Source organism: Molothrus aeneus, chromosome 4 (assembly GCF_037042795.1).
Source record: "Molothrus aeneus isolate 106 chromosome 4, BPBGC_Maene_1.0, whole genome shotgun sequence".
NCBI classification, from domain to species: Eukaryota; Metazoa; Chordata; class Aves; order Passeriformes; family Icteridae; genus Molothrus; species Molothrus aeneus.
This window is the reverse complement of record NC_089649.1, coordinates 24464502-24607261: the sequence shown is the minus strand read 5'-3', so window position 1 is coordinate 24607261 and position 142760 is coordinate 24464502. Positions and strand designations below refer to the sequence as shown.

General features: G+C 41.0%; 4 protein-coding genes across 4 annotated transcripts; all 4 read left to right on the top strand.

Moving 5' to 3' along the window:
- Positions 1 to 885: 885 nt before the first annotated feature.
- Positions 886 to 7865, top strand: LOC136555946 (transmembrane protease serine 11E-like). Its single transcript, XM_066548988.1, has 9 exons — positions 886 to 1005; positions 2227 to 2342; positions 2771 to 2838; positions 3291 to 3454; positions 4439 to 4477; positions 5553 to 5733; positions 5955 to 6220; positions 7095 to 7237; positions 7642 to 7865. Exons 1-9 carry the CDS (start codon positions 894 to 896, stop codon positions 7801 to 7803), a joined length of 1251 nt encoding a protein of 416 aa, XP_066405085.1. The 5' UTR covers positions 886 to 893; the 3' UTR covers positions 7804 to 7865.
- Positions 7866 to 17909: 10044 nt separating this feature from the next.
- Positions 17910 to 57362, top strand: LOC136555944 (transmembrane protease serine 11E-like). Its single transcript, XM_066548987.1, has 10 exons — positions 17910 to 18073; positions 26582 to 26703; positions 27400 to 27518; positions 39970 to 40037; positions 43206 to 43369; positions 51914 to 51952; positions 53924 to 54119; positions 54905 to 55164; positions 55920 to 56062; positions 57201 to 57362. Exons 1-10 carry the CDS (start codon positions 17910 to 17912, stop codon positions 57360 to 57362), a joined length of 1437 nt encoding a protein of 478 aa, XP_066405084.1.
- A 6300-nt stretch (positions 57363 to 63662) lies between these two features.
- On the top strand, positions 63663 to 91492 carry UBA6 (ubiquitin like modifier activating enzyme 6). The gene is made up of 34 exons (XM_066548097.1): positions 63663 to 63743; positions 64011 to 64141; positions 66323 to 66385; positions 67234 to 67328; positions 68170 to 68198; positions 68989 to 69083; positions 69572 to 69683; positions 70787 to 70867; positions 71421 to 71543; positions 73606 to 73729; positions 74946 to 75049; positions 75491 to 75553; positions 76016 to 76092; positions 76743 to 76809; positions 77206 to 77349; positions 78034 to 78101; positions 78365 to 78443; positions 78634 to 78714; positions 79098 to 79175; positions 80431 to 80612; positions 80966 to 81071; positions 81794 to 81883; positions 81993 to 82073; positions 82647 to 82775; positions 83600 to 83651; positions 83779 to 83842; positions 84677 to 84746; positions 85383 to 85454; positions 86140 to 86257; positions 87208 to 87401; positions 88528 to 88655; positions 89445 to 89532; positions 89903 to 89997; positions 91233 to 91492. The coding sequence occupies exons 3-34, from the start codon at positions 66345 to 66347 to the stop codon at positions 91366 to 91368; spliced, it is 3066 nt and encodes a 1021-aa protein (XP_066404194.1). The 5' UTR covers positions 63663 to 63743; positions 64011 to 64141; positions 66323 to 66344; the 3' UTR covers positions 91369 to 91492.
- Positions 91493 to 95431: 3939 nt separating this feature from the next.
- CENPC (centromere protein C) lies at positions 95432 to 123417 on the top strand. Its single transcript, XM_066548096.1, has 19 exons — positions 95432 to 95446; positions 96739 to 96785; positions 97828 to 97889; positions 98212 to 98300; positions 99357 to 99447; positions 99551 to 99770; positions 100630 to 100833; positions 101007 to 101386; positions 102041 to 102878; positions 103424 to 103462; positions 104680 to 104747; positions 105865 to 105933; positions 107688 to 107792; positions 108600 to 108698; positions 111284 to 111382; positions 111665 to 111819; positions 112239 to 112329; positions 113740 to 113809; positions 123184 to 123417. The coding sequence occupies exons 1-19, from the start codon at positions 95432 to 95434 to the stop codon at positions 123224 to 123226; spliced, it is 2784 nt and encodes a 927-aa protein (XP_066404193.1). The 3' UTR covers positions 123227 to 123417.
- Positions 123418 to 142760: the final 19343 nt, after the last annotated feature.

Below are 142760 nucleotides of genomic sequence, written 5' to 3'. Positions count from 1 at the left end.
ATCCTACAATAAAACTACTGAGGACATGCACAAAAATGCATTTTTCCTAATGTTCTGTTGCTTAATGCTGCACTGGAGGACATAAGTGTAGGAAAAATTCTTCTGTGCCTCTGTCCATGTGTGAGTCAAGTTCTCTACCATTTTACAGGTCTGCTCTTGGCTTTCAGAGTTACTACTGGATATTGTTGCCATGTCATGTTTACACACAAGTACCTCTTTCTCTATAGATTGTCTGGCAGGAGACAGGATGTGGTTGCTCTCAACATATGTGTGGCTTTGGAGCAGTAAGCCCCAAACCCTGTACAATTGTTACTACTCACACCGACTAAATATAACCAAAGCTATGTATTATGTGGCATCTCTGGTTGCCTAGAGTATCCTTGGGGCAGAGGTTATTTCATCAGTCATGAATTATTACATTTATTTTCAGTTTGAGTACCTGTATGGGCAGTTGGCTGCACCTGAAATCTGTGTAGTATTTCTTGAAGTCAAATTGTCTCTACTAGCATTTCCTGCACAACTTTTTCTCGGTGTGTATGTGAGGCAACAGAGGCAAATTTAGACAGGAAACTCTGACTAAATATAAAGGAAAAGCTTTTGCCATGAGGATGAGCAGTGACTGGACCTGAGATCTTGAGAGACTCAGTTACCTTTCTCCTTGGAGATACTAAAAACTTGACTGGACTAGGTCTGGAGCAACCGACTTTAATTGGGCTTAGTTTAAACAGTCAGACCCTCGGAGTCCAGAGGTCCTTCCCAACCTACCTCATTCTGTAGGGTTTTTCAGCTGAGCTAAGCTGTGCCAGATATGATTAGATTCTGGATGAACTATTGTCTTTGTACTGGAGTTGAATTTCTCCATATTGTTTTCTTCAATGCAGGCAGTGATCCAGATGGACAGAGCAGTAAGGCGCTTGGAGCCATGGAAGATCACAGTCATTGTTGTGTCAGTGATAGTAGCCTTAGCTCTCATCATTGGCTTGATTACATTTCTTTTGTGCCATGGTAAGTGCCCTGCTACTCTGTTGTGACAAGCTTTCAGGAATCTGTTGTGTTTCACTTGCTACTGTGGTCCTGCCTGATGATTTAGGCATGCAATTTTCCTCTGGTATAAAACTCACATGAGAACTTTCAAAATGCTATTTGAGAGCTAGATTGATCTGAAGACCTGTAAGAATACTTGAAATGTGCTTTACTTGAAGCAGGGATTTCAGTTTTAACCCTCCTTTTTCCACTGGTATCCAGTGTCTCCACTGACTGACCAAAGGATTAGAGTCTTTTGTATAAACCAGAGGTGTGTCTAGTACTCAGGCTATGCATAGTAAGCTAAATCTTTAATGGGGTTTTTGCAGAAACTCAACCCGGCCCCTTTAGCTGAGAATATTCCAGAAAGAGACAGGGCAGAGCTTTAGGCTTTTCAGACCTCAGAACTCAGTTCTGGTTGCCAAGAGCCCAGTTTCAGTAGGAGATCATAGAATCATTAAAATTGGAAAAGATCTTTAAGATCACCAAGTTCAACAATCTTGGCTTATGACTTGAAGACAATTAATTCCATTCCCAGTCGCTTGCCTCATGAATGAAGTTGAGTCATTCCATTCCCAGTCTCTGAGGTAGCAGTGTGAGATTTTTGAAATGCTTTTCTGCATTCCATGAATGGAATGAATCATGTGGCCATCTCAGCTCACCAAGAGCCAATGAGGCTGTGGCTTACACTAGGACACCAGAAGGAGCAGTGGCAGAGCTACAGCTCAGCTTTGCTTTTTGCCAGCTCTGTGTTGCAGGACCCCTCTCTGCCATACATTCAAGAGACAGATTTTTAAATTAACCCAACCACTGAACAGATGTATACAGCTCTGCCCCACATGCCTCTCAGAGGGGCAGGAACAGGACAGAGTGCAGCTGGGGAAGAGGGAATGTGACTGAGTCAGAAGAGCTCCTTTGTCTTGTGCTATGTTCACCTTAGGCCAACAAGAAGATGGACCCCAGGGCAATGTTGTAGTGGGTGTAATTTGGCGCTCCTTGGGATGGTCCTCAAAGAAGAAATGAGCCCCTAGATGGTCCATGGAGCAACAGGATGGTCCAGAACCCCCTTTTACCAAAGTGCTGCTAAAGCTGTAATTTCACAGTCCAGAAACCCTTGCTTGTGCCGTGTCCTGTGAGATATTGTGCATCTTTGAATTGTACTAAAGATGATCAGCTACCTTTCCTTCTTTTTCTCCACTGTAGATCAAGACAGATATTATAATGCATCTTTCCTAATCACCAATGTTGACTATAATCCTCAGTATGAAAGGCAAACTACAGAGGAGTTCAGGAACATCAGTGAACATATCGAAACCATGGTAAACTAAAAGCTTCTCTGCTTATACCTGACCTATGCTGAAGAGTTCTGCAAATGTGTAATTGAAAATAGAGTCAGAGGTGATCGTGCCTCATCCCTACATGGCTGGCCTTACCTTACACACCTTGCTGCTGTGGGTTAAAGATGCATAGCTGACTTTGCACATGCAGATGGTAAGCACAGGTGTCTGCTCCACAAGCCCTGTGGTGGAACTGGCAGGCACAGAGCAGAATGGATAGTGAAATCAGCCAACTCAGTGTTTATTTTGGATTTGCATTCCCTGATGGAAATTTAGTGGTAGCTTTGCTGTAGTGGTGGAGATCTGAAGGCATTTTCATGTGTTTCAGAGGCTCATGAGAAACACATGTTATCTTGTAAAAGCATGTACTCATTGCAGATGTATTTTAACCCACTCTTTTCTTTTAACAGATATCTCAAGTATTCAGGGGGTCCTTTCTAAGTAAAAGATACATCAGGTCCCACGTGGTCAGTCTAAGGTAAGTAATGTAAAGGCCAGGAATAAGCAGAGATGTGCTAAATAAATTTTCTTCCTACCTCTTGACCATATGGAGCATTCCTGGTTGCTTGGGTTACACTAGAAGGGTGACTTGTCTGGTTGTTGCTGTCCTCTAGTGTTCATAACACTGAGGACTCAGTTACCCTTAGAGGTCAGCAAGGAAGAGAAGCTTGGCTTTATACTTCTGCAGATTGAATACCCTTTCCCTAACTGTTCCCAGAAAATTCCCTCTGATCACTGTCATAGCAAGAAGCTTTTGCTCCCTGCTGACATGTCATCATTTTCCTTTACTTGAGCACAGACACACTATTTGTTCTGGACATCTGTGCAGACCAGACCTGTTCTCATATAAAGAAGGCAGGCAGTACAAAGCAGAACCAGGAGCATTAGTAGGCAAAGAGAACTACACCATTTGTTTTTGTTGGTTTGTAGCCCAGATCCTGTTGGAGTGCTTGCATCTGTTGTTCTGGTATTTAAATTTCCCTCTGCTGACAGTGAAGCAACGACCCGGGGTCAAGTCAACCGTGTGTTACTCAGAAGGCTGAAAGCAACCTCGACATTCCTGAATGTTGACCAGTCTACCATTAAACTCACAGGCAAGTGCCTTAGGTTTGTGTTTTCAGCTTGGAATTTCTTCCTCACATTTTGCTGTTCTCAGCGTAATGAATTTCACCTTAGTGTGCAAATATGGGCTATTCTGGTTTTCTTTTTTTGCCTTCTCAAAATTGTCTGTTAGGCTGACAGCATGGGAAGTTGGAAAACGGACCATGGAAAGAACTAAAACATATTGGTGCTGATTTATCAGTGTGAGCTCTTCTCCATGCATCAGAGACTTTCCCTGTGTGACCTGGTTGCGTTGAATGAGATAGTCCCCCTCAATTCATCAAAAAAGGTCCAACTTTGTGACCATGGGTTCACAAACACTTTAAGACATACAGTAAATTGAATAAGAACCTTTATAACCAGGCACTGAAATGCAGAGTCCTCAAGCTATTAAAATTGCAGGGCTGAGGTTGTTCCCTTCTCTATCCTCTGCCATTTCCTTTGTCATTTGACAGATTTCTGTAGCAAGTGTCTGTAACAAGATCCTGAGGATCAGTGGGCAGTAATCCTTTCCCATGAATCTGTTGTGGATTGCTGTCTGACTCTGATAAGAGGGGGTTTTTTGTAGGAAAGAAATTAGAAATGTTGCAGTTTACCTTCAGACAATCCCAGCACTGAGGACTTGTGAAGACTCATCTGACCACCTTGCCACACTAAACCTGAACAAAGGCCTGTAGGCATTTGCTGGTGGCTGTGCACATTGTACATGTAGATGTAACTTGGACCCACTTGCAGTCATCTGCTGCTTTTGTTAGCTCTGAGCTAAGGCTAAAGAAATGTGCATCCTGTGGCCTTTCTGTGAGAAACAGAGGCTTAACTAAATTTCTCCAACACAGCAAATTACTACTTCTTGTACTGTCACTCCAGGCAGCAATGCAAGCCATTTAATTTTTGTATCCTGGGTACAGGGAGGGAGGCTGGGCTGGATCACATAGCATATGAGATAAACTTACTGTGGTCTTTGCTTTTCATTCCAGAGTTGAACAAGGAAAAGGGAGATAACCTTTTAAACAACTGTAAGTACAAATACTTTATAGTAAAGGTCCAGAGACATAGTGCTGGAGGTTCTGTGCTTACAAAATCCTTATACTTTCATGATACAAGTTAAAAATAAAATTTGTTGCAGATATTAGAACAGTAGACAGTGCATGAGCCAGGGGAGACTTCAGCTCATTTCCTTGCAGTCTTGCTGGCTCTATACATTTGTAGAATCAAGCATTCTGGCTTGGTGGTGGGAAGCACTTGCTTTAATGTTGATTTTTGGAAGTAGGGGCATGTAGTGAGCTGCTGTTAGCAAGTTTGCAGAAGGACTACAGTTTTGCTGTGGGCCATGATTCTTGCTGGAATCCTTCAAAGAACTTTTTTTCCCTCCATCCCCCTCCTCCCTGAAGAAAGGTTTGGCAATAGATGTCTGTCAGATTTGACCTAAACTTTAAGGAAAGAGCAGAGGGTGGGAGAGGCAGAAGAGCTGTCCACGCTCAGAGCAAGGCAGTGGCATGGCCTTGGAGAGTGGTGAGTTCTCAGTCCTCCTGTTGTGCTTCCCCTTGAGGTGTTAGAGCTCCTCTGGAAATTGGGAGACAGCGTAAGTACCTCCCAGGGCTCTCCATCAGTCCACTGCATGCTCTTGAAGACTTTGCATGTTAGCTTTCCCTCTTCAAATTGCCTATGAGAATTAACTGGTTTGAATCTAACTTTTTTTCAGCTGGGTAATACCTGATTGTTGGCACAGTGGCTGTAAGTCAATTGTTGTGAAGAGGACACTATTTTTTTGTTGCTGCTGCCAAGGCTAATCTGTAGGTGACCTGAAAAACTCCCTTTTTTTCAGTGTCTCAGATACACAGCCTTCAGGTCCCATGGGAATTCATATGGGCTCGTGTGTCTGAAAACTGGCTTAATGAAAAAGTACTGACTCCTCTACCAAATGTCTTTGTTTACCCTGCATGTATCCTGAGACACTTGTGACCATGGCACTTGGCTTCCCTGCTTTAGGTGAAGGCTGTTTCTTGATGGAGATTCCTGCCCTGTTACACCTGTGCCTGCAGCCATGAGGGCCTTCAATCAGCTAAAGCAGAGCTGCCTTTTCTCTGACAGGCTGTGGATTACGAAGACAGGCATTCTCCTTCACAGGAGTGGAAAGAATAACTGGTGGGCAGCGTGCACGGGAGGGAGAATGGCCATGGCAGGCAAGCATTCAGCTCGATGGGACCCATCGCTGTGGGGCATCAATCATCAGTAACACCTGGCTGGTGACTGCTGCCCACTGCTTTAGAGGGTAAGTCATCAGCACCTCTCTGATCCTACAGGCCTTAGGACTATTGGGTGCTCTGACCTTTTGTGACCCTCTAATATCTGTATCTGCTGAAAGATAATGAAGTTTTACTCTTCCCCTTTGGCAAACCTGGTCACATTGCTTTTTGATGCTTAAATGGAGACCTAAGCTCCCTTAGGTATGTTGTTTTGTGTGGCTCTGGCATAACCTCAAACATCTCACAGAGTAAGAGATCCTCGGAGGTGGACTGCCAGCTTTGGAATTCTGCTGAGACCTCCAAAACAGAAAAAATTAGTCCGGAAAATTATTGTTCACGAGAGATACAGTGACGTTCTCTTTGATCATGAATATGACGTGGCTGTTGTGGAACTTGCCTCTCCTATTGAGTTCACAAGTGATGTGCACAGTGTCTGCCTTCCTGAAGCATCTCACGTTTTCCCAGACAACGCTTCCTGTTTTGTCACTGGCTGGGGAGCTTTGGAGAATGATGGTGAGTGTCTCTTGCCTCCCTGTGCCCTGTCACACATGTGTCTGAGAAGACTGATGTTAGTTTTATGGTTTTTTTTTTTTTTTATTTTGAGTTCCTTAGACTTGGTGTTTAATAGGTGCGTGTCCTAGTGAGATACCTTTGGACTTAGTTGACTGCTTTTTTTTCTGGCTTGGTCAGTGGATCAGAAATGGGGGGAAGATCTTGAAGGTTAGTCTTACAGGATTTAAGAGCAGCTTTTCTTAGTTACTGTACACACAGCACTGGTTGAATACATTTGGTTCTCCAGCCCCTCTGGGTTTAGCTCTGACACGGTTCTTTTGCTATTCAGATTTTTTGCAGATGCACCATGACAATTTTCATCAGTTTTTCTCTCTTTGGTCATAAGTGAGGCCTCATCCAGTGATTTGAGTAAGCTTCTTTCAAATTAGTCTGTGTTGTTGAGGTTAGAGAGGATGGGACTATAAATCTGCTTGTGAGAGTCACTGACTTATATAGGTTGTGTTTCATGGGAGACCCTTGGGATGTGTAGAGATTGCCCAAAGCTATACTGCAGTTAACCAAATGGGTCTTTTCAATGATAGCAAGGACATGCCATGTAGCCTACAGCTGAATGCAGCACTGAAATATGTACAAAATTCCATTTGTCCATTTTGCTAAAGAGCATCTGGTGATGATTAAAGATGGATAGGAGTTATGTTTGGGAACAAGCAAAGGACTTTGGCAGTGGAAGGTATTAACTTTCTTAATCCTGAGACATTTTCTGGGTAGCTCCCTTAATTGCCTGTGATGGCAGGAAAAATTGGCTACTCCTAATCATTGAGTTTTTTATTTTGCTTACCTTGTCTGCAAATTGTAATGCCACTTCTCCTTCTAGGCTACAGTGTTAATCAGCTTCGACAAGCAGAAGTGAGAATTATAAGTACTGCAGTTTGTAATAGGAGACAAGTGTACGGCGGAGCGATAACAGCTGGAATGTTGTGTGCTGGATACTTGGATGGGCAGGTGGATGCTTGCCAGGTAAGTCTCTTTATTGGTATTAGTAAAAAGGAAATAGGTGGGGTGGAAGGTGATGTTTTCTAGAAATAAAATGTACTTTGGGCAATCTTAAGTTTATGAGTTTCAATATCTTGATAGATAAAAATTAAGAGCTTCAAGGGTCATGCACTTCAGTTTGCATGAGTTTTTTGGAGTCTGCACTTCAGTTTGCATGAAGTTTATATACAATGCACAAGTGAGAGAATGCAGATATGAGGGTGTGAATGAGACATAGGCTGTGAGCCTCTGTCTTGTCAGTAAACTGTGTGAAACTTGAATTATAGCTGAGGTCTACAGAAAAATACCTGCCAATTGTAACAGAAGAATTTGAGAATTTGAGTTCATGGCTGTTTACTTTTTTCTGTCTGTTGACATTTTCTCCTTAGGGTGACTCTGGTGGGCCACTGGTGCATGTGAATTCCAGAGGAATCTGGTATCTTGTGGGAATAGTGAGCTGGGGAGATGAATGTGGCAAGCCAAATAAACCAGGAGTATACACACGAGTGACTTACTATCGAAACTGGATCCACTCCAAAACGGGCATCTGAAACCTGGAGCAGGTTACGTTCTGTGGGCTGTGTACAGCTATTCCTCTGACACATCCTGCTCTGTGGTCACCCTCTAAGCAGCTGCTGGCTTAGCTTGTGGTCGTGTATAAAGTACCTGTATGCTTGGAGCAGTCTGGGACTTGAAATTGATTTGGCCTACAGCCAGACAGGAATGGACTTGATCCATGTGACATTTGTTTGTTCAGGAAGTAGTCTGTCAGAGGGACAACTATCTTCATCTGTATGCAATATATTGACCCTTTTTTCTACATGGCCACGTGTCTTGGCCCCAGCTTTTATACCCAAGCAAAGTGTTTGAGCCAAACAATCATCTACCAGCATCCAAGACAAGCTATAACTGAAACCTGGCCCATCCATTTGCTGTGTGCTCACAAGGTCCTATCTATCCATAGAAAAGCTACAATCCAGGTCCTGACTCCAAGGCTGCTGTACTTCTGAATTCTTGAGCTTTCTCCTGCATCATTCCAGGAACTGAAATATAATGAAGAAAGGAAGATGGCTTAGAGAAGTCCTGGTTCATAATATCACACTGGACTGTTAATTAAGTGAATAGAGAACTTTTCCTTGCCTGAGAAAGAAATCAGTGGAAAACACCAGCTTGTGTCCACCTTCTTTGAACAAGTGAACGTATGCCTGTTCATAGTTTCATATCAACAGCCTCTGCCACAGCATTTGCCAGGGGAGTGATTGCTGGACTTAAGACCAAAAACCACCTTATGTTCATACCAGTTTGTTGTCGTAGCACGATATTTGGCTGAATTAATTTCCAGTTTTATCTTTCCAGACTGTATTTTTCTGAATAAAAGTCCTTTGCCTTTGCCATCCATCATCAGGATGGATGATTGAAACTATCTTAGCATGACCTTCGTCAAAAAAACTTCTCAAACTTCTTATTCTTGTGAATGCTGTTCTCAAGTCTTTATAGTTTTATATGTGCATTTTTAGCTATATCCTATTAAAAAAAAAAGCTTTTGCATTACAATGGAAATATCCCTGTCCTTCAGAGCAGGACAGAACCTCTGATAGACCCAGAAATCTTATGTACAGAGCTCTCTCTTCTCACAGGAAGTAAGAATTGCCTGTGTTGCATTGCCAGACTGTAGCTGACTCATTTGATCTCAGCCATGCAAACCTCATATTCTCTCTGGCTTCATGTTTTTAGGTGCCCATGTTTCTGTCAGCCTGGGCAGAAACATATCTACCTTCTGTCAGGTAGATATCCAATGCTTCCTACAACCCAGCAGCCAAACACACCTATTCTTGGTGGGGATGCTCTCCTTGGTGTGTCTGCAAGCTTTTCAACTTCATGTGGATCCTGATCTTAACAACAGCAAGTGCTATGGACTTAATTGCTGGATAATGAGCCACTGAACTGCTCTTTTCTCCCTCTGTGGTCAGAAGGGAAAGGACTTGGGAGAGGAGATACTGGCCACACTGCCAAAATTCAGAGCTGGTCCAGCATGCCAAGCAAGCAAGAACCTTCTGCCAGGCTAGAAAAGGCAAACAGCAGGCTTTCAGTATGCTCTTAGTTAGAAGGGCCAGGGAAAACAGGCCCTCAGTGGTTATAGTCTTGGGATCAGAGAGGGAAAACAGGCCCTCAGTGGTTATAGTCTTGGGATCAGAGTGTCATTCAAGTTGAGCACAGTCAGCTGGTAAAGTCAATGGCAGCTCAGGGATCCCCTCTGGAGTGTGCAGCTTGCTGCCAGTGCTGCCCAAATAGAGCAGTGATCCCTCCAGAGCAGTGATAACAGAAGTATTTTGATTACATGTCCTGTGATCTGTTTGTCAATCCAGAGAACAGTTTTTCTAGAGCCTCATTGGAGGTACTGGAATAGTTGGAAGCCCACAGAAGGTCTGCAGCTGTTGTGTGTTCTATGCTTGTGTATACCTGGCACTTGATTTTTTTTTTCCCTCCAGGAACTTTTCTTGTGGAATGTTGTGAGCTTTAGAAACAAACTTGATCGTTTAATTTCTGCATAGGGAATAAACACAGTCAGACTGGTTCCATAGGTCTGAGCCCAACAAATTTCATTTCAGCCCTTCAGCTGAACTCATCTTTGACATATATTGCTTGTTAGAGGAAGCTTAAAACTGATATATGACAAATATAGATTAAGTTTTTTTCTTGGTTGTAGCACTTGTCTTGCCAGAATGGTGAATGAAATTTTATACTTGTCTTCATAAATATCATTACAAAATACTGTGGATTTTCAGTTTTCAAACCACTTTAGGCTTGGGTTTTCAAAGGACATAATGGTTTTTCCATCTGCTGGATTTCATTGTAACTTGCACACTTCACATTTTTAGGATTGCAAATACCAACTTTCTCACTGATTCCCCAAAATAGATAAGTAGATGTCCAAAAAAATTCATTTTGCATCTGTGAACTTTCCAGTTTGCTTCTTTTGGGTACTATATCAGAAAGCCTTAAGCATTTAGCTCAGTCTCAAAGGCTGGAGTAAATCTCATTCTCCAAAGTGGTGCAAATAAAACTTAAACACTCAACTTGTCATTTGCTTAAGGAACTGCCATTTTTGAAGGTCTATTTGTAGAGATACAGTACCTAATCTCCCTTATTGCTGAGTGCCAGCATAGTGCAGCCAGGAGGAGTGGGGATGAAGAGAATCTGGCATCTATTGGTGTATGTTTTGGAAGCTTTTATTTTGGACTACCTTGTGGAGATTCTCCTCATAGCATCTGGAAACTTCGGTTCCAGTTTCTTCTGGAAGCAATGTAGTTCCCATTCTCTGAGGCCTCTTGGTGATGCAAAGCAGTACAAATGGTGACAATCAAGAAGAGCATTTGAAAGAACAGACTTCATCCAAGGGAATATTGATGTGGTTGGACATGATAGGCCTGAATCCCTTACTTGTGGCAAAACTGCACTGATATCAACCTTGCCTGGCTTTTCATGGGGGAAATTAAGGAAACTGAAGCCAAAACTTTTTATTTGGTTTAGATGGTTAGCAGACTTGCATTTCTTTGAAGCTGCATTTTCACCAATGTGTGAAGCTACAAGCTGCAGTTTCCCTCATCCATTTTTTTAGAGGAATTAACATCTTCAGTTAAGGCAGAATGGGATATATCTAACTATATAATCATGCATGACACACAGGAATGTAATTTATATGTAAGTTTAATAAAATCTGTTAAATTTGCCTTCTGTTTCATGTACTTACTAATTTCCTGCATCACAGCAACTGTAAGTTGGAGACTCCTCTGTTTCAGAATGCTACACTGATTCTATACCATGGATTTATGTGCTGGCTTTTGTCCCTCCAGGAACTTTTCTTGTGGAATGTTGTGGCTTTTATGTTCTCTTAATCATCTGGTTTTTTGCTTGTTAGAAGCTGTTAGATGAGCAAAATGTCATCCAGATTAGGACAGAACTTACCCACCTGGCCAGTGGTTAGCCAAATTTATGTGCAGGTAAACAGGTCCTGTGACATCCACTAGAGGGTGAATCGTATTGTACAAGAGCCTTATGACTGTGGCACCTGGTGGTGCTCTGCTTCAACCCACTAGAGAGGAGCTGGAGGACAAGGCACTGTGTTTCTGCTGCCTTGAAGATGCAGAGATACTACACAGTTTGTTTGCAAAATCTGGGGAGGCTGCAGCTGCTTGAAGCTGGAGGCTTTAAGCCCAGGTATCTGCAGCAGCGTGTGAGTTTCAGGCTTCTTCCATCAGAAAGGTTGGTGTCCCTCTCTGCCCTCAAAGTGTGTTAAATACAGTAGGCTGTGGCTGGGAAAGCAAGGGCTGAGCAGGTTTTGTCTGCTAATCTGCAGCAACAAAGCCAGAGCTTTGTCCTGTGGAAGACTAGGCTGGGAAGGCACATGGTCAGGTATTTTTGGCATTGTGGGTCAGTTTTCTGAGCTTGTCAGCCTTCTTGCAAACAAGGTAGCAGAGCAGCAGTAATTTTGAGAGCTTGGTAGGATAAAGATAGCGAGGTTTGCAGTGGCATGCTTTGGTCTCCCATATTGACAGTTCCTGAGGATTCTTGTAGATTGAAGACACTGATCAGATTTCTTCTTGTCCATTTCTTGTCATAATGGGAAACTTGGTACAAATTGTACTGTGTTCTGAGCTGGAAGGGAACTACATAGTGGAGTTCATCAATCCCGGTCTATAATACCTAACAGCCAGCCAGATGAACTTAGAATTTGAGGTTATTTAAGAGTATAAAAAGGAGTTTTAAAGCAACAGCTTTATTGCAGTATTATAGGACATGCCATGTTGGCTATAGATAGGAAGGTGGCCATTTGTTTGAAAGAAGAGTAGCCCTTTTGTCACATTTTAGTGGGTCCAGTGCAAGAAAAGGAGTGTTAGAGACAGACTTCTTAAAGGACATAATTTTAACAAACATTTTTTTATGGCTTAGAAAACAGCTCTGTGCTTATTTTCTGACAGAACCTGTGTTGTGTATGTAACACAGACAGCATTTATGAGCATTGAGTTATGTTGGCAACTGTGCCATGACCCAAAGATATGCTCAGCTGGTGTGGTTGTATTTGGCTATGTGGGTGGAGTTTCTGTCAAAGGGTTTGAAGTGAAGAACTGAAGAGAAGAATAATTCTTATGATCTTTGTATGCATGACTAAACAGCATCCTTCTATAAAACAAAGCTGTCAGTATTTCAGATTGCTGAATGTCTGATCTATTACTGCTGCAAAGAAAACTTTTCAAAACTCAAGTGGTTAGAAGACTTCAGAAACAAATAGAACAAATGGCAGTTAATCTGCTTTATCTTTATTTCTAATGGAGCCCTTTCTTAAATCACACTTCCTTTGAAGAACATTTTGTTTGCCATTCATTGTTTGTGGCTTTTTCCCGGATGCAAAAATATTGTTTCAATTAAGAAAGAGAAAAGGCTTTGAGGAACTTGTCACCCAAAAAATGCAACTCTTTCTTTTATGTAAGCATGCATAGGTCTGAGAAATACATGGCATATCTCCAATTCACTTGATTAGCTAATGAATTCCTTCCTCCCTGCAGTAAACCAGAGTTGTGCTTGCTATGTGATGTTTGTCCCTTCTGTGCCTGTGCTTTCCACCTTCCAGTTGTGCCACCTGGCTGTCCCTTACTTTAGGACATCAGCCTGGCATTCAGATCCTGTTTTAACCACAGATGGTTATTTGCAAATCAATACAAACAAGCAGCAATTGTCACACATCTCTGACCTTCACCAGGCTCTTGGGATCACCTGCAGCCTTTGGAGCTGTGACTCAGACAGTCTGGCACTGCTCTCCAGGCCAGCAGATGACCTGCATACCAAAGGGGGCTGCTGATAGCAACATTCCTTCTCCGGTGGACAGACCAGATGGAGGGACTGTGCTAGCAAGTGATGTCTCCTACGCTAGAGCATGATGAAAATGCAAGAAAAACCTTATTTACTGTGAGAGCACTTGAACTTTGAACCAGATTGTCAGGAGAAGTCATGGAGGTTTTGAGCATCTCCATCCTTGGAGATGCTCAAGACAAAATTGGACAGGATCCTCAGCACCCTCATCCAGCTATGCTTGTTTTGAGTAGAGATTTTGGGCTAGATGATCTCCAGAGTTCCCTTTCTGCCTCAGCTCCTCTGTGATTCTGTTCTCTCCAAGTGCCTTAGCAGCTTCAGGGAAAGGCACATGGCCGTGGCTAAGGGGTCAACTGACTGTCCCCCTCAGCTGTGTCTGTGACAGCCAAGTGCTCTGGTAGCCAGCCTAGAGAAGCCTGACACGGGTCCTTTTCATGCTTGACCCTTAGATGCCATAACAGTGCTGTTGTCCCAAACTTGCCTGGCACTGTTGCCTTTGAATAATCAATGGAAACACCAGGGCATGGAAGGGAAAACAATCCATTCTGTGCCATCTAAGTAGGAAGCAAGTTACCTGAGAGAGAGCTCAGACAGAAGGTCTCACAGGGAGGCAGCAAACCAACTGGGACCTTCATTTGGTACTCTACATGTTTCTATCAGAGGGACTGATCTCCTGAGCTGTGGCTGAAAGTACAGCTAGAGTCAAAACAGCTGCAGCATGGAGGTCTCAGACATTATTTTCATTATGTCAAATTTAGTCTATGAAGCCTTGAAGGCTAATGCAGTGTATGATAATCATGTGCCTGCTGACAAGAACACCATGTAGGATCTTGCATGCTGCTGCAGAGTAAACTGGAACAGGTAATATCTGTGCCAGAAAGCATCTCAGACTCTGTTTGGCTTCTACCAGGTAACTTAGCTGCTAACAAATAGTGTGAGATCAAATTCAAGCTGTGTATTTTCTGGGGATGTAGAGATGTAGGAAAAGCCTTTTTTTGTGTGTGCTGCCATCCGCAAAGCTCTGTCAAAGTGCTCCCAGTAAGTCCCTCTAGCACTTCAGATGTGTGAAACAATGCTGCTCTTCCTTTCTTCAATTGGAGCTGTGTCTATAAAAGATTTATTTGTACTTTAAAGTGCTCTGTTTCTTTATAGGCTTAGCAAGTCATGTGAAGACCTCCTGTCTCCTTGGAGATGCTGTGTGCCTTAACAGGGAGAGAAGGATTCATGCCCTGGATGTAGAGAGAGGCTTGTTAGCCTGACAGAAGAAAATGCAGGCTGCCCTCTTTCACTGCAGCAAGCAACAGCTCTGTCTGAGCAGCTGCAGAGGGCAGGCACACGTGTGCCACCTTTTTGCCTCAAACAGGGTGATGGGCTTTGAATTTGTTTTTAATGACTCTGGCACCGGGGGACTTCTGTTGTTGAAGGGCGTTGCTGGTATTCTGGGCTGGCCTCCCTGGCTGCAACTCAGACGGGTGTAGCAGTTTCTGTTACCGGGGCCTGGAAAGAGGGACTGTTTGGAAAGCAGCCAGGGCAGGATCTAGCATACTTCAGAGCTGGAGGCCATTGCTGCAGCATCCCAGAGTCTCCCCGTGTTCAGTATCTCAAAGCCGCATGGACATACAAAAAAATCTTGCCCCAAGTGACTTTTCAAGGCTCAAGATAAAGGCCCTGGCTTCTCTCTCAGCCCTCACATTGGCTCTGGAGAATAAGTCTATTTTTTAATGGATTTTCTGCTTTTGTTTTTCTTTTTCTGCTTATCAGCAGAATAATAACTGTATCAGTTATTAAAAGCCATGGCTGCAATTTCATGTAGCATAGGAAAGCATAGGATAATAAACTGGTGACCTTTTTTGGTCAAAAGAGTAAAGTTGTGTAGCATGTCCACAGCTGAAATGAAATGCAGATCATTTAGAGCTTCTGCTGATTTTTGTTGGCCAAATGCAAGATATTTTTGTGTTTTTCAGGAGGGGGAGGCCTGAAGCCATAACTGAGCTGTCCAGGTGTGCTGATGGAAAAAGGAGTGAGCTTGTCCAAGGGAAGGATTTCCTCGCAGCGTACCAGTTTGGTCTTGTCAGATGCTCACAGAGAATCACAGAGTAATTTAGACTAGGAGGGATGTACAGAGGTCATCTTGTCGAACCCCCTGCTCAGAGCAGCTCTAATTAATTCAGGTTGTTTAACAATCGGGCTGTTCAACAGAGCTTCTGTCAGTTCTGTTAAACATCACTGACAGGAGCACTCACTTCTCAGTTTAAAGGTAATGATTGATTGCTGTCTTTGGCCTGAAATTCATGGCCTGGCTTGAGGAACTGGTAGACAGTTATGCAAAACATCTTTGCTTGTGAATTCTGGAGATGTAATTGCTACAGGACTGGCCAGTGGTCTTCTCTAAAGGTGTTCTTTGTCTCTGGAGCCCGTGAGGCTGTGTGAGTGTGCAAACACAAACCCAGGTAGTCTGTCATTACCCTGCTTAGGCAAGCAGTCTGTCTGACCGGCTGGGCTGACTTTGCAGGGTTAAATGGAGAGAATGGTCATTACATCTTTTTACACTTTCATTCACAAAATCCTGTGCACCCACATTCTTGGATTTCCACCCCACACCTTGATAGCTAGTTTCCGTACTGCTTCCCTAGTATTAACCAAAAAAAGTTTACTAATTGCCTGGCTTACTGAATGACACCCTAATACCAAGCACTTTGCAACTTGATAATTTATTGTGAGGAAAATTATTTGTTAATTATTGTCTTTTCTTGTTCTGTCTGTACCATTGTTCCTGGGGCACAGGTATGTGTAAATTGATTTTGCATCATCTGAAAGAAGCAAGTATTTCCTTATTTCACACTGTTTTGCAGGACAGCTCATTTTAATGTGTAATTAATTTGCAAATAAAGGCAACCTACTTAAAGTTTTATTAGGCAGGTTGCAAAATATTCTTGATTGTAAGAAAATGAAATAATTTTTTAGGAATACCTTTGTTACTCATACTATAGAGTAACAATAGGATTAGTCTGTCCTAGTGTGATCTGAAAGCTACCAGAAGTTCATTCATCTGTTGTCCAATTCCTTTTCTCTGGAACTTCTTCCAGAGAACCTTTGCAATTCTAATGAATGTTTTTCATCCTTGTTTCAGGGCTCAAGATTTCAGGTAAATGATGTCTCAAAATTTAGCAGTTTGCTAAAACCTACTTCTCCTGTAATACATTTTTTACCTGATCCAGGTGGTCAGAGTTTGCCACTGAACTTCTGCACACATCAGGGAGAATTCTCTGCATCTCACAGGGTAAGCACTTCAAGGGCCACTTTTTCCCTGCATAAAAAAGAAAAAAGAAAAGACAAAAACAACAAACAAACAATTGAAAAAAAAAAGGTGGAAAAAGACCCCAACAAGGAATTCTAAGGTATTTTCTTGACTCATGTATTGAAGGAGGAATCAATCAATCTCCATCACTCCATCAAGTGCTTGAGTTCCTATGGGCATGTGTGTGTTTCTGGGTGGAGCAGGGAATCCTTTGTGCACAATCTTTTTTGAGTTTTACTGATTTTGAAAAAGAAAATAACAGGGTGGGTGGTGGGGAATGGAAGGTACAGCCCAGGGATAATAATAGTGCTTGACAGGTACCTGTGTCCTCAGTCAGTAAAGCCTCAGGTAAGGCAGGCAACTGCGACAGGGAGCTCGGAGAAGCCAAAAAAACCAATTTATTTGATCAAAGCAAATGAAGAAATCAGTGTTGCAGAAACAGCAGATGTGTTCAGCTCTTCCCACTGTCCTCAAAAGGATCTGCCCAGATGCTCCTACAATTGCATTGAAATGCCTGTAAATGGATAACTCTGGGGAAAGATGGAAGACGATCCGGTATGTTTTGGTAAAATTTTCGTCAAATTTTCCTCTTGTCTCTTTTCTTTCCTCCTCTCACTTTATACTGAGGCTGTTTCTGGAACAGAGTGAATGTTCCAACAAAAATAACTGAAATCTTGAGACTTCATGGGAAAACAAATGCTTCACGCTTTTTGGCACAAATGCAAGTGCATCAAACAACAGAAAACAGATTTGCTTTCTCGTAATTTTACTTTTTGGTTTGTGATTTTCGAGTTTCCATGTAAATGCACATTTTCTCACTAGCGAATCTCCATTTTTTTCCCTTTCTGGATGGCTCTGAAGACTCACATTTGTGCTGGGAGAAGGGAATTCCAAGGAGATTGGTGGCCTTTTTCACAGAGTAAGCATTTTCCACAGGCGGGGTTATGCCAACCATTAAATGACTAACATGTAATTAGGAGGCTGGATACTTATAGTTGTCTTGTCCCTGATGCCAAGGGAGTCCAGGACAGCTGTGGATGAGTGAGCACTGAGGTAGATCAGGCTTGGCTGACCAAGCTATTTATGTCCATATTAGTTTTTGTGTGGCTCTCTCAGAAGACAAGTGACCTAGCATTGCGGACGGCGCGGTGCCTCTCCGCTGTGGGTTTTACAGTGAGCATGTGGTAGAAGGTGCAGCCACTCAGGGCAAGGCCTGCAGTAGGGATACAAGCTGGACAGAAAGGGAGTGCTGGAAAAGGGAAATCTCAGGCACTTCCTGTTTCGCTGTGGTGAAGAACAAGTCTTCTTGCTTGGGCCGGTTTATCTGCTCACTCCATCTCTGCCTGGGGAGCTCTTTGATGCGGAGTTGATCGGAAGGTTGCAGTCTCCTTATCAACTCCATGCTTACCTCTGTTTGTTTTTATTCTGAAGTTCGTTCCCTTATTTTGCAATAACCCACAGGGTGCTGGGTGTTGCGCCAACCGTGCTTCAATGAAGGATCTTCATTCAACAGCTTTCCCTTCCCGTCACACCAGTCAATGCGACTCCTGCGTTTTCCAGCACCATTCTCTGCGCAGCCCAGACTTTAGCCAAGCCTTCATTGGAGGGCAGAAAGGCTACCAGGCCTACCGGGACCTACCATGGGATCTTCAGAAGTAGGTGGCATGCTTGAACCTGGCAAGTTTAATTTGGAGGTGTAATGGTGGTAAAGGGTACTGTCTATGGGAAAGCTTTAGGGCTTCAAGGACATAGATCCAGGGGAGAAATCTGCTTTTTCTGACCTTTTTCTCTCAATGCTCTATCTATGCCTCTTTCATCATTTTAGACCTGGGGTACATCCTGGATCTGTTTGAAATGTGCATTCTGAAAGGAGATGATAAACAAGGAAAGCTGAAGAGGAAATTGCAGGATGAAAGGGTGGTTTTGGAGGTTGTGGTCTGGATGAAAAGAGTAACGTGGCTGGAGTGAGAAATGCAGAAGGAAATCCTTCTCTAGTATGGTCAGGAGTACAATGATTTGCTGTCTGTTTAGAAAGATGATGTCAGGTTGACACTTATCTTTTCTTCCTTCTGATCATCTTAATCTGCCTACAGCAGAAACCAAGAAGCTCTTTTGTCAAAATCAAGTGCTAGTAACATGATTTTTGAAAAACATGGGGTTTGATCAGGCGTAGTTGCAATATTATTTCCCCCAAATCCTGCAAAAAATCCTGGTTAAATAAGTGATGGCAGCACAACTACATAAGGGGAACACTATAGGTGTTCATCATTCTGGTTTTAACTCTTTTATTTTAATGAAGAAACCATGATTTTCAGGGAGGAATGATTAGGTGGTTTGCATCAGAAAGTATTTCAGGCAGTCAGAAATGCTGGATATCCTTAGTTTTGTTTTACCATAACAATACTTCAGACAGCACTGGAAAGTTCAGAGTATTTTTACAAAAATAAGTTTTCCAGGTGCAACACTCTGCTATTCTCTCTTGGGTCAGAACAGAGACTGGGTTCTAGATGTACAGTAAATATCTTGGAATTTGTAATTTCTGTTTAACTCACTGGATTCTGTATTCCTATGTCAATAGGGGAATGCTCAGTCTCCCATGAGTGTGGTTTTTTTTGTTGTCCTAGCAGTTGATGAAGCTTAAAAGTATGACCTCATGGACAAAATTCAAAATAAATTGAATTAGTTTTTAGCATCCTAATGAACTGGCAGGATGGTTGAATTTTCATGTGTGATTGTTAAAGACTACAACATTAATCTCTCTGTGTTGCTTTGGGCAAATGGCTGTGGATGATTGCAAGATACTACTTATTTTTTCCATCCTCGGTATTTTTAAAAGTTGAGTTTTTAAAATAATTTCAGGGCATGCTGAAATAGAAGCGTTGTTTCTGGATGGACAAAACTTATTCTTTGTGCCCACTGAAGTGTTGTTCTCATTTTGTGGAAACAATATAATTTTAGTCAACAGTCCTGATTTGCCAGGAGAGGATGAAGTTCATCTTTGGGCTCTGTGCTGCTTAGTAGTAACCTGCTCAATACCCAAAGATTTTCTGCCCTGTTTAATATCCATAACTTAAAGTACATGCTATTCTATCTGTCAGGAAAAGAAGAAATCCCCATCAGTTGTGAATATCAGTTTGTGTTTGTTACATAAGCAGGGAAAACTAAAAGAGAGTTCTCTACCTTACAGAATTGAAAAGCCTTTTTTTTTCTAGTTAGATGTAATTCTCCTTGTTATGTCCTTGTGATATCAGCAATGGTGTAAATAATTTTAATGACAGTGTGCTAGAGGGTAGTTAAATAACCTCTAAGTACAGTTTTGTTGCTTCCTATTTAGGAAAGGATTTAATTGTTTCAATGGTTGTTTAAATTATTATAAAATCTAAAGTATGTTGGGGGAAATCTGTGTTGGATATTTACATTTGGGAAAGGAGGGAAACTGCCTAGTCTTAATCAAAGCCCCTGTGTAGCCAGAGTTCTTTGCTGGGCAGGGATGTGGCTCTGAGTGTGGAGCTGTAAGCTTTGCTGTTTGAGCTCATCCCTTAGTGCCTTGAGCTCTTCCTTAGTGCCTTGTAAGAGTGGGGTTTCACTATTAGCTTTATCCAGTTCCCAGATTCCTCTTTTCAAAGCATTTCAAGCTAAGTTGGAACGTGTGCTCTGTAAAATCCTTCAGGAAGCAAAGCTGCTGAGGAAACCTGCGTGGAGTAGACAGCCTTGCTGGTCTTGTCCTGCTGTTGTGCTGCGTCCTGCATTCTGGGAAGCAGGTGCAGTGTCCTCTCTGCAGCTTCCTTGTGAAGCTCTCGTGCCCTGGCAGGGTGAGCTGCAGACCTCACTGGTGCTGTATATGGCTGTCTAAAAGTGAATATGCAGGTGGAAATGCAGTGCCACTTGCACCAATTTGTCATGCAGTAGGTGGGCAAAATGAATGCAAATTACAGGCTGCTGAGGTGTAGCAGGAAATAGATGCCAGCCCTGGTGCAAGGACACTCATGTGCCACTGGCATTAGTGGGAGTTTACCTTGATTATTGCAGGAGGCAGATATGGTTCCTGCATGGTGCCAAAGAGAAACCCATCCTGCCCAGATTGTCCCAGAGCAGATCCTGAACTCAGGAAACCCTAGTGAAATATTTTTGCTTCTGGTACACACCACACCTGATTTGATTCATATGGAATTGGAGCCACTGATGTTTCCTTGCTGATTTCTCTCAGTTTCTGGCATATTTAGACAGGAAAACTAGAATGAGACAAGACCTCCTCCTGAGCCTTAAAATCTTGTCATCTTTATTCCCTGAGCAAGCTCCAGGGTAATCCCAGCAGCTTTTCTGGCCTCTGCTGTTCTTTTTGGAGGGTGTTTCAGAAGTGTTTCCCTTTATTGTTTTTTTCCCATGCAGTTTTATGACTGGGCATTTTGGGTAAGCATAAGCTATGCAAATCAAGGCATTCTGCTTCTACCACATGCTCCTTCCATGTTTGTGTTTTTTTACTAAATGCAGATCCTCCTTTTTAATGAAGCCAAGCTAACACAAAGCTTGGGATGGCTTAATTTGACATGCTTCTGATACTAGACAATCTGAAACCTTCATGTAGTCTGTGGACAGATTTGGTGATAACAGGGAGACAGATTTTATACAGAATTGAACACGGAAATTATCCAATTTCTCTGCCACTGGAGAATTGCCTGGGGTTTCAATATCAACTGAACCACATGTCTAGGGAGCTTTCTCTAATTTCAGCAGCATTTTTCCCATGAAGAAAGTTGCCCATCTCTGTTCAGTGAAATTACATTGCTAGATTACAGCATTTCGCTGTTTATCTACCCAGCCTAACAACTGTTTATTATATACTGTGGTTTAACCTCAAACAGCAGCTAAGTGCCACTCACACCCCATAAACACCACCCCTCATCCCAGTGGGATGGGGAGGATATTTAGGGGAAAAAAGGTAAAAACAAACAGGTTGAAATAAGAGCAGTCTATTAATTGAAATTATTATTATTAATAATAGAGAGGGAACAAAAAAAATAAATCCCAAGAATGACAACTGATGTACAATGCATCTGCTCACCCACTGACCAATGCCCAGCCTATGCTACAGCAGGGAATGGCCCCTTCCAGCCAACCTTCCCCCCATTTATATACTGAGCATGATGCTCTGTGGTATGGAATATCCCTGTGGCCAGTTCAGGTCAGCTGTCCTGGACATGCTCCATCTCAGCTCCTTTCACATCTGCTCGCTGCCAGAGTGTGGGAAACTGAAAAGTGCTCGACTGACAGTGAGCACTACTGAGCCACAACCAAGTCATCACTGTGTTACCCACAGTATTCTCACACTAAGCCTAAAACATGGCTCTGTACCAGCTACTAAGAAGAAAATTAGCTGTATCCCAGTCAAAACCAGGACATAAGCTATAAAGCACAGAAATAGGTATTATTATCCAGAAATATGAGCATTTAAACTACAGAGGAAGGTGGAGGCTTTGGGTCAGATTCTGAGTCCACATAAGCTGTCACAGATGCACACCAGCAGAAGAGCTGTATCAGACTTGCAGAGCTCTTTGGGAGTGATGGTAAGTATGTACCAGTAAAGAGATTATTTCAGTAAACAAATTGAAGCACATCACTGTCCTACTATTTGTGTATTTGTTTTATTACATTGCATTGTAATGTAATATTACAACTACTGCTATAGTGATTTTTTATCTTTTCTCAAAGCACCTTAAGAAATAGGTACTATATGTGTCCTAAAACAGTGGTGAAGTTTTGTCAATCTAAGCATGCCTCTCTTATAGGAAGGACTAAAAGCAGAGGACATGTAATAGCCCACAGGAGATCATCTCCAGGTGACTGTTTTGGGTTTGGCTTTTCATCAGCCTGTCCTGTCAGCACCTTTCCTGAGCAGCCACTGCCAGTGGGTGGGTGCCAAAGCAGAGCCTGTGCTCTCTTTCCTGGTGCATGCTGACTTAGCTGGACACTGCCTCTGGCACAAAGCTCACTGCAGGTAATGGAGAACCTCCACTGGTGTCCCAGAGTGCTTCCAGCCCTGGTGAGGAAAACCTTGGAGGCTTTTCCTCTGAAGCAGGCAGTTTGACTCCTAGATGGCAGTTTTAATTCTGCTTCTTTGCAAGAAGTGAAGCTGAATTTCAGTAGGTAAAAGATACTAATTTCTTCTATAAAGAGTTTCAGGCTGCAGTGAGACAAGTGCATTTATGATTTATTTAATGCAATGTTTATCATTTGTTAACTAAACATCCTTAAAAACTCAAGTTATTAGGTTTTTAGGCAGGATATTAGGCAATATTTTAAATTTTCCTTTGAGACTGACTTTTTTCTTTTGATACTCTTCTGTTACTAAAAGTCAGACATAATTAACTGTGTCTTTCTTATGCCTTCTACAATGCTAAACAGGAGGGATCCCTCTGGCTCTGCATTCATTGGTGTGATCTCCTTGTTGAGGAAAAGGTTCCTGAAAGGCTTCTTTGTGTATGATGTGAAGGAACCCAAGTATGGAATGCAGGGCTCCAAATCACATACCACTCTTCAGGGAAGGTCTCAGTGGGTATTCTGGGGAAATGTCAGCTGAATTTCAGTTGAAAAAGCTGAGACAATGTTGGGAATTACTAGGAAACCAAGAGAGGACAAAGAAGTAAAATCATTATGTCAGTGTAAACAATTCTATGGCGGTTTTTGTTGTTTCTCTTTGCCAGCAAGAATTTCAATCCTCTTCCTCATTGGATAAATCTTAATCTGAGACATGGCAGTCTTCTGTCAAGAGATGAAATCCAGTCCTTGTTTGCAGTGCATTTAAGATTACTGCACAGACGTGGTTTCCTGGGAAAGAGCAGAGTTCCTGGGGAAGAGGGACAGGCCACTTAAGCTGCAGGCAGAAGGGACCTTGTCAAAAAGCCCTCTGAGGTCAGTGGGGAGCTTTCATCTTCAGGTATTTGGTTCAGGCATGAAATTTCCACTTCTATTCTGGAGGACTTTGGTGACTTTCCCAGCTGGAGTGTTTTTAATCTTAGCGTGCATTTCAGTTCCTGTTCCCTTGCTTTGAGCACATAGCTCCCATGGAGTAAGCAAAGACTGCTTGCCTCTTGCTCTGAGAAAAATAAATTCCCAGTGTTGAACTTTTATCAGCTCTCTCCAGAGTGTTCAAGCCCTGACAGGTCATCACATGGGTCTCAGTTGTTTCAGTTCTGGCACAATAACAGTACACACAAGAGAAACAAATATTTCTCTTGTGTGTACTGAATCCCTGTAAATGCTGTTCAAGTTTACACAGTGGGACATGTCAGATAAAAGAATTAATTTTTGAGGAATGCACCTTAGAAGGTACAGCAAAGCAGTAATAACATCCAAAGTTAATGGGAATAAAAATTATCAGTTCAATAATCTTTGTGGGTTTGTCTCACAGATATCTTTGAAAACCTGGATTAGAAATCCTCTTAGTCTGCAGCATGTCTATTCAAGATGTTTGTGCAGATGGTATAGCCTAACCAAGGATGTTTTGCTCCAAAATACCTTTTTTTTTAAAACAATTTTCATTTTTAAAAGAAATTAGGAGTGGAGGATAAAATTTAACAGCTGTTTCTTGTTTATATATAAAAGGAAGGGGGGAGGTTTAAGATGAAAATCAAGAAAAAAGATATCCAAATCCCAAACAGCTCCTCCTCCCCCTGTTAAGTGACTTTTTAAGATTAATTTGTCAAACAGCTTCTTGTTTGAGGAAATTCAGTTTAGAAGCTGGTGCTGAAACCCCTCTGCACCTCTTTGAAATGATGCTCTTAAAAAGGTTTCATGAATTAGGTGAAAGTCATGTGTGTGAGTAGAATTACATGTGTGAGTAACTGTTGTGGACTGGGGCTTCTGTTAATGACAACATGGAACTTGGAATACAAGAAATGAAGAATAAGAGTTACAAAAAGTTTTACACTCTATACAAGAGAATGTTGAAAAGGTTTCAGATTTATAATACTCTATTTAACTGTGTCCCAGCCGTGTTACTTCTGGTCTGAAACTGCTGTTTCACTGATAGGATAGGCAGTAATTTCTTCACGCTCACCCTACTGCGGTGCAGAGGTGGCATTCAGCCTTTCAAATGGGCTTCTCCAACCCAGCATTTTGGTTTGAGGTTATGCCAGGGTCATTACAGCTGAAAGACCTTCTGAGTGTTTTCTTTCTGGGCAGCCTAATCAAGACAACTACTTTTTAAATGAGAGTATCTACAAGAAGACAAGAGTAGTTTGTCTTAAGTTAAATGCATTTTTGTGTTTGTTTTGTTGGCTTTTCTTGTAAACTCAGTTTCATTTCAAACAAAATAGACACATTTGCAAAGCATTTAGGCCATGCAAAAGACTTTTACCTGGAGTGAGGGAAAAAAACTCCAACAAACCATAAAACAACAGATGCATGTTGAACTCACCACTGACTTTATGATTTCACCTAAAAAGCTACAACTTAGAAATGTTCTTGTTAGTGAGGTAGAATCCTGACTATTTATACTTCCATATTTTTCATTTCTCCAGCTGAAGTTGTAAGGCAATTTTCATCCAGTAGTCTCAGAAATAATTTTGGAGGTGCTCATCTCTGAACTGTTAAGAGGACTATTTAATTTCAGTCTTTGTTTTTTGGAGGTCTTCTTGGTTGGTTGGTTGCTTGTTGTTTTTTGTTTGTTTGGCATTTTGGGGGTGTTTTTTTTGCTATGAAGTCACAAATGAGTTTTGATGCAAACTTGATGAGAGGTTAATGGCTGTTATACAGGATAGCAGGAGGGAAGGAAACAATAAGTAGGACGTGCAGAACAAGTCAGAACAGATCCAAGTGACAAATTATTACTCCCATTTTCATTCAATCACGTATCATGATATTTGGCCTGAGTCAGTTGTTTTCCAAGCCAAAGTAATAAGATTGTAATTGTAAGGCATCGCACTGGAATTAGAATGAAATATCAGGATCTGCTTTGCTATTTATGAGCCATGCACAGTTGCTTGCTGTCCCTTTCCTGCACTACTGCAGGGGTCACTTGCAACTTATTTGAATGTATTTAAACTTCTGGCTCATGAGGTGTGTGCTCTGGGAGTGAGCTGTGTGTACTTTGTATGTGGGAACTCACTGAGGCGCCTCACACTCTGGGGAGAGGATCCCTGCAGCCTGCTTTCCTGAGGTGGGCTGTACTTTAGCCTGCAAGTGTGCATGTCTGCATGCGTGGGGTGTCTGAAACAGAATGAAGGACTCTTTACCAAAAATAGTGGCTTCTTGTCCTGTGTTTTGTAATGGCTGACAATAGAAAAATAGCTTCGAGTTTCTTAAAGAAGTCTTTGAGTTTATAGACAAAGACAGAATTTGCTCTAACCAACTTTTTTTTTTGTGTCCATTGGCTTTCCATGAGTTAATTTTGATTAGTACCCATGTAATTAAGAGCACAGCAGAGAGAAGCATCTGGTGAGGTTCCTACTCACATGTCTTTGCCCGTCTCTGTCATTCTATCACTTCAGCAAATACTGCTCAAAGCAGTACTTGCCTTTGTGTTTAGATTCAGTCTGAATAAGACAGGAAACACAGGCTGGCCTTCTGAAATCTCTTTCTCTTTTTTGTTGGGCTCTGTTTTGCGGGCTGAAGTAGACTGAGCCTATATGATGTATAGAATAATGTATAGATATGTTCTATACAAAGTATGAACCTAGAATAATATATAGATATGTTCTATACAAAGTATGGGGTGCTTTTTCCCAATTTTACTGCACAAAGCAGTTTTGGGAGCAAAGATGCCAGTGTGTCTGATAACTGATTTGCTTAACCAATTGAAAGCTGTATACATTGCTGTGTGAAAGTTCACCTAGCTGAAATAAGTTTTGGTCTTGCAAATTTCTAGTTGGGAGTCACATGAGAATCTTAGTTAAGACTCCTATTTTATTTGGCCCTAATAATATCTAAAACTGTCAAACCTGTCTGTGTTCTTTGACTTTTAGCACATCCCAACACCTATTTCAAAATAGCCTTGTGTCATGGTTTCATTTTCAAGGGTGTTGGGTGAGAAGTCGATTAGTATTGCTGGGAAGAAACAACTAATATTGAGGGAGAAACTTTAGCTTAATTTTTGGGGGGGGAGATGGGGGCCTTAAATAGAAAAGGATCTCTTAATAACCTCCCTTTGTTCTATTTTTTCCCAGAATTCGTCAGTCACCTATCAAAATAAGACATCTTGAGCCCTGGAAAATCGCTGTAATCGTTATTGGAACGGCAGTGGCAGCAGCTATCACCATTGGTCTCCTAGTTTATTTTCTGGCATATGGTAAGTTTTGCATAATGTATCACTATTCCTATGCTTAGTGAATTTCCTCCGCCCCTGTTGTGCCAGATGACACTGTGAGTCTTCACCAGTCTGTCTAAAGCTTATTTGGGGGAAAAAACACTGGCTTCTCTAGAGCTCTCTTTCCTTCCTCATTTAGCATCTTTGCAGATCTCCTAGGAACATTTCCTGCTCTGCAGGGTCATTTAGGGCTGTGGTTTCTGTTGGTTTTCATTTACTGTCACTTGTTTCACATTTTTCTCATTATCTACTTCTGGGATGAAGTCAACACACAAGTGTCTGGTCTCCCTTACATGAGTGGCAAACAGAGCTCTCTGCATGTCTGCCTGGGGTGTTTCTCTGTTCCCTTTCTCTGATCACTAGCAGCTTCCTGCCAGGGCTTGGTGTTGAGTGGACAGGCCAGGAAGGAAGGTAACTAAGCAGCAAGGTGCAGCTTGTGATTCTGTGTGAGCCACAAGTGCTGTTGGTTGGCCAGAAATGTCACTGCTGGGAAAACTTGGATTAGATCACCTAACTGAATCAAGTTCTTAGCTTTTGGAAGCTGTATTTGAATGGGTTGGATACAGCTGAAGGCTCATCCACTCCCTAGATGTCAGGATATCAGTCAGTGCCAGGTGTTTCTCTAAAGTCCATTCATCTTGGTACTTTGATTATTGCCTGTTCCTCTTTCCCTTACAGATCAGAAGCTGTTCTATTACAGTGCCAATGTAAAAATCACCAACATCCGGTACAAGAATGAATTTTCCAGACAATCCTCAGGAAGGTTTAGAGACCTGAGCGAGAGGGTTGAGAGACTGGTAAGTTTGGATCATTGTGCCTTTCCATTCAGGACTGTGTGATAATACAAGAGTCATTAATGTGAACAGAACACTCAGAGACCACAGGCTCTGGTGTACCCTCAGTCCCCTGGTGGGCAGACCTGGGAAATGGATAGCAGGAGAGACATGATCATACCTGGCACACCAGGCACTTGCCACTCGGCATCTTCCAGCCTGTCACTTCTCTCTGTCTCTGCAGTGGTGAAGCAGATATTTAAAATAATCTCAGCTCCCTCCTACATCACTGATCATAGGATCAGAGAATGCTCTCAGCTGAAAGGGGGTCATGGTTTGATGCTGGTGCAAGGACCGTGAACTCCAGCTCTTAAGTGAAATGCCCATACAGTGATTGAACCCACAGCCTTGGTGGTTTTAGCAAGAGGCTCTAATCAACTGAGCTAATCTCATCATTTGTATGTGTTCTCTTTCCATGAGCCTGGCTTTGTGATTTATGTCCCATTGTCTCTAAGGAAAGCATTCTTTTACACCCCCTCCTTTACAGGGTGGGGAACTCTGCCTGTTGGGCTGTTACTGTGTGTTGAGAAAACAACACACGAGCCTTTTCCTGCGCCTTTGGTATGTTTTGTTGGGAAACCCTCCTACAAATAACAGAGGTTGCTGAGTGGCTTTCAGTCATACAGTAGCTATGGAAATAAATAGACACATTGCAATTTCCTTTCTTGTTTTCTCTTTGGGACACTACCCCAGAGATGCTAATTACAGAGTTCATCTCTATACAACAATAAGCACGTGATTGTGCTTGTATCTTTTTGTGTTTCATTCATCAGAATCCGATGCATATCTCTTACCTCCTGTTTGGCAGCCATGCACAGATACCCGGTTAATAGGACAATGCTTTGCCCACCACTATCATTTAATTTAGGGCAATGTCACTTGTCCACAACAAAATGTGATCTATGCTGGACATTGTTCTGGAGAAGTAGGGTGCTGTTTAGGGATTTGGCAGTGCTAGCATCTCTTCACAGCTCCACTGCTGAGGGTTTCAGTGATCTTAGTCAAGTTGTCCTCTTCTCTGTATCTGTCTGTTCTCTTTCTGCCCTCTTTGTCTCCTGGGACCCATTCCAAATTTCCCAGGATGTACTTCTGGTGCATATCTGTATGCATAGATTCTTACATGAGCTGTGTTTGCTTAGGTGGTACCACTTTACAGCTATTGCCTAATAATTGCAATAATTTTCACCTTGTGATATAGGACCTTGGAGAGGGAATGTTGTCCCTGACCAAGAAGACACTGTGTATTGCTGAGGGGGAACAAAGGCAAGGACAGAGAAGGAGTCTGAGGAATAACACTTCACTGACTACAGTTGTATCCCTTCTCCCTGCTCCATTCCTTCTTCATTTTCTTTAAAACCACGTGCCTCCTTTGGCAAAGAAATACCCATTTTAGCTAAGGAATTCTTTCAGACAGTGTCCAATGCAATCAGATTTCCTCTGAACATGGCTATCAATTTAGATGCTTGAATGGAAGCCAATGCTTTAGAAACCCCATCTCCTCTCTGGGTGTTGAGCAGTTCTGACAGTAGTGACAGTAAATACCAGTGCAGGTTGAGCAGTGAGAACCATTATATCAGGGCATGTTAATTGCACCTGATAAGTAACACCATAACAAACATACATAGAACTGTGCTGTCTTTCCTTCATTCCTGTAATTTTTCTTAAGAGCTGTCCTTAATCCAGCCATTAAATTCTATGTTCCTCTCTCAAATGTTATGAATTCTTTGCTTATATAAATGGTCCCTGCCATAAGTTTGGCTTTTTGTGGTTTTAGTTCCAGGTGTTCCATTTAACAAGGATGTATGAGACGGAGAATTGTCTGTAACCTTATTGAAAGCAACTCCATACAGTAATGAAACAATGTATTCCTTGTAAGTCTGATTTTATAACAGCAAAACTCATCTTGTGGTGATAAAAATCAAAGGAATCTTTCCAGACACACATATCCTCTTGATATCTTGACAGACAGCTGTCTCAAAACATTTGCATTTTTATTCTCAGCATCTTCACAGCAACTCTGTGATGGAGGAGGAAAGACTTGAGTTCTTTATCACATTTTCTAATTTGCCTGGATTTACCAAAACCCTTTGCAGTCTTTTCCTGGCTGGTTTTGGATGTCCAAACCTTCCCATTGTCATAGTAGTAACGATACCCTAAGCTCACGTTGTGAAACAGTGAGTCAATGCAGATAAATGCAATGTCTTTCTCAATACTTGGTGCAAAGTGAACAGAAGTGAATCATCTCTGATAATCAGAAGCATTCAAATTACCTGAGTTAGTGCAACTCCCTGCCAAGTGTTCCCTTCTCTGAGTCCTTCCTGATGAAGTCCTCCTTCATTTGTCTCCAGAAAGACCCAGAAAAGAGTTCATTTCAGAGCTGGTGTTTCACCAGGAAAAATGGTTTTGCTTCCATATGAAACCATATCACGACTTCCTTGGGACCTGCAGCAAATGCCTGATGTTTGCTTTGGTTTCCAGATTTGAATACTAACACCCATTGTGTGAACAACATTCCTGACTCTTATCTCATTGAAGGTGGGAGGGAATGCAGCCAGATCATGCCAGAGAGCTGATGAAGCTGGTGCACCAGTCAACATCTCAGGGCTGACTGGAAAGTCTGGAAAATGTCTTCTGGGGTGGAGCTGAGGGGACTGAGGAACAGATGATGAAAGGTCTTTGCTCCTTGACTGGCTTCCTGTAAGTGTCTGTGAATGTTTCCTTTGTGCTCTCTTGAAAAATCAGACTTGACTGAATGCCACTAGGGAAAGAGAGATTCCAGCTCACCAGAGCCTCCTTGCTTTTCGAGTTGGACCAGTCCCTCTTCCCTTGCCAAGCTAAAATGTTCTGTGCTAGACTGTCTCCTCTTACACTGGATAAAAAGGGCACAGTCTCAGCCTTATGGCTTCTTCTCCAAGGAGCTTCTATTTTATAGAGGGTTCACTTATTGTGTGGCTCATCTGCACAACTTTTATGCACTATTTTTCTCCAACTCCTTCACCAGGATTTCCTTTTCTTCTCCCACAAAATGTATTAATTCTTTTGGATTTCCCAAGAATGCCTTGGAGACACTAACTACTGTCTTACTAACAGTATCCTGGAGGAGATTTCCAATGCCCTGCTTTAAGCTTTGCTTCTTCAGCCTCTCTGGCATGCCAAAGAGAAGAGGGAGCTGTGACAATCAGATAGACCTGGGTGACTGGGATGATGCCAGTTGCCTACTCTGGGCAGCTGCAGTAAATGCCCTGTGTGCAGGAAGAAGGTTGGAGGAGTGTTGTGTCTTGTGTAGAAAGTCATCTTTGACCTCAAGGAAAGAGGATGTGCAGTCAGGAGAGCTTGAAATGAGTACATCAGTCTCAGTGGAAGTTGTCTCAGCTGAAGGCTGGCAAGTCTCTAGCTGTGAGAGAGAGGTGAATATCAAGCAGCCACAGCAGGTGATCCCTTCAGTACATGGCTGGTTGCTCAACAGAAACAGATTTCAGCCTTTATTAGGGGTTTGTAAATGTACCTGTTAGCTCTTTTTTGCCATTACCATAAATTTCTGATACTTCCTCCTAGAAGTAGGTGGGCTTTCCCCTCCTCAAGGAGAGCCTAGGCAACCCTTCTCCCTTCTCAGGTACCTTGTTATCTCCCTATTTCCTTCTCTGGCCAGAGCTGTTCCCAGCCCTGCTGGGTGGCTGCTTCTCCCTGTCTGAGTCCATGTGTCTCTGTGGAACCTTGTGCTGGACACTGTACCCTTCCCAACTGTCCTTCCCTACTCACTCCTGCTCCCATGTGCTGGTAAGCCTGGCTGCCAGCTGGGTGGAGGGATGTTCCTCAGGTGTGAGTGTAGCAGGGCTCCCTCCTTAGCTGGTTGGGTGGCTGGGGGAGAGTTGAGGTGTTTGTTTTCCCTCCTGGAGTGCCTTGAGCCATGGAATGGACTGACATGGGTTTTCCCTTTTGTCTCATAATCCAGAAGGCACCTGGACTATCCCCTTGTCCTTCAACCATCTGAAACCAGCACAGAACTAAATGGCTGGATCTGGGCAGAGGGGTTGGGGATTATATTAAAACGGTACCTGGATGCTTCCACTGGGAAACCATTGCCTATACAAACATTTCTATTGAATTAATGGAATTTCATGAAGTAATTTGCACCTCAGAACGGAGCATTGTGTGTCAGGACATCTCCTTTAGAAACAGATGTCTTGCTTCAGCTACTTTAAGCAACAAGAGAATCTTCTATGTCCTTAAGTACAGCTGTTGGGGGAAAGTTTTTAATTAATGCAGGTCTTGAAGTTTGTCCTATCTGATAGAGCTGAATTAGTGTGGGTTTAATTTAATGTCTCTACTGGGTATTGCAGAGGCACTTGAGATTCCACTGGAAAATGCTGCACAACAGTTCTGATAATGGTGCCTGTTCTCAGCAGGTTGAAGGGCTCACTGCTGAGTCCCTCTACTGGAACTGGTGAGGAAGGAGGCAGTTTTATCCCTTGGGAGATGATGATTTTAGAGGTTATTAAGACACATCTCTCACTATGAATTGTGTGGAGAAGAAACAGAGAAGCAAGCAGGTGTCATGCACTTCCTTCCCTCCCCCCCAGCTCTGGTACCTGATAACACTGTTTGGTGGAAGGAAGGGTTAGCCTTCAACAGGATGCTTGTGACTGAGAGGCTCTCTGCTTTATACCCAGGGATAAGCTTGCATCATCCCAATATTGGGAAGTATCTTGAATCCTATAAGTTGTGAACAGATTACTGTCACATCTGCAGGGCCAAGGGTCAGTCAAAGTTCTGATTAGGGTTTCCATCTGAGCTGGACTCCAAGGAAGCCTATCTGAAAACACCAAGAACACTGGTGAGTGAGCAGATGAGGCTGCTGCTTTACAGCACTTGGCCTTTTAAGGTCACAGGTGACTCAAATCTCCCTGGGGAGGAGAAATGTGTGTATTTGGGAGAGAGAGGGTGGTGAAATACAAATCCCTTCAGAGCTCATAGGTGCAAAACCAGTGAAACTGTGCATGAGGTGTGTTTGTCACACCTTCCACGTGGGTGTTTAGATAAAGCTCAGAAATCTGGGGCTTGCCCCATCAGTGCCTCATGGTCCTTGGGTCAGGAGGTTAATTCAGTAGGAGCAGATCCCCAAGGCAGCAGGTTTTTGAAACACTCCTAAAGAATATTTGTTCTGGCAGCCAGACTGTGAGGATCATTTTAGAGATGATAAGTAAACATGCCCCAAGAAAAGGGAGTATGCTAAAGTTCAAGGGAGTCCAACATGAGTTTCCATTTTTACAGCAAATGGAAAAGTGCAGGTATCTACAAATATCATGTAGCTTCATTTGCTATGTGTGCAAAACCCTCACTTATTTTCCTCTCTTAGCCCCTAAAACAAAAGAAAATTGAATATAAATTAGCCAAATCAGAAATTATGGTATCTGCTGCAGCCAGATCTTTCCAAGGACTTTTCAGAGGTTTTCAGCATCCAGACCAAAGTGAGTAAGAATGTTCTGTATGTAATAAATTTCAAAAGAGATTTGATAGTGTTTATGGATAAAGATCCCAAAATCTAAAACCTAAGTCTCAAGCATTCCTAGGTTTTATATGTGCTCCCTCAAGTAATTACATAGTACCAATATGAGGTGAAAAGAGTAGAACTTTAATTAAAGATTTTCTTGTTCATCACTAAAGGCAATTTTATTTACAAAGGCATCTTTAGAACAAAAGGCAGAATAATTAAGCTTTTAAAATATAGCTTTTCAGAGACTTTTAAACAAAGTCTCTTTTTTTTTTCTTCTGAAAAACAATCTTGTAAAATCAGAGAAAAAAAATCTTTTATCTATGTAAAAAAAGTTATTTAAGGAACATTTTGAGAAGAAAAGTACCAAAATAAATTTAGGGGATTTGACAACTTCCGCTTCATAACCTTAGTTTTAAGAGAATGATTCTCACAAATAGGAAGCATTGTCCTTGGACTAGCGTGGTACAATCGGGGTGCCCTCTATGGGTGGCTGGGGCTAGAAACAAAGCAGAAAGGATTTTCCATGGTAATTCAGCTAAGAGGGAAACAGCAGTGGATCAGTGGCCAAGATGAGAGCCTGGCAACATGTTTGTTTAGCTCTGGAATTAGAGGTTGGCAGCACACTTGACTGTCAGTATGTATATATACAGGTGTGGCCCTAAAGAGATAGGTGAAATGCTGTACTCAGAGAGAGGAAATAACTCACAGCAAACACCTGCATCTCACTTGGGATGCTGTTTTTAAAAGTTCCTATTGAAATTAAAAGAAGAAAAAGACAACGGGTGTAGGTATATAATGCAGAGATTTAAAAACTGCCATACTTTCTTGCTTTTTAATTTTGTTTCCAGTTTTTCCTGTTTCCATGGGTCATATGGAAACAGGAAAAACTAGCACAGGAAAAACTAGCACAGGAAACAAAATTCTGAAGAAAATATAAAGCACTTTAAAATGCTGGTGTGAGTTGATGCAGTGTAACACATGGACCTATGGCTTAGTACTTTTCATCACCTCTAAGACCTCAAACTTTCAGTGAGTTCTACCTAAATTTCATGATTTTTTAAAGATTAAATAGTTAGTTATCAAAAATATGCCTAATATCCAACTTTTTTCCCATGTAAATTCACTGATCCTTCAACTTCTTTCATTTTTGACTTACTAATATAATAAAATTTTCTCAAGTAAAAGGCATGCAAGTTGATTTTTCTTTTTCACTTTTTTTCTTGGTTCATCAAAGCAGAAGTTGTAATATGCATGTACAAATGCAGAAAAATCATAAGACACTTCACCCCCAATAAACAAGTAACTTTAGTACTGATCCAGTGTGCATGATAAAAAGCTCTAAAATGTGCACAAAGAGAATGGATGGGGAAAAAGGAATTCAAAGTGAAGCAAAGCACTGCTATCGATAGTGTGTGTGATTAAGGGTAGAACCTTATCTTAATTATAGACTCACAATCCAGAATTACTGCATTGTTTGCAAGTAATTATATCAATGAAGTGATTCAAGGTGCAAACCAGTGATCAAAATCTGGCTGATCAAGAGAGTGGCTGCTTAGATCATGGTGTTGTCCAAAGGGGGAAACTAAATTCAATACTGAAGTTGTGTGGTTGGTGGTATTTGGGCACTTGTAAGCTGAATACATAACCAACAATTTTCCTCAGATTTCACAAAATTGTTATTTTCCTAAGAGGTATTTGCTCTTGTATTTCAGCTCCTTACCTTTAAGTATTGTTTAAAAAAACCCCAGAATGCATGTAGTAATTTTCCTGGGGAAAGTGTGTTATTTTGGGAAGAAGAAAATCCCCAACCACAAAGCCCTTCTCTGGATATTGGCACGGATGCCTTTCTCACCAAACCTGATTTTCTCTCCCAAAGCTGGAAATCCCCCCCCTAAGTGGACAAAATTTTAATAGCAGTGTGAAAGTTTTAGGGAGCTAATTATGGATAATTGAAAGCAGGGAGTAGGAATGAGAATACTTAGGTGACCCTAATTCCAGCTGTCACTAATACACATAACTATGATGAAACATTCATGTCATTACATGCCTTTGAAATTGGTTGCACCAAGCATAAGCATGGTACTTTAAATCCTGACGTTATCCCATGTATTAGTCCTCTTAATTTCTTTTATCCGAAAGACCAATCTTTTTAGGAACTACAATTAGTTTAGAAAATAATTCCTCTTTTGCAGATGTGGCCTCTGGGAAGCATCCAGCTGAGCTCCTTATTTCAGTGCAGTCAGGCAGTGCTTACTCACCCCTCAGCTTTAGCAGCCCTGTTAGCTTAAACCCTGTGAGGAGTTTGTGATGCCATTTGCTGATGTTTGGGATCACACAGCTCTTGCCCACTGTGAGACCTGCTGTCCTTGTGTGTGTGTGTGGTTTCTGGTGGACAGGTTTCTGATCCTCTGGTTTGCTGGAGGCAAGGGGACCACTGCACTTGCTCTCCTTCAGGTCTGTTTTCCTCACCTCAGGCAAGGACTGTGGCTGTAGGGCTGTGGTAGTAATTGGAATGTCTGCTTCCAAGGAGAGTGTGACGTCCACATCCTGGTTTGGAACAGTGCCACATTCTTTTTTTTTGCTGTCCCTGACAGTCTTTCTCCTTGTGTCCTCTCTCAACCCCTTAGTTGAAATCAGGGCAGTAAAAATGTCAGGTTCTCAAAGGAGCAGCTACTGGATTTGTATTATGGTCTGCTCTAGGGGTCTCAGCATGTTGAACTGTAAACTGGGGAGAGTCACTGAATCAAGTGGTATGTTGCAATTTCTATTTATGGTTAAAAAGCTTTAAATATCATTAATAATACTTACATCCTAAGTAGCTACTGAGGTAAGAGGAAGTTTAGAAAACTAACTACTGAGCTTTACATCCTAAGTAGCTACTGAGGTAAGAGGAAGAATGTGGTATGAGGATAGCTGTTGAAGGACTAAACTGGCAGCAGGCAAAAAAGCAATACTATTGAGCAATTAGAGGCTTTGTGCTCCCATGTCTAATGAATGCTTTGGAACATCCCATGCAAACAACTCAGTGCATTCAGCAAATATTCCTGAGGAGAGTTCTGCCAAACTAGATTTAAGAGAACATTTTGGTAAACCTTGTGACCCAGTGTGTGGTGGCAGAGCAGTGTGTGGTGGGAGAAAGCGAAGGCTTGACACAGCCAGCCTTGCTGGGGCACTTCCAGACACAGCCACACATCTGGGAAAGGCCAGCTCATGTCAGCTCCTACTACCCTGGAGCAATGGGATCCCTGTAGTGACCTTGTTCCAGAGCTTGGGTATTTTTTGGGCCCCAGGGAGGAAGGACATATTGTGAGACTCTGAAATCACAAAGATTTTTAAAAAAAGAATCATGAAGATTATAGTAGATTGCTCATGGGCCTTAGAAGGTTGAGCATGGTACGACACAAGAAAAAGAGTATGATGATGAGATCTGGAGACAGAATAGGAAAAGAAGTCTTGTTCATCAAAGTATAAAACAACTTCTGGCTACAAGGAACAAGGAAGAATTTCCTTTATGTCTGGGTTTGTACAGGTGGGAATGTTTTGCCCTCTTAATGCATCTTCGGTGCTAGCCACTATTTGTTACTGTATTGGATGGACCAGCACTCAGGAACAAAGTCCAGTTTGTCTAAGAAAATTGTTCTGCATAGAGAGAAGTGTAGTAAAATGTTAGGAGAATATGAAATTAAACCGAGGAAATTAGAAATGTCATTTTCTAAATAAAGACTGTCAGGAAAATGCTTCTTACTTGAAAGGAGCAGAACTTGGCACTTGGTTCAGAATGCACATAGACCTTGCCTGCAGCAACAGCTGTAGCAGTTGAGCTGTTGCTAGATAAGGGCCAGAAAAAACAGTGAGATGCACTTAAACAGTGGTGAATTTAAGGGATCTGGTCATGACAGTGTCACTTTTGAGGGACTGTAATTAAAGCAAAACATTTAAAATGAGTTTAAATGCTTCTCACAAACAGGACCAGGTCACACCTAGTCACTGGACAAAGTCCTAGTTGCTTTTGCTCCAAAGGCTGTGACTTAAGCTGAAAAGAAAGCTATTAGCAGGCTGGAGAGAAATGTTTTCAGTTTGGTGTGTGAAAGGCTGCACCAAAAAAAGAACTGTAAAAATATAAGGCAGAACATTAATCTCTGAAAGTTTTTATCTGACGGCATCTTCCTACATACTCTCCTCTTATATAAACTCTGTATGAATATAAAAATTATGTTTAATAATTCAGGTTACCAGAATCATAGTTGAAGGAAAGAAGAGGTTTGGGTCATATTTGCCAAATGAATTCATCAGCAGGTGAGTGGTAGACCACAGTGCAGAGGTTTGGCTAGGGCTTCTTTCATGATACAACACAGTAGTTTGCAAAAGTAAAAAATATTAGCTCACATTTGAAGGTGTTAAAGGCCCTGCAAGGTTCACTGAAAACAAAGCCACCCTTCAGTTATTTTTTTGTCTGTGGGTGATGTAGTGCTAAGGCAACACTTAAGGGTGGGAAAGTTAGTGACAGTGTGTAATGGAAAAGGTGTCTACTTTCTCATTCAGATATGAAAGTGTGAAAGAGGATGGAAGTAACACGGATTTGGTATAATTTTAAATCATATGCTTCCTGTTCTCCCCATGAAAATTAACTAACACGCCTTCTGGATTGAATGTTCTGAAAACAGTGTCTGTTGCTGATAGTTTAGTTGTGTTTGGACTCCATAGATTCTTTTTGTTAAAAGCACAAACAAAAGTTTTGTGAGCCACCACTGGAAGTCTTTGTCTATGCTGCAGCACATGGTGTTCCGAATCAGACTGAATGGAACATCTTGGAAGCAGTCCAGGCTGAGGAGAAAAGGAGAAAGCTGAACATGTTTGGAGTACAAAAACCACAATCACACAAGCTGCTTAGGCTGTAACAAAGATACACAAGAGAAGGGGTGATAGAAGTAGGGATCTCTGTATCTGCTGCGGAAGTGCAGGTGGAAAGTGTAGCAAAACCACTTGACATCTGAGACAGTAAGGTATCTTGAAAATCCAGCTGTCAGGAGGAGATAAAGAATTTGGGAATGTCAAATGGACACAACCCTCTCTTGCAAGGGATTGTGAATTCCTGCCCTCTTCACTCCCAAGCTGAAAGTCCCTCTGCTTTCACTGTGCTTGTTAGCAATGCAGCAGCTTGAGGTGGAGCTCAGCCCAGCTCAAGGCTCTCTTTTGATTGCAAAGCACTCCTCAAAGAAGTCCCTGTCCCAAAGATCTCAAAAGTTCTCAAGGACAAGGCAGCTGAAGATAGCACATGCCATGGCATGCCAGAAAGCTGGCAGTGCTGCTCAGCCACATGCTTCTGCTTACACAATCACTGGTGCAGCAGTTAACACTGTGACAGAAATGATAAGCAAATGTTATCATTAAAAAAAAAAAGCAAAAAAGCTCCCTTTTTGTCTAAGGAAATTGCTTCCAATAACCAGGGGAGGTTGTGGTGGAACAGGATGCAGAGTTATAGGAAATAAAACTCTTTTTAATTGGATGCATCATAAAATGCAATAGTAGCAGCTGGCAATCTGCAAAGTGAGAGGATTAAATGCATTCTGCATATCTACAGCAGCTTGTTGCAGTGGAGATGGCTTTTTTCCATAGAATTTTGTCTGTTCCAAATGTCAAACTAATTGCAGATAACTGCCAGTAAGAGCAAGGTAAAACATCAGCTAAATGAATGACCATTAAAAATGTTTCCTTTTTTTCCTTACTAATGTGTGCTTAATATCACCTTAAAATAATCATTGTGCAGTTTTCACCTTATAATTATACTGCTTCAATATCCCTGTGCAATGCCATGAAGCTTCATATTGTGACAGCCAAGGCTGGAAAATAGGGGGTTTGTGTTCCTTGGGAGGAATCACCCCCAGATTTCATGCTTACATGCTTGTTTCTGTATCTGACATATTTCAACTTATGAATAGTTTGAGAACCATTATTTTTTTTTCTTTCCTTTGGAAAACAGAACATCTTGAGACTTGGCTAAAATAGACTGCCTTTAAGGGCTAAAAACTAAAAAAAAAAAAAAGACAGCTTACGTGATGTTGTAAAGCATTTATGTGCAGTTTTTCCTGTAATGCATTTGATGTTTACAGGATATGTTCAATTTACTGGGTCTTGCTGGTAGGAGGAGTTGCTGCATAACTCACCAGTGACTCTGCTATTTCTCAATCCTTTGGCGATCCCAAGCCATTCCTGGCAGAATTTCATGCCATGTTATATCACACTGAGCTGTCTCAGACTGATCCTGCAATCTTGAGATGACATCCTGACAGGATGTAGTTGAGCAGGAACTGGTAAAGATGTTACTTGGGGATCGATTCCTTAGGAGTCCTGGATTTCCAGTTTCCGATGAGAATTGCTTGATGATTGTCCAAGCATGTGGAAAATCACAAGGGTGATAGGGGAACATGATAATCCAATAATAATTTGAAATTATTGGTGGCTTTGCTATAGATTTCTGTAAGACCAAGGGTAAATGCTGTGTCAGAAAGGACCCCTACAAGAGAGGCTGAGTGCACTTCAGAGCACAGCATGCTGTATCCGTTCTGTGGGCAGTCTTCAGGAAGCTGTGCTTTGGAAGAGTGCAGCAGTGTGTTCCAAGGATGTTCATGTATTTCTCATTATGCCTGGGCGTGGATGAGACAGCATTGCCGTGGCACACTGATGTAGCCATAGGACATTTAGAAAAATGAGCTTGCTTTTTTATGATATGCCTTAGGTCAAAGGGGAAATGATTATAAAATATCTGGGACAAATATTATCTAGAGGCTGGGCTGCTCTATGTTTCTTGGCTCTGTAAGCTGTGAGTTTGTTACTGAATGCTGTTTTCTGAATGCTCCTTCCAGCTATATGTCCGCTTCCCTCCTTTTTTGTTGTTATCTTATATTTTTCTTTTTTCAACAGATCGACAAGACATTTTACAATTCCATTTTAAGGAAAAAATACATCCGTTCACGCTTAATCAGAGTGAGGTATGTGAGATTATAATAAATGCACGCAGCTGAGATAAAATTAAATGTACACCAAGCCCAGCTAGATTTGATTCGGTAAAGTGTATTGTGTGTAAAACCAGAGCATAATCCCTAACTGAGCATAATCTAGTTCTGAACCTTGCTCTCCTTTGGATCTTAATGCAGAAGATACCCTTCAGTCAGTCCAAATTCCAACAAGTTTGTGTTCAGATCCTGAACAAGCTTTAATCATTAAAGCAGAGATAACTAAAGCTATCTAAAACCAAAAAGGATTTTCAAAACTATTTCTTACACTGTAATGCAGATGTCATTTCTAGCATTGCTATTGCGCTGGGCTTGTCAAGTAAAACCTGTGCTGGCTCAGAAAGTCCCACTTATCATTGTGGCTCTAAGAATGGGCATAAGTAGGTGCCCAGGAAACAGTAGCAGCACAACAGAGCTGTGGTAACCGCTTCTTGGTACGCTCCCTGCCTCCAGGTATTTACCACTTGGGAGTTCTTGAAGTGGCTGTGGTTTGTTTAGCAGCCCTCAGTGGCGTTATTTCCCAAGGACTTGTCTGTTGTCTCCTGGGCTCTTGAAATCCGTGCACCTCAGTCCTTTAGGAAGGAGAAACTTGAGAAGAACCACCTTCTTTAGATCATTCAATGACCCCTAGCTCTTGTGCTGAAACAGATGATAAAAAGTTGATCACTACCCCTACCCCTCCTCTCCGTGCATTTACTGATACTGGACATTCCCATCACATTTTCTCTCTTGTATTCAATAAGAGCCACTCTTTTTTAATTTTTCATTTTTCAGTTGAAAATCCCAGTCTACTCAACATTCTTTGCATTTCAAACTGTTTCTTATCATCCCATTCCATACATCTCTCAGGTCTCCTGTTCCTGCTTTTTTGAGATGATGGGGTCAGACCCATAGTTGAGCAATGTGGAGCTTTTTTTCCTCTTTTACTCTCTGTTCAACTGCCAATAATACATAATATTTAATTTGATTTTTTTTAACCACTGTTAAGTGCTGAAAATTATCTTTTTACATAACTGTCTCTTGTAGTACTAAGATCTTGCTCCTGAGTGACAGTGCCCAACACTTTGCAAAGAAACCTTGAATGTCTTCATAATCATAGACTAAAGCTACAAGACTAAGATCTAAGGTGCTGAATGTACTCCTTTTTTGTTCTTACATGGTTTGTGACAACCTGCCTCTTCCTCGGCCTTAGCTTAATCCCCAGTTACATACAAGCTTTAAGGATATTTTTGATACTGTCTAGAGTGTTGCAAGCATAGGCAGAGTAATTTAGGGATCTGATAGGCCAATATGTAGGGATAGGTGGTATTTTTCATTACTTCTTTTTCCCAAGGACAGACTGAGGTACTTGTGATGTTTGCTGTGTTGGATGCAAGATTTGCATGCGCCAAAGCTTGTTTGCTTTTTCAGATATACACTCTTTATGCCTCTTCAAGGACTCAGACTGCAAGTTCTTTTGAGCAGGGTCATGGTTGTGAATTTACTTGGAAAGGACTGTGTGTATTTTTTGGCTCAGTATAAGCAATGCACTAATAATAATGCCCACTGCTCACTGAGAAAGACAATGCTAATCTTGAAGAGGTGTCCTTGGCTCTGGATCTCTGCTATATAATAAGTGAATCAGGGTGGGCAGTACTTACCTGAGGGTTTCGAGAGGTGTGGTTTGCTTGCAAGAGTTGATATGGTAATTCCAGTGTAGCATAGCACAGGAAGAGGAGTGGGGGGAGAGGTGAGGGAACACCTCAGAAATGCAGAGCAACACCCACAGTTGGATCAGATAATATCTGGAAAATAAACGAAGTGGCAATCATGCTGAAGTTGGAACAAATTGAAAAGACAGTCTGTTGAAAAGTTCATATACAACTTCTCAGTCTCAATTATGAGATCCTTGAGGCAAGGAGTGTGTCTTTCTGCTCACCTACGAACCACTTGGCATGCCTTGGTGTGCTTAAAGCATATGGCCTTTTCTTTCCCTTCACTGGCAATATCAGGAATGTCTGTTTCAATTTTGCACATGTTCCCTTCATAGATTAAAGCCTGCTTGCATGAGTTCTGGATAAGCTGTCCGTCTTCTAGTTTTCCTTTATGTAATTACAAATTCCCTAGACAGTGATATATAACTAGGAGATTTTCTCTTTTCCTTTCCTATCCAAAGAAAGAGAAACCTGCTTTAAGTTCTCCCCCTGTATAAAGTAACTGTGATTTCATCTGTTGTGGCTTGTGTCTCATTGCTTCTTGGTTCAGGTGGGAGGAGACACAGGAGAGAAGGTTCCTGGTGCAAGCTCTTACCTTCCCTTTGTGATGACCAGGGATAAGACATCTGCAAGTACAGAGCAAGATTTACTGTGTCAGATTAGTCAGTTTGATGTTTGTAGTCTATCATCCCACCTCTTGCAGTATCTGATGCTTTAAGGAAAATGAAATACAACTACCAGGTGAATTCAACCTGTTACAAGACTTTTCTCCCTTTTCTTTCCTCTGATCTTACATTAAAATTGTGGAACTGTGTGTCTCAATGTGTGTGCTGCTTGCACTTTTCAATGAGGTGTTAAAGGCCCTTTTGTGATCCATCTCTTTGACTTCAATAAATATGCTGTGGGCATGCTGCCAAGTTTCATTTATTGTTGCACAACCTGAGGCTATTAGGAACATTCTCCAAGAGGGTGCTGTGGTGGAATTAGGTTGTGTGGTCTCTTCCCATGTCCCAAAAAGATCCAAGTACCTTTTTGATGATGATGATTGTAAATTTTTATTCTGTGTATGTAGAGGGCCATTGAAAGGTCTGTGTAGATACTGTTAACCACCTATCTCATGTTTCCAAGTGCTGTTTATCCAGCTTTTCATTGCAATCAAATTCATTCCTTCCTCTCTTCTGTCTCAGGCATGTAGTCAGCGACTGCTTTTCAGACTCTATTATAAAATTGGTCTGGCCATTTGTTTACAGAAAGCATCATGCTGCCTTCTAGCCTATGATGCATTTGACCATTCAGCATCCTTGGATTTCTTTTGGAAATTCCTTCTCACCAATGCTTGAAAATGTATCTAATCTTTTATGTTACATTGCCATTGCTAGAGGAGCTAAGATAAAAGCTAAGAAATGCAGAAGTGGGCTGGAGGTAACGAGACTCTTTCATTGGTTCATAGCCCAGATACTGATGGTGTGATGGCAGAGGCTTTGCTCACATTCTGGTTCTCCGCTACGGATTCTAGAGAAGCACTGCGGGAAAGAGTTGGGAAGATCTTACGGAGGGGCCTGAAAAGATACACAGGGCCTCTGAGGATAAATGTCCGATCTTCTTCCATCTCAAGTAAGTATGTCACATTTCTTTTAAAAGTAATTATTTCCATTTTCTGATTGATGGGACTTGGTTTTTTTTCCATTTTGATGATAGCTTTTGATGTTACTGTGTCTGAATCCCCTCTAAATCTTAAACAAAAATCTTAAATATGGATAACTGGGAGCAGTTTGTGGTTTCTTAGTACAGCCTCAGCCTTCCTCCAAACTGCAGTACCAACTTTATGTTACTGTCATGGAGCTTGAAAGTGCAGGAAGTATATACAGATGACAAGGGGAAAGAACCAATGCACTGAAAAAAATAATATTTGGTGTGAAGATCAAAATCCTTGCAAATTTCCCAGAGGAAAGGGAAAGAAAGGCATAATGTTCTTATCTACATGACTTCTCAGGTAGAGATTTTCCCTTCTCACAAAGCAGACATAAATCTGCAGGATATGACCATTAACTGCATTAGACTACCTTCTACCCTTTGGTTCAGCTACAGAATTTTTGTGCAGGCTTAGAATTTTGTCTCTGTCTTGGCTTCAGTTATATATAGCAATTTTTCTATGTGTCAAACTTTTCAAGGATGAGTTGCTGGTTGACAGCTAAGGACAGATACTTGCTCCATTTGTTTTTGCAGAACTGCTTGCTCCTAAGTGCAGGGGTGACAGTACAGTAATAGGGTGAGCGCTTGCTGCTTGCTGTTCCACACTAGACTACTTGAACCAGCAGAAATCTGCAGAGGTTAGACAGCTGTATTTAGAGAACAGGAAACCTGGGCTAGATTCCATACTGGATGGATCCAGACTTCCTCCCACTCAGAAATGAGCAGGAGCAACTTCTTGTTCCTCCTCTTGGTGCTTGAACTGGGCACATATTTGCATTGTGGTAATGCAATGAAACTCAAATATGAGCTGTCACACTCCCATTGTTTCTTGATGGGCCAGCCTTCCCCTTTGGAATGGCTCAGGATGATAGGTGACATCCCTCTGGGCAAGTACTCACCATTTCCCTGCAGTGTTGTTTATATGGCAGTAGCTCCTGTTCAACAAAGTGCACATGTAAATTCTCCCAGATAAAAATACTGTGTGGGTATCAGAGAGATTTGAAGAGATTTGTTTTTGTTTACACAGTTGGGTGATGAGTTGGTGAATTTTGAATCTTCACTTTAATTTGATGCTTTACATAAAGGATAAAATTGGACAGAGTACACAAATTATTGTTAAAAAAGGACTGTGATCTTATCAAGTCAAGCTGCTCTTATTCAGTCTGGAAAATGTGGGAAGCAAATCGAAATTGTTTTAGTTGACCTTGAACTGCACCAGGAATGTTACAGTAATGCACTAATAGCTAATTAAAAAATTGGCTAATGCAATTGAATTGCAATGTTTTCATTAAATAGTCTCACTAAGAGATGGCATCTATATTACTTTATCCAAGTTGTGTGACAAACTTTGTGCTGCTTTTCTTGGCTCTCCCAGCCTAACAATAAAACACTGACTGCACAGGTCAGCTACTCATTACAGGACTAGCATTGTGCAAGGGCTATGAGTGACACAAAGGAACATAAACAATACCTTGGCATTTCTAAGAGACAACAATAAAAGGCTGTCCAAAAAAATTTTTGATCTTTTTTGCTAATAGGATTTCAGCAGTGGTATGAAGCATAGGCCAGATCCTGAATGGTGTTGCCATTTCAGGTGGACTCAGGAGAAGAGCATAGAATGGAGAACTCCAGTGCTTTTAGAGGAGGTGCTGGTCTCAATTTATAAAAGTCATTCCTCACACCAGGGAGAAGTGACAATTTTCAACAGATCCTAGAGGTCCAGAGAAGAATCTAGGTTTTGCCTTTTCTACTTTTCTCTCCCCTCCTGAAATATCTTGTCCACTATTAGTATTTAAACCATAAAACCTAAGAAGCCCTAGATTTTTTCCATGCTCTGCAGGCACCTTTCTAAATATTGCTTCATTTTACCTTTTTGCCAGCTGGAATCCTTATTTATCCTAAGGCATTTTCAGAATTACATTTTCATAATGGCTTGTAAAAAATCATTAACCTGTTCTTTGTAACCACCTTATCAAAATATTCTAATTTAGGGGCCATGATATAGCACACTTTAGCTAAGCATAGCTCAGTAGTTGAACAAATCCAGGTCAGGCACTTATTTATATCACATGCTAGGGGGAGTCTGATAAAGGATACCTCCTTAAGTCTTCCTCCCCTGAAATAATCACCTTGTTGTTCAACACCATGTCTCAACCTGCGCTTCACTCACAAGTATTTGCCTTGAGAATCAGCTCCAACAAACTCCTCCAAACTGGGTGCTACACTTGGGACATTCAAGCTGCAGTTCAGGGCAGCACTACAACATTAAGAAGTCTGCCAGACCAGGGGTAGAACTTGCTTTACCTCTGCATTCCTGAGGACTGGGAATAAAGAGGGGATAAAGTCTACACTGACAATATTTTCTTAGTTTTTTTTTTTTTTCCTAAAATAGAGAAAAGCTTGATCATACATATGTGAGAAAATAGAAAATGTGCAGAACTTCAAGGAAAACAACATAATACTGTCTCTGGTTTTTCTGTCACTAAACTGTAGATGTTCTTTACATAGGACTGCAAAAATACATTTTTGTCAGAGTAGCTTCAAATGTATTATTACTGGAGTTCCTGCTTTCTTATTTAGCTAGACATCAGAGTCCCCTGGTCAAGGATGGTTTACATCCACACATTCCCTCTGATTTTGATAGAAAATAAGAACTGATAGAATTCTTTGCACTGGTGTACAAACCCCACTAGAAGCCAAATTTTCAGAGAAGAACTAAGCAAACCTTCCCTGAAGAGCAGTGCAAGAACAATCAAAGTAAGATATCAAAGTGTCAGATGGCTTGGAAACACCCATGTTAGGACTTGCTTTTCCACTGGCACTGAAAGAAGATGTTGCAGTTTGCCTTCTGTATAGTTCTGGCAACAAAGAGTTCTCCTACAAGGCTGATTTATTTTCCTGAGGGTTTCTTGGTTAGAAGTAGAGTCACCTGACAGTCTGGATCCGTATTAAGTAAAGTGTAGAGCAGCTTGCCAGACTATTTCCCTTTGTCAGGTAGGTTGGAGGTATCCCAAAATGTATTTTTGGGAATGTACTTCTGATGTCAGAAAGAAGCTGGTTGCAAGATCACTGGCACTGTTCAAAGTGAGTAGGAAGGATTCCCATCTGTTGCACAGCCAAAGGTTTTGACCATGAATAATGAGTCATGAATTGGTTTTGATCAACAAGCCAACTGTTATTGTTTCTGTTCATCTGGAATCTGGGGCTTGCTAAAGCTCCTAACAACTATAAAGTACAGAACCTGGCAGACAGATTCTTACTTCTTTATCGAGTCTTCTGTGGGAGTCATGCAGAGGAGTGTCTGACAGGGTTGATGAGGAATGTTCCATGTCAAATAATGTATGGAGCAGTCTGGATAGTTGCCCTTTATCAGCCACAACAGCATCTCTGGGGAGTGGAACTGAACATACACCTGTACATTGGGAGACAGTGGAGATCTGATATTCCTGCACTTTGAGGTCACTAGTTTGGCACAAGGTGGTACATTTCAGTAAGAGTCTAGAGAGAATGATTGAAATGGGAGGGACTGAAATGTATTTTAAAATTAGTATTTTGCAAGGATATGCTTGTGATAAAGGCATTAAGCACAAAGTCATCTTGACCTCTCTTCTCATGACCCAGATACATGAATTTAATTGATTTTCTCACTCAAACCTTGGTTTTTCCCTCCCTTGTCTGCAGAGGCTGAGAGCAATTGGGCTGCCTTTACTGTAGTAAGACATTGATTGCAGCTCAGGCATGAGTGTAGGTCAGGAAGAAGAGTAATGCTAAAAATCATATCTATTTTGATGCCTGCTACAGAACTGTACATAGCAGATCCCTCCTCAGGCTGCAGGACAACCAGATGGAGCTGTGAGGTACGGACCTATGTCTGCCTCATAGACAGGATCAAGATGCTGATGGGGGACAGTGGAGTGAGTGACAGATGTGAGGACAGGGGCAGTGAATGCCAGCAGGGAGGGAACAGCTGGGTGACAGGGACAATTAGAGGCACAAAGCAGTAGTTGTGTCTCTATCAGGTTACTCTACTCTGTTGAAGGAATGAGAATTGCATCACCTGTATCTAAGCCATGTTTTGCTACTTCTACAAGGGTGCATAAATCTGGAGAGGTAATTCCTGTTGAGAGCAGTGAGAATATTGGAAGGTTAGTGGAGACAAATTTTAGGATGTATGAACTATGTAACCACACAACAGCATGCCTTTCCTGCTAAACCTAGAGCTCATGTTTTGTCATCTTTCAGGAAACTCCTGCAGTTCCCTTAAGGTACAGTTTTTGGAACACAACTGAATGTACTGTTCAGTGCTCTCATTCCCATTTCCTCCAGTACCTCAGACCTTTGTGGTCTTCACTGTAATTAAAGAGCATTAGGGTAGAGCTAGGGTAGAGCCTCACCTCTGTCTGCACTGCAGGACATGCACTCTGTGACATTGCTCTCAGCTGCCCAGTTTGGTGACCTACTCAAACTTGCCAGTGATCCTCTTTCTGTCTGCATGTGCAACTGCTACCCTGCATAAGTCTGGGTGAGGCCTCTGTTTCTGATGTAGCTGAGAATTGTAATTCTCACTCCTTTCAAGAAAATTGTTATTATAACTGGGTGAAGGACAGTGGGAAAAATGCTGTCTCTGCTCCCTGGTGCATTTCCCAAACTTGTGCTTCAAATGCATTTCCAAGAATGTGTTAAAAGTATTGAAGCACGTACTCTTTCATTTCCTCCATTTATATCCCTTTTAAGATAATCTCTATCTTACCTTCTCTGTGTGAAAAAACATCTTCGACCAGCAAGATGCGGGAACTTGATATAGTAGAGGATGGAACATGCAGTTTGCTTTTGAGACTAGAAGTTATGTTTTCACATCTAGAAAATCTGCAAGTGTAGACACCTATAAAGAAAAATCAAGTTTCTTTTATGAATCAGCACCTGTGAAAAATTCTGTCATTGGGTAAAACTGCATCAGATTTTTAAAGCATGTATCATCTTTAATTTTGCAGCCATCTCTGGCCCTTTCTATGCTGAAAGTGCATAATATCCCAAATAATTCATTTGGTTGCCTTGCTTCTGCTATGTCAATTTAATGTCTGCTCTTACATCATAGAGTTCTGTCAGATCTTTTCCTTTTAACATAAACACCGAACTCTGTGGATAAAATGAAATGAGGCGGTGCGCACACGACTGGTTCCTCTGATGCAGTGACACTGACAGTATTTAGAGATGTAGCAAAGTGAGCACATTTTTCCATAGGAATCTCTGAACCCCTCACAGATAAGATGTCCCATTCACTCTGCAGTTAGCTATGAGCATTTCCTTCCAAGTTTGCTCAGACACATATGTTGAGGAGTAAACGAGTTCTTTACTGATTATTTATTAGCCTTAAATAAGTTAATCAGAAATTAAGAATTTAAGTGTGTTTTAGAGTTATTTTGTTTAATAAATATAAAAAACAATGATATTAACAAAATTGCTTCTCCAGTTGGAGAACAGAGCCCTCTTCTAAGAGATGGAATTCCTAATCTGCATTTCAATAGATTGCTGCCATTTTAATTTAAACATACATTTTATCATTAAAGTTAAGCAAGCTTGAATTCATTAGCAATTTCCATTTTACAGGTATTCAACGCAGGTTCAAGATGAACTTGTTTACAGTAGAAGCTTGAACACTCTTTTCCTAAATGTGGCACAAACAACTACTTTTGCAGCCATATGTGGTTGGGAAAAGATATGACACTTTAATTGTTACTAATTGATGCTTTTTCTTGGTAGTGCAAACAACTAGGGCAACTAGTAAATGAGCAGGGCAGCGAAATTTTCTCTCGTGCCTTACAAGTGACTGCTTCAAGGCAGGGCTTGCAACATATAGGCTGGCACAATATGAACATCTGTGCTCTTCAACAGGCCAAAATATGAAGCTGGTAACAAATGAAGGCAAGCCCCTAGCAAGGTAAACCAGTTAGGAACTTTATTTTCAGTGGTAACATGTAACCCAGAGTGCTCCCTGCTTTTGATCTACTGTGAGCTCAGCTTATCTGAAAATAGGGTCAGTTACTTCAGTTTTCCGAACATGTGCATGTGCTCTGTGTTTGGGACCCTACCCTAGTGAATACAGCACTGAATTTGCTAACAGTAAGTAAAACAGAGTATCACTGGCCTTTTTCCTTCAGCAGGGGATGGGTAGGAGAGTATAGCAGTTGCACAGTAGTGATATAAGACATGCCGACATTCAGAGCTGTACTGACTGGCAGTGTGTGTGTGGAAGGCTTGTTTCTCCAATTACACAGAAGTTGATCCAACTGGAAGCAATGGGTAAAATTTTGGCCATGTGAGGTTTGTACTTTCTTCTAGGTGCCTGATAAAAAGGCAGACAGAGATAGATGCAGGTGCCTTGCAGAGCACCTGTGACTCACAGCAAAACTCGATGCAGTGGGAACATGCCAACTGAATTGCTTCCGGCACTGCACTTGAACAAGCTGGTTGCTCCTTTTGTCTTCTCAATGAGCTTTGCAACATAATGTAAGTGATAATAATTGGCTGCAGGCTTTATAATTATGAATGATGAGGTAAATGTCTCTCCACCCAGAGAAAAGCTAAAAAACATTGTTGTCAGTATTGCACTTAAAGGCAAAAGGTCCTCTTTCATTGTGAATTACATTTGTTGGTTTCTTACCAGTTTATAAAGTAGTGGTGTGACTCAAATGATGAACTAGTTCTGAAGGTTGTATGAATTTCTAGGAAAACACTGGCTCATCATAGTTGAAAGAAACAAGTAGGGCTAGATTTTTCAAAGCACTTCTAGCCAATATAAATGTACAGGGGAAGTGGCCAAAGCCTTAGTACAATTTAGCAAACAGTAATGTTTACACCACCGCTGAATCCCTCTGCTGACCTAGCTTTTGCTCTGTGGTGTTATTCCATTTTCATGTAAGGGTTCTAGGAGACACCCAACCATATAATCCAGGGAAATTCACAGAATACAACTAGTGTTAATGAAATGCAAAAGTAGTGTATTTTTAATGTTTTCTTCCTTTTTTCATATGAATTGAGAAAATGAGCATTTTTATTTGAAAGAGGATCTTGGAAGTTGTGTCCTGCCTACCAGTGAAATGTAATTATCTTCATCATGTGAACAGTTCCTGTTCATAGTGAATAAGACTTCAGTTCCTTCTACAGTGAATAGATTGTGCTGCTATATAAATGTCCAACTTTAACTAATCTCCCATCTTTATAAAATAAAGCAGTGATTGCACACACACATGTCAGCCCTAGCACTGCCTTTGGTCTGTAACATTCCCTGCAGACAAGCTGTACATGTACTGCAGTTCTGCTTGTTTTCTTTATTCTATCACAATCTGCTTACTGTCACATTAAGAAATGAGTGAGCACGTATCTGGTACTCGTGGATTGCAAACAGACAATTCACCCAGCATACCTGAGGGAGTGTCAAGCCTGCATGCAAAACACATGAGATACAAACCCAACAGGTGACAAGTGTGAGCCAGAGCCCTTTGCATTCAAAAGGGACTCCTCCTGACTTGGTGTGGGTTTGGCTCAAAACTAGCATATTATTCTGTGTAGCAGTAAAGAGAAAGGAAAGAATTGGATAAGGATAGGGATTTGCTGAGAAAGCCTATCCAGACAATATATATGAAGTTGTTGACACCAGTATAGAATCACTATATAAATAAAAAACTATATTGAAATTATTATTTTTTTAAAATTTGTAATATTTAAAAGTGGTTTTGAATGCTGGGAACTACAGTGGTAGCTCTAGTGAAAAACAGCATTCTGGAAGAAAAGGGATAGATTTAAACCCTGAGCCAATGCTTGCTATTGTCAGCATGGGCATGTCATATTTTCAGTGAACATACAATATGGGTGTTAAAGGAGGGAACGTATTGCAAGCACCTGCCGTGCCATGCAATAAATTGCTATGAACTATCTATTTTAGTAATATTAGTGTACCAATAAGATAGGAGAAAGGAGAGTGAGCCACTGCTATTGTAAGCTTCCATTGCTGCAGTGAAGTGAGTGCCTTCTGATCTTGAAGAGGGTACAGAGTACCAGATCTTCTCTGGCCCTCTCTTGGATGTAATATGTGAACTGTTGATTTTTTTTTTTTTTTGCAAAAAAGAGGAGCTTCAAAAATTTCCACCATAACAATTTCTCCCCAACAAAATTGTAGATCTTGAGTAATACAAGATTTGTTTTGTCCATACTCCCCTCCAGAAACACTGAGGGCCAGCAAGATGGGCTGGATGAGAGCCTGGTCCTCAGACAACACTGCAGAGGGGGCCAGCAGCCAGCACATGAACATGAGCAGATATGAGCTACCCTGGTTTCTCCAGCAGCTCCCACAGCCATGCCTCCTGTGTGCCCTGTGCTCAAACAGCTGTCAGAGGGATGACCATGAGGATGGGGAACCTTGTCTGTGCTAGCCTGGCCTTACCCTGATTGTTTGTTTCTTTGTTTCAGATGTGGAGCCAGTAAGAGCAGAAGCCATCTTCAATGACAGTAAGTGAGGCTTTTTTTAAACAGCAGAAATCTCATCTCCAGCTTTTAAAATTAGCGTCAAGAGTCTCTGAGCACTTTTCCGGGCCCTTAAGAGCCTTTTCTCATCCTTCTGTCTAATGAATGTAACCTTGTACTCTCAGAAATTGTAACTTTGTAATTTTCTTTAGCACCCATTGAAAGGCGAGAGGTACCACAAGGAAAAGTACAGAAGTTACATCAGCCTGTGATTATAATCGAAATGTTCTGGAATTTGGAATGGCTGACAGCAGAAAATTGTTCCTCATGGAAATATATGGAAATGTGACTGGTCTTCTCAACGCATTGCTGTAGGGGTTAGATAGAGAGACCTTGTTTTAGAGATGTTTTTTAAGTTTTCAGAGAAAGAGGTCAGCTTGCTTGGAGATAAGATAGTCATAAAAGCTATCTTTGCTTACAAGTTGTGTTTCTTTTAACTCTTAGAAGGTTTGATCAGGTGCTTAGCAATAAGCTGGCAAACAATTGAAGATTAAATTACATCACTTTTTGGGTCTGATGTAGGTGCTGGTGTTCTGGGACACTGATAGAACGGAGTTTATTCCCTGTGTTTTGAACATTGACTGCTCAGGTGGTTGATAGGATTGTGCAGTTTTAGGACCGGTTACTGAGGATTACAAAGAGCTTTCAGGAGGGAAAATTGTTTGTTCAGACAGTCTTGTGAACTATGGTATATTCTGAAGTTTGTCTTTTACACAAAACTTTTGGACAGGTTTCACTGATTTCCTTCATTTTGGTTTTAAATATCAGAAGAGGGCAGACTCTACACTGAGCTCACGAACTCCTCAATGTGGTGTAACTTTTCTTTCTTTTTCTAAATTTATGAACAGCTTTCAGTCTGCTGTAGTATTCCTGCCACTTTTGACCATGAAGTACTGTTAGCATAATGTTGTGCAGATCCTAGCATGAAAGGGATGAGATAACACTCTCTGTGGCTCCAGTTTTTAACTTCTGAGGACTTCAAGGGCCCTGGAGCTGGCAGCTCCTCAGTGATGAATTACCAAGTTCTGTTATGGCCCCCTCCCAGGTCACTGTCTGGGAGATGAGCCATGCAGCAATGGTTTGGACTGTGTGATCACTATGCAAATAATTCTCATCCCTGTTTCTTTTTCAATTAATTGGGATAGTCCTGTGTGTCAACTTTCCTAATGTCTAGCTGAAACTGGGACCTGGATGAAAACTAGTGGGTCTTGGTCCAGGTAGGATGGATTTGATGCTGTTTGGATGGGAGAAGACGGCTGAAGTAGGTCTGTTCATTGAGGAAGTTTCTAAAGCTATACAGGAGCTTCGGCTGCTCCTGAATATCCTGAGTTTAATAGCTGAAACTATGGATATTTCAACTTCTCTCTGGGTTTGGATAAAAATGCTCGTTTTGTGTCATGGATGCATACCATGCTGGAGGTATCCATGCCTTTTGTCATCTCTGGTTGGAGTAGTGTGATGCTCTTTGCTTGAAGTGCCTCTCCAGGTCCACTTGCAGACTGCAGTGATCAGTTGCCTGTCTCCAGGTGACATCTTGCTGATGTAATCTGTGTGCATGCATGGTAAAACCCCAGGACTTAGATCGTTCCGATTCCAGGTTTTGCCTTTTTCATATTTTATCCTATGAGAAATTACCTGAGACATTAAAGTTGGCAATGCCTCTTTTTGGGAATTGTCTTGGGTGCGTGGTGAAGGTTTTGATTCCTGAGTCAGGCTGCTCACACAGCAAAGCCTGAATGTTTGACCATCATGGCTTTCCATGATAGTCAGTTGTGCATGGGTTGTGCATGAGGAGCTCGGATTTGGGGGCACTGGTGGAAGCTATGTTTTCTTGTTGATGTCAATACATTTTTACAGAACATAGGTGGTGTGGAATTTTTCATATGTTTTCCACAGCCATTCGCAGGATTTCCTAAACAAAAGAATAGCTAATACTGTCTTTGTCCTTTCTGACAGTCTGTGGGTTACGGCAGAACAGATCAGTCAAGTCCATGACAAAATCCTCATCGCTGCGAATCGTTGGTGGATTGTCCTCTGCAGAGACCGGGGACTGGCCGTGGCAGGCCAGTCTGCAGTACAACAACATCCATCGCTGTGGTGCAACGCTCATCAGCAACACGTGGCTGGTGTCTGCAGCTCACTGCTTCAGAGAGTAAGTTCCCACCTTAGAATCTGCAGCAGAATGTGCCCCTTCTGTATCAAGTTGTGTGGTTTTGCAGATTTGCACCACACCCCTGACTCTTTCCCAGACAAACAATTTTGGAAAAGTCAGAGTTAAGTAGGCCCATCAGCTGGATGTTTCAATGAGAAATTAAAGACTGGCCCTCAGGAGCAGAACTGGCAATTTATGAGTAATAATCAATAGTCACTTGGCGTACTGACCAAAAAAGTGAAGAAAAGGCAAGGTGAGTGAAATGGTGGAGTATTTGTTTCCTGTTATATTTTACATTTCTTAAATGAATGCCTTCGTGTTACAATGGGGTTGCTGCCACTGCAGACTGCTACCAACAGCTACCATCCCATGTTCCCGCCCCTCTGCTCACCCATGCACTCCCAGCATTTTTTGTTTAAAGCATGGCAACTGTGAAGCTGCAAGGTACTTTAAGATGGAACAGTTGGTGGAACAGATTATCAATGTGCAAAAAGAGTGAGGGAAATGAAGAGTTTACAGCAGAAGAGCTTTTGGATTTGATGACACCCTATGGCCACACAATGGTTAGATAAGGGACAAGGAACAGGGGAGGAGTACAAGACTATGGCTGAGGATGGAATGCAGGAGTGCCCTCTTCTAGCAGCAGCCCACAGTTCTGTTATGGAAAGTGACGGATGCCATAACTGTCTAGTAGGGAGCTAGCCTGAAAGAGTTTTACAGTACAAATTTAAAGTCCCAAACATATATTTACAGCAAAATACTTATAGCACTCTTACCTTTTTCAGCATGACTCACCCTCAGAAGTGGACTGCTACTTTTGGAGCTCTTTTGAAGCCACCAAGCTTGAAGCGATCAGTCAAGACAATTATTATTCATGAGAAGTACCTGTACCCAGAGCACGACTACGACATTGCGCTAGTGCAGCTCTCCAAGCGCGTGGAGTTCACGAGCAGCATACACCGGGTCTGTCTGCCAGAGCCATCTCAGACCTTTCCCTACAATATTTACGCTGTCATCACAGGCTGGGGAGCTCTCACCAATGATGGTGAGTTCTGAGTCTGCCAGGTGACCTGCATGGGCCGTAAACAGCAGCTCTGAGTGAACTGATATGACTTCTGTAGCCTCACGCGATATTACAGCAAGCCTAGGTTTGTTTCGTTGTAGGCATCAGTTTCTTTTTCTAAAACTTGAGTGGATAAAGACAGAACTACAGTCCACTGGAGCAAAAAAAAAGAAGACTCTTCTGTTTTCCCAGCCTTTCTATTTTGTATTGTAAATTCTTAAGACAGGTAGTCCAGCCATGCACGTGCTTATATAGAACGTAAAAAACTATTTTGCCAGCACTAGTCAGAAGCTACAGATAACTGTGAGCTTTCAGGTAAATGTGCAGAGTGAGCTGTGAATTACCCAAGCTTACACTCTCACCAGACCACACTAAGAGTACATTTAGCAATGGAATCAAGATGTCTTTATTTTGTATCATCTGCTTAAATCGCTAGGTAATTTGTGTTCCATGGAACATGGAATTTGTGTTATGGAACATGTGTAAAATATATGGCTTTACACTTAAGGCACTGTGTGCCATGTGATCATTACTTCAGTCTTAATGGTTCCTAAGTGAGTCTGTGATTCTATGTACTTTCTCCTTAAGAGCCTGACCTAGGCAGATCAACAAGCAAAACCCCCACATTAAACCAAGTCAAGCTGGTCCTCCATAAGAGGACATTAAACACTCCTCCTGTATATTAACTACTGCAAAGTAATTATGTTGATAAATACCCAAATTGTACTTTCTTTCAGGTCCAGCCCCAAATGCTCTTCAGGAGGCAACAGTGAAACTTATTGACTCAGATACTTGCAACAGAAAAGAAGTGTATGATGGGGACATAACACCTAGGATGTTGTGTGCGGGATACTTGGAAGGAGGAGTAGATGCTTGTCAGGTAATTGTAACTGAAAATTAGAATGGAAAACTATTTTAATGCTGACTGCAGTATCTGGTTGACCACATCTTAATGGACAGTGTATTAGTCCTTTAAATAGGCTCCATTCAAACAGGAATTTAGGTGTAAAGTGAAATAGCATTTAGTACACATCATTTAGCACTAAATGCTGTTATACTAATTATGAGCTAAAAATTAACTATTTTAAGTAGCTAACATCAGACATCTGTAGAGATGAGAAGGAAGAAGGTTAGGAATGTTAAGTTACCAGAAAAAAAATATTTCCATAGTGTTAACTTTTAAAAAAATAACTTCTATTTATGTTATTTTTAAACAATTTACTCTTAAAGTGCTGATTTAATACAGACTCTTCCCTTAATCCCAGTCCTACTGATTTTTGCCCAAAGACAAACTCCCTTCAGAGTAAGCCTGGGAAGCTCATTCCTCTGTTCCTGGCTCAGCACAGAAAAGACCTAAGCAGAAGGGTGCAAATGCTGTTTAGTTCAGTAAATAATTTGGTGAAAGTCGGGGAATTTGGTCTGTTGTGTAAGGATTGCCTCTCAGTCTGTAAGGTTTCCAGTTTAATTATTATTACCATGTCATACTATTAACAGTATCAAATTTGAGCCTTGGAAAGTGGATAATACCTAAGGAGATATCATCTAACTAGAAGACCAAGTTCTTGATCAAAGCTCAAAGCAAAAAGGAGCTCTAAGCTCATTTTTAAATGTTATTGCTGAAAGTGACTAAAATTGTTTATTTTAAGAATAGCAATTCCTATTAAAACGTGTTAAAAAAAAGGTTCATGCTCTCTTAGGTTGCTGCCTATACTGGTGTTTCCATACCCTGTACTAGGAAGAAGACAAGGCAGGTGGGAAGCAGTGTTATCACAAAACAGAACAAAAGCTTTTTGTTAGGTTTTTTTACCAAAACAGAGGTCAGGAGGTGGCCTGGCAAACAAGAAAATGCCACAGACTTCTGACTCAAGTTTCAGAAACAGCCTGGATTCTGCACAAATGGTTTTTCTTGAAATACTGCTTGTTAACTTCTCTTATAGGACAGGCACTCCTGTCTATGGAGAGAATTGTATTTTCTCTTCTGATCAATTAAATATTTTTTCCCCCTCCTCTTTTTCTAGGGGGACTCTGGGGGACCACTGGTTACTCCAGACTCTAGACTGATGTGGTACCTCGTGGGAATAGTGAGCTGGGGAGATGAATGTGCCAAGCCAAATAAACCTGGAGTTTACACACGAGTGACTTATTTCCGTGACTGGATTACCACAAAAACAGGCATCTAATTCCAAAGTAAAAAATGGATTTAACTACATAGATTACATGTATCTCATATTTGTCTGTAATTCTGAAAGGTTATTTTTTAGTAGATATTCCTATGTAATTTTGGTTGAAGCAACCTTAGTCCACAGCAAGCGCTATCTTTGCTGTCAGAGATGCTAACCCCTTCTGAATTCATGCTAAATGTATGAAATTGTCTGCCTCATCTTCGAGCTGTGAAACTTTCTCCCTTACCAGAAATTATGAACTGGCATCATTAAAATTATGTTTAAAAGCTACCAATTTACCTGCTTTATAAATGCAAACATTTTCCAGTGGAAAAAAAAGGGAAAAAAAGAAATTTTTCTTCAGCCACAGGCAATTTTCCTCCTCCAATGAAGCAAATGCTGTCACAGCTGTGTTTCTAGCAAAGTGGACCCTTGATGATTATTCTTGTTACGGACTATCTTCTGCACTGACTCCAGCTGAGAACCTGGCTCACCTTACTCTGTGGCCTTGGTAACTAAAAGTGGATCAGCAGGACTGAGGTTAGGTCCTAGTTAAAGAAAAGGAGGATTTCTGTGCTTGCAGTAGGTTAGAAGGGGAAAGAGAAAAGCTTGATGTTCTTATTGCAAAGCACATTTTAAACAGGAATGTTTTTGTGGATTCTGTGAAGTTCAAGTTGCTTGAAGTTGCTATTGTGGAAGTGCTTCATCACAACATTGTGCTGCTACCTCTGTATCTGTTGTCTTCTAGATCTACTCTGTTCAACACATAGTATGCTTAAGATGCAGAAACACAAGCTCTACCCAAACTGTTTTTTTTTTTTTTTAAGTGTGCCCCCATGAACAACCTCACTAGAAATAAATATAGCATTAAAATTTGTTCTAAAGGAAAAAAAATGCCACAAATGAACTGGGAACTACCTTTTTTGATGAAGAAACATCACGCTTTTCCAAGGGCGTGCCAGCCAGCTGAAACCATCTCACTGCAAAGCAAGTGATTACTGATACTTCACTGATGGATTCCTCTCTGCCATGAATGAATATGATCCTGAATATGAATGCCTTATGAGGATGAAGAGTAATTTCATATTAAAGAACAGTCCCAATAAGAACTTCAGAGTAAATGCAATCCTTACACACTGGTTCAGCACTTTTCCTATTTCTGTGCACAACCTCTCATGGAGTGTTGGTGGGAGGAGGTCCTTTAGAGCCAAGGCCTTCAATGTGGGGATCCAAAATATCACCTGTAGTTTTCAAATGGCCAGTGGACTGCTTAGGCTCTGAATGCAGGACTCACAGGAGTCTGTATGAGACATGAAAGAAACTGCAAGTCCCACAGCTGCACCAATATAGCTGAATATTCTGCTGAAGCATCCTGCCTTCCCCACTGCCCAGGACTGGATCTCTCCCCAGCCTTCCTACTGTGCAAGCTCTTCAATAATCAGCATCCCTGGGAATGAGATGCTTGGCATTTCTTGAAAACTCACACCCTGAATTACAAGTCTACATATGAATGGAAAAACCTATGTTTAAGGCTTGGTGGTGTAGGAGGGGTTGTCTTGTTATTGGGCTACTTCCAGTCATTCTGTATATCTTTTGGATTTTGGTAAAAGACAAGTTGCCTTATCTCAGAAAGAAATCTACCAAAGATTTTAGATTAGTTTTAGTTTTGACATAGTAGTACCTTTGCTCTGATTTTCCATGTCGTTGTAAAAAGAAAAGGATGGTGGGAGTGTTAGGAGGATAGTTAGATGCAGCACATCCATGTCCTTAATTTATTGATGAAGTTTGTAATTTATGCACTTTTGAGTCGCTGCTATTTTTCAATTAAGAATTTACTCCAGGCAGGGTTCAGTTACAAAACAGAAACTTCATGGAGCTTTGAATTAGATAACCTGAACACACGGTTTTCTTCTAGTGCTTAAGTGCCCCTTTTTCAAAGGCATCCTTTGAGGGGGGGAAAAATGTTACATCTAGTTTTTTGTGGCTCTTATTGGTTTGAGGGTGAAAATCATGAGAAGTGTCCTTTACAATCAGCTGATGAATTGTGATTGAAAATAAACAGGAGTTCACTTTCATAGACAGCTAAAGCTTTGTTTTGCACTTAAATCTCTTTTTGCATAGCAAATGGAGGGGCAACAATAAGGAGGTGAGGCCCAGATCCAGCCCCTAGAAACTGGTTCCTACCTCACACAGCAAGTGACATGTAAATGCAATACCTTTAAAATGAGAAAGGCAGCCTGTATTTCAGATTTTCTCATGAGTGGCTAAATAGCCAAGAGGTGTGTGGGAGAATGTCTACCTTACTCAGGGAGTCCTGAGCCAGCCAGATGCACTTTTCATAAACTTTTTAGCAAACTGTCTGGCCTGGGTTTGTCTTATATTCCATGTCAGTGTTTTATTTATGATGACTCTGTTTGTTTTCTGCCTTAGAGTAAAACAATGAGGCCACTATGTGATTAAAGAAAAGGTTTTTAAAAGCCTTTTATTATTGTTGATGTTAAGATTTAGCAAGGATTTAAACAAAATAAAGGCAACATGTTTCATAACATTAAATGTATTTAAAAACAACTGATCTTTTTCTGTCCTTTTTTTTGCACAATAATAAGCTAAAGTTTAAATATGATGCAAAATAGACTTATCTTCCTTATTTTATATAAACCTATTCTAAAACTACAGTTTGCTGTCCATTCCCTGTCCTAGGAATCATTTTGTTATTAACGGTGGTTTAACTTTACATGTGTTTCAGCGAAGACAAGGTAAGACGTTTGCTTTTCTAAAATACTCAGAGGTGAATTTCAGTTAAGACAGTACTATGCAAATTTGAGAACAGATCTGAAGCTTCATTCAAGGATTCACCACCTTGCTTCTGCCCTTGGAAAAAACCCGTGTGTGACATACCATCCCTGCAAACTGGCTATGGGGAGCTCTCTGCTGCTAGCACCAATTCTGAGATTTCCCAGGTAGATTTAAAGCATCAAGAAATGTGTTCCAAACCTCTGGTTATTCCAGTTGAGTTGTCTGGGGCTTTCTCAATGCTAATTTTCAGCTTGGAGCCGAAATAGGAAAGAAAGAAGAGGCTGATTGCACAAGGCCTAATCTTGTGAGGAGGTCTGGTTGAATGACATCAATCTGTCAACAGGATTTCTTATGTAAGTAAAGCTTGTAGAAAATCCCATTCTGTAGCTGCTATTCCTGTTAACAAATTAGATGAGCCAAGAGCCAAAAGTCATTATTTAACCCAATGAATGTTTTATCTGGCAACTTGCAGCCTGTGCTGCAGATTCACAGGTATGGAAAAGCTGGCTCTTCCTTTGGAAATACATTCATACACATCTCAGTGTGAAATCAGCTTAGGTAATTGGTGCCCTCGTTTATCTGGAATTATCAACATTATTAACATGGTTTCTAGGAAGGTGTCACTTGCTAGAGCAGCTCTAAGTGGCAAGGTCCTTCGGCCCATCCTGCTTTTTATATATGTCCTTTTAAATATGCCATCAAAACACTCCTACACAGCATGGGCTGCCAAAAAGAGGAGAGAAAGCCTTGCTGGTCAGCACCTTGCTCCTGCAAGAGCTGAGGGCAAGCCATAGCCTATGGAAGGACGTTTGGAAACTTACTGAAAGATGTTCTTGTAGATTTATGGTAACTTCTGGACAGGCCTGTGTGCTAAACTGAACTGTGTTTGCCTTATTATTTTAAAATAACACATTTTTAGGGAAAAAACTACAAGAGTTTTGTCTGCTAATTTGCTTATTAACTAAATCAATCAGGGAAAAAAATCTATGTCCCCAAATCTCCACTACAAAGTCCCCACTAAGAATGTGAAATTGCACCTGTAAACCTGGAAATTAAAGCCTAAAATATCCAAGTGGCTTGGATTTTCCCAGCAGATGGCAAGGAGATTTACAGCTACTTCAGCTTCAGCTCCATTTGAAAATACTGTCTCTAAAGAGATGTATTCAGTACCCTGTTGCAGAATGAATCTACAGTGGTGCACATAAACTGAAGCTGCAGAGATTTGGGACATGAATAGGCTCAAATCTGGAGGTGGTGATGTTCTCCTGGCCACAGCCTCATCCCACTTACTGCTTCAGCAAGTCTGTAAACTGACAGCTCTGCTTCTTACCTCAAAGCTATAGCTGACTTTAACATGATGCAAATAAGGAGCTGGGATTTCCTTTAAAATTAATTTATTTAACCAAATTGACTAAAATTTTAATGCCATATGTAGTTTGTAAGAAGAATACTATGGGGGAAAAAAAGTCAAATGACTCCAGATGTTTCAAATTTTGAAGTCTTAGAAAGGTTAGGGAAAACCTGTATGATTTTTGATTTGGTACCATCAGCCTATAGAGTTCCTGAGTACACCTGCTAATTGATGCATTTGGGAACTTGTTTCTTTGGCTTCTGGGGTAAACAGAATCTTTTTATTGCATTTCTTTGTGGCATTTTATCTTAGAAGGTCCACATTCATGGTTTCGCCAATTGTTAGTGTTTGCCTCCTTACTGTTAAAGGGTTACATGAGAATTAACTGGATGTTGCTGTTTCTCCACTTAGGGAAAAGGCTTGTCAGTATTTGCTGTGACTATGCAAAATCTATTTCATGTGAGATGACTGTATCAAAGTGGACTGGGTCTTGAAAAATGTAATGACCTGGACACAAAGACAGTAGGTAGCAGATTCTTTAAATTATTATTTTCATAACACTTTTGATGGGTAAGTGCTTGAAAATGAGAATGGTTAGGTTAACCTTGAAAAAAAAAAGGTTAATTTTTAAGGAAAGAAACCACAAATATAACAGTAAAAATCACCGACAAGACAAAAAATGATGCAAGTGACAAAACTGAAGCTGACTTTTTTTGGTGTCTTTAAACTCTTCTTCATTCCCCCCCCCCCCCCCCACCTTTTGTCACTGGGACTCCTGTTAATTCCATTCATTAGATACATGCACTGCTCTTTGAAATTACTTTGTTGAAATAATGAGAGTAATTCTTCCATGTTCTGGTTTTTATGTATTATGTGAAAAAGCTACAAAGCAAATACTAGCTTTACTGGTAAGGGTTGCAGTCGACATCCAGAACGGCTTTCTCCGATTATCCCATCTCGCTTTTCCATTCGACATTCCAGACTTCTAGTGGCCTCTAGCGGCTCTCCGAAATTTGCCCACATCTCCAATTATTTCTGCGTGAAACCAGCAGTATAGCATGCAAGAGCCTTCACCCTGATCCTGCCGAAGCACAGCCCACGTTTGAACGAGGACGGTGTTGTCCAGCTGCTCTTAATCTTTGTTAATTAAGTACAAAGGCTGTGTGCGCTCTTGGATTGAGGTGTAAATCTTGAGGGTTGCTAGAATTCTGTTAAAAGAAATGCCAAAATAATGTACTGGATGCTCTCAATGAGCACAAAACTCGGGTCTTCTTGCCCTTACAAGTTTCCCTTACATGGCTGGTCTGTTCGGATTTTTTTTAAGTTATAAATACTTAAAATACAAGGTGAGTATTCTATATTCACTGTATGCAGAGACACTTTTGAGTGCTTGTATCCCTCCCATTCTAGACAAGATGTGCTAATGGCGTCAAGATTTATTTAAAGTTCTCTCATCTACTCCAGTGATCGGGATAACAAAAGGGAATGCAAGGTTCTAGGTGAAGGGAGATTAAACTGGGTGATGGGAAGGTGGGCTGTGCTAGGATCTTAATCAAGAATCTGGGAAATGGGAAAGAAAATACTGATGGGAGGAGATGTTGGTTTTACGGGGGTGGTGTGGAGTTGATGGTGGAGGCAGTGCAGTGGCTGCCTCTTTCTTGTTTAATCACCACCAAAACAAGAGGAAAGGTTTCCACAACCCTATATACCATCCGGCATGGGCCGTACTTTGGTTTTGGTAACTCTTTGCCAAATCTGCTCTGCGGCCTTGGCTACCATCTCGTATTCCGCAGTTGGATCCCTAGACCCTTTCGATGAAGTTCCGCGTGGTTAGTGCGATAGGTGACATCTGCTGGTGCTCTCCTGCAGATACACAGGCAGGTACCGCAGAAGCAGGGCCCGGGAGCGCCCTTCATCGCCTGAACTGGTCATGCTTGGACCTAAGGAGGATTTATTGATTTTATTATTCTTAACGGCACGGGCTGGTACTTTCCGGGCAGAAAATGGCGAAAATCGCAATGGCTCAAGCGGCTGCAGCCGAGCATTGGGTGCGCAGCCCCTTCCGCTGCCGAGTCGCGGCGGTCCCGCCTCCTCAGGGCGGCACCGGCCCGGCCCGGCCCGGCCCCTTATGTCGGCGCAGGCGGGGAAGCGCCGCGGCACCGGCGCTGCCGCTTCCCACCCCTTTCCTGCCTCTTCCCCCGCCGCCGCCGGCTGCGCTTGGGCCTGGATCACCACGCCAAGGCCGCCGCGGGGTGAGGAGAGCGGGCGGCGGCGGGGCCGGGGCCGCGGGGGCGGTCGGGGCGGGCGGGCGGCAGTGCCCAGCGCCGCGGGAGCGTCCCGGGAGCGGCGAGTGCAGGCTGCCGCCGCCAGGCTCTGCTGCGGTCGGGGCGGTTCTGGGGCAGCCCGTGGGCTCTGCCGGGGCTCCCTGCTGCAGATCCGAGGTGCCGGTGTTCCCGCATTGGCCCGGCTGGGCAGGAACTGGGTTTGAGCCTCCTCTGTCTCTCCCGCCGACTGAACAGGGAGCCTGCATCGCCTGGGATCAGCCGCTGGAAGCTCCGGGTGGGTGGGATGAGTCCAGGCCTCCTCCGTGCCATCCCGGCGTGCTGAACAGCGAGTAGTGAACACTGCTTCAACCTGCGCTGACTCGGAGGTGAGAGCACTGTGAAACCAGCACACCGCTACAGCTCCTGTGCCTTTGCTGCTCTTCAGAGCATCTCAGTCCGTCCTGGTAACATGTAGCTTCTCGGTTTGTCCCTGGGTTATGTCGTGCAAGCAGCTGAGGCTTTAAAAAATGAAGAACATTACTTCTGACATTAAAACTGACTGTTGGCTTTTAAAAGGAAACAGACAAGTGTGTAAATGTTAAGCCTCTGGTAAGAACTAGGACATAATGTTAAAATGACTTTTTTACATGCATTTCTTTGAAACAGCTTCAATACCGGTGGAACAAAAGTGAGAAATAACTTGGATGCAGAAATACATTAACCGAGTTTGTGCTATAGTCGCTTGACCATAGTGTCACTAAATCCTTGTGGAAGGAGGTGTTTTGCTCTGCCTGATGGGTGCACTGGCAGCATCACAGTGCTGTAACTATGACTGTAGGAGGGGAATGGGGAAATGAAAAGTATATTGAAAGAGCCACTGTCAAATGAGTCTGTGTGAAACAGGTGGCTGAGTTTCTCTTGCCAGTTGATCACATGTCCTAGTGGTTTACAGAAGACTATTTGGGAGGGCATAGAGGTTGAGATGTTAGCAACCACAGCAGTGGAAGCTGAGCATTTTTATCCAGGCATGGATCACCTTCCCCATTTTAGTATTGCAATCCTTATATGTTGTGTAGTCCCAGAGTGGCAGTGCTGTTTGTGGAGGCTGGTTGAGGAGCAGAACAGCTCTGGTCTGAGATGGCTTGCTTTGAAGGGCATCTCCAGTCTGGTGTCTCAGGCAGTGGCTGAAATGAAGGCCCTTATTTAAGCAGGGACTGAAGCACCTGTGACTGTAAGGTGTGGTGTGTTGCACTCTGGCTGGAGACCTGGCTCTAGTAAAATGGTCATTGCTTGTCTTCGGCCCATGTGGTGTCAAGGGCATGGGAGCTGCTCTGAAGTGGCTGGTGGTGTGGGCTGTGGTGGAGCTGCCTCATGCTGACTGCCTTGAGTGCTCGCTGAAGTGCAGGAGTTAATATCCACGTGGTGGAGGAGCTTTGTGGATGAGATTTGTGGCCTGTGTCCAATGTAACTCTGTCCCTTGCCGTGCTATTTCAGCACTTTCTAAAAACCAAAAGGATGAATTTTGGGTCAGAATGTTGCAGTCTCCACATAGTGACAGACTGCAGGTACCATACTTCTGAATTGTTAAAATGTTTGCCAGAGTCACCTGAACAGTGAATAGGAATTATATTTTGGGCAGGTTTGGAAGCTATTTTAGAGTATATCTGTGCTCTCAAAAAAAAAAATGTCCTTAGTATGTCTGGGCCCTTACTTTTCAGTCTCGGGAAAGAGGGTTGTCAGCTATTGTGTAGTTTCCAAGGCAGTTTGTAGAAAGCTGAAATGAGATATGTGACCCAGAACATCAGTTCCTATCACTACTACAAAAGTACACAGAGGGTCTATTTTGGTCATACTGTGTTTGGTGGCAGTCACCTGCCAGGTTCAGGAAGCACCAGTTCCCAACGTGCATAAGTAAGAAACAAGGTGCCCAGGGGCAGCTTGTTCCTAATCCTGGTGCTTAGTTATCACCAACTTAACAATGAAAACATCCTTGTTAATGGCCAAAGGCCTTAATAGCAAAGATTATGTGTTTTCTTACAGTCCTATCAAACTGTCTAACTGCATGTTTTAATTGAATGTTGCAGTAATTCAAATCTTTGGGTGTTGGTTTCTTCAGTTAGCTGAAACACTTGTTTCTTAAGGGTTTTGAATTAACATAGAAATAATGCAGCATAAATGCCTATTTCTAGCCATTCAGTGATCTTCTATCTTCTTTTCAAAAAAACCCACTGATCAGATGGATGCAAGTTGATCAGCTTGGAGCTCTTAATGTAAAAAGTAGTTGTTCTTTCAGTAAATCTAACTGTGACAAATATAAGTGTTGCATTTCCTCAGTGGGGAAATTAATGTCTGTATTTTGAAAGTATTTATTGGAGATTTGTGGGTTTTTCTCTTCTGGCTGGTGTGTGTTTTCCTTATCCATGTGCTGTGATGTTCTGATTCCTGTGTAACATCAGTTTTTTATTTTTCAGTTCCTTTAATGAAGAACTCAGTGGGACAGGGAGGGGGTGCCAGCTGTGAAATTGCATCTGGCATAACCAGCTCATTTCTTTTTGTATCCCTTCTAGTGTAAACAGATCACATTGAATCATGGCAGCAGACTCTATGGAAATTGATGATGCTTTGTATAGGTAAGATTGATTTTTAACCATTGTTCCTGACTTTTCAGGAACACTTACATTTACATGCAGTAATGTTACAATTTCATTCATCCCTCAGCCTTTGCTGTGCTTCTCTGTCCTCATCATCAATATCTGTTACCCTTCAGACCTCAGGGTGTTGGATTTGAGGGTTTTTTGTAAATTAAAAAAATATTTATTTTGGTTTAATTTTGTTTTAATTTGTTAGCTGGGAATGTATTGAGATCACTTGGCATGGTAATTGTTCAGAAAGTCTCTACTGGGACAAATGATATCCCTGTAAAAGCATGGTGGGATGAAAATCTTCTTTCTATATCAAAAAAAATTAAAAAATTATTATATGCATAACAAATAAGGCTTCTTTTTAATTCAGTGCAATACTCCTGGTGTTGTGTCACTTTACTTTTTGGTAGTAGCCTCATGAAAGTTGTTCTTTTCCTTGATGAAAAATGCGATGATTAGAATGGTATAAGTTTAATTTTACAGATGGATGTTAGGACTCTCCCACATTTCAGGATTTGACTACAAAAGCTGTGTCACCCTCTGTTCTGAAGATTTCTGACAACAGAGAAATTCTTTTGTATGCATGTGTCTTCAATAGTTAATTCAAAAGTTTTGTTTATCCTGAAGAAGTTTTGCACTAATTTAAAATTATAACTTTATTTATTTTCTCTAAAACCTGCCACTGACAAGGTCTGACTAAATGCATTTCACTGTATGCATTTGATTGACAAAAATTTCAATTTTGAAGAAGTTTTTCAATGACTGGGAATTCCTGACTTGCTTTAATGCTCTTGACTTTGTTTTTTTGTTTTGATCTGAATTTGTCTTTGCTGTAGTCGCCAGAGGTATGTTCTTGGAGACACAGCAATGCAGAAGATGGCTCAGTCCCACGTGTTCCTGAGTGGTATAGGTGGCCTTGGGGTGGAGATTGGTAAGTTAGGTAGCATTTGTTTCAAAAGACACAAGTGTGTGTAAACATACTGCCCCAGAATACTAGTAAACCTTAAATTTAAATATAATAAGCATGTCTGAACTGTCTGAGTGAATTTATGTGTGCATGATGCATATTACTAACATTGCAGATGCAGGAAAGATCCTGGATTAAGTTCTCATTTTACTAGAACAACATTTCAAATTTTACTTTGAAATGTGCTTCCATGAGCTAGATTGCTGTACCCAAATCTTGTGTCCTGAGTGAAGGTTTAGGATAGGTAGTCCAAGTTACTCTTTTAGGCATCAGTATCAATGAATGTATTGTGGGAATAGCTATAGCCCAGATTTTTTCCATGTATGAAATGGGAGAGTGTGTGGGGAGAACAGAGGTGTTTGGTGAAAATGCATAACTGCCCTGATACAAGAGACTCCTTTACAATTTCCCTTACTCCTCATGAGCAAAATGATCTTGTTTTGGCTGGTTCATGCCTGGGGTGTTACTTCTTCAGTTGCCCCTAGTGGTTCCCTGCACCAGATGCCAGAACAGTCATGGGGTTTTGCAGTTTGTTGTCAGTACTATCTCTGTAATCACAATTGTGGGATGAACAGCTGACAAATGACAAATGCAGAGAGTCTTTTTAACCTTGCTTATGTTATTTTGCTTTCTGGGGTACTGTAGAATGCTTGAACCAAATGTAAAAGAGAAAAAACCCTTAAGCTATGAAGTTCTTAACAACGAAATACTGTTATTGTCCACCTGAATAACTATCTAATTACAGATTTGCAAGTAACCTGCAGTAATCCCTCTCTTTGTTTTTGCTTTGTTCTTATTTTTTCAGCCAAAAACATCATTCTGGCTGGGGTAAAGGTATGTAAAACAATTCTGTTGTTGGGTATTCTTGGGTAAGCATGAGAAAAAGGCAAAACACTACACACTAATCTAAAGTTTCTGAATCTGTTTCTCAGTAGAAGGGTTGCAAAACATGTGAGAACCTAGGGGTGAAAACTTTCAATAATTTGGAAGTTCTAGTGGTACTGTTAGACTCTCACGTTAATGTCCACTGTGCTCTGAAATATCTCATAAAATATTTTAGCCAGCTGCTGATTAGATACTGAATCCTTTTGTACAAAGTGGCTTCTCCTAAATGGAGTGGTCCAAACTCAAAACCCAAATTATTCAAAATATGTTATCTTATTTTGTCATCCATGAGAATCCTTTTGTATAGACATTAGACTGGTTGGGTGGTTTAATCCAACAACTGTTTTTGTGCTCCTGGGATTAATTTTATTAGCAAGAAGCCTTTTAAAACTCTTCTTTCCAATAGAAAAAAATCAAATGAGTCCATTAATTTTCAGATCACAATTGCCCCTGTATCACAGTCTGGCAAAAATCATCCTTGATATTTAAATGCTGTCTGTTATCACTGCAAACTGGGAGGAAAATGTTGAATGACGTGCATGTTGCAGATGTCTTTTGCTCTCTCAAACAGTAAGAGTTTTCTTGGGAAAGTGGTTGGAAGAGCTTGTTCTTATCTGTGCTACGACTGAATCTTCTGCAGTGTTAGTCCTTCAACATTTTATGGGGCTTAATCCATCCTTTTGGGTGCTGTGACCTTGTATATTTCTTCCGGCAAATGCTTTTTGACAAACTTTCTTAGGCTCTTACAGTTCATGACACCAAGCAATGCACAAAATGGGATTTGGGGATCAACTTCTTCATCCATGAAGATGATGTTACCAGTCAAAGGAACAGGTTTGTGAAGTCTTTGGAGTGAGAGCCTGATGGTCTCATCAGCATCAAAAATAGCAGTTTGTTGTCCAAGAGCTGGTAGTACATATGAAACACCTGTTAAACCCTTTCTCTGGAGTTGCTGGCTGTGAGTACAGTGCCAAGGTAGATATTACAGGAAGTCTAGACTTGGGACTGAGGTTCTGAGTCACAAGTGTCACTGCTTGTTATGCAAATTTGATAGTGGGGGCCAACATGCATTTCTTCCTTGGGCTTTCTCAGCCACTTGTACAAGACTGGATAACAGCCATGACAGCAGACAATCCTTGAGTCCTGTGGGATATTGGACACAGCAGTTTTCCTCAGACCTGCTAGGAATTGAGGTGTAAATAAATGGGTTGTTGCCAGGAGACATTGTGAGGATCTCTTGTAAGCCATGTGTAGTATGAAATTCTATATTGAAAATACAGTTTTGTAGATAACTAAAAAATTGAAAATTGTTTTTCTTTCAGGGCTGAGGCCACACTTCCTCGTATTGCAGAACTCAATCCATATGTCCATGTAGCAGCATCAACTGTGCCACTAGATGAAACCACAGATCTGTCTTTCCTAAAGCACTACCAGGTGTGTCACTCTTAAGGCAGTTGTATGTGTATTCATGTATTTTGTTCAGAGCATACAACTTGGATTTTTTATGTAAGTAAATAGAATAAAGAACTTCAAAGTATATATTGAGATGGTGTAAATAAAACAGTAGGCCTTGTATTTAGACTGTTGAAGTGTTGTGCTTATTTTGTTCAAGACTGAAACAGTGGGTTTGTGTTCCCACCACTTTCTTAGTACACTTACTATGGAATTTGCTATGACAATAAATAGCTAAGTGGGGTTGCTGTACAAATTTTTTTCTTTGAAGGTGAAACTGTGACCTTTGCAGTTACATAGCACAGATGTTCTACATATATTCTGTGGGCTGTATTCCAGGCAGCAGAAGCTCAGGCTGTATATTTAGATGATTCATGTATGTATGTATGTAATGAAATGTAAGTGCCTCTGTGGTGGAGTGAGGGCACTTGCAGTTGTTCAGTCAGCTGTCTCCTGCCTGTGTGCATGGCTCAGTCTGAGAGCCACACCTTTACTGTGTGGCTGACATACAAGCACACCAAGTTTCTGAATGTCCCAGCTACAGCAGGCCAGTGTAACTGAATGGGTTGCAGTGCATGTGCCTTGGAACTCAATACTGTCCTAGATATTAAAGGAATGTGTGTAGAAATTCTGTGTCTGCAATTTTATGACCACAAAAACTGGAAGCCTGTGCAGACTTCTTGGTGTGCACTGATGAGTATTATTTATGTTTGTTTGCTAGCTTTAATCCTAAAATTCAAAATCTACATTTTTGCTGAGATTATCCATAACTGTTTTGGTAAATATTTTAATTGGGTATTGAATTCCACAGCTGCAGTCAAAAAAAAAAACCAAACCAAAAACAACAAAAACCCAAACAAACAATAACCTGAGAATTTGCTGCTCCTATTCTTACTCATTCTGTTTCCAGAACTTGTGGGGTGGTAACCAATCTGCTTTAATGAGAAAACTTACTAAAGACTGCTTTCTCTTAAGGATAGGAGTCAGGACCCTTAAGTAACTTAGTGTAGGTACTAAGATTTCCCATAGCCTGAAGAGACTGATTGCTTTCAGTGTCTTAGAAGTATTTCTGTTCTTGTTCACAGTGTGTCATACTGACTGAAGTAAGTCTGTTGCTGCAGAAGAAGATTAATGACTTCTGTCATGCTCAGCAGCCACCTATTAAGGTAATAGAAAAAATGCAACACATGAATAATCTGTACAGTGGGCATTCTGGACCTCCAGGGTGTTCTTTCCAAAAATGGAGAAAGCTGGTTATGAGGTGTATAATTCAATGCAGATGGCATGTTGATGCAGCGGCAGGAGTTCTGGGAATACAGTGCTGCTACTGGTATTATCTGGATACCAGCACAGGTAACTACAGCTTGGTCCTTAATTTAAAAGCAATCATGTTAAAGAACTATTTTTCACTGTTAACTCAGAATAGTTCTGAAAGAATGTGCTGAGACTGAAGGATGTGCTGAGGCTGAGTGTAAGAGAAGCAGAGATGGCAGCATTTCACTGTGTAGTGATGTTACTCCTGCCTTGTGAATGGGCTCAGAAATGCTCCTGCAGGTTCAAGGTCTATTGTCAGTGCTGTGCTGTGTAGTGTGGCCTGAGTACACAGCAGGTTTCCACTGTAGAATCAAACCTGCTGGCTTTAACAGCTCCAGTGTGAGGCATCATATCTTTGGCTTGTGCTGTTCTAGGGATACTCATGATGTTTATTTTCTCTTGTAGTTCATCAGTGCTGATGTGTATGGAGTATGTTCACGTTTGTTTTGTGACTTTGGTGATGAATTTGAAGTGCTGGATACAACAGGAGAGGAACCAAAGGAGATCTTCATTTCAAATATAACACAAGTAAGGGATAAAAGTCATTGTGTTGCTTTAACTGTTTGAAAGGACTCATTGTTGGCTCTTTGAAAAGGAGAGTGTCAGAGTGCTTCACTTGAGCAGCCTGCTAAGCAATTTAAAATTGGTGCTATAGGAGAAGCAAAGTTACTTTGGTTACTTTGTTCTTATCCTGGCCTCCTGGTTGTTACTTACTATGCAACACACAATAATGATTTTTTTGATTGCAGAGAGAGCAGGAGAAAGAAATGAGGGGATATAGAAAGAAAAGGATGTAATTTTGGTGTGGGAATAGGGTAAGTCTTGCAAGGAAGCGTGAAAATAGGCATGAAAAAAGCCCTTTTTTTAAGAAACTTCAGCACTTACAGGCAAGTTACTAGAATAATCAAGGGAACTGAAAGCATATTTTGGAAAGAAATTTAAAGGTTTATTTTAACCTACCAAAGCAGAGGCAATGAGGCAATACTACTTCCAGTGCAGAATCTAAGGGTGTCCATTTAATTTTGTATTAATGTTCTATAAAAGGAAATTACTTTAGGTCCTTTTTTCAGTTCTGGAAGTCCAGACAGTAAGCTCACTCATCCCAGCAGCAAGTCTTTTGTCCTATCTCCAGTCTAGATATAAAATAACCAATCTAGGAGGGGTTGTACAGCAAGTTGGGTTTGGTCTGAATTAAAGTTTATGATATGATGATTATGTTCCTTGGTGCCTTTAAAAGGGAATGATGATTTGATTGTTCTAAGTAATTACATAAGGAGTATGTAGTGGGATAGAATATAAGAAAATAAAGATAGTGTAGAAAGTAATCTTACCCCTAAGGAGTTGCACCTGGGCCAATTATCAAAGATTAGGAACAGGCCTGACTGTAACAGGCAAGAAACACCAGGAAGATATGGAACTTTTGTGATAGGAGACAACAGTATGGAACCCCTGCAATAAGATGACAACAGGAGTACGTAGCTGAGTTTCGTGGCTTTTGCTGATTACCTGCCAAGTCAAGGAATGAATATATATTTGTATATATGCCTTGTGTTTAATAATCTAATACTTGACTTTAGTTGTATCTTCTTCCACTCTGAAGTGTAAAACTGATGAGAATTAAAACTCAGTGCCATTAAGTGCCTCTTCTTGTCCCATAAACTGGGTCAAGGTGGCACTGGTGTCCCTAAATCAGAGGAGAGTTTTCTCCACTCAACTCCTTTGCCATTGTTCATTCTCCACAGAGAATGCAGTCCACTGTAATTAAGTTCTGTGCTACTTAACTGGAATCTTTCTTGTACTGGAGACTCAGGAAGGGATGAGAGGAGACTTTACAGGCCAGGCTTGCTTGCAAATCCACCAGGTTACAGCCTGAGGGGCAGCACAAGGTCTTGATGAGCTGTGTTCAGACTGCAGTGAGGTCTCTGTGTGCATGGCAGGTTGGCATCACATCCTGTAACAGGATGAGATGTTGTCTGAGATTCCTGCAGCTTGTCTGTGACCTGCTGAAGCTGTGCCTCTCCTGTATGCTGTCCAGCTTTTTAAGCTTCCAAACATTCAAGACTGAGTTTGGATGTCCTTTCTAAGGATATCAGACAGAAAGGAAGCATGGAGTAATAATAATATCCTTCCTAAGGATATCAGACAGAAAGGAAGCATGGAGTAATAAGCACCATTTACAAGACTTTATTTTTTTAATGCCTCTGAAAATTTCTTAGAACATGGGGAATATTTTTAGTTTGGAAAAGGAGGATAAATCTGCTACTGTTTTAGAACATAACAATGGATTTAACTCCTGAGAGCTAGCAAATGCAGTTTGCTAACATACTGAGAAGTGAAAACAGTAATGAAAATGAAGTGAAAATGAGAGTGAAAATGAGAAAGTTTGTGTTGTAAAAACACTGTTAAATTGAAACTCATAGGACATTCTGAAAAAGTTGCCATAGGTAACTCTCTTGCTGTGACAGAAATGAGGTGTTAAAAGTATTAGAGATTGCAGTTTCAGTAGACAAAAAGCTATGTGTCTGCAATGCAATGTTGCCCTTATGCATGAGAGACTTTCCTCCTTGCTGACTGCCATTTTTTATTTCAGTCAAATCCTGGTATTGTCACTTGCCTTGAAAATCATCCACACAGGCTTGAAACAGGACAGTTCTTAACCTTTCGGGAAGTTAATGGAATGTCGTGCTTGAATGGATCCACACACCAAATAACAGGTAAACTGCTGCTGGCTCATTTGCAAGGTACTTATTTTCTGGCCTGATTTCGCCACTGCAGTTTTAGTTACCAAAGACAGAGGAGTGCTGGGTTTTTGCACCAAAAATTGCTTTTTGGTGCAAATATTTTCCTGGTGTTGTTTTGATGGTATTTAGTAAAGTCTACCTGAAGTCATCTTGCTACTTAAGGAGGCAATGGAATGGCTCAGCTCAAACTGTGGAATCTAGTTAGCAGCCTCTGAGCCGACCATCCTTTGTCTGCTGATGAAACTGATTTGGTATTTGGAGGGCCCCATAATGCCTGTGCTTCTGTCACAGTTTTGGATGCCACTTAGTGTGTCACTGCTTGCCTTGTAGCTTTTTTGGGTGACAATTTAAGTGTACAGGGATGCATTGCAATGTTCTAAGAATGCTTTTAAAATTATTTTCATTATTTACATCTACCCTGCTTTGTTCTACTTCATGTATGTCTCAAGGCATTCTACTTGGTTCCTTTTGGATGCTGGGGAATTTTTCAGTTCCCAGATCCGAATGTCTGTTTGTTTGGAGCAGAAGAGAGAGCAAGTGGGTGGGAGTTGTTTGTTTTTAACTGTCTTGTGGTCTGAGACAAAAACCAGTACCCTTGAAACATGTGCTTGAATGTGTTTCCTCTGGGCCCTTGCATTTTGCTAGAACTGATGCTGCAGTCAGTTCATTCCTCTATTCATTGCTTAGCTTTTGGTTTTAGTTTCACACGAATTAACAATTTTTCTGTCTTTTTGCCTTGCCTGAATGATGCTTCCCATGTATGAGGGGAAAGATGTGATAAAATGCTCCAGCTGCCTTATTTGATCACCTCTAGTTCACATCACAGGGCTAAAGTCCTACTCAGAGCAGTTAATACTGGACACTGCTGTGCACATTCTAAAGAAAATTACATGTGATTTCATTTTTGTAAAAGAGCTGTGGTCATCAGAATTCTTGTTAATTCTGCTGCCACTTAAAAAAGCTCATTTCATAACAGATCATGTGAAACTAATGCTTTGTCCCTCTGCCAGTTTCTGGGTTAATCCTGTTAGAAGGATCAACTGTGCTTATGCTTTCAAAATAAGGTTGCCCACTGCAAATTGCAGCATTAAAAGAAAGGACAGGCAAACCCCCCCCAACTGTATACAGAACTGTAGCGTCCAATGACACTTAGAATTATCTGTCACTGTTTATTGTCTTCTCTTTTCAGTGGTGTCACCTTACTCCTTCAGCATTGGTGATACATCAGAGATGGAGCCTTACCTGCATGGAGGCATAGCTGTGCAAGTGAAGACACCCAAGATGTGTTACTTTGTAAGTGTGTGCTTGACAGAACTGGGTTCTCAGGCATTAATGCTCTGAGCACTGGAAGCAGAGTTCAGCATGTAAATGTTTCCTAGAATTATAGAATGTCCTTTGTTTGGAAGGGACCCACATGGATCATGGACTCCAGCTCCTGGCTCTGCACAGGACAGCCCCAAAAATCACACCTGTTCAAAGATGAGTCTTGCCACTAGGATGACTCATTCCTCTGACTATTTTTGAAACATTCCTCTGACTATTTTTGATAGAACTTGCAGTAGATAATTATTTTTAGCACCTAGTATGGTATGAATAACGAAAGGAGCAATGGCAGTGCTAGTCAGAAAGGATACGTATTTCCTAATCTCTGTAGGAAGAGTATTGTTTTGTCAGGTAGCAGTGGCTGTGGTATTCTTAAGTGGTGTGTTGTTGTCATGAATTCTGCTTTTCCAGGAACAGCTGGAGAAGCAGATAACAAACCCATTATGCCTTGTTCCGGATTTTAGCAAGCCTGAGGTAATTAGCATTTGGGGACTTGGGCATAAGTGCTCTAATAGTAAAAATACATGAATTGTAATCTGTAACTTTGTGTTTAACATAATATAACTTCTACTTTTTGCCCTTAATGTTGGGTTTTGTTATTGATGTTTGGCAAAATGCAATACATTATAATGTCTGGTTAAAAGAAGATTACTGCACTTTCTAATTTCAGCTCTAAATTCTTTTGGGGACTCTTCAGTTGGATTTAGTTGAAATGGGTGCTGAATGTGTGTAAAGGGCGTTGCATTACTGAGCAACACTTTTTAAAAAACATTAATAAAATGTACTTCAAATTCACTTTTTAAGGCCATTTTAAAACTTTTTTGAGTGTTGTACTTAAGAGACAAGATAGGAAATGGTAACAGAAGAGTTCAAATAGTTGTTTACTTCATTTCTTCCTAGTTTGTAACTGATCAACAGCTGTTTTTGTCTTAACAGGCACCTTTGCAGATTCATGTTGCCATGCTTGCCTTGAACCACTTCCAGGAGAACTTTGGTCGTGGACCAAACATTGGGTAAAGCAGCAGTTCTGTGTTTGCCAAGCCTTGAACCAGACAGGTCTCTCCTTTTGGTGTAGTTCCTGGTGGCTATGCAGCACGGTGCCTCCCCTGTCTGGTACCTGATAGAACATGTAGAAAAGGAAAGATGAAAAATGTGACCTGATGTGTGTCTGGGTGTGTAACAAGGCTTTCTCAATATAGCAATGACACTCTCTGGGCCCAGGCAGACAGGAGATCCTTCTGGAGGGAGGCCTTCTCAGTTCTAGTTTTTTCACACTGTGGGACTGATATGGAAAAGTTGTTTCGGTGATCCTGAATTAACTCGTAGTTCATGGATTTAAAAAACCTGAATTATTTGGGTTTAATTTTTAGTGTTTTTCATTCAGCTGTAGTTCTTGATGTGTGTAATTTTGAGTTAAATGAGACAAAATTACTTAAAAAGTATAAATCTTAAGACTGTACTTGCACATGGGCTTTTCCACTGAGACTCCTGTTCTTGAGCTAACCCTAACATTTAGAAGTACATCTTGAATGCCTACTGTTAAGGATAATGTGAGATTCTAGATTTCCTACTGTCTCCATTGCTTTTTTCTGCCATTGATTGTGTTTCTAGAAGAACTCTGGAATGTTTAAGTCATCATTATTGTTTTTACCCTGGTGTCTAGATGCCTTCAAGATGCTGAGGAAATGCTGAAAATAGCCATTTCTATAAGTGAAACACTGGAAAACAAAGTGAGTAAGGAACCATTATCATTATGACTCACTTTTTAATGTACTTATTTACTAGCCTAAAAGTCATGCTTTAGTTGTTGGTCCTTGTTCTGGCCTTTGAGTCCATCTTTGGATAAATCAGCTAGCTTTTTGAAGGCCATGTGAGGAAACATTATGGGATTTCAGCAGAGGTTCAGCTGAATGTTGACCTGACCTGAAGACTGATCCTGTGGTGATGTGAATCCAGTTTTTAGACAAATGCATGTGACAAATATAGGATATATGGTGGATCTGTCTTGGCTGTAAACATTTGGCTAGTCAGAATGAAGTAATCTTTTACTGAAGAAGAATGGTCTGTGAAACTGTCACTGACTTGTTCACTGAGGGGTAAACCTGTTCCTGTGTCTTACTTTTCAGCCTCAGGTGAATGGAGATGTGGTGAAATGGTTGTCTAGAACTGCTCAGGGATTTCTACCTCCTTTGGCTGCAGCAGTGGGTGGTGTTGCTAGCCAGGAAGTCCTGAAAGCAGTAACAGGAAAATTTTCTCCATTGCAGCAGTGGGTAAGGCTGTCTTGATTTTTGGATGGTTATTTTGACATCTTATGAATGGATCATTGTGTGATTATGATTATTAATTTATGATCAGAGTAACCTGAACAACTTCTATGACATGGAACTAAAAAAAATAAATTTGAGACTATATTTAGAAGAAGTAGTGGTTTTATGAGTACAATAAAATTACAGCCAGTTTTAGTTAAAGTTTTTGTATTTGGGGTTCAGATAGCACATTGTTTTTCCACACTAGCAACAAGAACCTTGGCTTGTCACTGCATGGATGCAAAGGTGTGATAGAGTGCAGATACCAGCTTAAGCTACTGTACATAAGATCAGGGCTTTCAGACTCTCGGGATAAATGTCAGAGTACAGTTGGATTAGAAAATGTCACAATCTTCAGAGTTACCTATGGAGGGGTAACATGCCTGTCAGAAGTAAAAAACTTGCAGCTCACCTGTTTGAGTGAATGTTTTTTCCCCTCTGTGTCCAAATGCTTTTTCCTGTTCACTAAAATTGTGAAGTGAACTGTAGGGTACCAGCTACTGTGTAGTCTTCCAATAAAAACTTAGTGCTCTTACATTTCAAGACTCTGTTGTTCATACAAAGTACTTAATTTTTAAATTAAAATAACATGAATGTTTTTCACAGGTTTTTATTAGATTTTTTTTTCTTTTTTCATTTTTTTTACAGCTATATATAGATGTTTTAGACATTGTAACACCTCTAGAGAAGGTGGGCTCTGAGGAGTTTCTCCCACGGTAAATATAACTACAAACTGCTGGTTTATGTACTGTTCACATCTGAGTCTCAAGCAGGCACAGATGTCTTTTAAGTTAATTCAGTGCTGTTTGCTGGAGGGACAAGTTGGGGGTTAAGAATGTGTGTCCTATTTTAGCATGGAAAGGAATTCTACTCTGTCTGACTTTGTTAGTTCATGTCAAAGTGTAGTTTGGCAGCAATGGTACCACCATGATAAATAGCAGCTTGAAGTCTCCTGTTTTTGTCTCCTGTGCCTACGTAGGGGTGATAGATATGATGCCTTGAGGGCTTGTATTGGAGACTCTCTGTGCCAGAAGCTCCATGATTTGAATGTGTTCTTGGTGAGTATGACTGACACTGTTACACTGTTTGCAAATGCTTTGTTGGTACAGCTAATGCCCACTGTCCCCAAAATATACGAGGGCAGCTCTGTGATGTGTCACTGCAGAATAAATGGTCCAGAATTGGAATGGACTTGTCTTTGTGGTTTCCACTTAACATTTCTGATTCTAAAAATGTAATGTTCTTTAGGTTGGCTGTGGAGCCATAGGCTGTGAAATGCTAAAAAACTTTGCACTTCTTGGTGTTGGTACTGGGCAAGACAAAGGATTGGTAAGTCACCTGTTAACCTTACTTCTTATTAGAAGTAGTGTGACAAGGAAGAGTTAAATATTTAGACTACTAAAATTGTTAAAAGCTTAAGTCTTACTTCAGGTTGATGTCTGTGCAGAGAATACAGTGGCCTTGGCGTAGAAGGGTGTGCAATTAGAAGGAGAAAACACTTGAGCAGTCTTGCTGTATTTTGATTTTAAAACAAAATCAGTCAGTGTAAGCAGAGCTTTTAGTCAGTCAGTGTAAGCAGAGCTTTGGCCACAGTAGATGCCAATAACAGTGTTTTGTTTTGACAAGTGTTTATAGAAGTTTCATCGAGATCATTGCTCAATGTTGCACTTAAATTGTAACTTCAGCTGTTGCTTTTGCCCCTTCTGACTTAGGTTACAATTACAGATCCAGATTTGATAGAGAAATCCAACCTGAACAGGCAGTTTCTTTTTCGACCTCATCACATACAGGTAGGCTTTCTTATTTAGTAAATTTTCTGGACTATTGTGTCTCCCTGTCCTATGTCCCTACAGAGAGCTGAACTTGTGAGTGTCTGTACTGTCCAGAAAAGACTTAAAGGCTGTAATGAAATCTAAGGGGTTTTTTTAAACAGTGCCTAAAACTCCAATGGCATCCAACTCATCACTAGTGTCAGTTAAGTAAAATTGGTTGTCTAATCTTAATTTGTACTGGTGTTTTTGACTAATGAAATCTCTCAAATTTGACAGTTGGATGAGTACTGTATTGCTTAAGAGCCTGCCATGCGTTACTATGTCAGAAATGCTCTACTATGCCATTGAAATTTGGGGAAAATAAAACAACAAAAAATAGAGAGTGCTGGCAGAAGTGTTCTTAATAGAGCTCAGTAGTGCTGCTGCTGATGAATGTGACCAAAGTTGGTGTCTTTTGACTTAATTTAGCTTTCACTAAGCTGGTAAATGGTTTTGAAAAAGCCCAACATGTACATTCAGTAAATGCATAACAGAGGAGCTGTTAATTCCTTAGAAGCAGAGAGAACATCCCAGTACTTGCAAACACAGCACAAAATAATAAAGGTGGCTTAGATCATGACAGCAGTGTGGAAAAAGGCTTCCTCTGCCCAAAACCTAACAGTTGAATTTTCTGCCTCCTGTTTGCGTGTAGCAAATCGGGGAACAGATTGCACTTGGGATGGATAGCTAAATGGAAGGTGAACCCTGCAAGCTTTTAGAAGCCACAGGCTTGAGTGCTGATCTTTAGATAATTGTGGTATGGCTAAAAGTGTGGAGTAGGTCAAGAAATCTATTTCAGTTTAGCTTCTGAAATTGGTTTTGTGTGGAATGCCTTGCAGTAATGTGATTATTCACAGGTGCTTGATGTCTGTGCTGCATAGACAGAGACAGAGTTACTGATGGGTTTATCCTCACACAGTCATAAGCTGCTCCCTTCTTTTGAAGAAATTCTTACGAGTGGCAGCACGTTGCATCAGTTTTTTACTTGATAAACCATTTAAGCACTTCTACCACCACGTCCTCTCTGAAACACTAAATAAAACAAAAAATAAAACTAGATCAATAAGGTATTTATCAGTGATGGAGGTATATGAATAAAAACATGGTTACTGTGTGTTTTGCATACTAACATTTCTCTTAGTGAATTTTGTCTGATCAGTAAATGAAGTTGCTGTTTTTGTGTCCCTGATGTTCTTTATCTGCATATTGCTGATACCTGTATTTATGCTTTCAGAAACCTAAGAGCTATACTGCGGCAGAAGCAACTCTGAACATCAATCCTTACATAAAGATTGATTCAGATATCAATAAAGTTTGTCCAGCGACTGAGAACACTTACAGTGATGAATTCTACACCAAGCAAGACGTGATTGTGACTGCTTTGGACAATGTTGAAGCCAGGAGATACATTGATAGGTAGGGGGTGGAAGGGAAGCCAGGGCAACTGTTAACTTCTGATGATGGTGAGGATACACCGTCAGTTTTAAGATTATTAAAGCATAAAAATATGCATTTAAATTTAAAAGTAGAGATATTGACATTTACAAATCATTTCTAATGCTCATAATCCACACATTTTGAGATATAGGGTATCTTTATCTAACCTGAATAATTCTTATTTAATCTCTTTTTTTCCCCTGAGTTTGGTGTAAGCTTTCCACTCTTCTGAAAGTGCCTAGAGACAACTCTAGTTGCACTCCAGTAATGTTTGCAAGGCAAGAATGTAGAGATTGTTCTGTACTCTGATAGTCTGTGTCTTTCCATGTCAGTCGTTGTGTAGCAAACCTGCGTCCTCTTATAGACTCTGGAACTATGGGAACAAAAGGACACACAGAAGTTATTGTGCCCCACCTGACAGAGTCCTACAATAGTCATGTAAGTCTTTCAAGACTATCGCTCACCTTCTGTAGCTTGTCCCATGATGCCCTCTGATTCTTTGATCATTTTTGTGTCTTTCTAAAATAAGTGGCCTATTTGAGCTGCTGCAGAACAGTACTGTTAGGAAATAATTGCTTCCTTTGTTTCTGAAGAAAAACTCAGAGGAAATAAAATTTGAGCATTTCTTTACAAGCATACATAATAGTTCTGTTTGAATGGGAGAGGGGAAAATGAACCTTCAGGCTCTATTGCTGATAGACACTACCTGCAGTATCCCTGTATTTTAAGTTCTTGTGGAGAAATTCACTGGTTGAGAACACCATGAAATAGGGCCATGTGGACACAGAGACAGGATTTTGAGCATCCTAGTTGTCTTGTTAGGGTCCATAAAGAAGTCTTTCTGGCTTTGAGTGACAGGGCATGAAAAACTTTCATGCTGAAAGTGTACATGAATGCCAGCTCCACATCTTGGAAAACCTGTCTGGCAATTTTGCCTGTTGTTTATGTTTCAAAGTTCAGTTTTGCTTTCCAGTGTTGAGTTTAGATTATTCCTCATAAAGAAGAATTGACAATACTAGCTAGCACTGATAAAACAGATTTCTAAGCATAAAAAGCCACCTTGTATTTTATAACAGCAGAGTTTTTAACTTATGTAGTGTACAAATTCTTGGTGCAATTATTAGCAATTAACTTGGGTAAGCAACTCTCTTTAATTACAGCGGGATCCACCAGAGGAAGAAATACCTTTCTGCACCTTGAAGTCTTTCCCAGCTGCTATTGAGCATACGATTCAGTGGGCAAGAGATAAGGTAATGAATTAAGCTTTCTGGCATTCAGCACAACTCCATGTGTGTTTGGAAGGGTGGGCATCTGATACTCTTCTTGCATAATGCCATATTTGTTCTTTTTATTTTACAGTTTGAAAGTTCATTTTCTCACAAGCCTTCATTGTTTAACAAATTCTGGCAAACCTATCCGTCAGCAGAAGAAGTTTTACAGGTAAGGGAATGTTGCCATGGTAAAATAGAGAGTTTAAACTGCTGCTTTATGGATTTTGTTTCTATTTAAGGCCAGTGAGATTACAGTTAGTTTCTGAGTTTTTTCAGAAAACCTGAAGACTTACTTGGCCAAGTCATTACTTGATCATATGAACAGTAGTTCTGGTGTGTCTCATAATTAAAAGTTTCTCCAGCTCATGGGCTCTGTACATGATGTAGAAACCACCAGAAAGACTGAGACACTGCTAATGTGTGATTAGTGTGTGTCACACTGATGTGTATCTAGCTAGGAAAAATGAAAGTAAGACTGAGTTTGAAGTGAGTTCAAGTAATAATAAATTAGATTGGAATTGTTTACTGTCTTTATTTTGAGTCTGTAATGGCCTGTGGCCCAAAGGGCTGGGAAGTAAATGGGGAAAAACCCCAGTGGAGAGGAGCACATAGAGGTTCACTTCATGAAATATTATCCTTTGTTTCCTCTTGCTTGTGGATTACTAAAAACATATTTATTGCTTGACTGGACTGGATTAGAAGGAATCTTGTCTGTTTAACATTTCCATGTTTCTTTCTCTAGCGAATAAAATCAGGAGAGAGCTTGGAAGGTTGTTTTCATGTTATTAAAACTCTCAGTAGAAGACCCCGAAGTTGGACTCAGTGTGTAGAACTAGCAAGAGTAAAATTTGAAAAGTATTTTAGCCATAAGGTAGGTAAGACCTGTAAATGGGGTAGTATGATGAAGATTTTAGAAAACCTCGTGGCTCTAATAACAAGGTGTCCAGGTCTTCGCACTCACTTCCATCCCTTCATAAATAACAAACTATACTTGAAACCTAAAAATGCTGCGTCCCTTTCTTCTCTAGCACTTCTAGGTCTGGTTTATTAACTCACTCTTAGTACTCTGTTCAGTAGTCTCCATGCAGTTTTCTTGGCATTTTTCCATTGTTTTCCAAAGTATCGGGATTTTCAGATGTCTTTTATTAGGCAGTGGGTTTTTGTTTCTCACACTGAACTCCCGTTACTGAACTCACCTTTGTAACCCTGATTTTCTCAAAGATTTTTCTGAAATAAGAGCCAATTGTTCTGACAGTCTGATCCACAGTGTTGCTTAAAGTATGTGTGTAATTTTGTAGGAAAAATGGGATTGGGATGTTGTGGATTAATAAACGTTCCTGTGCATACAGAATCTCTGGTGGTAGTTCTCACATTGAGAAAATATTGCATTCCGAGTTGTGAATCCATATGCAAGAATCCTAAAGTGACAATAAGGTGGGGGAGAATGCTTTGCTTCTTGGATTAAATACCTTCCTTGAGCTTTGTACAGATGAGGTGACATTGTCATCTCTGTTCTGTGAATGAAATGGGCAAGCACTCTGTCTAGTAGTACTTGTCTTTAAGCTGTCCATCTTGACAAAAGTGTTTGATGATTTTCCTAACTCTTTAAATTACTTCAGCTAGTCAGGCTTGATTTAGTATGGTCATGTCAATCTATGTGACAAATTACTAAAGCCTCTCTGGCTTTTCCTCTAGGCTCTTCAGCTGCTTCATTCATTTCCCCTTGATACACGATTAAAAGATGGAAGTAAGTACAAATGCCCCTTTATGCCTGTTGGCATATGCCAACATATGTTGGCATATTCATGGCATATGTCATGCTGTTGCTGCTCCTGGTTCCCTGGGATTTCATCTTAAGTCTGTTTTCCTACCAGGTTTGTTTTGGCAATCACCAAAGAGGCCTCCTTTCCCAGTGAAGTTTGAATTTAACGATCCTTTGTAAGTATGGTACTGTCCCAGATGCATTGTATAGCACCCTATAAATCCCACCTTATAGAAGTGCTTTATAGCCCTGGAAGTTGGACTGGAATCAATAGCTGTTAGTGCACCGTCTTATCCTGTGGCAGATTTGGTGAGCTGCCAAATACTTTCACTGCAGATAATTTAACTTTCACTGATATGGGATTGGAGGGTGCTGTTCTGACAACATCTAATGTGAAATGGCTTAGAACAGCCCATTTCATGTCCTATATGGCTGCAGAATTACTGAGTTGTTGCTGTCACACCTCCCTGCCCCCACTGTCCACATCATAAAAGGCAGGATGTGCCAAATGACCTAGTGAAGGGACTACTTTTCTTGTTCATTTCAATTTGGGTCTGATCTAGATGGCTTGGGTATTACAGATAATTTTAAAAATGGATGTGGTTGATGGATTAAAAAGCTTTTATGTGCTGTATATCTACAATTGCTTTGAGAAACTGGATCACCGTTTTTGGTTTGAGTGAAAACTGACATCATGGTAAATATCAAAGTAATTCTGAGGTTAAGCTTTTTATCATATTCATGTCATATGAGCATTTGTAATTGTTTGCTTGACTTCAAAGGATAGGGAGACATAGTTTTCATTAACTCTTCACTCATCAAAATTTTTCATCAAAGTTGTTTTGGGGACAACTTCTGAGTCACTCAAAATGTGCTGTTTTGTACTGTGTACACTGGAGGATGGAAATCCTGTTTCTCATATGTTTCTTCAAGATCTTGAACTGATTGCAAACCTTTGGGCAACTGAAGTAGAAAAAACAACCAACCGAAAAGAATTCTTTTTTCTTTAGGCACTATGGTTTCATCGTGAGCACAGCAAAGCTCTTCGCAACAGTGTACTGTGTTCCTTTCACAGAAAAGGTAATCCAGACTCTAACAGTGTTCCCTTAACTTAACCTGGTGTTCAGTTTGGGCCTATGTCCAGCTGCCAGTTCTTTTCAAGGGCTGATTAAAGTGATTCTTATAGTAATCTGTCTTTCAGCACTGTCTGTTTGGCAGCTGATTACACTTCCTTTATTTAAATCCCTAACCTGGAGAAGAAATGAGTAGTGTAATGGATATTTTCACTAAGCACTGAACTTAGTAATTATTATTTTGATGCAATATAACAACTGAACTAAATGAAAATCTCTTTAAGGCTTTTAAAAAAAAATTAGTGTGTTACGTATGCTATGGAGGTTTTATTTTTTACTGCTTACTACCTCTGCATTGCTTATCTTTTTTCTTGTTTGTTTTTTAATTGGACCTTCCTGTAAGTCAGGTTTGCACTTCTGTTCAGTTTTCAAGTGCTAGGCACGTCACACTGCTCTGGTTTGCTGTGGCAAATTAATTCTCACTTGGTGTTCTAATGATGATGTTTAGCTGTAACATCACTGAATATCTGTGAGACTTTTTGGGTCTAGTATTCTTTGAAATTGTATTGTATTTACAGTCTTTTTGTGGAGGCCTTTTGGAGTTGATGTGAATTTAAATTGTTTTTCTTCAAAACTATAACAGGACTTGTCAGAGGAAACCATTTTGGGGATTATTTCATCTGTGAAGGTACCAGAGTTTAGACCTTCAAACAAAGTAAGTGTAATATTTAATTTAAAGAAAAAAATAAAACATTCCCACATCTCCAACTACTGCATTGGTGCTAATGAGAAATAAACACAAATTATAATGTGTTCTGGGCAAATAAGTGTGTTAAGGTTAGAGGGAGCCTCTGAAGAACACCTAGTTCAATCCTCTTGCCTAAACAGGGGCTGCTAGAGCAAGTCATCAAGGACTGTGTCCCACAGGGTTATGAATATCTCTGAGAATAGAGACTCCACAGCCTCTCTCTGTGTCGGTGTTCAACCATCCTCACAATTTTTCTGGGATGCTTTTGTTTGTTTCTTTTCCTTTGAAGTATGTTTGTGTGTTTCTTAGGGAACTTTATGTGCTTCAGTTTGTGCCCTTGTGCTGTCACTGGGCACACTGTGCTGTCTGTACTTCCCCCCCCGAGATACTTGTACACATTGATAGGATCCCACTGACCCTTTTATTCTCCACTCTGAACCATCACAGCTCTCTCAGCTTCTCCTCGTATGAGAGATGCTCCTGTCCTTTAATGTTCTTAGAAGCTCTTGGCTGGACTTGATCCAGTAAATCCATGTCTCTCTTGAGATGGGGAGGAAGGCCTACAAGGAAGACAGGAAATTTAGTACGCTTGACAGCTGCACTGTATGAAGTTTCATGTATTTTATTACTCAAGTACTGCGCACATTTGCAGGTTGTACAGACTGATGAAACTGCAAGAAAACCAGATCATATTCCTGTCAGCAGTGAGGATGAAAGAAATGCTATTTTCCAGCTGGAGAAGTCTATACTATCCAATGAAGCTCTGGAAAGTGAGTAGTGCAAACCAGTGTCATAGTTTAGTAATATCCTGCATTTGCCACTAGTGACATTCACATCTTTGGATGAAGCAGTTCTGGAATTCTGCAAGAAGTAGAGCTGATATCTAAAGCTTTCTGAAGTGCCATGCAGATACCTGTCCTGTTGCTTGACATTACCATATGGTTCTGTATTTCTGAGATTCATGGAAGTTTTAGGCTTTCTGTTATGCTTGCTTGTAATTGTGACACTGATGACAGGGAGCAGGCAGCAGTGGGGAGGAAGGGTGCTGGCTGGATCCCAGATGGACTGCAAATTATTTGGGCATGAGAAGGCTGACTGTCACTACTTAGAGTTCTCAGTCTGAAATGATCCTAAATTGTAAAGACTGTTAAGAGTCTTCCTCAGCATCTTCTGGATTTAAAATGAGGATGCTCGCATTCCATTTTGTGCCTGGATGCACAAAGAGGCCACTAGGTAACAACTACATGCAAGCTTTTTTAGCCCATGAATTCAGGAGAAAGATCAGCTTATCCTTAACTCATCCCGGAGTCAGGGATGACACTCATGATGGAGTGTCAACCCAAAACTCTGATTTCAATGCTACTGAGTCTATATTTTGAAATTTTTTCAGCTAAACTAAGCTTTAAAAGGGAATTCTCTCAGGATGGAGCTTTAGTGAGGTGAGGTGTATGAGAAACATCCATAGGGATGTTCAAAATCTCTTCTTGGTGGTGCAAGGAAAGTAAAATTATAGAGCTCTGTTGATATTTATTTCATTATTCACTTTTAGCAAGTGGTATTGAGAGGGGCATTTCCTAGCACAGGAAAACAAGTAAGGCACCAAGCTCAAGGATGTGAAATGTTTAATTTGTTAAGGTTCTAGTCCCTTTAAATTATGTTTAGGACATCTTCAGTTTTCTAATAATAATTTTTTGCTCTTTTATATTTTTTTAATGAGCAGCTGACTTGCAAATGAAGCCCATCTCCTTCGAGAAAGATGATGATAGTAATGGGCACATAGATTTTGTAACAGCAGCGTCGAACCTGCGAGCCAAGATGTACAACATCGAGCCAGCTGATCGGTTCAAAACAAAGCGCATTGCTGGGAAGATTATTCCTGCCATTGCAACAGCTACTGCTGCAGTATCAGGGCTGGTAAGATTGATTTTTAAAAAGCATATTTCTTTCTCTTACTGTTTCTTGCCTTTCTCTTACTGTTTCTTGCTGTTGTCTGGGTATTGATTACTGCTACCCTGACAGAGGCTCATTTAAAGAAATGGATTTATTTCTCATGTACCAATAGCAAAGGTCATGCTTGATTCTAGGTGTGGTTGTTGAGGAATGCATGTAGTGCAGGCAGCTTAGTGTGGAGCTGCAGTGCCAGCCGAGCTCTGTGTGGGAGCCTCAGGCAAGAGGTCATGAACTGCTGACCCTTTGCACAACAAAGGGCACGGGGACCTGTGGCCTAGCCAGGTGACCAGACACTCAGGGACACAGCAGGAGCTGAGGACTGAGCTGGAAGACCCTGGACTGTCAAGCACAGAGACTGTAAGGGCACAAAAGCCCAGATAGTCCTTTGTTCAGGGCCCCTTCTCCAAGGCGCCAGCTTGAATTGTTATTCTGTTGCTACATCATTATGAAATTACTCAAAGAACCCAGAAGTCTGAGACTCTGCTAAGGAAAGCCCAGGGTCCAGCCAGCAAGGAAACCTTGTCTGGCTGTGAGAGTGGGATAAATTGCAAGACAGTGATTGAGAAGGTGCCCACTGTGAAGGGGATTTAGTCCCAGCAGTGAAAATCTTTGGTGGTGTGAGTGTGGCTGCTGGACTGGCTCCTGAATGGTCAAAAAGGAAGTTTCCTTAACATGGTGAGCCTTTGGTGCTTTTATTTTTTATTTGCAGCACAGAAAGGTGGGTTGGAATTCTGCATTTTGGTTTGTTTTTGGCCATTAGTACTAACTTTCATTAGAATGCTGCTGCCAAGAGTGGAAAGGATCTGTTCTGTAGTAGTTTGTGTTCCTGCATCTCAACAGAACCTCATGCTTTGTGGAGATTGCATGAACCAAACAATTTTGGAAGAGTACTGCATTAAAAACAGTTTTTAAATATTTCCCTTGGCTGAAACAGAATTTATTTATGTGGCATAGTGGGTTGCATTTCCATGTTATTTACTCTGCTGATTGGACAAATCTCATTAACAACTTCCTTGGTAGTTGCTGGTCTCTTAACTACACTAGAGTTGATAACACTAAAACCTAATAAGTAAATTCTAATTTACTGCAGGTTGCACTGGAACTCATCAAAGTTGTGGGTGGCTACCCAGCTGATGCATACAAGAACTGTTTTCTGAATCTAGCCATTCCCATAATGGTCTTTACAGAAACTGCTGAAGTAAGAAGAACGGAAATCAGGTAGGAAGGACAATGGCAGAAGGGCAAGGACAATATTTGGAAATATACTAATTGATGCTTAGAACTTGCTGAACCATTCCAACAAGTGAGAAGTTTGAATAGTTACTAAATCCAGATATCCACACTAAGGCCTTATGTGCTCACATAGCAGAGCTATGATGGAACCACAGCTTGTGGCCATACTCCAGCTAAGCATTCTAGATATCCAAGGGTATTTTTTTGTTGTTTAAACTTGGAAAATGATGAATTGTGTCATGCTTGCTATCAGACTCTATCCACTTCCTGTGTACTGCTAGAAGTGTAAGTGATCCTTGTAATACTGCCAAAGGTGTCCCATAATGCAGTGCCCAAGAATTTCCTGTTTGGAAAATGCAGTCCATATTCATCTGTCCTAATTAAAAAAAATAGTGGGTTTAGGGCTTAGTTTGTTTTTCAGGGGAAGCTGTTAATTGTGAGATTTTAAAAATCTAGAGAAGGTAGATGTGTGACATTGTTCTTAGGAAACATCCCAGACACGCTTTTGCGTCTTGTTCAATACGAGAGCTATTTTTTAGTAGGTCTGAAAACTCAGCAACTTCATTGTCAGATACCACATTTACTTAGAGGTCTTACTGTGTCTTGTGCTTAGCAAGGTCAGGGGGCTGGAGAAATGGCAGGAGAGAGGGAAGAGATTTTTGCTCAAGATTAAACAGCACATCAACAAGAAGACATGGCAGTTCTCCAGTACACTTTTAAAGGGAATGACTGAGTTCACATTCTAAAGTAACAACCTTTCACTTTTTAAAACAGAAATGGGATATCATTTACCATCTGGGACAGGTGGACAATTTATGGGAAAGAGGATTTTACTCTGTTGGACTTCATAAATGCTGTCAGAGTAAGTTATCTACTGTCCTGGGTCAATACAAGACAAGAGGAAAGGAGTTTCTTGTTGAAATTGTTGTTGAATTGTGTTTTGTTTTCTTTTTTATTTCTATCAAGTTACTGTTCAAACCAGAATAATTTTAGTAATAACTAATGTCAATGGGAATGTCTCTAAGTAAAGGCATTCAAGCCTGATTTCAAATTCCTTATTAATTCAGTTGGCTCAAATGTATCTTAATAAAACTTTCTATCAGCATCCATGCATTAGCAGGTTTTCTGGTTTGGATCCTATGGATTTGAATAATCAGCTGTAGTATCTAGGCAGCAGTAGTATCTGGGCAGCTGTTCTAATCTTTTAACGAGTTTTAATTTGTAAATTCCAGGAGAAATATGGAATTGAACCAACTATGGTTGTACAAGGAGTCAAGATGCTCTATGTTCCTGTGATGCCAGGCCATATTAAAAGATTAAAGTTGACGTAAGTATAACCGGAAAATGGATTTAGGGATGCAAGTGTACATACAAATTATGTTCATTGCTTGTATCAAAGGAAGTGTGTCAGACAGCAGTATTTTCTCTCAAAGTGGTTTCTAGCCATTAATATTTGGGAAGAAAAAAGAGAATTTCTTACTTTTTGTAAAAGAAAAAAGAGAGAGTGAGTTAACTTCTATGATTAGAAAAGGAGACTTGCAAAATCCTGCTTTAACTGTTGAATACCAGAATGAGAGAGCTAAAGGAGTCTGACAGTAATTTCTGGAGGGGAAAGAATGTACCATGGTTCAAGCAGGACAAGACCACTAGAACATTTTGAAACTGGCTTAAAACTAATGCTGATATTTAGCAACTAAGCTCTGAAGGAATAGTGCATTGCTTGCAGTTTGAGATTTCTGTAAGTCTGTCCAGTTAGAGTAATTGCTTGAGATTCTACATCAATTCAGCCCTTTTAAGAATGATGACATTCAAAAAGGCTCTGCTTTGCTGCTTACAGACAGAAAATTGAGGTATTTCACCATGGCATTTTGGTAGGATGTGAAGGCAGGGCATTTGGTTTTGACTGAAGGCCTTTGAAAAATAACAGCCAGATCTCACACAGGTTTAGTTCTGCCTTACCTGTGGATTTAACTACTTTTGCTCAAAATCTGTTCTTACAGCTCCTGTGAAGTGTGTGGTAGTCAGTGCTCACATGCTTTCCTGAAGCAAGTGGATGCACTGATCAGTACTGATTTGAAGGTCTGACAGTAGGTATCAGGCAGAGAGGTAGGAGCAAGCTACTTCAAACTCCTGGGGAGAGAAGAGCTGCCAAGCTGTGGAGTGCCTGGCATACTAAGATGAGAATTTACAGCCTGTCTCCAAAAATGTTGCTTATATGCTTTCTCTTACAGCTGTATAAATAATTTTGAATGAGTGGGGTATGTAATGAAGTCACAGTCATATAGTATGAAGCTGCCTTCTTGTGAATATCAGGATTTTTTACTACTCTGACACTTTAATGGGCTGTGTCTGTCAGGAAAATGGAACACTATTTGCTGAAGCTCAGGTGGAGGATCATCTTTTGTGTGCAATTTAGAGGTGGTGTATTCTCTATTTTAATTTGGTCTGTAGTATGCTGGGCCAGTACACATTGCTGGCAGTGAAATTCCTCCTAGTCTAGCCCTGAATTCCCACTGCCAGTCCTCCTGATGCATTTATGAACTGCTCTTCATTTCTTTATAGGATGCAAAAGCTTGTGAAACCATCAGCTGATAAGAAGTATGTGGATTTGACAGTTTCATTTGCTCCAGAGACTGATGGAGAGGAAGACTTGCCCGGGCCACCAGTGAGATACTACTTTGTTCAGGAAGATAATTGATGGTAGAGACACAAAAGTCACTCATGGACCATTTGTTCTGAAAGGAGTGTGCTAATTTTCAGCAATTAAAGATGGTACTATATATTTCTTTTTGGTGAAGCCTTAATTAAATCAGTGAAAATCAGTCGCTTTGCACTGAAGACAAACTGGATTTGTTTCTTCTGCTCCTGTATTCTTCAAGCCTGTTTGCTCAAAGGAGGATTGGTCACTCCATGAGATGGAATGTCCAGTACAGTCCTTACCTTGAAGGCAAGATTTGTATTGAGGAAAGTAAGAAGAATGGTGAACCTAAGAAATGGTCCCCATGTGCAAATTAGGCAATTTGCATTTGCTTAGGGAAGAGTGCAAAAAATAGGAGAAGCACCATTTTACGATACTCCTGGTGTTCTAAGAACATCTCAAACTCATTTCATATGTTACTCCATTCTCAAACAAGAATTTCACTCCTGCCATCTACATTTGAGATTAGATCCATCTGAAAGGTTTAAACTCCCACTTAAAAGCAGAGGAACTGCTTTCTTGTGTGGCAGCTTAGTGGTGCTGTGGTCAGCACAGCTGTCTTCTATCAGTCTCAACATAAGCAGGGGGTGTAAATTGTCAAACTCCCCTCAAGTCCAGAGAGCTGGAATTGTTGATTATCTGCACTAAGACTGTTCTTTGTGGCATACTGCAGTATGGGGAAAGTGAGAACCTATCGGAGAGCCAAATTAGCACTTTCAACAATAAAACTTGGTCTTCAACATAGAGAAAATATGGTCGAGCCTTTCTGCCCTCACCAAATTAAAATCACTATAGCACTTGATGTTAAAGGGAGGAAAAGACAAATACCTCTGGATGTTTGTCAAAGCAAACTGTTACCTCAGCTCTGCTCCTTTTGCTACCATTTCCCTATAGCAAATTGTTGTGCTGTACACCTGTCCTCAGAACAAGTCTGAGCTGCACTGAACCACAAGGTTTTACCCTCACTGGTCAGTTATTGGGATATGTAATTATAAAATTTCTGCTTAATTGGAAATCATTATGGACTAGTTTTGCTGCTATGGTGAGGCAGAGGTGTGTTACAAAAACATCATAATTTAACTTATTTAAGCACTGGGTACTTGAGGTAGTACTTTTTTTCCTTCCCATCATGGTAGAGCAAGGCAAGATTAGAATAAAAACTTATAAACTGAAGTACTCTCTCATATGTTTCAGCTTTAGAGACTTTTACTGAACATTATGTCCTGCAGCTGTTGCAAAAGCTATTAACAACTTAGCTGTTTATCCTCAATCATAGTTCATTTAGCTTTAGGGTTGTCTTCACATTTAATTTAATAATGTCACTAATTAGTGCTAAGGATCACTTAAAGGTTTAGGTCAACAAGAAAACACTGTCACCTCTCACATTTGGAGGCTGGGAAACAAAACTTTGAGTAAGTATACTGTTATGTTAGTGTGGTGTTAGCAGCATGCTTATGCTTTTGAAATAAGCAGCATTTAAAAATAGTAAAGTCTCAGTACTGTTCTAGAATGCCATATGACTGTCCTCAGGGTTTAAAGTAAACTGTCAGATATAATTCATGCAGTGGCTTTTACTAATGACATGTACGCCTTTGAGAGCCTTGTAAAAAGTCCTGGTGAAGGCTGGCAGGGATCACAGGCAGAAATTACAGATAAAGTAGTATCTTTATGCTGCTCTTATTGTGTGTGTCTCTGTTGGATGGATGGATGCTCTCTGGATGGGTTCTGCTCAGCTGAAAAGTTGGTTATGGAAAAACTAAAAATGCACAATGGCTCTAGATATTTATTAGCACACCTTTAAAATTTTTGGATATAAATTAATCTAGGTAAAAGAACTAGTAATTCAAGAGGACTTTCTGTAGAAAAACTTGGCATATCAAGTGGCTCATTAAAACTGTTCTTCATGCTTTAAACATTTTTAAATTTCTGATACGGAGAGTGAAGGTGTTTAAATGGAAGATTATGGAGTACACTGATTCAGTGAAGGTGTTTATATGGAAGATTGTGGAGTACACTGATTCAGTATTTGTGTTTGATAGTGCCTGTTTTTCAATCTGTTCCTGCTTTTTATCAGAAGTCTCTGCAGGTGCTCAGCATGGTCATACTAAAAAGGCTCTGGGCAAGTGAATTTTGGGGTAGCAAATCTCCAATGTTGTCACAGTGCTACCAAACTAGAGGCTTGTAGCACTACCTGGAACCTGAGAACCACTTTATCTCTTTTATTTTTGTTCATGGCAGTGAAAGCTTGTGTTTGTCTAGGACTGTTTGATGCACAATTCCTGTGGAGCAGCTAAAGCTTGCTGTCTTCCTGCCACGATGAAGAACTGTCTCTCCACTAGAGCACTTCAAATAGCTTTCTTTCAAAATGTTATTCTTTGAGAGAGCAGTTGATTTGCAGGAATGAAGTTTTATATCAGTAATGAAGATCCTTCTCAGTCAAATGCTTTGTTGAAGAGTTTGCTCATATTTACACCAGCTTTCTCTGAATTTCTATCACTCTTAATAGATGCAGTTAATTAATTTGTGCATGCCAAGTATTAAGCAGCCAGATCAACCTTTCTCTGGTTAGTCATCATGTTTCTTTAATGTTAGGAGTAGTGAGGATTCTGTGTGAGGGTCTCAATACTGTTAACAAGAATGTTTTAATGGATCAGATGGTTTTAAGCTTTAATTATCTATACCACAAGTAAAAAATAGATGTTTCCATACATTTTCCCACCCTTTTCCTATGTACAGTGAAATATGTGACTGCTTATTAAAAAGATAAAGCTATGCAAGAATAGGGGTATATAGGGAGAACAATTCCGGCACCAGTTAGGCTGTCACCTCTTCATGGCTTTTCACATCCTGAAATAATACGGGTTTGAGCTAGGCAGGGAGTTCGTACACCTGTCAGACTTGTCATCAAATACAAGTAATGATTTTAGATAAGTTTATGATCTTCATGTTTGTAATTTTCCTTGTGTCTTTGAAACAATGTGAATGTAGGCCAGTAGTTTTAAGAAAGGAACTGAATTTCAGCCAAAAGCTGAAATTGAAAGTTTATCAATCCCATGCAATTACAGAAAGCAAATGTGCAGCACAGTGCAGCAATCTAAACCTTTGTGCAAAGCTTGATAAATTTGACCAGAGACCTTTTGAATATTTATTTTAGTAAAGGTATATTGTGTGCGGTTGATTAAGTAGCTGGTGCAGATGCTTATCCGTGGTGTACAAAGCCTAAAGGAGCCGTAAGTTCCATAAGCATAAGCATTCCATGAGCATTGCTAGCAGCAGAACTGTGTTGGTGCCCATCCTTTTGTATGGCACGGGTGAGAGACAGGGAAGGAGTGTTAAGTTACCACTTGTCCCAGCAGCATACAAGTTTAAATTCATAGGGGAAAAGCTACAGCTCTGTTCTGATGCACACTGAGCAGCGCCCTCTTCACAAAGTGATCTAACTATTTTCCTGAGAAGAAAGTGCTAACTTCCCGCGTTATGATGTACTTTTAAAATAGAATGGGCCTTCCCTTTAGTGGTCAGAAAGGATAGGGATAAGACCTGGTGTTCCGATTACAAGTGTGTGATAAAAAGCATCACTAAAACTGTATTTTTGGGCAATGTTTTGCCGGCACTCTAAGGTTCTGCGCCCTTACGTTCTCAAGCAGTTTTTTTTAGCTCGTTCTTGAGTTCTTCAGTAGAATCTTAAAGAAAAAATTGCAACGCCCCGTGGTGACAAGGGATGCTTTGTAGCGTTTCGAAACCCGAGAATTTGAACTGGCTTTTCCTACGGGCGAAATAAAAGAACGGGAAGCATCCCCCGCCCGTCCCCTCAGGGTAAGGCGGGCAAGAGCAGAGGCGGGGCAGACGGGCGCAGCAGCTGCCTTTGCGCAGGCGCAACAGCCGCGCGCGCCTAAACGAGCTGCCCTGCCGGGCGCGCGGCGGCCCCCGACCAATGGGACGGGGCCGGAGGGGCGTGGCCGAGGCGCTGCCGCCTGCCGCCCGTGCGCGCGCGCCCGTCGGGAAAGGCGCGCGAGGTTCGAAGGCGGCGCTGGGGGCGCGCGCGCGCCGGCCCCGGTCCGGGATGGCGCAGGCCTTGGTGAGAGAGCGCGGGAGCGGCCGCTCTGTGTGTCTCTGTATGTCCGCGTCTGTCTGCGTGTGTGTCTCTGTCTGTCTGTCTGGTTTGTTGTGGGCGTCGGCCGGGCCCGTCCGTAGCGAAGAGGCGCGGCCTTCGGCGCGCTCCTGAGGGGAGGGCCGGGGCCGATCTTCCTCTTCCCCCTGGGGAGAGCGAGGCTGGCATTGGGGTTCCGCGCTCACTCCGGGTCCGAGCGGTTGGCACAGACATTTGTGGGGCTGGTCTGGCGGGAGCCCCGTTTCCCTGAGCGCACCAGTGTCTGTGCCGGACCCCGTTCCCCTCAGGCTGCCTCGGGAGAGCCGACTTCCACGGAAGAGTGAGCGCATCAGGAGCAGGACATTTGTGCAGGCACGCTAGAATCGTGCTTAAGTTTTAAAATTCTTCATGTGTAGCGCGACACGAACACAATAATAAATGAACTGTTCAAGGCTCTTTTAGGTCCTTGATAGGAAATTTTAATTTCTTTAGTGCGCAGTGCATTGTGCTGCACTCTGCTGTGAAGGGAAGGGGGTTTAAGTTTATGTCCGATTGCGGATTGACTGCGGACTGTGCTTCTGTATAGTTTCTGAAGTAGTGTCTTTTGGTCAGTTGTTTTCCCTGTATCTTCCTTCTACCACTTTAAACTGATGTTGAAAATTTGCAGTGAAATCTATCCGTATAGAATTTGATTATTTTTGTTACCGGAAGTAATAGCCAAAGGGGAATCACAATGAATTGCAAAATACTGTCAATATGGCAAACTTCACAAAAACGTGCAGAATTCTCTTGTGTTAGGATTAGATACTCTCCACATTGCTAAATATTCTAAACTTACTCGAATCAGGAAGAGATTATAGTTGTTTTTCAGCTAAACGTTTACATTTTTTTGAGATGTTTTCCTGTCACATTTGTGAAGAATTGCACTCTGCTTTGCTGTTGAATTTTTTTTGCCCTTTATTCCCATTTTATCCACTACAACCATGCTGGTTCCCAGGTCAGCAGCTTTATTTGATTACACAGAGAATGTGCTGCTGCTTGAATTATTACTGCTCTAGTTGTGGTAAATGGCTGGAGTCCTGTCTGCTGTTCGAATGACCGGTTATACTTAGGTTTCAAGTGTATGAAGAGGCACTGTGGCATTCTAAGAAAAACAGTGCTGCACTAACTCCCACTCTCCCACTACTTCAAGATGTCTCGAGAATCCTCAAGATCTGCTTACTTGTTTTTCTGTCAGGTGTCATCATGCTTAGTAAAAATTGATTCTTATTTCTTCACAGAATCGTTTAAAAAAAGACTACAGAGCAAGATTCTGCCATGGAGGAGGGTAATTTACATTTAAACACCTATTCTTAGATTCTGGAAAATCTACCTGGATTTTTATTTTAGAGCTAAATGTCAAAACTACTTGATGTACCTTATTAAACTGATCATGTGATGTTTCACAAATTTCTTGTATTTCTTAGTGGTAAGAGAAGCAAGCTCTGTGGGGGGACAAGGCTCTGAGGTTTTCCTTTGCTGAGGCAGCAGGTTGTGGGTAGCTGTACCTAAGGTAGCCCTACCTGGGCTGCCTGAGTAGGGAAGCAGTGAGCTGTGCAAACATGTTGCCTTTCAAGGAGCAGGGAAATTAAACCCAGGCAGAGTTCCAGCGTATTTGGACCTTGCTGGTAAATGTTAGAGACGAGTTTGAGCATTTGCAGTGCTGTGATGTTCTTTACATGCGTGTTAGGAGTCTGTGAAGTTTTTGTTGCTGAAATTCATTTCTGGAAATGCATTTAATGAGCTTACCAAATGTACACAATTAGTTGTTTTTAAAGGTATATCATGATCATTATGGGAGTAAAACTCCATGGCTTTTCTGTTATTTTGGTTTTGATCAACATTTTCTGGCTGCTGAATCACTCACTTCTTTCCATTTGTGCTGGTTTGAAATAATAATCCAACCAGCTGAGCTGGTCACTTGCTTATGGATAGAATACCTCAGGCCTGGTTCTGACTGCATCACTGTGCAGGCAACATAGCTCCAGGTCTGATTTATACAAAAATTACTTGTTCAAGTGAGACTCTAGTCAGCCTAAAGCTCATTTACCTCAGGGCTGTTGCAGTAGTTGCATGTTTTCTTTAATGTAGAGAGAATTCTTCATTCTTATTATAATCTGTGGCAGTGAGGCTTTTTTTCCTGGAATTCCTACTTAGACAAATTTCTTTGCAGATATCTATGCATGGAAATGGTAGGTAAAAATGTATTAAAGTCTGAACTTGAAGAAATAATAACCTAAAATATTTAGAAGTAAAACTTTGCTATGTTAATATTTGGGTAAGAGCATTTGGCATTTTTGATTGAAAATATTTTTCTCTCTTCTTTCTAGAAATAAAATTGATCTACAGCCAGGTCAAAACGTACTGAAACTCATACAGGATTGTTTTGAAAGTAAGCTCTTATTTGGTGTTTTGCTTGATTTGCTGATAAAAGAAAATAATTATTTTCTTCCTTGTGTTATATTTAGTGGTAAGTACATAGAAATAAAAAATAGGGATAAAATAGATAAAAATAGTATTTCTCAGGGTTTTAAGAACAACCCCTTCTCAGCATTTTAGAACTGTGTCTTAGCTGTCTTATAATTCATTTCTCAAGCATCTGATTCCTTACTTGTTTGGATTTACATGACCTTAGTGAGCCTTAGAACTTGTTAAAATAAATAAAACCTGGACAATTCCAAGATTCCCATATTTACTGTTTTTTTTCTTCATAGGTTGCAGCAGTGATCTTACAATAAACTCTCCAAATAGCTCAACCTTTGTTTTGAAAAATGAGAAGAGGACTTCAATCCAGGGACAAAGGGTGAGTTCTGTCAGTGTCATAGTGTAGCACTGCATACAGGTTCAGGTGGGTACAAGATCAATTCTGTAGCATTTGGTTGTGTATGAGCACTGTAAAAGTATGTAGGCTACAATTTAATGATCTATGATAGTTGTTGAAAATGTGTGTTTTTGTTTAGTTTGTTGTGCTCTAATAGTAAATATTCTATAAGTAGAATTATTTAATAGATTTTTTTTTTCTTGGGTTTTTACTAATGAAAGCTTCTTCAGCCTTTTGTCCAGGATAGTTAAGTTTCTCATGGTCTGAGGCTGAAGCACGCTGCCTTATTACTGGTGGTGGGTATGGCTGTCTTGGACTCCACTGGAGTTGGTTGTGGTCACTTTGCCAAATATATATGGGCACAGTTCTTAGCTATCAGATGGCAGTAAAATTTAAAGGGGATTCATGTAGAAAAGCAGCTGGATAACTCCTGATAGTTATCTGTACAATAACTTCATATGTCTGTAACTTCGTTGATGAGTGGAAACAAGGTGAAGGCCTTGTTAATGTGCTGCCTGAGAGGATGATGCCAATAATCTAGAATGTATATTTAGTTTTAATATTTTGACTTTACTTTTTTATGTAGGATATTCTATTAATAGTAGGGTTTAGAAGAGGCAACCTTATAATGGTATTTGTTTAATTTAGTCTGATGTTAGAATATAATCTCAAATCAATTCTTGCTAAACCTCAGCCTGTCTTAGTAAAGGGTAATTAAACAGTTTAAATGAATTCATCCTAATGACAATAATAAGTAGTTTACCTCAAGATTAGCCAGATGTCTGGTTAAAGCTGCATGTAGATTTTTACTGTACACACTCTTTTACCTGTTGTTTGAAATTTACAGTTACTTTTAGAGTTTTACACCATAGAAAGTTGAAGTGTTTGGGTGAAATAGAACAGTGATTTGAATGAGTATGAATTAAGGGAAGAACATTAATTATATTCATGTTCTCTAGAAATGTATATTCCTGTTAAAATACTGTTGCTTTATCAAATATTTTACTTCATCTCATTATTTGTGACCAACTATGACAGCCCAAGGCAGGGTCAGCCAGCTCTGTGAAAAGAGCCCGTGAGACTGCAGAACCCTCACCTGCATCACTGCTAAAACCAGTCAGCAGCAGAGGTTGGTCACACTATTACTGAATTAAGGTTTTTAAAGTAACTATTTCTTGGGATTTTGTAAGATTTTAAGTAAAAGAATGAAACCTGTTCTATGTATATGGCAGGACTGTCATGTGAATCACACTTGAAGGCTGCAACACCTGATTATGTAGCTACTTCTAAAAAGACAGAGTCTTCTGTGTCTAAAAGTGAAAAAAAACAAACTTTGAAAGATGTTGAAGCACCATGCCAGTGTCCAGCTGTGTCTTTGGACCCCAAGAGTAATTGTGGGGCTGTTGGATCACCTCTTCCTGTGGAGGAAGCGAAAAGTTCTCCTGCAGTTAAGTAAGTAGAGCTGAACGTGGTTGTGGTGTCATATTCCAGGTGTGCCCTCCCCCTCAGGGTAAATTGAGTTTGGATTGTGAACTCATAAAAAATAATTGAAAGCTTTTTAGGAAGTTCTGTATCTGGGTTTAGAAAGGGCAGAATTATATTTTATTTAATTTTCTGGTGATAAGTGCAGTACCCAAGTGAAGGAAGCCTGTCAAAATAAATTTAAACTCTTTTTTCCAGGAAAGTATCAGCTTCTCAGATCATCTAGACTTCTTCAGTGAATCCTATTGACAGCGTTGACTTTAAAAGTTAACAAAAATATGTTAAAGCAGAAATGAGCAGTCATTGTTCCTCTCGCTCTGAATATACAGATGTTTTTTTCAAAGTAAAATAGCTTCAGTGGTGATTATTATCTCCTTGTTGGAAGAATTGAAGCTGAACTGCAGCACTGGCCAATGTCCTGGCCACAGTTCTGCTTTCCTAGAGGACTAAATCTCTGGGGTAGATCATAAAGATGGACTGACACTGATCCAATTCACTCCCATTGATGGAATGAGATTGGAAAGACAGTGCACCTATGACTAGGAAACCTGACAATTTCTCAAGCACATCCTCCTAAAATTAGGAATTTGTCTTGCTGAGCAGCCTTTACTTTGATCAAGAGTCACACGCTGACTCCATGTTGCCTGTGGGCACTTGCTACTATACTGGAAAGCCCTACTGCTCACCTGTGTTGCAGCAAGTTTCCAAAGGGAAGCTCGTTCATAGGAATTGAGATGCTGTCAGCAGGAGCATCTGTTCATCCTCACAATACTTTATTGTGCACTCAGGATTTATAGCAGCATATTTGAATGCTGTTTCTCATTTGTAGATTGCATTTTGATAAGTGGAGTACGCCAGCTGCAGCAAAGAGCCATGGGGAAGTGGAAAATTTGGAAGGACCGCAGCCTGGAAGAGATGAGCAGGTTGTTCCTGTGCAAGGAACAGAACGTGTTACTGCATTATCTGCCAGGACAGAGAAAACTTTCTCTTCAGCTGTCTTAGCAGCTGTAGCAACAAGAACACTTGGACAGAGGTTTGTATGGAGGCTGAATATGGAACATATGATGGATGAACTTTATAATAATTCTTTTGAGGAACATTCTGTACAGTGTCTAGGTGTGGGGAGTTACCACTAGATTTGGAAGACTGAAAGTCAATTTCCCCCCACCCTGATTGATATGAATGTTTTTTCCCTCCATTCTTTAGATATTCAACCTCCATATCACCACCATCACCTCGTCCTGTGAAATATCAAGAAATAGAAATAGAAAATGAATGTGAATTTTTAATTGATGAATCAGGTGGTGCATCTTTTACTTCTTGGATTTCAATACCCACTAAGAAGAAAAAATCAAAAAATGATGGCTCTGCAGCTCCCATTTCTAAACCTCAGCCCTCTGAAAAGGAGAAGACACAGAATAAGAAAGTCAAGAACAAGAAAGTACAGGGTAAAGCACTTACTAAACAGAAACTGGATCATCCAGATGTTGGAGCTTTTGACTTCAAAGAAACGTCAGTGTCAGATCCAATCCCTAATAGTGAAGAAAATGTCCTTACATCTCAAAGCCGAAAGAGTACTTGTGTGGGTAAGTTATTTAACAGCTCTTCAGACTTGACCTTGCAGGTCACATTACTGGATTATTTTCTGGTGGTTTATGAGAAAATTATAATGAAGTAGAGGATAGACATCAATAGATTTCGTTTTTGGTGTTTCAGCTGTGCAGTTAGATTTGGGTGAGACAGAGAGGCAGTGAGACAGTGTCTTCACTTTTTTGCTACATCCTTTGCCTTTCCTGTTAGAACATTAACGATTAAATTAGCAGTGTTGCCTTTTTGTATGAAGAGTCATAGAAAGTACGTGCCCAATAAGCTTTTGTTCCTCTTGCCATAGAAAGGCAGTTATATTTGGGCAGAAAGGGGATTGAGTTTTAGGAATTATTTGTGAAGAGTTTTGTAGCATGAAAAACACTGAAAACTGGAAAGCAGACTGAATGTAACATTTCTGCCCCCTTTTTTTATTAGGAGATACTGGAAGTACACCGAAAAGTTTTTTGTAGACTATAGTTTAGGGAAAGCCTTCTTCTAGCCAGTGGTGATAACACTGGTTTTGTGATACCTTTTTTTTTTTTTTTCCCTCCATTTTTATTCTTTGGGGTTTTTTTATGCATTCAAATGTTAACGTATATCTTCAGGTTTAATGGGAAAAGGTATTCATGTCCAAATATTTTGTGTATTGACAGGAAAGACTAAAATGGATGCACTTAGACAAGACTCTCCAAACCAGAAAAAGAACACATCCTGGAAACCAGAAGCTGAAGAACCGATGTGGCCTGGATTGGAAAAAGAACCATCTGATGAAGAGCAGTGTAAAATAAGTATGCCAAGTGAGGATTTACCTATGCCCTCATCTGGGCCTCAGAAAGACCAGACTGTGTCACTGAAAAAGTCTCTCAAGTCTTCCAAGAATCTGCAGTTGGCTTCTAAAGCTTCTCAGCATTTAGTTAAGAAGAAACAAACTGCTAAGCAGAAACTTCCAAAAGTCAAAGTAGCTAAGAGGGGGACAGTAACTCCAAGGAAAAAGCTTAAAATATCTGTCCAGAAAAGTAGTAATAAAAAGCCTCAGTTACAAAGAGAGGAGAGTTCTGACAGTGGACCTGGTGAAGAAGAGCTTGAAAGAGAGCCTGTAGAACTCAATGAAGTGTGCACCACATCTTTGCATCAGAAATTAGAGACTCCTGGGATTCAGAAGTTGACTAAGCCCAAGAAACCTAGAAAAGCATTACACACACCAGAGTCACCTGGTGATGCCAATAGCAGAACTCCTCTAAAAGCACTCCAGCATCCTGTGGAGAGTGTGAAGAATCCTGGAAAGAAATGGTCTGCCAAGTCTTCAGGGAAGATACCCAAAAAGATTCCACGTAGAACCAATAAAGCTCTTCACTCAAGCTCTGAAGGCTCTGAGTCTCAAACAGATTCTGACAGCTCTTCTGTACAGGACACCGCAAGGAAAAAACAGAAGTTACCAGATGTGAAAATAAAAAGTAACAAAAGAAAACATAACAGACAGCATGGACCACAGTAAGCTTTTTGTGTGATTCTTTACAAGTGTAGTATGTAACTTGGTAGATAATTAAATACATCTTGTCAACTTCTAAGCAGTGGTGGCCCAGTTCAAGTACATGGTAGTTTGAGGCTGGTTGAATAGTTAATAGAGAAACCAAGCAGTTTAATCAACATTCTTTTCTCAAAGCTCAGTGCCATACTTGGTGTCTCCTACATGAGGAAAATTGTTCTAGTTTTCTTGTGAGACTTGCAGAGCAGATCTAGTTTAACACAACCCCACCACCCACAGAATAACTTCACTGTCAAGTTGGTTCCTTTTTAAAGATAACTTTAGAAAATACAGCATTTAATTCTTCAGCTATATTTAGTTTGTCAATCTAAAGACTAAGTTCAAGTGGTTTAAAACCTGGTTGATAATCACTGATCTTTGCATTGCTTTTTAATTTTTTTTAATGTCTTCTTTATAGTTTTGTTCAGGACATAAAATTATTGACCTACAGGTTCCTTTCATTCAGTTTATTTAACACCAAATATAATAAGAGTGTTGTTTTCTTTTCTAGGGATTCCTTTGTAGCTGGGAAGGTTGTGAGTTGCCAAAGGTAATTTCCTGAGTTGTCTGAAAAAATGTTACTTTAATCCTACTTCTGCCCCAAGGAGACGCCCCAAGAGTGGGCAGCTGGTACAGCTGCTGTGTTCTGTGCCCTACTGGTGAAACACCAAGTAGAACAGCATTGTGATTCCTGCTTGAGGGGTTTAAATACTGTGCTAATACAGTTAATAAAGTAATACAATTTTTCTTCCTCTCATGAGTAGGGGGTCATAATAAGCTTATTGCCTTTGGGGATTTCCTTCCTTTGAGGCTTGCTTCCACATCAGTGTGTAATTTTTGAACAGAAAGATCAGTGCTCCTAGAACTAATGACAGCTGCAGTAATAAAATTGATGTCAAGTAGGGTATAGAGCTCAAACTACAATCCAAACTCTTTGTGCATGTACATAGGCATGTATCTTCCCCTTTCATGAGATGGAAACTTAATAACGAAGCAAACAGGAGTGGCGGTCTGTGAATTTATTAAATTCTTATGCAGTCATTGTACTGAAAATGTTGGGGACTTTATTTCTAAGGGGAACTTACTGCAGACTGACTTGGACAAATTTGCAGTGTAGATTTGCTAACCTAGGTAATTGAAATGCACCTTTTGGAGTTGAGGTGGATAACAGCTGAACTTCATTGGCACAGTAAAAGCAGTGAAGCACAGCCTCAGATGGGAGAATGAAGGTCAAGGGTGCTGATTCTAAGGTTGTAGAAGTTCTGTGACAAGTGGCTTGATTGCTAGAGAATCTCTGTTGGAGTTATATGTGTAAATTGTTGCCATTTTATGGGGAGGATTTTATGACAGGCTACATTTATTTTCCTGTCCTTTCCTTAGAGTATGCAAAACACTCTTTAAAGCTCTTTTAATTATAAATTATCTTTTATAATTATGGTATATGGAATATTGTTAAAGTAATGCTACAAAAGTGGCGAGAAGATCTGTTCTGGAATGGAGAAAAAAGGTTTAGGAAACCTCTTTAGAGAGGAGGTGTGAACACTAATTGTCTGCCTGATGACTGAGTAGGGGAGTAGTTCATGAACTTCTGACCTATGATTTTTAAGGAGTAGTCATTTGCTTCAGTGTGTAATTGGTATAGACTTGTTTAAAAGCAAAATAGAACCCAGCCCACATGATCTGAAGAAAACTTGAATTTGCTGTTCTTGGTAGTGCTGTAATGTTCCTTTGACATGTTCAAGCAGGTGTATTTTTTTTCCTTTGCAGTGGGCCTGTTCTAGAACATGGACTTACTTCCAGCACTAAGTCTCCTGAGCAGGATGATATATCTTCAGGTAATGTTTGAACTTTATAATTCCTTGCATTTTATGTATAAGCTTCTTATAAACTGTGACTGACAGTTCAGTAATTTCTGTTGTATTCAGCTTGTCCAGAAGAAGAAATGCAGATTTTATTGGCTGTGGTTACGTTTCTATCCAAGTGTGTGGTACAGCATGCCAGCTTTATCTGGTTAGCTTTGGGAGAACGTAACCCTCCATGTTTTGGCATCATGCATACCAGGATAAAGTTATTCTTTCTAAAATACTTTGAACAAAATTTTCAGGCTCAGTTTGTACCAGTTTGATGTGTTCCCATGTGATGGTCCTGTATGCAGTCACTTCAAGTAAATCTGAGCCAAATTACAGCATTGATGAAGTCATGGCCTGTTCTCCAAAGAATACTTGGGTGTTTTTTTGGGGGAGGGGTTGTTTGTTTTGTTTGTTTTTTTTGTTTCTGGGGGCTTTTTTGTTTGCTTTGTTGTGTTAGGTTTTTTTTGGTTTTGTTTTGGGGTTTTGTTTGTTTGTTTGTTTGTTTTTGTTAGTTGTTTGGTTTGGTTTTGTGTTTGGGGGTTTTTGTGTGGACAGGGTTATTATTATTTGTTTGGTTTCAGTTTTAAAGTTCACTGCACAAGTTCCACATGTTGTCGTAATGAACATGAGCCCTGGAGATACAAAGTCTTTTCCTTAGTGCGTCAGAGCCAGATGTGGATGTCATTAGTCCATGCAATGCTTTTTTCAGATACCTACTTTTGTGTGTGTGCTGGTAAAAAATTTGTTCTGAAGTTAGGTTTCAGTGATATAAATCCAAATGACCTTGCATTTTGATCAATAAAATTATGTGTATACTTTATGATTTGTCAGTGTTCACTTTATCAAGAGGGATAGGTCTGAGGAGTATTTACTTGAATGTATGGTTTTCAAGTAATTTTAAAGTTTACTCTGTTTAACACTAATTACAGATACTGTTCATCTACACTGGATTTAATATATGTTTATAGCAAAAGGTGTTGGTGGAAGCACTATCCTTGGGACTTCCGTTTGTGTTACTTTTGGCTGCTTCTAGTTGGCATATTGAATAAAAGTCAGGAATAATCAATGCCTTTGGTGATGGGGTTTTTGAATGTGTTTTCAGATAATTCTGAAGACTTGAATTACAAATTAAGACATCTGTTGTCAGACGAAATAGCAAAGCATAAAATAGGTAAGAGTATTTTAAAATATAATGTAAGTGTGTAAATGCAAGTGCATTTTCAACTTAATTTAAATGTTACTGAAGGAGACACAGACAAACACCTAGAAATGGGTTCATCTGTTCATAAGTATTTACAGATGGGGTTTGTTATTTCTTCAGACCTTCAGCCCTTCCCCTTATTTGAAAGTTATTTTGTAAAACTTCTAGTGTTTCTCTTTTTGTTGCTCCATTCAACAGTTATCTTTTTAACTGCCACACTTTGGTTTTTCATAGTATTGTGTTAAGGAAACTTTCAGATCTGACCATCCAGGAGCCACTCTGGCAGTCACACTCCCACCACCACAGACTTAAAGTCCTGGGACTGAAACCCCTTTACAGTGGGTGGCTCCAGTGCCCTGACAGGTGCCCCATTTGACTCTGTACACAGCCAGATTTCCTTCCTGGCTTGCCTCTGAGTTTCTCATAGCAGAGTCTCAGACCTCTGGTTCCTTTAAGTAATTTAATGGTGTAGCAACAAAATAACAGCTTAAACTGGAACCAAGGACTATCTGGGCTTTTATACCCTCACATTGTGTGCTCGACAGTCTGGGGAGCTGCTGGTCCTTCCAGCTGAGTCCTCAGCTCCTGCTGTGTGCCTGAGTGTCCGGACACTGGGCTGGGCCACAGGTCCCTGTGCCCATTGTGGTTCAAAGGGTCAGCATCAGCTCATGACCTCTTGCCTGAGGCTCTCCTGCAGAGCTCAGTCTCTGGCTGGCACTGCAGCTCCACACCCAGCTGTGTGCACTGAATATATTCCTAAAAAACTGAGTCAGCACAAACTCTTACTGTACAGTGAGAACAGTAAGAGTTTGAATTGTTTTCATGCAGTAAAACTGAGGGTGCAAATAACCTGCCTTCTGTGGTGGTCTGAGTCTGGATAGGATGGAACAATGGTCATGCAGTCAGTTGTAGTCCCATGCTTGTCTGTTTACATTGTGGGTGTTCTTTTATTGGCTTCATTATTATTTTATGCACAACACTTTAGTTGTCTACCTTCAAAAACTGTTTCAGCAACTGTTTCATATTTACCATTTTTAACATTTAAATATTCTTGATTAATTTGCTTTGAGATATTAAGGGGCTTTTACTCTTCCTACAAACACTAAAATATCATACTGTATTCATATATGGCAGCTTACACAACTTCAGAGTTGAGACTATGTGATTAGTACACGTGAAGATAAATATCTGACAAATCCTGGAAATGTGTGGTTTCTTTTTGCAAAAGTGCTGCTCTTCTGGACCCTGGAAACAGGACTTCTGAATCTGGAAGAGAAGGATGTACTTAGGCAGTCTCTGTTACCCTCCCCTTCCCATAACTGAGGCAGTGCCTTTTCATGGTTGCTAATGAAATCCCCCAGATTCAGGCAGGATTCTTAGTCTTTGTTGAGAAATTTGTCTTCACAGATGTAGCATGTTTGCTGTTCTTGAGCTTGAGCTCCTAATATCTGTGTATCAGTGATTCACTAACATATAGAGAATGAAATCTAATGTCAAGTCAGGGTGGTAGTTGTGTAAGAAAAAGGAGGGTGAAATACTGATTTATGCAAAAGAGGGCATTTGATAATACTTGAATCCTATTTTCTTGTCATGATAGCAATGTGATAAAATATCAGCTGGGAAGGGCTGACCTGCTTGTGGTACAGAACAAGAGGAAATAATACTTAATATTTTCTGTTTCTGAATTTTCCTTTCATACTTAATGACTTCATCCTTGAAATCAGTAATGCCTTCCAACACTCCTAATGTTCGTCGGACAAAAAGGATACGGCTGAGACCTCTGGAATACTGGAGAGGCGAGCGTGTAAACTATACTATGAAGCCTTCAGGTATTAGTTCCAAAATACCAATATTTGCTCCCTTCTGACAAAGCAGAATAGAAAAATCTGAGTTGATCTTGTGCTGTGCAAGCCTTGAGATACTTACTATTGGGTAACTTTTTAAAAATGATTATTTGTGGTCTCCAGTTACTTAGTCATCTCTCCATGTAGTTTTCTTCTCTTCTGATACTCCTGTGTCAGCTGAAAATAATATCAGTGGAGCATGTTAAGTACTTTTGCCTTCTCTGTTGAGGGAAGAACAGAAGAGTTTCTCTGTACTAGTGGGTTTTTTATGTCAGAGATTGTGTGTGATACTGGAAAAAGAGACAATCTGCTGGATCATTCATTGGAGCATTTCTTTTTGTGTAAGGATTGTTTTAGAGAGCAGATACCATAACATTTTATAGTCTCAGTGTTAAATACCCTAAGTGAGAAAATATATCTTGTTCTCAGTAATTTTTTTGCTGACAATTCAGCCTAGTTTAGTCCTTTCCTAATTAAATAGTTCACTCAAAATAGTATTTTTTGTGTCTGTAAAAGTGATATTTTATCTTAAAAAATTATTTGCATGTCATGGCTTTCTGAAATGTTCGACTGAAATTTGATAAAATAATTTTCAAAATGTCTCAAGTTGCATTGCACTCCAAAGTACTTTATGTTAAAAAGTTTTTTTTGTTCTGGCTTTCTAAAGTGATCTGAAAAGTTCAGCATCAAGGAAGTCTATTCTCAATTGAAATGCTGATTGGTTGTGCAAGTTTGCATTCTTATAAATTTACTATGAGTTAGTGGACTTTGTTTAACTTCCTTTTGTTTCAGGAGGGCTTGTGATTAGTGGACTCGTGCATCCAGAAACAGAATCTCCCAGGAAGAGTAAAAGGAGGAAGGATTGTCCCAAGCAGAAAACAGGTAAAACAGGTAGGAACAAAGACTTTTTTCCTTTGGATACTTTAAAAAGTCTCTTTAATCAAATGCTCTACTGCTCTAAGATTTTTCTCCCGTAATCACTCAGTTCTCTCTCTCTTTATACCATAATTTATTAATGTGATCTGATGAGGAAAAACCTGCTCCAACTGGATCTATAGCAATGCTGTACATTGTTGTAGTAAAATTGTTCACTTTTCAGCGTAAGAAAGGAAGAAATGCTAGACATACCTAGAAGTGCTGTTGTGCCTTTAAAGCAGGGGCTGAAGAGACTAAACTGTACTCATTTTGTGTTCAGATCATGATGCTAGTGTGCATGGTTAAGGTATAAAAACTTGTAGCTCTTTTGCTGAAGCCTGTAATACATCTAAAAATGCAGCAGAGAGTGTTAGTAGGGCTTCAAGCTATTGTAGTTTAAATGCAAAACCACAACACAATAGGTGAAGAGAGCTTTAAGAACAGTGCATAAAATGGTTAAAAGTGGGCAATAAAGCAATGTTTAAGCAAACCTAGACTCTCTGGCCAGTATATAATAAACATGTGAATAGTGTTCAAAAAAGAGAGTCAAAGTCCAAAAGACAGATTATTTTTGCTGTGCTCTCTGGAAAATGTTGTAATGCTATAGAGCCTTTCTTTATGGGGACTGTCTAGAGCTTTTGTTTGAAGCTGAAACATTTCTCTTTGAAGTTATAGAACCATTAAAACAAGTGCTAACAAACATGGAAAATGCCATATGGATCTAGTACTAAACTAATCAGGACTGACATAATCATCAGAGAAATAAGGAAGAAAACAATCACTGTTGGTACCAATTTCTGATTTTACATGTGTTTCATGTAAGTTTTATTCCTTACCTCAAAAAGAAAGTGGTAGGACTAGAGAAGGCTTAGGGAAAGCTCATCAAAAACCTAAAAGGACTTCCTGTAGTGAATTCTCCTCAACCCTGAAGAGAGTACTATGGAGGCCTCTAAGGAAGAGGTCTAAAACACCTCTGAAATCATGAGTGACATAGAGAAGGGGAAATAGAAGTAAATGGTCTCGTTGGGGTTTTCTGCTTGTTTTTTTAAACACAAGAATAGAAGGTATAGAGGGAAGACAGTGAGAGCTGGGTTATTCAGCAAAATAAGGTGGCCATTCTCACTGTGTGCTTCCTGCCCGGAATATTATGCATAAAAGTATTTATGTAGTTTCAAGGCAAGAACCAGATACATTAACTGGAGAGTTAATAGTTCTAAATAAAGTGTGGGAACTCCAGGTTAGAGGTGGAAAGTATTCAATTGAATATATTATATTGAGTATATTATTACAGCATTTTGAGGAATGGAAGGAGTACCTGCTTTGGGCCACTGATGGGAGACAGGACCCTGGTATAGATCAATATTTGGTCTAAGTACAGTTTATATTGTAATATAAATCACTTGCAGCCCATGAGATCCTGAGCTGGTAGTGACTGTTCATATTGTATCTTACAAGAACTATTGGCTGCTTGAAGTGCCTTTGAACTGTCTTCCAGAAGTGATTGATTTCCTCTGTGGCAGACATTCATCCTCAGAGATAGTCTTTCACTTACATCCTTGGGTCTTAGTGATGCATGTAAGGCCTGTCAGCCAAGTAGAATTTCTAGCACAAATTCTTAAATGTTATTGATACAATAAAAATTCTGGTTTTATAGCTATAGCGTTGTACCTGTTGCTGCTTCTTTTTATAGAGAAATGGTTATGTTGGAACAAAGCTGTTCAAACATAGTAACTTTCTTCCTCCCCCTGATAGTCTTACTGTAAGAGTATTTAAGCTGCCATCGGTGCCTACAAAGTGCTATAGCTTGCCTTTAGCATGCTTCTTCTGTCTGTGTTTAAAGAAATTTCCTGTGCACTGTAGAGCTAAAATTGTCTGCTTAAGAGAATTCTGCAAGAGAGCTTTGGGATATTTATTCTGCCGTGAACATTCTAAAGCATCTCTTTTCTGTTTGAGAAGCATAGTGTTGTCATCAATTCTTAGGATATTTCTTTCTCTGGAAAAGTCCTTTTTATTATAGCAATAGTTCTCAGATTTACAACTTAGAGTGAGATTCTGTAGTGGTATTTCTTGAGAAAAGGAAAATTGGACATGTGCTTATCTTTGAACGCTTTCTCTCTTAAGTCCCCTGATGCCTATCAACAATACGTTGAGCAAAACCACCTGTTCTTCACTCTTCATCATGTATTTCATATTCTCTCAGCATCTGTTGCTAGAAAAACACATCTCTCAAAACATACAGTTTAGTTTTGAATAAATACTGTTGTTAATAGCATAGGATAAATGGTTGGCATTTCCCCAGGAAATTCCTTAGGATTTAGAGAGTTTCATTTATAACACACAGAAATTATTTCAATGAAAAAGATATTTTCAAAGAATTGTTATGGATGGTTTTCTTTATTTGAAGGAAGAGTGTTCCTTCTGTTTAGTCACTTATTAAAGGAAATTTCGTTACTTAAATGTGTGACATTGGAATTGTGGAAAAGTTGTGGTTAAATTATTAACTTCTTGAAATCTATATTGATTACTTTTTTGGTCTTGTTTTGGTTTCTTTGTATCCTCAGATAGAGGAGAGATACCTGCAAGTTTGGACCACAGCTTAGCTGATGCATCGAAGCCAGTCATTGTACTGGACCCAGTTACAAATAAGGAAGTGCATCTAGGTGAGTTGATGGCTGGGACCAAGGGACTTCCTGAATTATGTAGACTTATGAGAAAAAAAAATGTTCATGCCACATTGTGCATAAAAAGGTGAGGATCTGAAATACTCATTTCTCTTCTGGAGAAAGTTCTGAGGGAGACATAAGAAATGTCATAATTTTTCAGCTAAATGTTGAGTCTGGCTTTTGGAGGTGTTGCACTGAAACAATATCTATTGCACTGAGCTTGTAACAAGACTAATTGTGTGGTAGCATTAATGCTAATCTCCTTAACATTTTTTGTAGATTGTATAAACACTGCAGACAGTCAAACGTACTTCTTCAAAGATGAAGCAGTAGAAATACACAAAAATTTGAATACGTCTCTTTTTGCAACTGGTAGATTGATTCTGAAACCATATAAAGAAAAGGGGCACCAGTTTGTCGACATGGATACAATAGTAAGTGTGCTTTTTAAAAGTTTTTTATGAAATGGACTCTGTAAACAGAAGATCTGTTGGAGTGCTTGGAAATAATATATGAAGTTGAGAGGTCTGCCCCACCCCCCAAAACAAATGAACATTAATGAATTGCTTACTGAAGGTTCTTTGCATGCATATTGCCTTGCTTTGCTTTGTATTAAATCTGTATGTCCATCTGCTCCTACTTTGTAAATCTTGCAGACAAGATAGAAATATCAGAAAAATAAAACTGGACCCCATCCCCCTTTTGAACATCTTATTTTTCATCATTATGGGGAAAAGAGATTGCAGCTCTGCTGGCTGATTTGGGTTTTTATCTTTGTTATGTGTGTGCAAGTGTTTTCTTGGATATGTTCCTTAAATGGTGCTAACCTTAGAACCCTTTGGCTTCCATTAAGGCTTTCCATATTATCCATGGCAAAGTTATTGTGACATTACATAACACATCGTATTACCTGACTGCAGGGGACTGCTTCTATGTTCCAGCAGGTGAGTGTGTGTGTTTGTTGGGAGGTGCAGGAGCCTAAATCAGCATGCTAGGAATCAAATCCAAACAGAATGACTGAATAGACAATGGGACAGTACGGGGTGAGGAAGAATGGAATGTGACACAACACTGGACATGGGTTGAAGATCTAATGGTTGAATGCAGGGATACACATACCTCTTGTTTATGTGAGTTGGCCTCAAAGTTTTGATGACACTACCAAGTTCTAAGAGTAAATTTTTCTTGGTTTTTTGGTTCTGTCACTAGCTGTAGTGTTGAGGAAACATCACAGACAGCTTAATGTTACTAGTAATTAATATAATCGTTTCTGTTACCATATGCTTTCTGCTTTTTTCCTATTTAAAATTATGAAAATCCATTTGGATCAGTTGACCATATTTTGTGCTTTGTGCTCGTATATAGAAGGTTCAGCTATCTTGTTGAATAGGTTGTAACTTCATATGTTTTCTTGAGAATTTAAAGACCTGATTTTGTCCTTCTGATATAAAAGTGGCATGAATTCCATATGGGAGGCTGTTCATCAGTGGGTTAAGACACTAGTCTAGAGAGTCGAAGTAGTGTTAAAGCAGGCTGTACATGAAGCTGTAGAGAGCTTTTGTACAGCTTTCTTGTGAAGAGGCTTATCTTTAGTAAGTGAGGAATTAGCCCATTTTTTCCCTGTTAACTTTTCAGCACAGTGTCCTGGCTAAACAGTCGTTACTTAGTTAATGCTTGATGCTTTGAAGCTGTTTTTTGGTGTTACAATCTTAAAAGTCTAGTGGGTCTGCAGAGACAATTTTGTCATTTGGTTTTTGGGAAAGCAGATTATATAAAATGCTGAAAGTTTTGTATGACCATAAGGATCTACACTTCATTCTTCCCTGCTTCCTGATGGCTGCTCTCAGTATGGCTGGATGGGCAATGCAGTGTTTGTGGCAGGTGATCCCTGTAATTCACTGTGTGGCCGTATATGAATGTAAGGATGTTGTTCATTCCCAGTGTTCAGGGCCTATTAGATAATTCTGTTTTGTGGTCATGTTAGTATGCAAAACTCAAATGAAGATCTGCAGATAAGTTTCCATGTGCAGTTTTTATTGATAGTTTCTATAGGAATAAATTAAAGTAAATTCAGTCACCTTAAAGTTTTATTGTGGGTTTTGAGAGCTGAGAACTCATGCCTGTTACATTCTTCTCAGTAAAAATCTTGTAAGCACAGATGAAAGTAAATGATATTAGGTGTATTCCTTGTCGTCTCTTTAAAATGCACTGACCTGCCTGTAAGAGTGGCATCCTAGATTAAGAGCTAATATTCCTTCTGTTAAAATATATTAAATGGAATTATACTTCGCTGACAGGAGAGGACTTAAAAAATTGCCAGTGGATCCTAAGGAAAACTTTGTTTTTCTTTGTAGGAAATGGATATAACATACGAAATCTTCTGAATGAAGAAAGTGTTCTTCTCTTCACACAACTCAAAGACAGGTGAAGAACTTTCTGCAAAGAAGTTTGCTTAAACACTTGTCAAATTTTTGTATGTTCTGAAGTATTTTTTACGTACAAAAATGTTTGAGCGGGCCCACCCTAACATTACAAATGAATACAGAGCAGCTGAAATCAAGATAAGAAGAGTTGAGGGAAAAAACCCCGAAGAATGTTGGTAGTTTGCTGTCAAAGTGAAATGACATACCAAAGGGCCTTGCTCTGCATCAGTTACTGTTCTTGTGCCATCCAGTGACAAAAAGATAAAAGTATGAAATGTGTGGGTGTATTTGTTGTTCCAAATTGTATCAATATGCTTAATCTCCCTAAAGATGCTTAGCACTTGAAAAAACGTTGGCATCCTCAGCTAACATCTGATAGATAGTCTTAACGACTGCCTGGTACAACCTGCTTAGAATAATCTCTGTTTAAATGACAAACCTGCTGTTTGTATTTCAGTAATTGTTGTCTAGGAGATGGGCTGCTGCAAGGCTGCTGTGCTGGGGTCCAGCTGCCTTCTCATATGTTAACGACAGGCAACCCTTCCTTGTCTGGCAGCTGGATGATTAGTGCCTCCAATCTGAATAGGAAAATAGGAGCTCTTAAGAAGGAGCTTATCAGTTGTGTCTTTTGCGTGGAAGCTATGGCTTGATTAGCTCTGAACATTGTTGATAGCTTTATTTTGTGTAACAGTGATAGGTCATTGCCAAATGTATTACTTTAATATCTCCTTTTGATTTGCTTGCTGTGTTCCTGGATAATAATGAGGACCATTGGGAAAGCTGTAATTATACTGTATACTCCAGAAGCCAAGTCTAGACAGCAGATGGTATACATAGCATTTGTCTCCCAAGCTCTTCGAGGTTCCTTCTGGCTGAAGATAAGGATAAACTACAGCTCTTCTCATATGCTGCTTTCTATCTCTGGTCATTGCTATCCTTGAAGAGAAGGAGATAAGGAAAATTGAATTGGAATCGTGAACTCTTAAGGACTTGAGGATTGAGCACTAACCTTGTAACCAGTCTTGGCCATGATCTTTATGCTAAATCTAGAGTATACATTAAAGTAGGAAAGAGGAATTGGCTTTCAGCTCTCAGCTAATTTCCTGTGTCTGTGAAAGGTCTTGGACACCAAGATTACCATGCCTCTGTGAAAGATCCTTTGGATTGGGGAATTTGAGCTAATACTTTGTCATTCTCTTTCAAGCAGTAGTTCCTATGGTTAGTGCATATGTAGACTGACAGTGGAAATACTTGGTAGAAGTTGTGTGCTATCTTTTCATTCACTGCTAAGTCACACGTAGCTCTGAGAAGATTAAACAGGAGCATGCATATTGCTATTTAGTTCTGTCTTGAAACAAACTATTCACTTTCAGAGTTCAGACTACACAGAAAGTCTTTTTTTTCCCAGCCTCAAATTTTGTAAGCAGTTTAAGAGTTAAAATGAAAAAAGTCATTTAGTCACTAGGTATAAATTTGATGTTGGCAGCTTTTCTAAATTTTGGGCTTGGGTTGGTCTCTTCAAGGTCAGCAAGATTCAAATCTTGTGCTGGAGCCATACCAGCTACCAGATGGGCACACATGCTGTCTCACTGCTTGAGGGAATCCCACCCACTAAAACATTTAGTTTTTAAGTCTTTCAGCTCCTCAGGCCTACAGAGATCTGGAACTTTGCCACTTGGAAAAAGTACAGGGCTAGGATTAAACCTAAGACTCTGCTTCTAACCCAAGCAGGTCTCCCAGCAGTCAGGCCATGGATGTGACAGTCTCTGATCCCAGCAGCAAATTGGTTCCAGTTAAAAATGAGAACAAGAAAACTTTTCAGTTGTGTTAATAGCCAGAGAGTTCTGAACAAAAATGCCCTTTTCTGTGTTACCTGTCTGCAGATTGGGTAGCAGAAGGATGGATACTTAAGGGGGGGTTAGTGTAGGTAACTTATGTGTATGGGCTTACAGGGCTGTCGCTTGCCAGGGATGTGTTTTCATTTGGTGAGCTGGGATGAGAAGTGATGACAAGGTCATATCAGGCACAGATGTGTCTTTGCCCCCTGCAACTTGGCAGCAAGATTGTGAGGAGGTTTTCTTTTGAGTCAAGAGAAATAGTTCTTCAGGATGCTTTCTAAGGCAGATTTAATGTGTACAGACCTTTTCCTGACACAGGCTGGAAAGTGCAGATGTTCAAATGCAGGTTTCAGGTCAGCATGCCTGTTTGTGTTTTTCTTATTCTATGGCTGAGAGTGTCAAGGAGAACAGAGCAGATTTGGTAAAGTATGTCACTTTTTAGGCTGGATGGCTTTGTTGCTCTCTGACTGGTTGGTTTCTTGAAAGGCATATCCTGTGTAGTTTGCAGAGAACATTTTGCAGCTGGACTATATCTGAATATGTTTGTGGTTTGCTTTTTTTAAGAAGCAATATCAGATTTGTTAAAGTGGAATACTGCTCTGGTTTAGCAACAGTTCTCTTATTTGTCAGTAGATGGGGCTTCAAGCACAGCTCTTAGTCCTTTGCTGGCCTCTGCACTCATTAGGGTCTGGTTTTTGAAAGGCAGGAAGATCAGTGTGTTAGAGGTGGAGATAAATTTAGTTGAATTCTCTTGCAAGGAGATGTAAATCAGTTGCCATTCACAGTAGGACTTAACTACTGAAGGTTGCTAAGTTCATTCAGTTACATGGATGTTGTACTTGTTGCAGCCACTTGCACAAAATTGTTCTTTAAAACATTAGTACACAGCAGGACCTGGATTGTTCACTGTTGGTCTGGATTGCATTTCAAATTTTTTTCTTCAACTCGGCACTTGTTAGAAATTTGCTGCTGTGTCATTAGCCTAAATATAGTGTGAGGAGGTGCAGGAGAATCTTCTGAGTGCCAGGACTCCTATGGCTGCTGAGTTCTGCAGTGTGTCAATCAATAATCAGTTGCTAGTCAGAAGCCGCAGCTGATGTTTCACCTCTGCCTGGTCTTGTTTTGGTTCCTGCTTCCTACATTTTTGTGTACAGCAGGCCAAATAGGATATTGCAAAGAAATAAGCCTTTTCTGAAATGTGACAAGTTAGTGTTCTTCCTGCAAACATGTGATTCTTTTTGCCAGCCTGTTTTCTGCTCTGCTGAGTAATTTCACTTCCACTGGCTACTGTGGTTTAGCCAGGTGTTTGTGGCGCTAGGCTGAAGTTGGTTAACCAGTGTTACCCATTGTGGAGTGAAGTTGGGATCTTTGTCTTGAAGAAGACAAAATGTGAGATACACTTACTGTTCCTGGAGGATACATACTGATATCTTAGTGGGTATCTCTGTTTTTCGGTATTTGAAGTCATTGCTTTCTATCAGCAGTAATTGAGAGAGCTGGAAACAAAAGCCAAGTCACATATTTCACCTTTATGTTAATAGGTTCATGTATTCTATAGCAGGTACTATGGTAACATCCAGGGGCTTCTTTTAAGAGGCTTAACTGAGAAGTCACGACACAATAAAAAGCCACAGATTTGAAGGCTGTGGCTCCCTTCAAAAAAATTACAGGTTAGTAGGTTCTTTTGCAAATCTATCTTTTTGTAGTTTTTTTTGGTTGGAAAGCTGTTCCTGTTTTTTAAACAAAGCTTTTTGAAGCTTAAATTAACAGAAGAGTGATTGCAGAACAGTCAGATGTGTATGCACATCCATATTTGTACAGCTCTGTAAATCTAAAATAGGAGATTGTGAGCTGAGTAATTACAGACAAAATAAACAGGACCAATAAAACAAACTGTTGAGGCACATGTACAGCATCTTCTATTTTGCAAGTGCACAACTAAATTGGTTATCTGCAGATGATTTTAAATTAACATTTGGGGAATGCAATAAACCTAAAGAGCTATTTCCTCATTTCATAACAGTTGAAAAGGCATTTCAGCATGAAGGAATATTTCTTGTATTTCTACTGCTGTATAGACTCTGCATGATGTCTTTTGTAATACAGGATTTACTTTAAGTGGTGATTGATTGCAGGTGATACATCTAACTGAAGAGCATGGGCCATGCCTCTTTAATGCTATTGACAGCTGTTATAACTGAATATCTTAGTTCTTCCAAGCTGGTACATTTCCTTGGCAGAATCCTGTCACTTCACAAATACAGTCAGAAGAGATCTCAAAGGCAAACCTTTTGGCTTGCATGGATGAGCTTCAGTTAGGATTTGACAACCAAAGTGAGTCCTATGGTCCAGTTCTAAGATGAAAACATGGTTGATTATCAGTCAGAACAGTGGGCTGCTGTTAGGAAACAAATATGTTAAAAGGTTTGTCTGCAGAGCTGCTTAGTGTTTTTAAGCCCACTCATAAAGCTCCTGTTCTGATCTGCTTCATTTGAGCTTCTGTGTCCCAGTAAAGGTACAACACAAATGGTTGTAAAACCACAGGTACTTTGCATTCCTGCAGTCCTGTTTGGAGCACAAGAGCAACAATGATTGAAACAAGGAGCTGGAAGAAACAAAGTGTTTACTTTGTCAGCTCGATTGCGAGATGCAAGTCTAAAAATGTTCACAGAAATAAATATTAATATCTAGAATAAGTTTATTAAATGGGTATGATAGCTGTTAACACACATTGTTTCATTTAGCTTATTAAATTTTTTCACTGTGATGGTGTTTAAAGATGCCTTTTCCTGTGTTTTCAGTATCTATCTGAAATGAGAATTGACCAAGATGGCAGATGCATGGTAACGCTGTGAGGGTGTCTTCTGGAGTCAACGTGCTGTAAAGAGGGGAGGGGAAAGGAGTGATAGGAGAGGTGTGAACGTCATGAAGAGCTCTATGTTAGTGCTCAGAGGTGTTACAGACTTACTGTTCTAGGTTATGCAAGGTATTTTCAGTGAAGCTCAATAACTTTGAAAATATTGATAAGGGAAAGGTTTTTTGGTGTTGGGGCCACAAGGGCACAGCTGTCTCTGCTGGTAACCCACGCTCCTGGTTTGGGATTCTAGTAGTGCTCAGATCACCTGCATTTGAGAACATTATGTTATCTCATCTAAAACTACAGGGTTCAGCTAATGAGCATGATTTATAATCCACCTAAGAAGAGGCCTGAATTGAATGAATTTTACCCTTTCTTTATGTTAGCAATACTTTTGTGTTGTAGTACAGTGGGGGTAATTACAAGAATTGAAAGTTAATTACAAAAAAGTTTTTTTCAAACACTATCTGGACTTGAAATTTTATTGCTGACAAAGAGGGGGCTCCCCTAGGATGTAGTAGCCTATTCACTGAAGAAACTGAGCACTTCTCCTATATTTCGGTTAGTGTCAAGTGAGCTCTGAGGCTAATTAATCAAAACAAATTCACAATTAAGCCCAGGAAGGAAGACTAATTAAGTAGACAGTTAAGAAAAGTGCTGAAGAAGGGAGCAACCTTAAGGGGAAAGTATGAGACTCCCAGTACTGGCCCATGAAGGACAATTAAGTGATAATTGCAGAGGCCTTTTTGCATCTAGCAAATGCTGTCTGCCTTTCATTATGGCTGATTTTCTTAGTAGAAGCAGACATTTGCCTGATGAGCAGCTAAGCTCTACTACACACTTTTAAGGTAATTCACAGGTAAAGCAGAGAGGTTGCTACAGCTATAAATTAGAACTCAGCTCCCAGACTTGAACAGTATTTTAGATAGTGAAAAAGCCCCACTGTGTTTTAAAGACAAACTAAATGTTTGCTTTATTTCCCTCTTCATTTTGTGGCATACCAAGTCCATGTTAGCATCCTGTTTAACCTTTCAGACAAATTACACTGAGTGAACTATCAGAATTTAGAATAGCTTCATTTTGTTCAGTTGCTCACCCCACTGCAACTCACAGAATCATTACCTTGTCATGAAATGGCTTCTGCTGCTGATGATCTTGTATTGGGTTTGTATGGCCGGGTTTTGATAGTGGTGGGGGGTGGTTACTGGGATGGCTTCTGTGGGAAGCCAGTAGCAGCTTCCCTGTGTCTGACAGAGCCAATGCCAGACTGCTCCAGTGCCAACCTGCCACTGGCCAAGGCTGAGCCAGCTGAGTTGGTGGTAACTACTCCGTGGTAAGGTTTAAGAATGAAAAAATGTTACTGTGCAGAAGTAATTATTGCCAGAGAAGAGAGGAGTGAGGATATATGAGAGGAACAGCGCTGCCCACACCCAGGTCAGTGCAGAAGGAGCCGGGATGAGATCCAGGCACTGGAGCTGAGATTCCCCTGCAGCCTGTGACAGTCATGGGTGAGTGATCTCTCCCTGTCCTCATCTCAACCCAGGAGCCTTTCCCTGTATTTCCTCTCGCCTGTCCAGCTGAGTGAGGAGAGTGATAGAGCAGCTTTGATGGGCACCTGGCATCCAGCCAGGGTCAGCTCACAGTCCTGCACTCATGCTGCATGATGCATTTGTGGGTTTTGCTAGAAAAAAAAGAGGAGGAACCTACAACACTGGTATTGTTTTAACTGAAAATATTTAAAATTTTCTTTTGAAGAACTTTTAAAGTTAGCAGAGCTAATCTCTGATGAGATGCTGAGGCATTTAGATGAGGTGCAAGCCCCAGATTTCCTGCATTCCTTCTTGCTTGTTTCCATTGAACTGTGATGCTAATGAAATACAAAACCTCTCTTAATTTATTTGATTTAGCATGGGCTATAGATTTGCATAAGTGTTCCCTTTTTTTCCCACCTCATATCTGGAACTTGAATTATTACAGAAATTAAAGTGGAGAGGTCACCTCAAGTATATATTGAAATGTTGATAATAATTTCCTTTTTTTCATTAAATTCCATGTTAACACTATGCCACTGTGATGTTCTGTGTCTTTATAAGCAAGTTGGCAGTTGTCTTCTTGAAGTATCTGCCCCAAGTTCACTTTTGTCTCCTTTTTTTTCTTCCTTCTCTTGGAACAGGCTGCAGGATGAGGCATTCACCTGCTGCTGTTTCAGCTCAGCTGTTTCATCAAGTTTCAATCTGCTCCTTCATTTTTTGTCTTGCTGCCTAAACTAATTTTCTGCCCTATTTGGATGCATTTTCCTTACCAAAGCTTTCTTTGCTGTCTTTTTCCCACTTGTGAAGATTGAATAATTTTTTAGCTCAGTTCCAGGTGTTTGAATTATTTCAGAGGTGGTTTTGTGCCTGAAGGTTCCTTTGCTACCTCTCCTGCAAGTTTTGTACAGGGCCTGGCATAGCTTCCAATTTCACCCTCAGAGAGGTGATGCAAAGCTTTCTTTGGCCTCTGTTCTTTGAAGGACTTTTGTGTAGTTTTAATCCCAAGAAGGTTGGCTTAGGATGTCACTGGCAAGGTGTTTGTATTGTCATCATCTGCTGTTTTCCTGGCTGCAGAAGCAGAACTGAGACTGCTTCAGGCCCACTTGGTTGCCCTTGAACCTCATCCATCTGCTGAGGCTGGCTCTGCAGTGCTGTAAGAATCCATCCTAGCACTGTTCCCCATGGCCAGACTTACCCTGGAGCACCGTAGTATTGTGCTGTTTGCTCCTCTTAGAGCACTAATTCAGCGTGCTGGTGACTTCCTTTGCCTTGGCACAATCTTGATGTATGTCTGCCATCAGTTAGGCACCATGCCATACCCTGATTTTGTGTTGGCAGGCTAGTCCAGGCATTCACCTGCTCTTACATCTTCATTCCTCTTGCCAGTGGGAATGCCGCCTGGCACCAGCTGGTTTTGGCACAGAGGTATGCCCACTGCTGCATGTGTGGGTGTGGATCTCTCATGTGCCCTCTCACACCCACTTGCTGCTTGGCTTTTCTGGTAAATTCCAGGAGAAAGTAATCTTCCAGGTTTTTAGTGTTTCTGCAGCGTCTAAGGAGCCTAGACTGAAAGAGATGTGTTGGGTGGCCCCTCAGGATCAGCTTCATACATTTCTCTTGGAGATGGAGCTGAGACCTGGCCAAGCACCTGTGACAGAGCCTTCCATGTGGAACAGTTCTGTGCACAGATTTCAGATCCCATCATCTCTGTTTTGCCATTCTTAGTGCCGTGGGTGGGAGTGTGTGTTTGCAAAGCACATCAGAGTGTTGGTGTGCACACTTGGCATCCTCATTCTTCTTGCTATGGTTACTGCAGAGAGGTCAAGAGGTACAGAAGAGATCAGGAAACACAGGCTTGTGTGAGTGGCAAGTGCTTATCTGAATCCAGGACAGCCAGCTCTTGGTGGTCATGCTTGAGCAGAAGTGTTGGATCAAATGACTTCCAGAGGTCCCCTCTGCCCTCAGACATCCTGTGGAGTTGCAACCTGCTCTTCTATAAGTTTAGTTCACGCTTTTGTTGGGAAGTTGGAACCTGTGCTGTGGAAGCTGCTCTTCTATAAGTTTAGTTCACACTTTTGTTGGGAAGACCCTTATTTCTGTACCCCTCAAGTGGAGACCAGTCTTTCGTGTCACACCAGTATTGCCACCAGAGTGTGGGGTGTGCCTGAGCCTCAGCCACTGCCAAAAGGCAAACCACTGCCATCTCTTTCTCCATACTAAACGACAAAACAGGCACATTAAGTAGAGTCACAAGTGTCAGCTTTAACCTCGCCTTTCTGTCTTTGCTCTAAAGGAGTCCCTCTAGGGCAGACACATACCTTGGTTTGATGAGAAGCCCACTGCTCAGCTGGGGTGAATTAGCTAGCACTTTTCTGCACATATACCCCATAACATTTTACTGTATTTGGATAGTGGCTTATTATTTTCACCTGCAGGTCTTAACAGCATTCTTTATTCTGTGCATGGGCTTTAAACCAGTTGAAAATTTGGCATCTTGCATAGTCCAGGCTATCAAGTGTCTGCTTTTGCCATCTAACTCTACATGTGGAGTAGCAGTGCTCAGCTGTCACTTGATGTGGGGAATTGCATCAGTTATTATTCTCTCAGCAAGCATTTTAGTTCCTAGTTATTTTCCCTACTGTCAGCAGCTTTTTGTCACCTTTGGAACTGCGGACCAGAGATTGTGAACCATTTGTGTGAACCCAAGTTAAAGGGAATTCAAATGCACACAAGATCTTTATAAAAATAACAAGAAACTTACATGAACATTAACTACTGAGGCCTCTTGGTCCTTCACAAGATACAATTTGTATTTGAAATAGCTTAGGAGAATTCCTGGAGAGCAAGTGTCAGTGCCACAACCAGGTGTGGCTTTGACAGCTCCAGGTTTTGCACAGATGAACACATTTGTCAGAGACCACTATTAGTGAAATTAAATTAGGCTAATGTGCTCTTTTGAGCATAATTGAAATAATACTAATGTTTTTATTGATTTGCCACTGGAGTAGGTGAATGTTGTGATGTCCTTGCTGCTGTGAGTACAATTTGCAGTTGTTCCACTTTACTGTCTTGTAACTCCCCAGTATTATGGCACAGGTAGGTTAACTGTATTAATTTGAACTAATTGCTGGGTTTTTTTATAATTTAGAGGAAGAGCAAGAAATATGTTGATGGACACCTCTTCCCCATAACTTTACCTGCAAATTGAAGATCATCTAATGCAGAGGAGTTCTAAAGAACATTGAACATTTTCATCGGACACCCCAGTTTTAGGGGCATGTTGTTTCATTGATCTTAAAGATCTTTCTTCAGTGTAAATGGTAAATACATAGTTTGTTATGAATTTTCTTTTGTATCAATAAATATTAAGTAATGCAAATCAGTTTTGATTTCTTTGTTTTTAAATAATTTTAGAATCGGTTTTCTAGCATTCCATGTGGTTTTGAAAATGCAGATAATTGCATGAGTTTGACTTGTAAATATTTGTGAATAAATATGTGAGTTATCTTGAGTGGCTTCAAGTAATGAACTGAAATGTTTCACTATTTCTTTGGAGTTGTTGAAACATTCAAAGGGAGTTTGAAAGTAAAATAGTTTTCAAAGTTTTCAAAGGATAGAGTCATAGAATCATTAAGTTTGGAAAAGACCTTTAGGACCATCCAGTTCAACCACTAACCCAGCCCTGCCAAGTCCATCACTAGACCATGTCCCTGAGTACCATGTCTTTTAAATACTTCCAGGGACAGTGCTCCCATGTCCCTGGGCAGCCTGTTTCAGTGCCTGACCACCCTTTCAGTGAAGAAACTTTTCCTAATACCCAGTGTTCACTTCCACTGGTGTAACTTGAGGTCATTTGCTCTTACCCTGTTACTTGGGATAAGACACCAAGCCTCACCAGGCTACAGCCTCCTTCCAGGTGGTTGGAGAGAGAGAAGGTCACCTCTGAGTACTTGGCCTTGTTGAACCTCAGATGGCAATGGAGGTGAGATCTGAAAAACAGTTGACAGTGGCTTTGGTTGCAGTTTGAATCCCTGATGTTCCTGTCAAACTTACACAGAAACATCTGGTTGGAATGGTGCAGAATTATTTTGGTTTTCAAGTAAATCATAATCAGAGCTACATTCTGCTGCAGCATGTGATCATTCAGGGCTCTTCATATTTGGTATATGATGACTTATGCTCTCCTCCACATTTTATACAAAATTTTCAAGGTGTTTCCTTTTAGCTGGAGATGGTGCTCCCTGAGAACAAATCTTGCCTAGTCATCAGAGTGAAATAAAATAAAAACACCTCCCATCCCTTCAAGGGAAATACGGTCCATTAGTTTTTCATTTGCCAGGAGCATCAGTTTTTAATGTTTTTCCCTTTCCCTTTATCTCCTGGGAATATCAATCTGCATAGATGTATTATTAATTCCACAGCAACGAGCTCATTTTCTCAAAAATCTTTACAGTGGATAGTGAAAGTAGGTCTCCCTAGGAATTATTAATATCCAAATTGAACTCAAGTGTCCTATGCATAGTGCTGGGTGGCTGTTGTGGTTGGTAGTGGTGGTTGGTTGTTTTTTCCTAAAGCATCTTTGCCTCATCTGAAGTCACTGTTTTTTATGATAAGGTGAGTATTGTAGGGTTGTTCAGCATTTAAAACTCAGGAGTCTGGATGAGTATTAAAAATAATTCTGGAACCAAAACAATTTTTGGAGGTGGAAGGGTGAGGAAAAATCCTCTTGAATAGCAGCATACTATGCTATGAATGATAGTGTATTGTTGTATAAGCATTGCAGAGAAGGGAGCAAGAGGGATTTCCCACTCTTGGAAAGTTCTGGAAGCTCTGTTCATTCATTCATTCATTCTGGAAGCATTCATTCCTGTCAGCCATTCCCCAGGAGCAGTGGTGAGCATTTTGCTGGCAGAAGCCTTGCTGGAGAGCAGTATTTCCACCTGCAGTTCTCATGGTTCTTGAAGCCCTGTCTCATTTCCAGTGAATATTTACCATTCACTGAAGCAGCAGCAGGGAACCTGGCTCTACAGCTCAGCCTCCTGTGGCCTCCTCTGTGCACCTGGGTAAGTCCACCTCCATCCACAGTGCTTGTGTCCCTGGGCTGTGTGGGTTGGGAAGGGGAGGGTGGTGCTGGTGTTTTCCAGAGAGCCCAGACCTGGTGAGCCCTGGGCGCCGTGTAGGTCACTGTAGGATCCCTCCAGGGCAGGACTGGATCTGGAATCTCTCTTTCCTCACCCTGACTCGCTCCGACTGAGCTCTTTTGCTTGTGGTGTGACATGAGGAATGAGGAATGGTTACTGCTTATGTTCTTTGCAGTGTTTAGGAGATGCTTTCACTCAGAACAGTCTCACAGTTTCTTGTTGATTGGCTCAAACCAATGCATCGAACAGAAACAGCAATAACCACATAGATCATGTGGTGTATTTTGATGGTCAAGAAGATTGTCTTTTTCTTTTACCTGCCCTAACCTGGAAGAATCAGAACATTTGCCCTTCTTATGCCAGTTAGACTCAGTCATAATTTCATAGAAGGAGGGCAGTTCCAGTAAAACCTGCACAGTGACCCAATAGAAGCTTTTTGGAAGCAAGGAGCTTCTTTTTCTGTTATATGGATGTATCATTTGGAGTTTGTCTGTCCCTGGAAGGTCACAGTTTGAGGAGCTATAAGAAGTGATAAACAGGTGAGGTGCACAGTTAAAGGGGCACATTGGAAGATGAGGCTGAATTTTTTTTTTTGCATTTAAAAGAATTCAACCTAAATCCTTTTATCTTAGGGGATAGAAAGCAAAGTGCGTGTCTTAAAAATTACCCCAAGTAATCTGTGTTTCCCCACTGCACAGCAGGAGGGGATATCCTGTGGCTCATACCAAGCAAAGGTGCTGGTGTTTATACAGTAGCCCAGTTTTGGGCATGGCATGTGCCACAAGCCACAGAGTCACTGCTTGGGGATTGCCAAGCCAGTTCTGAGCTCGTGTGTTTACTTGTGCTGTGACACGTGGTGGGCATAAAGGCACATGCTTGTACTTGGGAGCAGCCATGCAAGCTTCTTGTTGTTGAGTGGTGGTGGAAGAGATTATTAAAAGTCACATTTATTGCATGTCTTTGGCAGCTCAATGTTGATTTTACCATTTGAGTCTCTTGTGGATTTTCAGTATCTTGAGTTAAACAGTTTCTCTCATGTAGGAAGCCACTTGGTCATGCTGGTATGTGGTCTGCTGGTGCACATCTATGACTGCTTTCTCATGGGATTCAGCTGTTATTAAAAAAAGATTTTCATTCCTCTACAGATAAGCAGGTTTAACTCGTCTGTTCAGGATAGTATGATTTAGTATGATTTTTTTATTTTTATTTTTTCTTCTTTTCTGTTTTCAGCTGAGTGTTATCCATATGCATGCTTAACTGAAAGGCGATATATCAAACCAGTGCCAAATGTTTTGTGGCCTAAGGAATTAAGATGAAAGTGAGTGAGGTGCAGACAGTTCTCCTGGCTGTCTCTCTTCACACTGAGGAGAGCCTTCCTGTGCTACAATAGCCTTGCTTTGCTTCAGGCGCTGCCCCAGCCTGGTGAAGCTCTGCCACCCACCAGTCCTGCTGCCATTGTGTCTGCTTTCTACTGCTCTGAGATCCCAGTCTGTGCAGGAGACACAGAGAAGCCCATTTCCAGCTCAGGCTGCTTGTATTTAATCCTTTTTTCTTTTTTTCTTTTTTCCTCATGAAAGAAGTAAATAGAACTAATCTGTAGGATTTACAAATGGGAGTTCAGCCAGCCCTGATGAGGATTCATGGTCTTGAAGTCCTGAGCTTGATTATTTTACATTTATGTCATTAAAATCAGGCTGCTTTAGGTTACTCTGCTAAATGTTGCAGAAAAAAGGTACTTGAACTAGCATTGAGCCAAGGATACTTAAACAGAAGGTAGCCTGGTAGCTTCCCTGCTGCTGGTTGCATTTCTTCTGCACAGGCACACAAGGTAGTGGGTGCGAACACTTCTGAACACACAAAAAGTATTGAGGTGGTGGCTTTTGGATGTTGGTCTTTTACCTTCTCTCCCTGAAAGGAGTGCAGCCAATTTGACCAAAACAAATCAGTCAGAAGATTGCATGGGCTTTCAAAAACAACTTTTCTTTTTTAGATTTTTTATGTAGCTCACATCACCTTGCTCTGAATGAATGAATGCTGTGCTGTTTTGGCATGGGGTTTGTTGGCACTTTTTTTGGCAGTTTAGCCTCCAAACAAACTTCTAATAGCAACTCCCTGTAACCTTAGCAAGCACAGAAACTGCTAATATGAATGCAGGAGCAAGTGGACACAAAACCCAGTCAAAATACACTTCAAAGTAAGTTTTGAAGAATTTTTTTCTCATGTTTGAGAATGCCTGTTGCTCTTTTCCTTGTTCCTGTGTGTCGTGGTTCCCAAGGGCCAAGTGTCCACAGAGGATCAAAGGCACATCCTGGGAGCTGGTGGCAGGACCGTGACTCTGCTGAAGGCCAGGTAGTCAGCCCATTCCACGTGGAGGATGGAGGTTCCATCTGCCTTCCACCATCTCCAGACTGCTGGGACAGATGCTGTTTCCCAGGGAGCAAATCTTGCTGCGTTGCCCTGGGCTCCAGAAGGCAGGCAATGGAGGAGGGAGGGAGCCAAGCCATGCTTATGGTGTGGTTGGAGGGATGCAGAGAGATTGTACTCAGCCAGAGGAGGATGGCACCAGCACCCCTGCCCTGCTCAGGAGGCTCTGCTCATTGCTGGTGTGCACAGTTCTGCTGGGGGCACTGTTTGCTTTTTCAGCTGGCTCTGATTTTGAGGGCTCTGCTCTGCCCAAAAGGATATCTTGCTGCTGTCTGTTATCCAGTAGCTCTGCACTAAGCCTCCATTCACTCACCTTCTCAGAGGTTTATTCCTGTGATCCTGCATAGTGCTTTTTTTGATTATTGTTTGTATTTTTAATGAGTTGAGGAGAGGTGTCATCTTGTTTATATCCATGGAAACTGGAGCCATGGGTTTTGAGTCATTAAATTTATACCTAGGCAGGACTCCTGTTGCACTCACTGCCTGCTGCATACAGACATAAGTTTTCATTTTGAGAGCTTGTGTTTACAGAAGACAGCAACTGAAATCCTGGTTTAGATTGTTCTTTACAGCCAGACTGCTGTGGTCTGGATGCTGCAAGAGTTAACTTTCAATGGAGCACATACAGTGGTATCAAGTTTGTAGTCCAAATGTAACAAACTTACTGCCTCTGCAGGTGAAATTTTATTTCTTTTGTGACAGACAAGATAGGAGTCACTAGAATGGGAACATGTGTAGGGAAAAACCAATATTTAACTCAATCTCTTCCCTGAATGACAGCAAAACCGAGACTCTGTACATACCTGATACAGAATAGTCATCCTTTTTCACCACATGCCTTGCATTCCTTCACCAGTATGTATCCAAGCTCTGTGTGGGCAGTGGTACATTTGTCTGTTCTGTAAATGAAGTTTTGTCAGTACAAGACATAGCTTCTGTTTTCCACTAGAGGCCAATGAAGCGCAGGACAAGGCTGCTCCAAGGCTTTCATGGAAAACCCCATCTTTTTTTCTCTTCCAGACCTGTTGCTGAACAGTGGTATCTCCATCTTGATGATTATTACTTCTTTTAGAAATGGTTCTCCCTCTAATGAAGTGGAATTCAGTTGCTGTCTTCCTCCCAGCATTTTGTTCCCAAAACCTTCAGAAAATACAAGAATTGGCATCTTGATTTGCTGATAGGTGTTCCTTCCACCTTTTCAATTCCTAGCTGTTAACTATGTAGCAGCCTCCATGGAATAAAGGGCACATTGAAAAGGCAATGGAAACAGTGAGTAATGCCAGTGCTTGGGACTTTTAAGGGTTTCAGGAAATGGTACATCTGGAGCTACTGCATTTTACTGGGGAGCTTCCTCAATTTTTTGCTTATAAGTGACCGAGGCAATGACATCCCATTCCAGCTGCAACACAGGGTCTTGTCCCTACTCTGACAACATTCTGCCTGAGTGCCTTGGCCTCCTGACTCCTCAGCTCATACCTCAGTCCTAAGTAATAAAACTGGTCTTTTATAAAGTTTTTAAGAGGTCCAGAACAGCAAAAGTCCTCAAATGTGATGCTGGTGGTGCCAGCTCTGTGTCAGAGACAGAAGAAGCCATCTGGGATAATGTTTCTTTGCCTGGGAACTACCCCACATTACTTCTGTCTCAAATAAGTGAAGAATAATGCTGCCTAATGTGTTGGTTAAAGCCCAAAATGTTTACAGTAAGACAAAGGCACTGCTTGGGGCATTAGCTTGGAGGATGGTTTAGGATTTTGTTGCTGTCTTGCAGGGGTGCCTTGTGGGTGGCACAGATGTGTGAGTCCCTCTGGATGCCACACTGCTGGGCCTGGTTAGAGCACTGTGCTTTGGCTGCTGATCCTAAACCTGTGAGATTTTTCTGGAAGCTGTAGGAAACCTGACTTTAGAGGAAACTGGGCTTTTCCTTTGGAAGGATATACTGCTATGAATAGGCCGCTATGGTAGGAAGCAAACCTAAGGTGGAATTGCAGCTCAGAGGGTTGCCTGAGCTAGCTCTAATCACATGGTGGCATGGCTTAATGTAGCCCTTTGAACTAGGGCACACCCATGGGCCCTCCAAGATTTATCAGCATCTGCAAGCCCCTGACTCAGCCTATGAGCCAGAAGGGCTCTGCTGCAGCCTTTCTGTGGTTAGAGAGGGGAGGTCAAGCCCAGGCAAATGCTGCATGAGACAGGCTGTAACCCATGAGGAGTCTCCTCTTCGCTGTCTGCAAAGGATTTCCTAATGTGGCAGGATGGGCTGCTTTGAATTTTATACCACAGAACATGGTAGTTGGCTCTTCCAGAATAAATGGTGTTTGCAGTATTGCACTGTTTGCTAGGCAGGGGCCTCTGGAAACCGCCTCTGAGTTGCCAGTGGCTTCAGTGAATATTGAACACCTTACTGTCAACTGCAGAAAGCTGATTTATTACTATTATTTACTCCTCATTAGCACTGATGTAACACAGCAGGGAATCGAGAGCAGCAGCAGCTTCCTGGCCGTTATCTGATGCTGCTGATAGCCATTTGTGCTGTGCTATGGTGTGATGTTTGTGCAGGACCTGAGATCAGGGGGGCAGCTGGGGGAAAAAAGGAAGAAAAGGGAATCTAGCTTAGCTTTTTTATCCCCTGGTGCAAGTAGTGTCAGAAACATTCAAATGGTGTAATACATAAATTGAAAAATAAGTAGGGAGTGAGACTGACATATCAGCTTTCAGTCTAAAAGAGTCTACAGCTATATTTGCAAAATGAGCAGTTTTGCGTATTACCGGTCACACATGCTGTTTAATTTTCCTTGTTTTCCTGCTGTGCATCTTCTCTTTCTCTCATAGGTGGATGTCAAATAACGTGTCACTGGGAATCAATGTTAAATGCTCAGTACCTGTTTTAGAATAGAATCATAGAATCATTAAGTTTGAAAAAGATCTCCAAGACTATTGATGGTCGTAGACCTAGCAAACAGTGCACCTGTCCAAGCCATGACCAGCCAGGAGAATGCTGTGGGAAGCACTGTCCAAGGTTTTACTTGAAGTCCAGGTAGACAACATCCACAGCTTTTCCCTCATCCACTAGTCAGATGGCCTGGTCACAAAAGGAGATCATGCTGGTCAAGCAGGACCTGCCTCTTGTAACCCTGTGCTGGCTGGGCCAGCTCCCCTGGTTGTCCTGTCTGTGCTGTGTGATGGCGCTCAAGACCATGTCTGTAAACTTCCCCAGAACTGAGGTCAGGCTGACAGACATGTGGGTGTCTTATTTGTTCACCTCCTCTCAGCTGGGGCCTCCCTGATTAACCAGGACAGCAGGTAAATGATGGGAAGTGGCTTGGTGAGCCACTTGGTGTTCAGATGTACAAGATTAGGACCTTATGATACAAGGTGCTATGCAAACAAAAGCTCCAGAATCTCTATTCTACAGTGTTCATATTCTAACTGACAAGGGGAAAATAATTGTAAATGTAATTTTCCTGGTGTTTGTACCCTCCTTGAGACAGTGGAGCCACCCTTATAAACCAAGTTAATATTAATAATTCTTCATTTTCTGAAGAATGGTGCTACAGGGTGACTGCCTTGCTGTAACTGAAGCACTGTGTAGACAAAAACGTGAGCTCCCAATTTCTTGGTGGAGTTTCAAGCACATCTCTCTGCTGAGGTTTGCCACATCAGAAATGTTCAAATGAGAAAAAGGGCTTGGAGCATTTTCCTAGCTTTAACTGCAAGGTGCTATTTCCCTTGGCAGGTGACAATACCTCCTGCCCAGCTGTTTCACCCTCATGTGAAATGAGTGATTTGGAAACTTGCACTTCAGCAGCAGTGGAGGAAGAGCCCTGGTTTGAGAGATGCTGAGCAGAGGCAGTGACTCTTGCATCATATGTGATGCACAAATGGGGGATACTTTTAATGCTTCTTAATATGTTAAATTAGAGGAATGTTCAGCCCTGTTTTCTTGATGCAGGTGTTAATTCCAGAGGTTGATTTTGTCCAGGGAATAAGTTCCTGCTCCTTACAGCACAGGCTGACTTTGGGTGGAGCTGGCAGCCCTGTAGCCGTGCTCAGGCTATGGCACACGGAGGTGGCAGTTCTGTTTTTGGCCAAGGCAGAGATGCTGGCATCGACCCTCAGCTGCCGTTCAACTCAAGCCAACAACTGCATCAGGGTGCACTTCAAGCTGCTCCGACTGGGAAAAGTACTATTAGATCAGTGCATGTTGTATTTTATACTAAGCCTTTCATGCCATCCCCAATATCACAAGTCAGCGGGATGCTTGCGAATGAGCGACAATGTTTGATCTGGGCCTGTAATTTTGTTAACTGTTTCCCCTTATTTTAATTTACATTTGGGTGATTCTGTGAGAAACTATAGCGGAATTTAATAACACTAATATTAAAAAACCAATATCAGGTCTGCATATTTCAATCTGATTAGTAGTTTTTCTCTTGATTAAATTATGCATTTTTAATGCAAGCCCTTCATTTGTCTGCAATAACATGGCACTGTAACCCTCTGTGTAAAGCGAGCACAATTCAGTGCCCTTTTTGCTCCTGCTGGTCCTGGATGCAAATTTCCTTGTTTCTCAGTAATCTTTTCTCTGTATCCATCATAATGCTTGCCATTGCTTGCCTAGAATAAAAGGTCATTGTAAATCCTGATTACTCTTGAAAGTTGCTCACACATTTATTTCCTAGGCTTGATATATTTCATCCTCTTGTACGTCAGAAATAGATTTAATCAAACATGAGAATTTGTCTGGGAGAAATAGTTCATGATTCTTTTTCTTTGTGTGGCTTTTTTTTTTTCCTCCCCATATAAAATGGTTTTCCCAACCCCTCGAATTTAAACTGTTTTTCTTTTTAGTTTGGAGAGCTGACGCAGAATAGTTATTCTTTGTCAAAATATTTCCTTTATTTCCTTTTTCTTTTTATTTTTTGCAGGGGATACAGACAAGAATTCACTCTGCACCTCACTGTAACATTTCAGTGATTCTCCAAGTCACCAAAACCACACCAAACGTGTGGTTAAAATGGTAACAAGAGAGCTCAGGATCTCATCGCAGTCAATAGCAAAAGGAGTGTTGGGTTCAGTGACACCAGGACATTGCGCTGCTGGGGTTATTTGGTAAGTACATCTTGTTCCTGATGCCCTCAAGGTTTATTTGGTATATTTTGTGGGGTTTTTTTTGTGGTTTTTTTTTTTTTTTTTTTTTTTTTTTGTGAGGTTGATTGCAAGTTTTGCCATTTCCACGTAAAGAAACGAAGGTGGTACCCAGTTCACCTCTTTGTGGCTATCTCATCAAAACCTTATATTGATCTGGAAAGCTGTGAAAAAGGGATGGCTGGGGCCTCAGAACCAACCTGACCTGCTTTTATCTTAATTTTTAAACAGTCTTAAAATTTTCTTCTTAAATTTTGCTGCCTGATAGGAGACAACAGTCCTGTTTGCTACTACTCTCATGTATTTTTCACTACCCTGTGTCTGCACAGGAGTAAGCCAGCATGATGAGCATCAGCTACCATTTTTGTTTTAAAAAACTTATAAGATAATGCTATTCTCACAATGTAGTCTGACTATAATTTTCCAAACACCAGGCAAAGTGCTGGGCTGTGAACTTAAACCCACAGAGAAAAAAAAAAAAAAGGAAAAGAAAAATATGTTCCACCAGAAGATTCACTGTCAGCTTTAGCGTTATAATAATTTGATATCCTTTTTACCACGGATCTGTGATTTGTTTGCTTTTCCAAGCAGGACTGTTTCCCCACCTCTTTTCCCTTATATTCTCTCATATTCATGTTTATCAGTTACACACAGAAATAAAACTGGCTTTATGGTGAATACCCTCATTAATGTGCTTTAAACACTGTTGACTTTAAAACGATCCACTCCAGAGCTCCAAAGGCATTTTCGAGATTAAAAGTATCATTCCCCTTTTAGCACAAACAATGTGAAGGCACCAGGTAGAAGGCAGAGATAGGGGAAAACCATTTCCAAAGCTGAAAAGGATTCAGGAGATTTAGCTGCAGCCTATCCGGCTTAAAATAAAGTTACAGCCCTGTCCTTTCCTGTGGCTCACGTCTCTGAGAGCAAACGTCATTAAAGCTGTAGGGAGAGGCATCGCTGCTTCTTCTGAATTGCTGAAACTCAACGACCAATAAAATAATGCCAACTAATGCATCCCCTCTGGGGCCCAGTCCTTTAGTGGATTTTTGGTTTTTTATTTTTTTTTCCCCTCAATTTGGGCAGGGAATACTGTGAAGGGGAAACTGCATCAGGAGGAGATGTCTCTGGGTACTGGATATACATATTGTCAAAATTTAGACCTTGCCCTGGCTCTGAGGATTCAGGTTGTTTTCTGAAGGCAGTAAGTGCCATTTAAACTTTCAGATGTTTTAAATCAACTTCCCAACGTGTACCAGCATGATCTCCTACCTCATTTACCTGAAATGAGCCTTAAACTTAATTCTGCACATGGATATGCCTGAACTGCCTTTGCTTTCATGTTCAGTTTCACTCTTACTAAAGACACAAAAAGGCAAATTATTCCCTTCATTGTCAGACCACATTTGGGGACTTCCATATTCATCCCAGCTTTACTGCATAGAAGTCTCCCTTTTTTTTTGTGTTTGTGGAAGAACTTGGCTCGTTGTCCTTTCTGCAAGCCAGAGCTCCAGGCTCTCAAAAACTCACCTCTGCTTCTCTACAGTTGGAATTCAGGTGCCTACCAAAGCCATTCTCTCAGTCCCCACCTCAGCTGGGCAGGGAAGAAGAAATATTTCAAAAACCTGATGAGTTGAGATGAGGACAGTGAGAAATCCACTCAGCAATTACCATCACAAGCAGAACAGATGTAACTTGCAGAAAAATTTAACATTACAAATCAAATCAGAGTAGGATAATGAAAATAAAAACTAAATTTGAAAAACTTTCCCCCTTCTTTCATCCTTCCTGGGCTTAACTTTACTCCCAAATTTTCTACCTCCAACCATGCAGAGGGATGGGATTGTGGTCAGTTCATCACATTCTCTCTGCTGCTCCTTCCTCTTCAGGGGGAGGAGTCCTTTCACCTTCCCCAGCTCCAGAATGGGGTCCCTCCTACAGGAGACAGTCTTTCATGATCTTTTGGCAGCATGAGTCTTTCCCATGGGCTGGAGCTCTTCACAAACTGCTCCAGTGTAGGTCCCTTCCATGGGGTGCAGTCCCTCAGACACAGACTGCTCCAGTGTGGGTTCCCTGTGGGGTGACAAGTCCTGCTACAAAACCTGCTCCAACACAGGCTCCTCTCTCCACAGGATGACAGGTCCTGCCAGGAGTCTGCTCCAGCGTGGGCTTCCACAGGGTCACAGACTCCTTTGTGCATCCACCTGCTTAGGCATGGAGTCCTTCTTGGGATCACTTCTCACCCATGTGCCTCCCACGGGCTTCAGGGACACAGCTGCCTCACCATGGGCTGCAGGGAAATCTCAGCTCTGGTGCCCGGGACACTCCCTACCCCTCTTTCTGTACTGACCTGGGTTTCTGCTGGACTGTTCTCACATATTTTTGCTCCACTCTCTGGTTGCAGTTGCTCTTGAGGTAACTTTTGCCCCTTAAATCTGTCATCCCTGAGGTACTGCTGTCACCACTGATGGGTTAAACCTTGTTCAGCAGTGGCTCTGTCTTGGAGCTGGCTGGGACAGACTCTGTTGGACATGGGGGAAGCTTCTGGCAGCTCCTCACAGAAGCCACCCCTGTAGCCTGCCCAACCTGACCATGCAAACACAACGCATGCAATAATATTGCACTTTCAAGGGTTCCCTGCACAGCTGCTTCTGATTTTACCCCTGAGCCCACGGAGGTGAGCTGCAGAACCATTCCTGTGAATCAAAGCTACCCATCCCCATGGCTGCTCCCTGCTCCTGGTGCCTGCCATGCATGCTCAGAGCAATAAGGCAGCTGTCAGTGGCAGGCAGCCTTTGGGGATTACCCACACACATTTTGCTCCTGTAAAGCCTCTATTAAGGATGCCGCTCCACGATACATATTTCAGTCAGTATCTCGGCACCACGGTTGCCTGCGTGGAAGAAGCCCAGGAACTATTAGTGTGAAATTGCCTGCAGCTCTTGAGCACAGGAGGCAGCAACTGGTTAATGGTTCCTTAGGCAGCCCTGGCAGATGTGTCAGGTTGCTTCGCAACTGCGCACCTCGCAGGAGAGCAGCGCGCGAAGCTCCCTCCTCCAAGCGTCCCCTCTTGTAATTATTCCATAGCATTGTTTCTGCTGTGTCAGCAGCAACAGATGGACCAAGCACTATTTTGCAGGACTAACCACAAAGGAGGAAGACTGCAATTATGTGTCTGATGATTCCCCAGGGTAGGCATGGGTTGTTTTGTGGAAGGCAAGAGAGTCTGAAAGTGGTGGGGTTATGATGAGTGTGGCCATGGAAGATGAAAGAGTGGATAAAATTACCTTTCACCTTGTCTAGTGCCACTGTCTTATGTGACACTGCTTCCAGTCTTGCCTACAATGGCAATTCAAAAAGGGCAGCTGCAAAATGAAGCGTCCATTTTACATTCAACTCATCAAGTTGTTCACTGCATGGTAGATGTTGAGTGAGCAGATAAAGAAGGGTGCAAGGCCACATTACTTTGATACCAACAAAACAGCCTCCTCTTCCTTAAGCTTGGAAAGAGCTCTGGGGAGTTCCCAGTCAGAGCTGAGCACCTGGACTTTTACAGATCTAGGTTTAGGTGGAAAACTCCTGTAACTGTCTTTTAAATCCTACCCTAGAAAGAGAGAAATATTTTTAAGACAGTGTAGCCTTTCTAACCCTGTATTAAAATAATTTTGTTGCCAAAGCCCTATTTACCAATTATCTATTTAATTTATATGTTTATAATAAATGTATAATCAGATTATACATAAGCTGATTTATTCAAGGAGACAACTGAAAAAGATTACACACTTCTGTGCTGAACATATCCACATTGCAACAGCAAAACTCATGCCAGAACCCTATAGGAGAGGTAAGCAGTCCCTGTGCTGCCATCAATAATGCCAAACCTCATTTGTCAGGGAGACACACTGTGATGGCTGTGCACTCAGCAAGTCACATGTCAGCTGCCTCCAAGGCTCCAAGAAAATCTTACCAAAAAACCCAAATGAGCCTTCCTTCCTTCCTTCCTTCCTTCCTTCCTTCCTTCCTTCCTTCCTTCCTTCCTTCCTTCCTTCCTTCCTTCCTTCCTTCCTTCCTTCCTTCCTTCCTTCCTTCCTTCCTTCCTTCCTTCCTTCCTTCCTTCCTTCCTTCCTTCCTTCCTTCCTTCCTTCCTTCCTTCCTTCCTTCCTTCCTTCCTTCCTTCCTTCCTCCCCCCTCCCCTCCCCTCCCCTCCCCTCCCCTCCCCTCCCCTCCCCTTTCTTCACCTCTTCCCCACTTCATTCCTTCCCCGAAATTTGATGTTTACCAGGAATGATTTTGTCACCACTTCAAAGCAAGGGAGAAGATTTTCTACTTAAAAAATAATATCAACTGCTTATATTTGATTTTGTCTTACAGTAATGGTGGAAATAAAGCTGTTATGATCTCTGTGACAGTCACTACTGCTAATGCCTATCATAAAAGCCAGTAAAGAGGCAGATATGTTGATTTATCATGCATTGCTGCTCCCATATATCTACTTTCTAATAAAAATCTGTGGAATTATTGCTTACACTGAGCTTCATGTGCCCAAATTTGTATAGCTAACTTCTCCTGGAAGATTTCAAAGCTTTATTTATGGGAGGCTTTTATCTAGCTGTAAGAAAAGCACTTGCAATGGGAGCATGCCTACCCTCGAGACTCAAACCTGTTAAGCGTACAGATTTATGCCACCCAAATTCCCCAGTGGAAAACAAGCTCTTTATCTGAGCTCTCGACTAAAACCTGGCTCCAACACATGTTTGCTGGCACTGAGGATGCTAGTAACCAGGGATTTTTGAGTGAGCCCCAGCTAAGCATCCAGCAGCATCTCTTCAGGCAGGACCACATCTATCACCTAAGATCAAGTCTTTACCCTCTAAAGCCCCTAAGGGTTATTTCACAGCTGTGGTTTTTTCCTCCCAGAAGAATTGCTTTCTTGCCTGCTTCTTAATCTTATCACAGAAGGAATTTTTTTTGATTTTAGAAATTAAATTGTTTGTTTTAGAGTTTGCTACCTGCACACAGTATGTGCTGAGAAGAGCAATGTATTATTTTGAGCCAAACTATCTTAAAATGGTCCTTGGGACAAGATGTTTCCCTATCTTTTCTCTACAGATTTTGCAAATTATGATAAATTTTGACAGATTTAAGAACCAAAGAAATATACCAAGTGCTAAGCTTTATATCCACAAGGTTGTGAGATGAAAAAGGTTGATGCCTTGGAGAAAAACACCTGTTTAAGGATGGAGGTGAATGCAGTGAGGAGCCAATTCCAGTTTCCAGCAGCAGTTTGGAGCTGTGTCCATCCTACCTGCCCCTCTGAGCCCTTGGATTCATGCTGAGAGTATATATTCCCCTATTCCCAAGTGGCATACTGTCAGAGCTCTGACTTGGATCATGGGGAAGGATCAGCACACACTGCTGAGCTAAAATGACTTGTTTTTGGACAAACATCCCAAACCAGACCCGACTCTGGAAATTCCTCTGCACTTGTGTTTTTCCAGGTTTGGGACACCATATCCTGTCCATGTTTTTGCAAAATCTCAGCAAGCAATCATACAATGTGTAATCCCATGGGTACAGCACTGAAAGGGACATGCAAAGGACAACATTCTCAGTACATGGCATTACTTAAGGGACAGGTTTGTGTAGCATCCAGCTACATAGTTATCTTCAAAAGCTAACTGCTGGTCTGTCTTACCCTGAAACCAAATTGCATCCTCTTAAACTTCTCCTTTTATTTTGTGGATCTGTTAGTGGAGTGGGAGGTAGCCCACTTCATAGCTTCAAAAAAACAGATGAAAAAAATTGTTTGGTTGGGAACTCTTAAAAAACCCCAGGAACATCCCCATTTCCTATCCTGCTTTAGACTGAAGATTTAAAACTAATTTTCTTCTCAACATTGAAGCCTCCTTCCTCTTTCTCCCTAGTAAATATTTCTTCATTTTCAAGGTTATTCCAACTTTCTTTTTAAAGACATGGAGATGATCTCCAGCACTAATAAGAGGTTAGCAGAGCAATCAATGAGAAGAGAAGGCTTGATCCTTTAGGCAAATTGGGTCTGAGCCAGTTAAATATTTATATGGGAAGAAAGCAAAACTCTCCTCACATATGTGTCACCTGTGCTGGAGTGAGGGCTGTTTGCTATAAAAATGCAGTTTGGGCTGATGCTCTATTTCCAAGTCTGTCCTGGAAAGCAGTTTTGCATGAATGAAAGGGCAGATTTTTTCATCTAGTATATGGAAACATGGTGAAATTGGGAAATAAAAATGAAATGCCCCAGTTTTTAATTCTGGGAGCAGTTGCTTTCAGCAATATGAAAAGCCTGTCCTCAAAAATGGAGTGAGAAGTTTCATTTTGAATCAAACAAATTGTTTTGGGTAATCTGAAGTGTGTCATATGGTACTGCTCACATTTTGTATACCGTGGGTCCTTAATAACATGGAATAATTTGGAGGATTATTCTACAAGTGGAATAGATTTTTTAAAATATCTGCTACCATATGTGGCTTCCCTTGCATGAGAAGCATGCAAATAAGGAAATACATTCTGAAGAGCCTTATGCAATTTTCACCCATCATTGTTCTCCTTGAACAAAACAATTCTTCACTATATAACCCTAAGGATCAAAATATTCAAGCAAGTAAGTAGTTCTGATAAAGTTGGGGCACTTGGACACAGCTTGTGGTTGAGGATGGGGATGAGAGACCACAGGTGCTCACCAAGGCATTTGTCAAAGCCTGTGTAAGTACAATGAGCCAGGGACCATGAGTCTGTGGTCTGCACCATTTCTTCTCTGTGCCACAGAGTTCTGGGCCTACAGCAGGATCCATAGCATGAATACTTTTGCATTGGTACTTGGTGAGTGGATGCCCCATGGGTCTGTTAGTAGGACCATTCTGCTTTCATATTTTGTGCTGTCACTGACTTTGCTGGTATGTTGGCTCAGACCAAAGCACTTCTTTTCTGATCTCCTGTGTTGCCTTCCCTGTGCAGTCAACAGCTAAGCAGCTGTAGCTGTGTCAGCATTAAGCCCAGCAGATTTACGCTGCAAATACTGGCATGGTGATGTTTTTGCAGCTGCCCCTGGAGACTGTGGATTCCTTAGAGATGCCTGGAAGAAAAAAAAAATGAGATGAAGGGGAGTCGGAGAAAAAATGTCTTCAAGAAATATCCTGGGAAGTACTCCATGGGAAGCAGTGTGGGTGTCCTGGGGTGCTGGTGAGAGATTGATGGGGCAAGGTAATTTTATTTGCCCATCCTTGGACTTTGCAAGGCAGAGCTGCAGCTGAATTGCAGATGGGTAGTGCTTCCCATGCTGGAACTGAGGAAGGCCGTTTCCATTGGGTCTAATGGTGCCACAGAAAAACCTTCTGATGCCTTGCCTGAGATGGTATTTAATTTAAAGGGAAAAGTCTTTCTGGTCAGAATGACTGCATCCCTCCCCTTGGGCCACGTTCGGCCATGGTATCAGATGCTGCCTAAGAGGTGCGGTTGTAAAAGCCATCTGTAGTCACAGACATGTGACACAGTGGTTAAGTAATGGAGCAACATGCCAACACAGCCAGCTGCTCCCTAGATGTGCATCCAGAAAAGGTTTGATTCCAGTTTTGAATTGCTTTGCTGGTGCTAAGTGGAGCTATTGCATTACCAGCAATTAAGGCACTTTTCCCCAGGCTGCTCGGCCCCAGCCCATCACGGATGCAGGCTCACATAGCGGGTGGGCTGACCTGTCGCAGAGGATGAGGATAATGGGAAGGTTTCCTTATCCCACTGAAAAATGAGCCTTTTTGGAGCACTTTGCAGAAGTGTCTCTGCACCCTGGGGGCTGCACCCTCTGCAGGAAGCTTTATATGGAGCATGGGAAGATTCATAGAAAGCTATATTTTGAAAGGGACTTTTACATGCCAACTTCTCTGCAATGAGCAGGGACATCCTCAACTGAATCAGGTTGCTCAAAACCCCATCCAGCCTGACCCAGCCATGGGGCACCTATGACCTGTCTGGGCAACCTATTCCAGTGTTTAACTGTCCTCATAGTAAAATATTTCTTCCTTGTATCTAGTCTGAATCTACCCTTCTTCAGTTTAAAGCAATTCCCCCTTGTCCTATCACCACAGGCCCTGCTAAAAACTTGCCATCCCAGGCTGGCTCATTTCTCAGCTTCAGTTGCAGACAGACTCTCTCCAGCCAGTTCATAGCATCTGCAGCACTCATTGCAATCATTTTTATTCTGCTCTTTTTAAGGCATGCTCTTTTCTCTAGGAGAAGATAGGTGCAATAATGATTTCCCAGACTTACATGTAATTTCATACATGCCTTAGAGAGTTAAAAAAAGGGGCTGGTTTGAGTAACCTGTGTGTAAGCAGTTTTTAATAAGGCATATTCATGTACTGAAGTGAATCATTCTGGTCCATTGAGTAAATATGTATTAAAGTAATTTTCAAAATACTTTCCTGCAGCCAATGAGCTGGAAAGGGTCAGTCCAACCATGCATCATTTTTCAATGCATACATTTTTTTATGGAATAGAAGGAGGAACACAAAATTCTTTTGTTTACCTGCCTGGCTGAATGCACAGTTTATTTAGCACAGCTATAATGTTTGGAAGGAGAGTCAGGAATGCTCTTTCCTGGTGTTGGGATTGCTCAGTGAAAGGGTCCAGATTCACCACATGAAGATGAGAACTGTGACCAGATCTCTCTCTCTCAGCAACAACTCCCATTGCTTTTGGCATGAATTCCCAGGATACAGGAGGCCTTGAAGCAAGCCCAGGAGAAATGGGTGAGGTGCTCTTGGTTTGAGGTTGTTATTAGGATTGTATGTGAGCAGAAATCCATGGATTTGCCTTGATTTTTCCAGAATGCAGAACAGAACTGGAGCACCTGGAATCTTTCTGGCAATTTAGCATAGTATGATGTTGTTTCAGCATCATGGTTAGTCTTTGGTCATTTAAATTCCAAAGAAATAATGCTTTAGGAACTTGAATTTGTTTTTTGATGAGGATAAAACATGGGCAGTACCCCTATTTTTGAAGGTGTGCAGCAGGGAAGTTGGAGTCAGTAGCAGAAGTGTGATTAACCTTGGATTCATTCACATGTTTTCAGATCGATTTTCATTTCACAAGAGTAAATCATAAAACATCTGGGACAGTTTGACATAAACATACAGGCAGCAATTAGTCCTAGCCTAGGGGCAAGAGGGCAGAGAGGGAGTTCTTGCCAAGGTCTGAACATTTGTGGATTACTTTATATTTATTGTTCATGTGTGGACTTAACACCTGGAAATGGAGGCAGAACAGCAAAAATGCCCATTTTCCACTTCAAACTCCTAAACAACAGAAGCAATTGGTCATTTGCCTCCTCTGGAGAAAAAGAGCATTTAACAAATATATCCCAAGCAGGAATATGCATGTGTGCCGTATTCCATCATTAATGAATCTCCAGCCAGTGTACTTTATAAATATGCACAGATGGCTCGTGTTGCTGGTTAAGATTTACAAATTAGGTGGTTCATATTTTTAAACAAACCCTCAAGTGCTAAATCAAGAAAATGTCATGACTCTTTAACAGTGGGGAAAAAAAGTCTAGTTCAAAGGCACAGCTGTGGGACATCGTGGGAGTAGAATAAAACAGAAGGTCTTTCCCTTCAGGAGCTGGATATCATGTATTTCAACCATTATTTTTGTGCTTACAAAGAGAAGTCTGAGTGTGGTGTCACCTTATGGACCTTCTGCCTCCTTAGATGACCAGAGGGGCTGGGAGCCATGGGTTGCTTTGCATCTGTTGTCTGCCCTGAGTGCTGGTGGGTGTGTTACAAGAGCAGCCAGCAGCTCCAAGAGACTGTGGGAGTGTGATGCTGCTGTAGCACAGCAAAGAGAGATGCTCCGTCCCAAAGAATCTGGTCCCTGGGGGTGGTTATGTCCAGGTTTGTGTGTGTATGTATATGAAAAAAATAAAAACAATATACCCACCAGCACATTTGGGTGATGACAGATGGTGTTAATGGTGATAATAATTATG

Excerpts from the sequence above, each read along its gene's own strand:
- UBA6 (XM_066548097.1), top strand. The coding sequence starts at position 66,345 with ATGGCAGCAGACTCTATGGAAATTGATGATGCTTTGTATAG. Across the intron at positions 70,868-71,420 it reads CTCAGCAGCCACCTATTAAG|TTCATCAGTGCTGATGTGTA; the intron begins GTAATAGAAAAA and ends TTTCTCTTGTAG. Across the intron at positions 75,554-76,015 it reads CGGATTTTAGCAAGCCTGAG|GCACCTTTGCAGATTCATGT; the intron begins GTAATTAGCATT and ends TTGTCTTAACAG.
- LOC136555946 (XM_066548988.1), top strand. The coding sequence starts at position 894 with ATGGACAGAGCAGTAAGGCGCTTGGAGCCATGGAAGATCACAGTCATT. Across the intron at positions 5,734-5,954 it reads GCTGCCCACTGCTTTAGAGG|AGTAAGAGATCCTCGGAGGT; the intron begins GTAAGTCATCAG and ends AACATCTCACAG. Across the intron at positions 7,238-7,641 it reads GGCAGGTGGATGCTTGCCAG|GGTGACTCTGGTGGGCCACT; the intron begins GTAAGTCTCTTT and ends TTTTCTCCTTAG.
- LOC136555944 (XM_066548987.1), top strand. The coding sequence starts at position 17,910 with ATGAAGGATCTTCATTCAACAGCTTTCCCTTCCCGTCACACCAGTCAA. Across the intron at positions 51,953-53,923 it reads AGAAGCCATCTTCAATGACA|TCTGTGGGTTACGGCAGAAC; the intron begins GTAAGTGAGGCT and ends CCTTTCTGACAG. Across the intron at positions 55,165-55,919 it reads GGGAGCTCTCACCAATGATG|GTCCAGCCCCAAATGCTCTT; the intron begins GTGAGTTCTGAG and ends ACTTTCTTTCAG.
- CENPC (XM_066548096.1), top strand. Across the intron at positions 101,387-102,040 it reads CCGAAAGAGTACTTGTGTGG|GAAAGACTAAAATGGATGCA; the intron begins GTAAGTTATTTA and ends GTGTATTGACAG. Across the intron at positions 103,463-104,679 it reads AAGGTTGTGAGTTGCCAAAG|TGGGCCTGTTCTAGAACATG; the intron begins GTAATTTCCTGA and ends TTTCCTTTGCAG.